Here is a 144,179-nt window from a genome sequence, read left to right on the forward strand (position 1 = left end):
AACCCACACCGGGTCCTCTGTTTTCCATGGTATAGGTTGTGCTATCTCAGCGGCCCCTAGGAAAAACCCAGTCCCTGTTTTCTATAATTTTCCTTTGGTGCAATAGGCGTTATTCGTCCCTGTCCTTGTGCACCCAGTCCCTCCCCATCTCTATAACCCATCTTGGTCATGATATGCTTTGCTCTATCTGAATAGTTGCCTTCTAAGGAAACTGTCTCATTAGACAAGACAAGACTCATGTGCTGCATGATATCCCTTCCCCAGAGGTTAACCGGGAGCGGGAGCACATAGGGTACAAATTTTCCCTGCTGACCTTCGGGGGATCTCCAGGTTAAAGCAACAGAACTTATAGTGGGACAGGATTGGTATCCCAGACCTTGTAATGAATGAGATGATTCTGTGGTGGGCCAAGTTTTGGGCCACCAATGTGTGGAAATTATACTTTTGTCTGCTCCGGTATCTAGAATGCCCTCGAATTCTTTCCCATTATCTTAAGGCGGAGCTTAGGTCTGCTATTTAACGATACCACTAAGTAGGCCGAATCACTTCCGGAGGAACCCATTTTCTTCACATCCTGTCCCACAGGCTCCTCTCTGGCATTATCAGGGAGGAGCAATAGCTGGGCAATCCTGTCCCCTTTGTTAATAGAGAAGACGCCCCGAGGGCTGGAACATAGGACTTGAATCTCAGGAGAGTGTTGGTGATCCACCACTCCTGGGTGTACCACCAAGCCTTGTAAGGTGAGTGAACCTCGACCAAGAATAAGGCCCATGGTCCCCGGGGGCAAAGATAATACAGACTCCACCGGGACCGGTTGAATGTTCATTTGGGGCATTAGTAGGAAGTCGGTGGCGGCACGCAGGTCCACCCTTGAGGGTCTTCCTGGGCCTCCTCTCTGGTTGCTTCCTGGGTCCTGACAAATCGGTTCCCATATCTTTGAGGGCCCTGGGACCGGGGGCCCGGTTTCCTGTTTTTTGTTACACGAGGAAACTCCTTAGTATCATTAGCCTCCTGTGATGCAAGTAGCCTGCCATTGATATCTCTGACAGACCAACATTGATCTGCCCTATGATAACCCTTACTGCACTTGGTGCATAGGGTAAGGACCCTCCTCTCACGAGGAGGGGCCCTGCAGTCTCTTTTGAGATGGCCAGGCTTGCCACAATTATAACATGTTTTATGTCCCTTTTGTCCTGTTGCTTGCTTTTGCGATTGAAGAATTGCAGCCGCCAGGCCTGCATTAGTAAGGGGTCCCCCCAACTCACGGCAAACTCTAAGCCAATCCTGTAAGCCTTTGCTCTTTCTAGGGGCGATAGCTGCTCGGCACTCCTGTGTGGCTTGTTCAAAAATTAACTGTTCTATTAAGGGGTTTGCGGCCTCAGAGTCCCCAAAAATTCTCTCAGCCGCTTCTGTCATTCTTGCCACAAAATTGGAGAAGGGCTCTTGGGGGCCCTGAATAATTTTTGATAATTGTTGATTGGCCTCACCCTTGTTTGATAGAGCTTTCCATGCCCTAATAGCAGAATGTGCAACTTGCGCATAAGCTCCCCATGCATAGTTGTTTTGATCAGCCGCATACAGGCCCTGCCCTGTTAACAGGTCGAAGGTCCAATCGCGTTGTTCCGGGGTGAGTGCTGCCGTATTAAACCTAGCTAGATTTTGGGCTGCCTCATGCCATAGGGCTTTCCATTCCATATACTGTCCCATGGTTGGTAAAACAGCTTTGGTAATCATCTGCCAATCTGAAGGAGTGAGCGGATTTATGGCCAATCTATCTAGTTGCATCAATGTAAAGCTCCCCGTCACCCCATATTTCCTTACCGACTCCGCAAGTTCCTTAATTTGATTGTATTCTACGGGTGCATAAACCCTACCTCCTTCCCCATTATCGAAAACAGGGAAGGCTTGTGTCACTTTATGGCGGGTTTTTTCAGAAAGAAGTGAAGAAGATGCGGGTCGTGCCCCATAAGGGGGTGGGGCAGTAGGGGTAAGCTGCATGCGTTGTTGGAGTGGGGGCTGTTTTTTATTTTTATACCTTGGGATCCTTTCATCAGGGTGATACCTCTCTTCTTCATATCTAGCTGCAGTTTCCTCTAAGTCCTCTTCCTCAGAGGAGTCAAGTTCGTCGCTCGAACTTGAGCTAATTTTCAGTTCTTGAAGTTCCCTTACTGGGTAGATACTCTCCCCTTTTTTCTTATCATTAGAAGGGTGATCCAACCTTATAGGTTGATCAGGCTTCTCTCCCCCTTTTTTACCTTTTCCGGGGGGTCCCTTTTCTCTTTTCTTGGATATCCCTTTTGTATGTGCTCGAGCACCCAACCTCTCACTCCGCTCGGTTTCTGACATGCTATCTTGGACTGATTCTAACGCGTGCTGGCCTTCCTGTCTTACTGGACCGCAGGTTTCATCCTCTAGACAGTTATTAACCATCTTCCAAATGGCCTTGGTCCCAGGGCGAAGATCGTTCTCTAACAGTTTTCTATCTAGATCTTTTCCCAATTTTTTCCACGAGGCGCGGGAAAGTGATCCGGAGCAGGCGTACCATGGCGCCACACGGTCAACTTCCTTCACAAAATTTTTAAGTGTGTGGGGTGCAATCTTAATGTCCCTTTGTTTAAGAAGGTTATCAAGGGCTTGAACCACAGATTGGGACGAACCCATTGTAGATGGTGCCTGCGGTTTATCTACACCCGACTTATGTAGCACGGCAGATTTCTACTTCCTCGCGGCTTATCTACGTCCGTCTGACAGGAGATCTGACAGGAGATCAATGGCCGAAATGTCAAGGTCGCAGGGCCGCTTATCTATGTCGGACTTATCCGCAACCCTCAACAATACAACACCAGGAAGAAAAGGAAGAAGACTCCGATCACTAACACCGCTGCCTCGGGCAAACCCTCCCAAGGTGGAGACAGTTGAAGACCAAGATTAGAAAAAAATCCGACACACCTCTCCGGGCGGAGTCCACTGCAGTTCTGAATCCACCTCAACGCTGAGGGGTCTCTGGTGGTGCGAACGATGTCTCGAAGTCCCGGGTTTTCGGCACCACTTCTTGCGCGCGTCCTACTCGACCAGCAAGAACGACATGGCACACAAGTAGGATCCTTCTGCAGCCAAGCTTTAATGCATCTTGAGAGGGAGAGCATAAGCTTACACACGGATGTGAAGACTCTGAGGAACCCAGCCCTGTGCCTTATATAGAATTTTTGTCCCGCCTCTGACGTGGCGCATCCTCACAGGGCCATTTCCAAACGGACAAGATAACGTACTTAACGGATGTATGTCCTCGCGGACAGGGACTATCCAGAGACATGTGCAGTAAGCCTTTTTACTTGTTCAAACACCCAGCTCATGTGCCATCTTGTAATGGCAAATGTGGGAGCGGCTTTCCACACAGATAAATGACTTTGCACTTGCCTGTTGTAAGGATGACTTGGGAAGATGTGAGTGGAGAGGGTCTGTGATTTACAATCCATTTCCACTATAAACCAGACAAAGGGTCATACGCAATCTATTTCTGTAATAATGGAAGCTAACCAAAAATGTATCTGTTTCTCTAACCACCTCCAGATCATAAGGAAAGTAAGCCTCAGACTAAATCTGTTCTATGGCAGAGGTATTTACTCAACAGCCATTTTTTTCACAAGCAAGTTCAAAACAACTGTAGACCCAAAAGAAGTCTTGTGGTGTTTGGTACCTCGCACATACAACTTTAAGCAAAGGTTTGGTCAAGACAGAGAGGACATTCCATAAACAAAACCCAGTAAGTCTCCCTCAGCTTAAACAGCCAGAAATGGTTCAAAGTCAGAGGTGGCCAAAGGCCACATGGCCACCTGACCTCAGATGTGTCTCTTCTTTTTGCGGTTGTAGAAATTGAATGAGTGACTACAGAAAGTGGAAAACCTTGCTTGCCAAGTGTCTGGTATATTGCATGTTGAGGAAAAAAGTTTTCACTTTATAAAAAGATTTATTGGAAACTTACTTCAAAAATACTAGTTGGCAAAAAGGGGGGGGCTTTCTTTTTTTCTCTCTTTCTTTTTGAGCCTGTTTTTAGGATTATACATAGTTCAACAGAGTTCTTCCTGGCCTCCCTATAGCTTCCTTTACCCTCCTGGTGTCTTCTCTGTCATGCCCTAGACAGACATTTTCCCAGAACTAGCCAAGGCCTTCTCGGCTTCTTAAGAATAAATTCTGAAGCTCTTCATAAGGCCTGGAGAGACGGTTAAAAGCATGCACTTTACAAGCATAAGGAACTGAGTTAGACTGTCTGACACCTGTGTTGGATGCTTTGTGTGCATGACTTTGTGTGCCTGGAACCCCAGCATGGATGGGTAGAAACAGGCAGATCCCGAGTGCTCAACGACCAGACACCCTAGCCAAAATGGAAAGTTTCCAGTTCCATTTCTCAAGACAAGAAGGCAGAAAATAATAGAGAGAGACACTCAATGTCCTCTTCTGGCCCCCATATGCATGCACATTCACATATATGTGTTACACACGTATACACACAGGCACATGCACGAATGTAGAGTAATAACAACAACAAAGCAAACAGCCTTCCTATGTCCTGGGGAGCCCCCTTGGTTGACTGCCCGTCTAATCCTCTGTCTTTTCCTCTCCTTTTCTGGATGCTACAGGTGTCCTGGCCTCCTTCCTCATTGCCTAAGCGCAATCTGAACTTTCGTCTTGCCTCAGGCCCTCGCTCCAGCTGTCCCCACACTTCTTAGAATAGAAGCAGGACTTCCTCCCTCACTTCCTTCAGGTGTCTTCTCAAATGTCACCTGTTCAGGAAGGCTCCCAGGACACCGCATTGGGAGCAATGTCCCATCATTTCATTCCCTCACCCTGATTTATCTTTCTTTATAGGACCTGCTCCCATATGATATTTTATAGCCCTGTTAAATTATATAGGACCACCCCACCTCTCCTGTGGATATTTTTACCTATTATCACTGTCCTTATGATAGTGTGAGTCACAGAACATACATTTTAATTACTGGCTTTGAGAGATTTTATTTCTAATTGCATGTAGACCTGTTTGACTATGTATCGATGTTTGCACCGAGGTACCTGTGCCTGCAAAGGCCAGCAGAAGGCACTGAATGCCCTGTATCTAGAGTTATAGGTGCCTGTGAGCTCCATGGCATGGGGGCTGGGAACCAAATTTGGGTCTTCTGCAAACCAATATATTTGTACTTTACCTCTCTGCAGCCCCTCCTTTATGCTTAACCAAATAAATTAATGGCAAATAATTATATGATGTAAATAATAGCTATAATTAACTACAAGGTAAGATACACCTGTGTTACTCCTGATTCTCCTTCCATGTTGAGACCTGAGAGTTTTCTTTACCCAGAAATCAGAGGGGCAATGATGTAATCATAACTGAGAGCTCAGGTCATGTGATTCAGAGTCCAGGGCCCATATGTTCTGAGCTAGGGGCAGGTTGACCCCAAAGGGGGTTGTTATAGGCAGCAGAATTAAAAAATGTCAAGGTGTATTTTCAGGATGGAATGAAAGTTGGACACACACCACCACGTTCTATTGCCAGGTAATTCAGGCACGCAAGCGAAGGGTGAGCTCAAAGGTCCTTTTGTCTGCAGTGGAAGAGACTGGGTTAGACTCTTCAGGGTTCACCTGGCATCCTTGTCCTCAGTGGGGAGTGTGCCAAACATTTCAGTAGGAGTAGAAGTCTATGAGGGCTATGCCAGGAGCTTTCACCCTCTGCCATGTGGGTTCTACACCCACAGACATAGGACACTGTAGGGGGTATGTGAAAATGTGTAGCGGGGACATCACAGGACACTGGCACATCTAAGACCAAGAGACTTGTCCATCTGTCTGATGGCCACTTCTGCCATGAGTCTTTCCTAAGGGCCACAGTCACCGTGCCAGGCAGTGGTCTGAGCAGGGGAATATGGTGACAAGGACAGCTCTGAGACCACTCTGTTTCCCAGGCTAAGATTGGGACCAAATGTGAGACTGATACAGACGTCTGGAAGGCAAATGGTTTAGCCTTGGTGATGGACTTCGGGCTGGATGCTTAGGCAGACATGAAGGGGTCCAGTTTGTAGAACTTGACACTGGCTTAGAGATGGGAAGCAATGAAAGAGTTAACAGGGCCTCCAGGTAATGCTTTAACAGCTGGAATGACAGTGGTACCAATCACTGATGAGGAACTCGGATAAAGAATATATTCAGTAGTAAATGCTAAACTCCACCTGGAGCTCTTGAGCTTCAGGAAACAGTGAGACAGCTGTACTGAATAGATTCATGCCTGTGAGGTTAACTGTTTAGAAGCGGGGCCTCTGCAGATAACAAACTCAACACGGGATCATACTGAATTGCAGAGGTCTTCCTATAATGGCTGGTATCTCTGTAAGGACAGGAAATTTTAGGTACTGACATCACAAAGGGAAGATAGAGACAATTTGTGTTGTCACCAAGTAAAAGGAGCTACCAGGCCACATAAAGAAAATGGGAAAATTGAGGCTCCCCAGCACTGACTCTGGACTTGCCAGAAAAGGCCTTCGACATTCTAGAATCCCCTCACTCCTTTTCAGAATGGAATTGCTTTGAATCGGTTAGGCTGAACTCAGTGGAGTTATTTGTATTAGCAAGTCCATGCAGATTTGATTCATTCTATTGCATCCTATAAAATGCAAATAAGTATGGGCTTTCCCCCTGAACTCTCCCAGTTACCTTAGAAGAAACTAAAAGAAAAATATATATATTCATCTGAGTAACCCCACTGAATTCTCATGATGATACTAAAATCCTCCGTCTGGTGCCCGAAAGTAATTATGCTCCACCGGATTGACAAGATCTTCATTTTCTAATTATAGAACAGATGTTTTCCGGAAGCGGTTACCCTGACACAGGTTGTAAAAATAATCTCACCAAACTGATCTTTGATTTCGACAACAGCTGTGCGGGTCTGCCACAACAAACCCGTATTTAAATAGAAAAGCCTTGTCATTTCTCCGCATCCGAAGGTCCAAGCAGATTTCCCGGGAGTCCTGACGGTCCAGGAATCAGGCTGTCGTGGCCAGCTCTGTGGAAGGGGTTGGGCCTGAGGGACACCTCACTTTGTCAGGAGTTTCCTGGGCACAGGGCTTTTGGATCTCAGGATCTAGTTTCATCTCGCGTGCTGTCTCCTCTATAAAGGTGCTGGTGACTTTTGTCTTCCACTATTTGCTCCTTGATTCTGTTGAGCCCCCCAGAATCCCAGGGACAGCATCATTTGTTCTTACAGTTTGAATGCATCCCTAAATGTTTACATACTGGAAACGTGTGTGTGTGTGTGTGCACCTACATGAGAAAGCCAAAAGTCAAACAGTAAATTGTTCCTAAGAACTTGTCCACCTTGTTTTTTGTTTGTTTGTTTGTTTGTTTTGTTTGGTGTTTTTGTTTTGTTGTTGTTGTTGTTTGTTTTTGAGATAGGGTTTCTCTGTGTGGCCCCGGCTATCCTGGAACTCACTCTGTAGACCAGGCTGGCCTCGAACTCAGAAATCCGCCTGCCTCTGCCTCCCAAGTGCTGGGATTAAAGGCCTGCGCCACCACGCCCAGCCCACCTTGTTTTTTGAAACAGTTTCTCACTGGGACCTGATGCTCACCAATTAGACTAGACTTGCTTCCCAGAAAGCCACAAGCTTTCTCCTGTCTCTGCCTCCCCAGGAACTGGGATTACAAGTGTGCTTCATCCTGGGTGTGAGGGATGGAACTCAGGTCCTGATGCTTGCAAGGCAAGCACTTATTGACTGAGCCATGTCTCCAACTATAAGAAGGAGGAAGCAAAGGCTGAGGAAGGAGAGCCTGCCCATCCAAACTACAGAGCAAAGGGGGTTCTGTCTGAGACCGTAGTGACACCAACAGGCTGTACAGAGAGCTTCAGGGTTGCAACTGTCATAAGTGGTCAGCTGTGTTATGGTGGACTTGACAGGGATGCGGCTGCTTTCAAGTCACCTCTGCCCCCATGTAAGTGAACCCTTACTCACACTCATGTTAGTAATCCCAGTAAAAACTCGCTTATTCGCCAGGTTGAACTTTGGTGCTATTATGGGTTCCCCAGAGTATGTAGTGCGCTCTCTCTCTCTCTCTCTCTCTCTCTCTCTCTCTCTCTCTCTCTCTCTCTCTCTCTCTCTCTCTTTCTCTCTCCTGGGGGTGGGGGTTGAATCTCCCCAGGAAAAGTCTGTCACTCAATGGGAACACAGGGAACAAACACTCCAAACACTATACATGTTCCTACAGTTGTAAGATTTTTTCAAGGCAAGAAACTGGGTCCCTTGCATAAAATGTGTTATATACCTGTGGGACAGAGATGAAGAGAACATGAGGGTGGAGTCTCCTGGTGCCTTCAGTGGCTTTGCGTGAAGAGGAAGAGATTGGAGCTAGCCTCTATGCTGTGTTTCTCCACGTGAAGGAGATACCTCAGGAAAGCCCTCAGCAGAGGCTGAGCAAGTGTGGGTAGATGCAGGTATCCAATCCTAGCAACAGAAAACCAACTCGACCGTCGCATTCATAACAACTCTTAGTGGCTTCTCTATACCTAAACCAAGCAAGATGCTAGGGCTTACCAAAAGCTGGAGACTCTTCACAGCAGCCCTCAGCATCAGGGTCTTCCTACTGCCATCCATCCCACTTCCCTTCAAACTTCCTGTCTTCTTTTGGGCTTTGTTGTTGCTCTTGATAAATTCCCGAGTCCACTCAGTACTGCCTATATGTGCATGGATGTGGCCCAAACCACTGGGACATTAGCAACCTTCCAGCAGTCATGTTCCCAAAGAAGAGTGACTCTCCCATCCTCAGCAACTGGGAACTGTCAGTAGTTTTTGTCAAGAATGGAGTCTAGGGCCCCTTCCCGATCATTTGAGAATCTTGACTGGCTTCATCTCTCGTAGGTCTTGTGTAGGTAACTATAGCTGCTGTAAACTGATGTGTGCAACAGTTCTGTCATGGCCAGAAGTCAACATTTCACAGCTCTCCTCCTCATCAGTCAGCTCTCATGTTCCCACCACTCTTCTTCAGTGGTCCCTGATGTTGAATGGAGGAAATTGATGTTGGATGAGAAGAGATTATTATAGATGTTCCATCACACCTAAGTATTCACAGTTAACTTGTGCTTGGCACTTTGACCAGTAACGATACTGTACATTAACCTCTACCCACTGCAAAAAGAAGCTTCCCTGGTCCAAGTTGGGATCAGCACAAATTTTGGGTATAAACATAAGTATTTAGAAGACAGATGGACATCGCGATCATTTAACATAACACCAACAGTAAGTTCCCCACAGTTTCCCCAATCATGGGCTTTGGGCCAGGTTTACAGAATACCAGGTGTGAAATCCCTCCTGTGCAGCAGGCTTCATATCCAAGCAGGAAGTGGTTGGTTACTCCTATAACTGCCATACCACTGTTGTATCATTGGGTGCATCTTTCCAGGCAGGTTGATACTCAAGCATGCATAGTGCAGGACTAGGTAAGACCACTGAAGTCTTTTCTCTCCCAGGCAAACCTCATGGCACCTTACAGTGCTATGTAAGCTAGCCAACAAAGAGAGAGTTCTCTGTTCACCTGAGGTTTCTTTCTCTATATATTGCATCAGAGTGAGTGGTGTCTTCAGCAATACAGCCTTACATTTAATTATGGTGAGAAGTCAAGGGCAATATCAAAAGCCTGTGCCATTTTCGATGTCTCTGGGGACTCCATGACCAATAAGTCTTTGGGAGGTATCTTGTGCTTGACCCAGAGATTTTCATTTAGTAAGCCATACCTTCTTGGAGTGTCATTGTCCACCCTTGGAGGATATCTGTTCAAACTTCTTTTAAAAACATATACTACGTTTTTTTTTTAAAGACTTGTTTATTTTTGTTCGCGTGTATGTGTTTGCCTGCTTGTCTATGTGTGTATCCTGAGATGTCCTGGAGGCAGGCCAGCATAGAGCATTGGATCCTCTAGCACTGGAGTTTTAGGAAGTTGAAAGCTACTTGATGTGGGTACAAGAAAGCCATCCAGAACCTCTGCAAGAGTAACAAGTGCTCCTGACCACTTCTCCGCCAGCCGGCCCTATATTGGGTTTTCTAATTACTTTGCAAACTAGTGAGTTTCTGTAAGGCTTCTTCACGCATCCTTAGTTTAGGTTAGTCCGCCCCTTCCTACTCTCCCTTCCCTAGCACCTGTATCTCATCTTTGCTGAAGCCTTTGACCGGGAGTACTTCCTCGGTTCTTCTGTGATGCTTGTCTTCCTGCTGTCCCCTCTGACTACAGTGTGTCCTGACCACCTGTGTCTAAGAGGGCCTTGATTTGTGATCTTCTTTTGTTTGTTACTGTAAATGCTTCCTGAAGCTGTTGCCCTGTGGAACACGGTGTTCGGGTAACCTGCATTTGTGCCCATGGGCTATGGTCACTCGTGTTCAGCTCCAGAATAAACACTCTCACTCTCTTTGAGGGGAGCGCTGTTTCCACATTGACGGGCAATCATTGCCCTCTTCTACCCTTGACAGGGCTGCATACGATTCTGTAATAAGCCCTGCTTGTCTTCTAATCTACCTCCTGTGCATCTCATGTGAGTTCTTTCTACAGAGATCACAGCCCTGGGAAGCTAAGGGAAGCCAGGGCAAGATCCTAGAAATGCAATCAAAACACCTCCTCCAGGGACTTGAAAAAAAAAAAACAAACAACCCATCAGGCTCACTATTGACTGGAGCTATAAATGTTAATCCTATGGTGACATGATAAGGATCCTTTTTACCCTTATCAAAGGTTGTGTGTGTGTGTGTGTGTGTGTGTGTGTGTGTGTGTGTGCTAAGCTTCATCTACTCTTTTCCTAACTCAATAGACAAAGGCAATGAATGCAGGAAGATTGAAACTGAACTATTATACTATTTATGGCTCTATTCTCTCTCCACTTCCCACTCCCCTTTCTTCCCTCCTTTCTTCCTTTCTCCTACCCTCTCTTTCTCTGATCTCTTTGCAAGCACACACATAAACAAAGGGTAGATGAACTCACAACATCCCGCTCCTCAGCACTTTCTGAGACAGCTGTAGGCTATCCTCAAGCTTCCACTCTCCATCAGCTGTTGACAAGCAGGAAAACAATCTGACAGCTGGACAAAAGGCGGGGGCGGGGCAAAGAGACAGGCAAATCTCTCCATAAGCCAGCAGCTCAGTTAGATGTCTAAGCCGATGCCAAGCAAGTCATCGGGGTACAGTTTAGACATTTCAGCTTCTTCGTTATCTTTAGTCAACCATTATTCCCTAAGCCTCCATCTTAAGAATCAGCTTTTCCGAACTAACCACTTACAGGGCGCTAAGCTGATTGCCGAACCCCTACTGGACCACAGTCCTCTTCCAAGCCATCACTTTCCTCACTGAGAAGTACATTATGGGATTGATATTCTGGTGGTATACTATTCTGGTGTAAATTTATGGAAAGATAAATTGTCTCAAAACCTCACTATAATGTTAAACAAAATTTAGGATGCTTTCAATAGTTGAGAAGAGATGTTTACAAGATCCCAGGTGATTGAACCATATTTGAACCCTAGCACAGTTGAAGGTCCATCTCATAGCTACTTATTTTTAAGATGTGTATGTTACATACTGAGTCTGGAGCTAGATGAGAAGATGCCCATAAATGATCTTCATTCATGAATGCAAGGTAAGACAGACATGAGCGGGATTGTTGTTTGCCCACCTGGTTTCCTGACTCGCTTTGGAGAGTACAGTTAAGTGATTGGATGAATCTCAGAAGACACTTTGAACTTTGGACTTTTAACATTGTTCCGACTGCTATAGACTATGGGGACTCTGGAAGTTGGATTAAATGTACTTTTTCATTATGCTATGGCTCAATATGGCCCCCATAGACTCCTGTGTTTGAACAACCCTATGGGATCCAGAGAATGGAATGTGATGGTTTGTATATTCTTGGCAAAGGGAAACTGGCACTATTAGGAGGTGTGACCTTGTTGAAGTAGGTGTGTCACTGTGGGAATGGTCTTTAAGACCCTCGTCCTAGCTGCCTGGAAGCCTGTCTTCTCCTATTTGCATTTGGAACAACATGTAGAACTCTCAGCTCCTCCTGTACCATCCCTGCCTGAATGCTGCCAGGATCCTGCCTTGATGATAAGGGACTGAATCTCTGAACCTGTAATCCATCCCCAATTCAATGTTGTCCTTGATAGAGTTGCCTTGGTCATGCTATCTGTTCACATCAGTAAAACCCTAAGACAATGTTGGAACACTTACCTTGGCAGTAACCAGCAGCTCTCTAATTGGACTTAAGGCCCAAACAACAAGTGGAAAAGCCTGCCTGGTACTGGAAACCTTGCCAACTGCCAAGGGCTAGTAAGGCCATGGTTCCTGGAAGAGAGCCCACAAATGCCACTTTACTAAACCAGTATGATCCCTAGCTACATTCTAAATGTTTGTCCTTATACTCACAGGTAAATTCAGGTCTCACCCCTCTTCAAAGAAACTTCTCTTTGCAACAGACGGAGACCACTGCAGAAAAACACATCGGATCAAAATGGATTGTGGAACCCAGTCACAACTGATACATCTACAAAACAACTCCTACACTTAAGGCTTATGGATCATTGCAAAAGAAGGAATGGAAAGATTCTATCAGCCAGAAGACAAGACATTTGTCGTAAGATTGCATATATCTCTGTGTGTTTGTGTGTGTGTGTGTGTGTGTGTGTGTGTGTGTATATGTGTGGGTGAGAGAGAGAGAGAGAGAGAGAGAGAGGTCATATGATCTGAGAAGGGCGTGTGTGTTTCTCAACAACTAAAGAAAAAGAGGCTATAAATTTGAAAGAGATCAAGGATGGGACACATAAGAGGGTTTGGAGAGACAAAAGGAAAGGAAGAAATTATATAATTATACTCTCAAAAATAAAATTATTTTTAAAAAAGAAGTCTATTGTTTTATAAACTAGCTAAACCGTGATTTAAAAGGGGTTAGCTTGATTGTAATGACTTTCCATTGGTGCTTAAGGCTGCTCCCAGAAGTCAAGTCTTTCCAAGAAAAATCCCAGCGCCAGGTACAGGATGCCTCCCTACAAGATTTTCGTACGTACCATATCCCTCAGAGGCTTCCTTAACAACATAAACTACTGTCATCACTCTTAGATCCCAAATGGGACTAAACAGTAAGACCATTGCTTAAGACACTACACACTCTGGATATAGAACCCAAAGGAAGCAAGTAGGAACTGAACATCAAGTCTCTTCCATGATGGTTAGCGCTCACAGTTCCAGGAGGTACCACGAAGGCTGTTGAAGGAGATAAGCCACCAAGCATGACACCCAACTGTAGAGTCTGGATGCTACAACACTTCACTGCTTGCTGAGTTGTGCCCACTGGTGCAGTCACAGCATAAAAAATGTCTCCAGGTGTCTAACTACTTCCAGTTTGTGTCTTTCAAATGGGACAGACAATCTACGTACATCTGACGTAAATACCAACAAATCTAAACAGTTATCATAGTTATCAGAGCTTCTTCCCACCAGATATCTAGCCCAAACCATTGGTATTTGTTCTCTGGCAGTGGTAGAGACCACCTATCTGAGAGCAAGAGGTTGTCTCTTCTCAGGCAACGTGTCCCAGCTTAGTCATGGCTACCATCTTCCTTTGTCATCATAGGGTCTCTCTTCTGAGTGTATATGCTCTTGTACCTTCTCCTTAAAAGATAATTTTTAGGTTAAAAGCTCACCCTAATGACCACATGCAGCCATACTTACTGCCAACTGGCCTAACTCCTATGGGAGCCAGGCTCCCAGATATTGAGAGTTTTAGCCTGAACAAGTGAACCAGGGGACGCAAGGCAGCCCATAATAGTCATAAATGTTCTAACCACTCAATGTGTACTTTTTTTTTAAACATATTCATTGGTCCTTCTTTGTCTCCTTGACTTTGCAGGTAGGGATGGGTTTTTATTGTCCTGTCTTTTCTCTATTAATATGAAACTACACACATCAATCTTCAAGTGTTGTATATATACTTGTGAATTATCAAAGCACAATCCAAGTGAGGTATTGATCCTCTTTCTAGGAACAGTGAAGACCTTAAAACACTTTAACTCCATTTATCCCCATGTTTTTCTTGACCTATGTTTCAGTTCAAAATACAGTTTACTACTATTAGTTATGTGACCAATACTAATTTCTATTTATTTGCATGTTATACCAAGAAACAAAATTGTCTATTTCTTATATTTTATATGCTATCCTTATATATTATACAGGAAAGTGGATGTTAATCTTCTGATAAGGTAAGTAGAGGCAGGACTGAAATTCTAAACTCTAAAGTTCTAAGGGAAGAGACCAGGGAAATCATAAAGTTATACCCCATAATGTATGAATTCTGTCATATAAGATAACACTGTTTAGCTTCTGTGGAGTTTATTTTGTTGTGTTGGTGGAGGAAAAGGTAAAGGAACATATCAAGTGTGAAAAGACTCTATAGATGGGAAGAAGGCTCCTGGAGGACATCCAAAGACCTAAGAGGGTTAGGCAGGAAACGTAACCCCTGATTTCAGTTAGAATTCGGGAGTTGGTAAAGGTTTGTCATTCCCAACCTTAAATTGCTGGATTAAAGGGAGACCATAAAATAAGAGCAGAGGCCCAGAAACTATGCTGGTGACTGCACAGTGAGGACTCTACATATTTATGAATTCTCCCACAGTAAGTGTTCGCTAAGGCCACTGTAAATACTGTCATCGTGTTGGAGAGCTTGTGAAAACCTGTCTAGAGCTTTGTAACCTGTGAATATTCAGCCTCAATTAATGCAAATAAGCTCCATGCTCAGGGTAAGATGCCCTCTCCTTTGTCAGCTCTACAACTTGTGTCTCATTAGTGACATGATTCTGGGAGTGATATGGACAGGTACAACCTAACCCACAGTTCCTACAAGATGTGAAGACACCTTGCAAAAGGCTAGTCTTTGAGTCTGGCTGGCATATTAAAATTAGGGTGTTGAGTTTGCTAAATTGACACACTCAAAGGTACATTGAAGCCATACTTCTTGTGGCAAAGAATCTGGAGAATTCTTGCCCAGAGTTTGGGCTGCCTGCAGACCGAAAGTTCAGTTAAATGAAAGCATTTGGTTTTCTTGGGCCTTTTCCTTTATCACAAATGAGAATGAAACAGCATGGTTGGACATACTTCAAATGATGAAGCTTTCAAAATATCAACTTTATTATTAGAAGATAATATTTATATTTATTCTGGGTTGGCCAAGGGAGGCATGCTCATTACACTCACATCTCATTCTGACATGGCAACAGTCCTGCCAGCTGCTCCTGTGATTGCCATATGAAAATTTGGCAAGGTTGAATAGCTTGCAGTCAACTATACAGGGAGTGCTAGGGTCAATAATCAAATCTACCTTCTGGCTCCAACACTTAAGTCTTTGATCATGACACAGTCACACACACTAAAATGAGTTGTCCCATCTCACTAACTAAATTAATTAACCCTAGTTTTCCTTCTTCTCACTATTAACGCACCACGGGTGAACAGATGAAGAAAAGCCATTTTCAAAACTCTGATCCAGCCATGTTCTCAGATGTGTTGCCTTATCCCTGCCCTTCCAGCATGGGAGCTCTCTGGACTTCTTTGCAATAGGATGACCCAACCTGCAAAGAGGACAACGATGAGGAATTTCTCCTATGAGAATGACAGTACTATTTAAATGGGAATGGAGTCAAAGGCTGGTGGTATAGCTCAATGGGAAAGCATTTGCCTAAACTCACACGGAGTAGAAGGAGGTTGAACGGCTTGAGTCCACACAAGTTGGGTGATAGTTGTCTCACACTGACTCATACATAAAAGTGATCGATTTCACATACTGGCCTTCTGGTTCCTTCTTTCAGTGTTGTGTGGCATCCATAAACACGTGTGTGTGTGTGTGTGTGTGTGTGTGTGTGTGTGTTTGCATTGCACACTTGTATGGATAAGTGTAAAGGCCAGAAGTCAATATCATGTGTCTTCCTCAAATCTCTCCCTACCTTATATCTTGAAACAGGGTCTCTCACTGAATCTGGAGGTCACAGATTCAAGCCAGCACAGAAACACCCCAAGGCCTTCTAAATATCTAGCTCCCCTCTCTCTCTTTACAGCACTGGGATGGCACATGCCATGGGTTCTGAGGATCAAAAGGCAGATCTTCCTGAGTGTGTGACAAGCACTTTACTGACAAAGCCATCTCTCCAGTCCCCACGTCCACTTTGATAGCCATGTCTCTTGGTTCATTATAGAGTAGCAGAGCCCAAGTAAAGAAGAAAGCAGAGAATATATTCTTTTCCTGACTCTTATTTATGTCTTGGAAGCTAATGATGTCAGAGGCCAGGAAAGAGTTAACATCTCCAATAATGTATTACCTGGAAAACACCTTTAATAAGAAAGAGTAAGACCATGAAGGAGTTATAGCAAGAGGAACAAGGAAGTCTGTGGTGTCATGTTTAGGCCAACAAGGGAAGATCAAATGGGAGGGGCAGATGTCTTATCCCATGCCCATACAACAGGATTATGTTCCTAAAACTTAAAAAGAATCCGAGCACCGGAAGAAACTTCATATTATCTGAGATTAAGCTTTTCCACCTTCATTAAGCAGGAGTTAGACTGAATTTCAAAATGTCAGAAGTTGTTTTTCTTGTACACTTAAGCTCTTGGGCTAAGTGAGATTCACTCGTGTGACAATGCCCATCATTGAATGCAGAGCGACAGAGCTCCAGACTAAGACAGGATAGAAAGGAAGAGGTTAGAAACAACAAGCCAAGGGGACAGACAGGCCATGTCCCAATGCCAAGTGAGCTCAGATGAAAGAGCATTTTGTCTCTTTACAGACAGCAGGGACGTCAACAATTTCGAAAGGCTTCTGAAGGAAAGGCCCAAGATGTTCCACAAAGTTCAAAGGCGATTTACAGCCACAGGCACAGCCCTAAAGCCAAAGCTTCTCTCCAAGTGTTTGGGGGTTTGTTTCCCTGAAATGTAAGGCCATGGTTGTGCGCCCCAGGAACTGGATGCTGTGGTTCATTTTGCTCTTAGCCAACAAATAAAAGAAGAAGGGAGAGCTCCAAGGTTGGGTCCACACCGAGTCTCCTTTGAATGCCAAGTGTCTTGTTTCTTTGCTACAAGTTGGAGCCCAGCTTCATGCACACAGGCACTCAATGGATGCCTTGGAGACGGGGCAAGGGGAAGCGTAAGAGAGGTGCATCCTGCATTCATAAAAGGCTCTTGACCTTTCTTTCCAAAACCTAGGCTCAGCAGAAAGAGCTGTGCCTGGGCTCTTGTTACAAACGCTGTGTTTAGGGACCTGCCCTAGTTTGGTTTCTATGGGTGTCGTAAAATTACTCTGGCTAAAAAACAATTTGAAAGGAAAATGGCTGCATTTAGCTCACAATTCCAGGTTACAGTCTATCAGTATAGGGAACCTACAACGGTGAGATCTTGAGGCAGCTGGTCACCTCACATCAACAGACAAGAACAGAGAGAACTGCATGTATGCAGGCTACTTGTGCTCAGCTCAATTTCCCCTACTCATTTGTCTAGGGAATGGTGCCCTCTATACTGGCCTGGGTCTTCTCACATCAATTAACTTAATTAAGAGAGTACCCCAAAGACATACTCACAAGGCATCCCAGTGTAGATAACCCCTCACTGAGGTGCTCCTCCCAGGTGATTGATTTTACGTTGAATCAAGATGGCCATTAAAGGTTCAAGATGCCAAACCAGGTTCCCTGAATTAAAAAGTTTCGGGCTCACACAAGGTCCCCCATGTGATTCAGAAAGCTCAGAACCGCACGAGAAACTCTGCTCTATGGAACCAGAGTCAGGTTTCTGAATAAAGTAGGAGATTCCCTCAGTAGCCCAATGAGAACTATTCCTCCTTCAGGGAATGCTTGTAATGACTCAACAGTCAGGGAAAGAGAGCAGACGCTGGGGTTAGTTAAGCTGACTTAGATGTATTATAAAGATTTAGAGCTAAGGACTGCAGAGACAGCCCAATAAATAAAGTGCTTGCTATGCAATTATGAGGATCCGAGTTCAACACCCAGAATCTACATAAAAAATACAGATGTGAAGTGTGCACAAGGAAACAGAAAAGATCTCTGGGCTTACTAGCCACCCAGCCCAATCTAATCAGTGAGCTCAGGGACAGAAAAGGTGGGTGGCACCTGAGAAATGACCCGAGAGGTTAACTCTGCTCTCCACACAAACAAGCACACATGTATGCATACATACACAGTAAATACACACAGAGACTGGATCTTCACAGACTCACTCTGAAGCCATAAGCACTGTTGTATCTGGACCTGAATTTTTTTTCATCTGTTATATTAGGACAATGATGATGACAACCGATTAAGTTGGCAGTGTGGTTGTAAGCTTAGATGATTCAAAATGCATAAAATGTTTAGAATGGGGACAACTCTATAAGCCCTAAAGAATGTTAGCTACTGGCACTTTTCAACTAATTGATGTGTGTGTGTGCATGTGTGTACATGTATGTGTCTGTATATGTGTTTGCATGTCTGTATGTGTGTGTGTTTTTTTCTATGTGTGTGAAGGTCAGAAGATAACTCTCAGAAGTCAGTTCTCCCGTTCTACCATGGGGCTTCCAGGGATCTAATTCAGGTCATCCAACTTAGCAGCAAGCCTTTCTACCCACTGAACCATCTCTCTGTCCCTGGTTTGTGGTATTTTTTTAAAGGGGATAGTTTTAATGCTTTGTATGCCAGACAGAAATCCTGAAATCATCTTGGAGACTCCTTTCCCATCCTTCCTTCCCAGCTGAAGACCTAAGGATGATTTTAAACCCTCCTGATAGGCCTGTGCTAAGTCATAAGCCATGAAAAAAAAATACTAGGAGAAAGTGGAATAAATCAGTATTTCCCAGACTTTATCCCTTCCAGAAGCACCATGTGCATTCTTTCCTAGCCATACCAATATACAACCCTTATGTGCTATTTTTATTTAAATCAATCTACAATGAACTTGACTTTTTACAAATCACATCCTAAAGCCATAAATAACATCTATAAAGTCAAAAGTTCAATGCCACGGGTCGTAATTTTTTTCTACTGCACAGTGAAGCCATAACGGTGAGAATAAATATGTTCACACATACATAAAAAGGTTGCAAGAGCTCCAGGCCGTCTCTTGCTTCCTGGGTTAGCATTTTCTTAGCTTTCAGCCGCACTTAGAACTGGTTTTGATACCAAATCCCTCTGCCCAAGTGACTTGTGCAAAACTTTTGCTTTAGGTCCAACCTGCTTAGTCGGGGACCAGATCTGCCAAGTGACTTGCCCAGTGTACCACAGCTAGAGCTGGGCAGATGGGAGGTCAGAGAGGCAGGGGTGGGGTGTGGGGGGGTGTAATGCCTCTGTCCCTATTCCCAGCCTCTCGCTTGGTGACTTTTGTCTTCTCGTTGTTTGATGCTAATTGCCTTTTGTATCGAGTGTGATTGCTGAATTCATCAAAAAGATCTACAGATAATTACTCCTGACAACTCACAGCTTTCATTTTGCAATCTTTCCGAGTTGAGAGATGGGGTGGGGATTTTCCTCAGCCTCAGCCTGCCTGTCACAAAGCATCTTTCAAGAAATGATCTCCCATCTTCTTAACTGTTCAGAGCTACTGCAGAGCACAGTCCAGAGCAAGTTGCCCTGAGGGTCAGCCCCCAGCCCATTGCTTTTTGTTTCCCATGTCTCCCCCTCTCCATGAACGCTCACTGCTGATACGCTAGAGATCCATTTGTATGTAGTGTGTGGGAGAGAGACGGTGATGTATGTGTTTGTACTTTACCCATTTGTGTGTGTGCAGTGTGAATGCAGAAGGCAGAGGGGGCTCTGGTGTCCTCCTGGACCACTCTGCCTCACTCCCTAGAGGCAGGATCACTCCATAACTCTGGAGCTTGAATTTTCCAGCCAGGCTGGAAGCCAACAAGGCTTGGTGATCCCCCTGTTACCCCCAAAAGCCCTGGGGTTACAGGCCTGTGTGAGACCGTTGCCTACCTTGATCTGTAGGTGCCAGAATCTGAAGTCAGATCTTCAAGCACTTTTAGCCACAGAGCTGTTTTTTCAGGCCCTCTGGTGACTTAGCATACAAAGAAGAACGGATTAGCACTGTCTCCTGGGCTTTATGATGGACAGGGCAATGCCCTAGCAAGTTATCCACTCTACACTCAACTCCATTCAGACCAGCAACGAGTGCTCTCTGCTGGGAGGTCACCAGAGTCAACGCGACATCTCATGATCTTCTTAAAGAAGGGTGTGTCTGTTCCATATGTTTCCCCCAACAAAAAAGTTTTCAACTGACTCTTTTTAAACCCTGCATTCTCCAGAGAGCAATTTTGCCTGGGGACAAAAAAAAAAAAGTTCTTGAAAGCAAAAATATTTTACATATTACAGCCCCCAACCAAACAATACATGGCTCATATTTCATTTCTCTCATCAGGGAGAAATTTAATTTAATTTTAATTTATTTTATCAATTAATTAAATAATCTAAATTTCTTTTATTTTTCCTGGCAGAGGGAATAACAGAAAGGGGAAACGCTGAAAAATATTTATCTAGATGAAGGAAAACCTCAATATGTCTGTCTGCTCTTGGTCCCAGCAATTTGGTTGCTATTATCTGTCTCAGAAAGAGGCCAAGAGAGACTAAAGAGGAACAAACTGCTCACTGCATCGTCACCTCGGTAATAAAGCTAAGTAGCCATCAATCAGGGGCAGCTCAATAAAATATGGTACATCTTTTTTTGAGAAATTCACTCGTGAGGCCTCCATAATATTTTAATGACTAGAAAAGGCTGTTTGAAGAATGTCCCTTGACATTGGAAGGAAATTGCCTTCAGGACCTCTCAAAGATACTCAGAATCCTTTATTCAAAATGGTGTGTGTGTGTGTGTGTGTGTGTGTGTGTGTGTGTGTGTGTGTGGAGGGAGGTGTTGTGGAGATGGCTTTGTGGGTAAAGAACTCACTGATTGAGTGTGAGGATCTGAGTTTGAATTTCCCAACACCCGTATACAGTCAGAGGTGGTGGCACTCATCTGTGGTTCTGTTGCTTCTCCTGAGAGAGGGGATAAGAAAGAGGAGAATTCTTGGGAGCTCAAAGGCTTTATCCTGCAATACGTATCAGAAAACAAGTGGAAGGTGGGGAGTAAAATCTAAGATTGTCCTCTGACTTCCACATGGGCATCATGAGATGTGCACATGTGAACTCCCATACGTGAACACACTCTCACGCAGATACATACAAAATTTCAAATAATAATAATAATAATTAGATGATATACTAGCATAGAGATTGGGTGTGTCCTTCTTTATAAATCATCTTTAGATAACTTACTATAACTAAACTGATCTAAATGCCATGTAAATAGCTCCTATACTGTATTGTCTAGGATGTGATAACAAGAGAAGAGCCCATACACATTTAATATGGGTGTTTCTTATTCAAATTATATATTCTATCTGCAGTTAGTTGAATCTGCAGATGCAAAGCCTGTGGCTACAGAGTATGTTGATATAGAGAGAAATGTAAATAATCACACAACATACACACATGCGCACACACAAACACACACAATCGCACCCATGTTAAAATAAACCCACTCAGCTCTTTCTCCTTTTCCTTCTCCTCCTCATTCTTCTCTTTCTTCTCCTTCTCTTCCTCCTCCTCCTCCTCCTCCTCCTCTTCCTCTTCCTCTTCCTCTTCCTCTTCCTCTTCCTCTTCCTCTTCCTCTTCTTCTTCTTCTTCTTCTTCTTCTTCTTCTTCTTCTTCTTCTTCTTCTTCTTCTTCTTCTTCTCAACATTTTTTACATGACAGGCTTTCTCTGTGTAGCCTTAGAAGTCTTGGAACTCACTCTATAGGCCAGGCTGGTCTTGAACTCAGAGATGTACCTACCTCTGCCTTCTGAGTGCTGGGATTAAAGGTGTGTGCCACCACAACTGCCAGCTGCAACCTTCTTTAAATGCATGATCTATACATAAATACAAAGAAAGTCTATAAGAGTGAACTCAAGTGTGACACACACAGCTACCCTAGGAATAGGTCAAAGACGCCAAAGCTGTTCACATATCTTACGTACCTTGATTTTGTCTTTCTTTCCTTCTTTTATGCTCTCTCTCTGTCACTCTCTCTCTGTCTCTCTCTCTGTCTCTCTCTGTGTCTCTCTCTCTGTCTCTGTCTCTCTCTCTCTGTCTCTCTCCCTCTCTCTCTCCCTCTGTCTGTATGTGTGTGTGTGTTTGGGGTATGTATGTATATGTGTATACCTGTGTGTGCAGCTATGTGTGTGCCTGTATGCACATCTATGTAGAGGTCAGAGATCAATCTCAGGTAGTTTCCTCAGGACGCCATCCGCCTCTCTTTTTTGGAGACTTGACCCATCACTGGGAGCTGAAACTCACTTAGTGGACCAGGCTGGCAAGCTAACCCATCTCAGCATTGTAATTACAAGTGCATGCCACTATGCCAGACTTTCTCCATTGGTTCTAGGGACTGAACTAGGGTCCCCCTGCTTGCAAACCAAGCGCTTTACTGACTGAGCTATCTCCCAAGAATGAATTATGAATAAATCTTATAAGTAAGAATAATAAATACGTTTAAAAGAACCCGTACTTCATTCATGTAAGATTAGAAACTATTTCCTTATCTGAAGAAAGATTTATTCAGCCTTGAAGAAAAGATCTGTCACCAGATTTCTAATAAAACTAGAAATCAAAAGCCTGTGTGTGCTTCGGGCAAACCAAAGCTTTATCTTTTTATCAAATTATAGAAAATGACATAGAGATGTGCCAAGTCTTTGATGAAATAACTCCCTAAGGTTTGACATTTAAAAAAAAAACTCAAAAGGTAAGAAAAGAAGACTTTACTAGTACAAAGGGGACCTCCCTTCTTAGAGGAGGATTGGCAAATGTGTACCAAACATAATTAAGAGGACTGTCCATGGTCCATGTCCACAGCAGCCATGGTCTTAGGAGTCACACAAAGATGCTTATTTCTGTACTTGTGATGGAGAAAAGGTAGAAGCCATTTAATGAACTGTTACAGAGACTAGAAAGGTAGCACATGTTTCATGTTGCATGTTACATGTTGCATGTTGCATGTTACATGTTACATGTTACATGCTTCAGGCAACTCCCAATCCCCCTCCAAGTTCCGCTCCAGGAAATGTAGAGCCCTCATCTGAATTCCACAGGCACCAGCACACACACACACACACACTCACACACACACACACACACACACACACTCACACTCACACACACACATACACTCACACACACACTCACACACACACTCACACACACACACTCACACACACACTCACACACACTCACATACACACTCACACACACACTCACACACACACTCACACACACACACTCACACACACACACACTCACACACGTAAATAAAGTAAAGTAAGTCTTTTAAAATCTGTAACTTGAGATTATGTTCTCTACCAGTCATCCATGAAGAGTAACATTCTCTGCCCATTTATAATGATGACAGCAACCATAAGCGCTAAGATGCAACTTTCCCCTACATTTAGCCTCTCTAAAAGCAGGCTATGTCCTACAACCAGCTGTGCTATCCGCCTTATAATGGGTCATAGCGCGATGCTTCCTATTCGGTAAACACGAAGTAGTAGGTGACTTAGGAGTAGCAGTTCCTTAACATTCACGATGCGTGTGTCTGCGTTCGTTTCCGCTGTGTAAGAAACCATGCCACGACTTACTAGCTGAAAGCACCATTCATTGTCCCGTGGTGTTTGTTGGCCAGGAATCCAGGCTTCAGATCTGCCTCAGAGGCAGGCATAGGCTTCACTGAAGGAGATCCACTGAGCCAGTGTCACCGTTCGATGTGACTAGAGAAGAATCCATGTCCAAGATGACCATGTAGGCAGTTTCCAGTTCTTATCATTTGCTAGGCTAATGGCTCCAGCTCTCTGCTGGCCACTGGTTGGAAGGGACCTTCATTTCCTTGACACAAGGAAAGTGGGAGGAGCAAGGGAACAAGAGGGCAAACGAGACAGACGTCACATTTTTATAATGCACTCTCGGGAGTGATAGCCCTTTGCTTTTCCTATTTTTTTCCTCTTTTTTTTTCTGGATATAAATCCATAGGCTCAGCTCATAGACTTTTTACAGAAAACTGAAGGAATCAGGAGACAGAGGTCTCTGAGAACCTTCTTAGAAGCTATCTACCATAAATAATTCATATAAAAACATACCATGAAGAAAACATTAGAAAGAAGGGGACATGGTGTGTTATATTATTGATGCTTTCAAACAAAAGCAACAGAGGAAACTGACTGTTGCTTATCCTACAGCTGCCTACCAGTGAGATCACTAACAGGAGTGAAGACCCAGGAACCTGGGCTTACACTCAGAGACCATTCCCACTTCTCACACTGACAAATCAGAGGGAAGGAATTGTGCATCCCCAGCCCTGGGGTCAGAAGACCCTGACAGGTCATGAAGACAAGAAGCAACTGACTGTAGGCTATCACAGTTGACGCTGACGTTCTCCCTGCCAATCCCAGTTCTCCCAAGCCATTGTGCAAGTCACACTCTGAAGTAAAGACACTCAAAGTCCCCGCACCTTCAAGCCCCTTGATATCGTGCCACATATTCCTGACCCTGAATTATAACAATCATTCTTTTTATTCTGTGCCTGCCCATAGACTGCCAAATATTGCTGGAGGCAAACTGGCTCTGACAGGTACACCCCATGGCTCCCGCCAGTGAACTTCGATTCTCTTTTCCCACTCCTCAGGGGACTCAAGACCTAGTTCTTCTCAGTTCACCAACTGGGAACTAAGACTGTAAATATATGAGCCTATGGAGGTGGGGAAGGTGGGGGGAACCAGAGGGCGACAGGGGTGGGGGTGGGGGGCATTCTCATTCAAAGCACCACGCCTGTGCTCTTTGTTTTTTTTTTCCTTTTAGTATTATTGTTTTGTTATGTATTACTTTTCAAATGGGTATAGCATTATATTGCCCATATGGTCTTGACGTCTTTAGCTCAAGAAATCCACCACCTATGTAACTGGGGCTATAATCCCAGACCACAATGCATGGCTCCCCCACATGCTTTGATAAGCAATGTCCAATCTTCCCACACAGCTTCTGTCTCTTACAGTTTTCCTGAATGCTGCCTAACTCAGATCTCCATTCCCACCATTCTAGCCCATCCTGCATAATACTTGCTCAAGCCTGCTTGTGGGCTGGGGATACAGCGCCATTGGGAAAATGCTTACTTATCACACACCAAGTCCTGGGCTTAGTCTCCAGCATCACATAAAACCAGGAAGCGGAGCAAGCCTGTAACTCTGGCACTTAAGGGTTGGGGTGGGGGGGGGGGCGGCGGGGAATGTAAGAGAATCAGAAGTTAAAAGTCATCCTGAGCTACCTAAGGACTTCGAGACCATATTGGGCTACCATGACACCCTGCCTCAAAAATAAAGCAAAGGAAACCCAGTTGTTCATTCTTGTACTCAGACTCCTCTAGCTCCCTGTCAACTGCCCAGTTAAGACTGACCGTCTTAGTAACGCTTCTGAAAGCTGCACTCACGGGCCCCTTACAGCGTCAAGCTCTTCCATTTCTCTTATCCCATACTGAATGCCACGTGTGCTCATTTGATTTGTACACCACATTCCTATTCACCTTACCATACCATTTCTTCTCTCTGGTGCTGGGTTATAAATTCCTTTGATATTTTAATCCTTGTGGCTTATCTTTATAGTCCCTGATGAATACCTAACCCAGTGCCTTGTTTGGGCCAAGGGAACTTGATTGCTATCCCACGGGAAGAGTATCTATTACATACTTCAAGTCTCTCTACCCTTTTCCATGACCAAAGAGACTTGTCTGATTCAGGAATTTGGCTAAAAGATCTGAGTTTCCTTGTCCCTGCTTTCTCTTCTTAGAAGAGCTGACCACACACAGGAAACCTCTATGCTCAGCAGATCATCACCTGTTCTCAGCCATCCCAGGGCCTCCTAGGAGGGGGTCAACCCTGAAAAGGGAGCCTTCATTCTGGGGATGCGTGATATTGGTATGATCTGAGGGATTCCACAGGAGCTGTCAGACAGCCAGATCTGAGTCACAGCCTAGAATACAAAGCTTCATGAGTAACAGGGAAAATGTTTTTGTTTTCCTTTTGGAGACACTGATTAAGAACTTTTCATCACTAGGAGAAAAAAAATACATAGACATGATTAGACACAGAAAAAAATAAGCAGAAATTATTCCACACTAACAGGAAATTGCTCCTTCCTCATAACCCTTACCCTCCTTCACTCACATAACCAGTTTCCCCTGTGAACTTCTGGAATATTCTTCAGGGTGGAGAGAGAGAGAGAGGGGGGGGGGGGGAGAGGGAGAGAGAGACAGAGAGAGAGAGAGACAGAGACGAGACAGAGACACAGACACAGACACAGACAGACACAGACACAGACACAGACACAGACACAGACACAGACACAGACAGACAGACAGACACAGACAGACACAGACACAGACACAGACAGACACAGACACAGACACAGACACAGACACAGACACAGACACAGACACAGACACAGACACAGACACAGACACAGACACAGACACAGACACAGACACAGACACAGACACAGACACAGACACAGACAGACAGACACAGACACAGACACAGACACAGACACAGACACAGACAGACAGACAGACACAGACAGACACAGACACAGACACAGACAGACACAGACACAGACACAGACACAGACACAGACACACACACAGACACAGACACAGACACAGACACAGACACAGACACAGACACAGACACAGACACAGACACAGACACAGACACAGAGACACAGAGACACAGACACAGACACAGACACAGACACAGACACAGACACAGACACAGACAGACACAGACACAGACACAGACACAGACACAGACACAGACGACACAGACACAGACACAGACACAGACACAGACACAGACACAGACACAGACACAGACACAGACTCAGACACAGACACAGACACAGACACAGACACAGACACAGACACAGACTCAGACACAGACACAGACACAGACACAGACACAGACACAGACACAGACACAGACACAGACACAGACACAGACACAGACACAGACACAGACACAGACACAGACCCAGACACAGACACACACAGACACAGACACACACACAGACACAGACACAGACAAGTATACTTCTCTGAAATTTTCTGTGTTTAATACTGTGTTTCATGGCAGTATACAGGCATTCTCTATTCTTTTCTAACAGCTACATTGGACTCTATTGTGTAGAGTAGAATTCTGACTTCTGACTATCCCTTCCTCCCTGCTGACCATTGTTTGGCCTGCATTCATTTCTGCTGTTGTAAGCTCAGCTACCACAGGCATCTTTGTATAGTCTTCTTTAGTTCCATGTTACAGCGGTTTTCCCTAATGCATATCTAGAAGTGGTGTTGCTGGGCTGAAAAAATGCATGTATACATTTTTTAAATGTTGAGATAAATACAAACCTACAAAAACTTTGCAAGAACAGTACCAAAAAATTGGTTGTTGTTTTTTTTCCACCCATAAATCTCTTGAGGTAAGTTTATTATCTGATACCTTTGCTGCTGGAATTCCTGAACACTGAAGTTTGTTTCCAGCAAACAGAGGCATATCCACAATGCCAGCATGGGGGGGTCTGGAAACAGTTTAACCTTGATTCAATTACTACTACCTAATAAATTGTCAGATCTCCATTCAGGTTTCACCGGCTACCCCAATAACACCTAGTAAAATGTTCACATCCATTATTTCCCTCAACTTCACAGTTCAAAATATTTTTTAATCTGTATCTGTCTGGTTCTTAAGTCTGTTTTACAATTCTTTCCATTTAAGGCAGGCTCCGTGGTTGGTTTTTCCAGTCACGTCAAAAGCTTAACGTCACAAACATACTGTCCTGAACACGTCCTGAACGAGCTAACTTGAAATCTATCTCAGAAACCAATTTTCCATTTGTTCACACTGAGGATGATTAAGCAAACAAGGCCTTATGTTATGAATAGTGTAACAGCCACATAGCATCTCTCAACCATGGAAAGTAAAACACAGAATTTGAGAAGCTTCCTGTGTTATTTCTCAGACAGCAGGAGGTTGGGAAAAAAAAACAAAAATGAAGAGGAAGAAGAGCAAGAAAAAGAGGAGGAGGAGGAAGGAGAAGGGAGCAGGGGAGGAGGAGGAGGCAGAGGAGGAGGAGGAGAAAGAAGGAGGAGGAGGAGGAGGAGAAGGAGCAGGAGAAGGAGAAAGAAGGAGAAGGAGGAGAAGGAGAAGAACGAGGAGGAGGAGGAGGAGGAGGAGGAGGAGGAGGAGGAGAAGGAGAAGGAGAAGGAGAAGGAGAAGGAGAAGGAGAAGGAGAAGGAGAAGGAGAAGGAGAAGGAGAAGGAGAAGGAGAAGGAGAAGGAGAAGGAGAAGGAGAAGGAGAAGGAGAAGGAGAAGAAGAAGAAGAAGAAGAAGAAGAAGAAGAAGAAGAAGAAGAAGAAGAAGAAGAAGAAGAAGAAGAAGAAGAAGAAGAAGAAGAAAAGGAGGAGGAGGAGGAGGAGGAGGAGGAGGAGTTGTTTTCCATGCCCAAGAAATTTGGTTTTTTCCCATTTGGTCATCAGATTTAATTTCCCAGTTGTATTTTGCTGTTTTCCTTGTTCAGTTGCCACTCTAAATTTACAAAAAGAAGAAAAAAGATTTCCTGTTCTTCATGTTCCAAATCTTCTCTAGAATTAACCCTTCACGTCTAGCGCATTTTTCTCTGTACATTTCTTTCTCAATGATTCCATATCACAGGTATATCTGCCTCCCTGGCAGCCATTGTGGACTTTATGTGTTGGGCTTTTTTATCCTCATTGTAAAATATCTGCCAGTTGTTTTCATTATTTACTTTGTCTAAAAAGTGAACCTTCCCCTCTCACCCACCTTAGCTCCCAGAAACTCATGTTTCTTCATTCTCCTTAAGTCTTGTCCACTGGCCCTGCCCCCACGTTCCTTTAACAAAGCTCTCCTTGCTTAGAAGACCCTCTCATGTCTCACTTCTCTCTTGCAGCAAGCCATTCTCCCACACATGAGTCCACTTCTGTATGAAGATTGTATTTCTTAAGGACATAATCACTCCTTATAGTCAACGCCCTCTTCTTTTTTCTAAATGAATTATTTTAATAAGTGTAAATAATAGAATTAATCTGGCAGCTGTATTTCTTTGTCTTTTCTAGTCCCCTACAACACACAGAGAACACAAGATTTATTTCAAAATGCACCTCAATAGCTAAAAATTTAAAGGATCTACCATAACCTCTCAGACTCCTAGTCATGATTTCATGATATCTGCATATTATTATTGATCTGACTCTTTGGTTTCATATGCTTATTTTCATGATGTCTTCTCGGACCCTCTCCTCCTCATCTTGAATTGAAATTCCTTTCTGTCTCTCTCCTCCCCTGGCTGACATAACCTCCCTCCTTATTCTGCCTTCTGCTCAGCCATTGTGGGATCAGCAGCCTTTGACAAGGCAGAGAGTAAGTGGTAAGAATTGTTTACAGAACTTGAGACAGGAGATTCTCTGGATTTCGATAAGACTTGGGGGCAGAGAAAACAGCATTTGAATAATACAAGGGTAGACTTTCAACAATGTACAGAAACATTATGCATACAAGACAAAAACTGAGAAAACCTCCCCCTTCTAACACTGCCAGTGATGACAAATAATTTCCACAACAGAGATGGAGGAGACAAAGCATGCATAAGCCATACCTGGCAGAAATATCATCCATACCTGATGATCAATAAGAAGACTGTAGATATACAGGTACTCTCTCTCTCTCTCTCTCTCTCTCCCTCCCTCCCTCCCCCTCCCCCTCCCCCTTCTATTCCTCTCTCCCTCCCCCTTCCCCTCCCCCTTCTATTCCTCTCTCCCTCCCCCTTCCCCTCCCCCTTCTATTCCTCTCTCCCTCCCCATCCCCCTCCCCCTTCTATTCCTCTCTCCCTCCCCCTCCCCCTCCCCCTTCTATTCCTCTCTCCCCACTCCTCTCTCTCCCTCCCTCTTCCCCTCCCCGCTCTGTGTGTGTGTGTAGAGGAGGGTGGACTGCTCTGCATGGGCATGTGTGCAGATGTGTGTGTTAGGCCAAAGGTTAAACTCAGGTGTCAGTCTTCAAGTATCTTTTTGACAGGGCTGCTCATTCATTGGCCTGGAGCTTGCTTTGCAGGCTAGACTAAGCTGCCCAAGGAATCCCAGAGATCTATCTGCATGTGTATGAGGGGCTTCCCAGTGCTGCAAAGACAAGCAGCACCACACCATATCCAGATTCTCTTGCATGGCTTCCGAGATCAGGGTTAAGCCCTCATAAAACTGGGGAGGCAAGCACTTTACCAGCTGAGCCAGCTCGCCAGTGTCACAAAGGCTACTAGGAAACATTGTACGACCTACAAAAGAGGCACACAGGAGAAACCCATCTCTTCCTCCTCTCTCTGGGATGTTGTTAGTTTAAAAGATGGAGGACTAAGCTGTGTCATCTTGCTGTCATAAGAGAAGAACAAGAGCACAGAAGCCACCATTGTGCTCTGCCATCCTGAGAGTCACCAAGGCTTTGTGGCAACGACTCAAACACCCGAATGACAGCAGCCACCAGCTTGAAGCATTCTCCTGAAACCCTTCAGCTGATTCACGATCAAGGAATGTACTGGCACGTCTATGCTGACCTCACTGCGACCCTTACTTTCAAATATTTAGATGAGGGATACTCAGTACAAACAGGTGGAACAGAGTTGAAGATTATGTGCTAATGTGGTTAGCTCTCCCTGGGTGGGCTAGGTGCTGCACAGTGGGATGGAGGAACAATCTCATACGAGATGCAAGGTCCATAGCAAGAAGGGGTCAAAGATGAAGTCAATAACATAGAGAGCGGTGACCAGGCCATGACACAAGGCTTCCAAAAGAGTTCTCCCTACACAGTGGACAAGGTGGATGACTTTCAGCCATAGGCCAATATGATCAGATTTAGATTTTCTTCTCTTCTCATGGCCCCTTTCTGGTTTATTGATCAAAAACAAACAAACAGAGAAAAAAAACCCACTTCTTACTTTACCACTCCCAGTAATTTGACAAAGCATGGCTCAGAGTTTCTACCCAGCATGGAACTCTTCTACAGACGTTCTTTGATACACACTACATGAAGAGAGATCCTCAGATCTGCTCCCAGCAAGCCTTTTGTGCTCCTAGTTGATTCCATCTAGAAACCCAAGTGGCCCAAAGGATGCTAAATGGCTAAAGGAGTTCCTATCTTATTACATTATTTGATTAAGAAATTATTAAATTGCCAGGTAGTGGTGGCACATGCCTTTAATCCCAGCACTTGGGAGGCAGAGGCAGGCGGATTTCTGAGTTCGAGGCCAGCCTGGTCTACAGAGTGAGTTCCAGGACAGCCAGGGCTATACAGAGAAACCCTGTCTCAGAAGAAAAAAAAAGAAATTATTAAATCATTAAATTTCAAAGGGAGGAAATAGTGAGTTCCTCAACTATCCCAAACTATCCACACAGGTAGTCTTACCCACTGCAACTAGCTCATTTTCCAGTCTGGGTCTTAGCACCCTCTGCTTTGTTGTTGCTTTAACTCGGTTACTCCAATAATATCATACACCTTCACACCATCCTTCCAAAATGGCCTTCATTCTTGTCATCTCATTTGCCTCCTGAGTTTTATCGTGTATTTGAACACTACATAAAAAAAAGTGAATAAAGCTGAACTGCTAGTAGTATAGAAAGTCACACAAACCCCATGTGTATCATCCCTGATTATTATCCAGTTCCTGCAGCTTTAACTGAAGTCATTCAACAAGGATCTCGTATTTCCCAAGGCTTTGTCGATGAAGATCAGCTTACACGTAGTTACTGATCACATCCTGGGAACACAATGGCCAGGGGCATTGTGGCTAGATTCATGGAAATGGTTCTCCTTCTGAGAACCCAGCCTTTTATTTCACAAAGGAGCTCATTTAATTTCCTCCTCTTATGTCAGTCATCACTGAGCTCAAATTAATCTCCCAAGAAAATCACATACACCTGAAAATCTGTTAGCACTACCTCCTTACAAGGAAACCACAGAGCAGATAAAAATCAGCTTTCTCAGTTCCTGAAAGCCACTGCCGTTGGTGTCCTGTTTCTGCTTCCTGATGGTCTCTCCCAGGGGTCAACACCCAGCATCTGCAGACTCACTCTGAACCCCTGTCTATTTTTATAAATAAAGTTTTATTGGAAGGCATCCATTTCCATTAGTTTACATCCTATCTGTGGCCGCTTTAGTACCACAATGCAGACATGAGTGGTTGCAACAGAAACCATCTGGCTTACAAAGTCCCAAAAGTTTACTCTCCAGCCCTTAGGAGAAAAAGATTTGACTTGCTTGCTCTTACACTTTAGATACCTTAAGTTTGTTACATTAATGTTTTAACATGTCAACACCATTATACATAAATGTCAGTTAAAATCAGTGTTCGTAAAAAATTGTAATGCATGCTCTCTTGGTTTATTAGATGATCATTTTTAAATATATAGGTTTTTAATTATCTTCTTCCTCACAGCATTTAAAATCTAGAGCCCAACAGCTGCTATTCAGTTGTGTTTTAGGCAGGCTCAAGCTTTAGAATAATAGCAACAAGAATAAAAAGATTCATTGTCAAAAGATGAAAAAAATCAAACAGCTATGACTCTAAGAGAAAGTTTTTTTTTAAAGTCATTATTCCCTAACTTGGAAAGTTTTCCCTTTTAGAAAAATCACGTCTCTAAAAGCGCCTCTCATCCTCAGATCTCTTGACGTCATGACTCATCCGATGTTTAATGGTATGACCAATCTCCTAAGAACTTATCAGTGGATCATAGGAAAAGAGAGATTTACACATTAAACAAAAGTGATGCAGGAAGGAACAAAAACTGATCTTTTGCTGTAGATGTCAAGTGCACAGGGCATCGGTGGGCTAGGATTCAAACAGAGCCACAAAGCTAAGCTTGGAATTTTTGCTACCAGCTTCCTGTGTCTGGCTTTCTTGCTGGACTGCTTTGTATTGGAGTGCACACATGAATGCAGTTTCTGTGTGACTTTGCCCTTCTCCCTGAGCTTCCTAACTTCCTTCTACTGTCTCCTTCTCAAAGTAGATACAATTACTTCAGTTGTGTGAACCACAGAGTCATTTGTCATCTATGTTTTTTTTTTTTCATTTTTATGGGTCAAACACTGGACTTTATTTTGATTTGACTTTTATTTTGATTTCTCTCTACTTCAAAAGTAGCTCAAAGTTCTTTGCATAAAACTCATAGAAATACTGATAACCCAAAACCATATAAAATAAAACTTTGATTGTTCACAAATTCTACCACCCAAAGAAATCGCTGTTAATGCTGTTATGCATTTATTTATAGAACCAGTAGCTAAGTGCTACTCACCCTTGACCATACTATACCTGACATATGTCCACTCAAAACTCGAAGTTACAACTTTATTTAGAAACAAAAGACTTGTAAAAAATCGAAAATCATCCTGCTAAAGATCTCAAAATGACATAATTCAGGATTATCTGTTAAGCCCTAAACCTAATGACCAAAATTCTTATAAGCGAAAGGGAGAAGAATTTGGAGGATAAAAGGCACATGAAGATAGAATCTGGGGTTTGGAGTAGTTTTTGCAAAAAGCCAAAGAATGTCTGAAGCATTTCAGAGCTGGAAGGGGCAAGGACAGACTCTCCCCTCAAGCTGTCAGAGGAAGCAATGGTTCTGGTTTCGATTGCTGGTGTCCAGGAGTATAAGACAAATAATCCCTGTTGCTACAGCAGCCAGCAGCTTTATGGAGTAGTATTACGACTAAGGTCATGCATGTGTGCCACAGATGTTTACTGAATGATGAACCAGTCAAATGCCAGACTTTACACAGAAATGCACATAAAGATACGTTTGAATAGGCCATAACATAACTGTTTTATATTAACACATTGCTATCTAGCAAAATAACCATGTGTGGAGCTAGAGAGACGGCTTAGTGGTCAGGAACACAGCCTGCTCTTGCAGAAGACTCAGGTTCAACTCCCAGCACCCACATGGTGCCTCACAACCATCTGTAACCCCAATGGCTCTGCCGAACTTCATGGGCTCCTGCACACATGCGGTGGTATGCAGACATACATGTAGACATACACAGAAAATAAAATAACTACTTAAAAATAAATAAATAAGTGCACGTCCATGGCAAACAATCAATACAGATCTGCCACGTACATAAACCACTATTTTACTTAAGTAGGTCTTTGGGGTTTTTTCTTTTCTTTTATAAGGATTTTAAATTTTATTTTTATTATTATTTTTTTGTGTGGGTTTGTGTGAATGGGTGCTTTGGCTGCATGTGTGTCTCTGCATAGTTCAGGCTCTGTCTTCCCATCTCATCTACAGAATAACATGGTTTGCTCTCGGGAAAGTGTCTGTACCAACCAGGGCTTAGTTGCCCAGTGGCGTGTCCACTGTCTACATTTTAGCCTTTGGCTGGGTGTGAGGAAATCTCCCCAGTCCATTTTTGCCACCTGTTCTCTCTGCTGCCTCTCATCACTCTCGCTACTTAACTGATTTCTCTGCTAAAATTTTCCTTTGAAATAATCTGGTGAGCTTTCTGAGTACAAACTGGACATTATCAAATATCAACTCCATTCTCCCCAAACATAACCAATGTCATTATTTTTAATTTTTCAATGAAAATATACGGGGAAAATGATCCCTTGTATGCTGCTTTCATCTCATTTTCCTTGGTTGTTGGAAAGACAGAAGAGATGCTGAAGAGACAGCACCTTGAAATAGTTAATTCTAGGAAAGAGAATGTGATATGAGGGACAGGAGCGGGGGAAGGAAGGGAGACCCCATTGCTGTTATAAAATACTGTGTAACTCCAATCGTCTACAAGGATTAAATATTATCTGTAGAGTAAAAGATACGCATGTCTGGAAATGAGCTACTTCTGCCTACTGTGACCGCTCGCTGCTGCTGTCATCAGAGCTGTTCCCTTTTGCTGGGGTGTGAGTGTGCTCATCAGAGTTCTACTGAGGAGGAGGGGCCCTGAAGAAGCTGCTGGGGTCATAGGGATCCCACCTCATGAATGAATTAATGTTCTTGAGAGGCTGGGTGGTAGACATGCATTTTTGGCAACCTACATTTAATACGGGCTCCACCTCTCCTCTAACCCACCTCCCAGCAGAGGGAGTGGAAGAGAAAAGTTAGTAGGATGTGGGGGAAGCGGACCTGTTCAGCAAGAGTTCCTTCGGAGTGAGCTTGACCTTCGGCAGCGGTTCAGTCTCATAGCAAACGCCAAATACGACTCCGTAGCTGCAGAGCGGTTCTCTAGGCAGACAGACACCAGGCACGAACCAGCAGCTACAGTTCAGTCCTGAAGAAACCTCAAGGAAGAAGCCATAAGCTGCCCACAGGAACCTCACAAGCCGTTCTTGAGTGAGTTTCTCTAAATGGCAGCATTATCACAAGTTGAAATTAACAACACTATGTAAGGCGAACCAATACATGAATGTTGTTAGGAAAGACTACCAAGTAGAGCTAAGCAATGCTCAGTGCTTGTCCCCCTGTGTCTGTGGGGTCAGATTTATTCTCCTTCATCAAGAGTCCTCTCATGTGTCTGCTATGTCCAAACATCCTTTCACCTGTGTCTGCTTCAGGAAAACATTCTTTCCCGTGTGTGCTCCAGCAAAACATCATTTGACGTAACTGGCTTTCCAAACAAACCAGAAGTTTCCACTTCACTGAGTTAATTCTTCCAGGCCTGGATCGGGTCTCACAGTACTGGATTAGTCACAGTTGGCATCCTCAGCTAACTCTGAGTCCACTATTACCATGTGACCTCTTCTATTTCCTTCTAGTACCATACCAGTAGTTGATCAGGTGTGTCCACTGACAGTAGGCAGACCCATGAACTAAAATACACCTCTGGTTTTTTTTAATGACATTCTTGGCCCCTGTTGTTTTGGTTTAGCAACACAAAATACACTAAGCCACCTTTCTCAGCAGATCTGACTAAATGGCTTTAAAATGGCTCATCCAGCAAGAGACACCACAGGCTCCAGTGATGGTCTCTGTCTCATCCCTCGGCAACCCCAAAACAGAATGGAATCTCAGCATCTGTCAGTGTTCTGAGATGAGGACCATGGGGTTTTATAAGCAGCATGTCTCAGGGAAGCATATTGTTAAGTTGTAGCCCAGGTCCAGAGTTTGGTTCATGGTGTGGTCTCCATATATCCACGAATGGATAAAGGGAAAGTATAGGCACCATTGAGTCCATTTACAAATGAGGCATAGTCGAACCCAGAGAGGAAGAGGCACGGATAATTCATCCCAGACATGGGCTATGGTCATCTGTCTGTTCCTAAACTGACAAATAGCTTTTGATCTTTCATTCTTTCTTCCAAATTGAAAATAAAACCACCACTGAGAGAGTTGAGATGGTCAGCTGATTTTTTTAAAAATATTTTTTAAAGTATGAGAATTAGTGGGGAAGAGGGTGCTTTTAACCCCAGGCCTTGAGAATTGGATGGATCTCTGTGAATTTAAGGGCAGCATAGTCTATACTGTGAACTACATAGTGAGGCTCTGCCTCAAAAATCAAAAATAAATAGATGAGATATGAGAGTTAGGATGACGTCATTACTTTGATCCCAGTTACTCTTAATAATCTGAATCATGGTTTGACAGAACCCAATTAACTTAATATAGCCAATTGCACAATTTACTATAATAAATGGCATGCTGTCACATCACACATAGATGAAGTCCTTCTGGGAAAGAAGGCTCCTTTAATTCCACAGCCAATTAAGAAGGTGCTGTTGAGTCGCACTGCGTAAGGAGTGGAATGAAAATGGCGAGGGGTGGGAGCAAAGAAGATTATCCTAAGTGGGACTGGGACAGGCATGGGAGCAAAGAGGATCATCCTACATGTGACTGGGACAGGACTGGAGTAGAAATAGATGGTGGGAGAATACACAGGAGCAGAAGGAGGGAGGGAGGGAGGAAAAAGAGGCCACAGACACTTTGTGCAGACAAACTGTATCAAAGGTGTTTAGAAATGTCACGGGGCAGGTACCGTGGCTCAGTGGATAAAAGTACTTGTTGCCAAGCCTGCCAACCTGAGTTCGAGCCTCTGGGCTCACGTGTGGCTCATTCCACGTGACTCCTCTTCCACTTGTTGCCCTCTGGCCCCCACACAAGCGCACATCAAATAAATAAATAAGTGAATAAATAAATAAACAAATAAACAAATGCCCTTATAAAATGTGTGGCCTACCTCAGTAATATAATTATCGGAAGTTATTTTGTGAAAGCCATTATTAATTGTCCAAGTTCTTTGGAGTTGTGTCTATTTATTTTAGCTGTGTTGACTCTCTAGGCTCAACTTTGAGCCAGAATAGCTGTTCCCATTACGTGGATTGAATGTGCTGTTTAAGTAGGACAGGGAGACACAGCTGTTGGTCACCTAGCATCTGAAGCTCACCTAACCTGTGCATGGGTGCAGCTCAGAATTATCAGGGCTAGAAACAACTTAATACACAGGGGTCTGTGGGTATCTTCCCATTCTGAAATATAAATATAATTGGTTTAGGTCCAAAGTGTTCCAGCTCTCAGTTTCCCCCTCTGTTGTGTCTCCTCAGGGAATGGAGCGAATGTTTGACTTTTATTAACCTTGTTTCTCCCTTACTGTTAAAACCCACCACTATTGAAGCTATCCATTCAGTGAACAAAAATGGGGTAAATATTTGAGAAGGCAGGGGTGTTTTGCCTGGCTGAAATGTTACACGATGTTCATAAGCATCCCAAACATCACATGGCATCTCATAAAATGTACACCTTTGTGGTTTTATGTGCCCATTAAAAACTAAATCAGCTGGAGATGATGGCATACTCTTTTAATCCCAGCATTCAAGAGTCAGAGAGGCCAGTGGATCTCTGTAAGTCTGAAACCGAGACAAGTCAAGATTACTTAGTGAGAGCCTATCTCAAAAAGAAAATTAATTTAGTTTTTTAAAATAAACTAAAAGAACCCAGGATATAATATGAAATAAGGCAAGCTTGTTTTGAATTTTTGAGTCAGTGTCTCAGGTTCCCAAGTCAGCCTCAAGCTTGCTACATAGCCCCAAAGACAGCCTTGAACTCCTGATCCCCTGGTCTCCCCCTGAGGAGTGTTAGGGTCACATGCATGTGCCACCATGCCCAGCTTTGTGCAGTTCTGACTATTTAACCCAGGGACCCGAGTGTGCTAGGCTGGAACTCTCCCAACACAGCTACATCCCCCACCCAAAGTCAAGCTTCTAAATGAAACAAGATCAATATTCAGTCAAATGCGGAGAGCAACGTGGGCAGTAGCCGCGGATAGCCATGGGGCTTGTCGGACTTCAGCAGGCTTTAACAATCCCTGTCTCTCCCTTCAACCCCACAGGGACCTTCACTGCTGAATTTGCTGCTTACTGTGGACTGCTCTGTTCAGATTCAAATGTCAAGGCCAAAATCCCCTAAGGGGAAGGTGATTGAAGATGAAGCACTTGGGTGGGGCAGTAATAGAGACTTGAGGATGGAGCTCTGACTCCGACAACTGTGGTTAATGAATTGTAGGAGGGTGAAAGACCAGAGCAGACACACACACACACACACACACACACACACACCCATAATGTGCAGGTATAATGAAAAGATATCCTCTGAGGACCCAGAAGAGTCCTCACAAGACTCCAGATCTGACAACACCTTCATCTTGGACTTGTGAGAAATCTGCACTGTGGAAGCCAGCCAGTCAACGATAGATAGACTTGTTAAACTCACCCAAACAAAGACAGCGCTCATCCTCCTTGTCCATATTTTCTTATAATTTTACTGCATATGAATTTATGTATTAATATCAAGAATTACTTTTCCAATTTAAAAACTTATTTAAGTAGTTAAATCCCATCCCTCTCATACGCAGCAGCACATCATGAGTCTTTGTATCTTCATGCAGCCTGAGGATGCATCAACACTGAAAATATAGAGGTCTGTTCCTCTACCCTAAGGGCTCTTTCCCAATGCATAGCAGTACCACATTTATTAGCTTATCCTCCTGTAGATGAATACTTACTTTTTATTTTACTTCTTTGCTACTATAAGCCAGACTACAGAAAAAAACAAAAAAACAAAAAAACATTTCTTTCGGGTGGAACACTTGCAGCCTTTTTGAAAATTCCTTTTTGGTTTTGACCTATAGCTACTTGATTAATACAACTGTACTGGTTTTATCTTGTTACTGTGATTTTTTTTTTAACAAAAGCAACTTAAGGATGAAAAGGATGGTTTGGCTTATACTGCCAGGTCACACGGTACATCACTGAGAAAATTCAGGGCAGGAATTCAAGGCAGGAACCTGGGGGCAAGGACTCTTGGAGTAGTGCTTGCTGGCTTGCTGTCTGGTTTATGGTTAGGAGAACTAACTATCAGAGCTTACCTCTCACTTGTTTATACAGCCCAGTGCCACCTACCTAGGAAATGGTGTCACCCACAGTGGGCTGGACCTCCCTACATCAATTAACAATGAAGAAAATCCCTCACACACATGGCCACAAAGCAACTTATAAAGACAATTATTCAACTGAGATTCTTTTTAAGTGATTCTGGGATCTGTCAAGTTGACAACACTAACTGGGAAAATGACCAGTAATGTTGACTTCATTTTCTAAATGTGTGTCTGTTGTTTTTAAACATGTGAATTCCTATGACCATCAGGATATAGAACAGTTCCATCACCCACTTACCTAACACCACTCCTTTATAGTTCAACCTTTGTCACCCATTGCCTAGCAACCAACAACCCACATTAATAATGGCAATGCTATAGTTTTTGTTTGTTCATTTGTTAGTTTCATTTCTTGGACTTCATGTAACTGTAGCCTAAAACAGCATACAATCTTTTGAGACTGGACTCTCTCACTCAGCAGAATGTCTTTCAGATCTACCCTGCCACTGTGTCTCAATGTGATGTCCCTTCATCTTACTAAGTTCCGGGGGTGGGGGGGTTCTTGTTGTAGAGTCCACGCCATCCCCCTGCTCTGCCACAGAAATACTGATTCTTGGGGTTATGTGTTGGTGTCTATTTTAGTTTACATGTATACAAGCAAACATGCATATGTATGTATGTGCTCATGTGGAAGCCAGAGGACAGCCTCCCGTGTCACCTCTAGGGATGCATAGCATCTGACTCCTTTGAGACAGGATATCTCACTGGCCTGGAGTCACTTGCCTGTGAAATTCAAAGATCTTCATGCCTTTTTCCACAACACTAGATTACAAGAGATACTATGACACCTGACCTTATTCTTAGATTTATTTTAATTAATTTACTTATTTCAGCAATCCCCCACAAACATACTCACAATCCAAGCCAGTAGAGACAACCCCTCATTAAGACCCTCCTCCCAGATGACTCCTGGCTGTGTCAAGTGGACAGGGGACGCCAACCACTGCGCCACGTGTTTTAAAGAGCTTAAGGAAAGAATTATCTATCAGCTCTACCCAGATATTTGCTATTTCTCTGCTCTTCCTCCGCTCCTGATGATCCAGGCTTCCTTCTGGAAACATTTATCTTCAAAAAACTTCCCTTAACATTTGCAAGAGCTAAATTCTCTTCACTGTTTTTTTGGTTTTTTTTTTTTTTTCAATCTGAGAACGGCCTTATTTCATCTTCACTCCTGAAAGAAATTAATGCTGGAAGGGAACTTTGAAATTGTCTTGCTCAAAATGCTCATTTGCATGTGAAGCAAAGCCCAGAGGCATTAAATAACATAACCCATGCCATCTTGAGAGTTAATGGCTGAGCCAAGACCACGGGCTAACTCCCTCACTCCCAAGCCTGTAGTCTTTGCCTCTACATAATGTCCTGACTTGCTATTTCAATTATTTGCCTGGTACTGGGAATAAATGTATGCAAAATCGACTCTTACTTGTTTATTAGGAAAAATGTAAAAGTATCTCTTTTTTTTTTTTAGAACTGAAGAGGGCTTTAGAGATCATGGGCTTCAATGTTCCATAATTTTTAATGTGGAAAATGGAGCCCAGAGAAGGTAATGCAGTTCCCCTAAAGAAATTGTTATTAATGAGAGACACGACTTTCTATAGAGAAATCACAGGACATGCCCCACCATTTGTAAAGAGCGGGCTAAAGCTGTTTTGCCATTTGCGTTCCCAAGCAGTAGTAATGGCTTGTGCTGAGCCAACACACTTTCTTAGGCCCCTTAGGACTTCCTAATTACAATTGCAATGAGCAGCATTCGACTGTGCAGCCTAGCTGGACATCTGGGATCCGATCTATGCCACTGTAGCACTGTCCTCCTAGCCAGTGATTCCCAGACTTCATTGTATGTCTGATTCTTACAATCTGTTAAAATAGGCTGGGCCTCCCAATGGAGGAGCTGGAGAAAGTACCCAAGGAGCTGAAGGGATCCGCAACCCTATGGGTGGAACAACATTATTAACTAACCAGTACTCCGGAGCTCTTGACTCTAGCTGCTTATGTATCAAACGATGGCCTAATCGGCCATCACTGGAAAGAGAGGCCCATTGGACATGCAAACTTTATATGCCCCAGTACAGGGGAACGCCAGGGCCAAAAAAATGGGAATGGGTGGGTAGGGAAGTGGGGGGGGAGGGTATGGGGGACTTTTGGGATAGCATTGGAAACGTAATTGAGGAAAAGATGTAATAAAAAATATTTAAAAAAAAAAAAGAATTACAGACAAAAAGTAAAAAAAAAAAAAAAAAGGCTGGGCCTAAGGGCTGGAGAGATGGCAGAATGCTTAAAGAGCGCTGGCTGTTCTTCCAGAGGACTCAGGGTTGATTCTCACTGTTCAGGTTGTAGCTCACAGCTCTCTTCTATAACTCCTGTCCCAGGGGATGTAACTTCTGGTCTCTGAGATAACCTTGTACACAGACACATGTGGAGACAAAACACCCATACACACATCAATAAATATTTCTTTAGACATGAAAATAGGCTCATTGAAAATACACATCCAGCTGGATATGTAGCAGAGGATGGTCTGCTCGGGTATCGCTGGGAGGGGAGCCCCTCGATCCAGTGGAGGTTCCCAGGGTAGGGGAATGCTAGGGCACTGGGACAGGATTTGGGGGGAGCACCCTCATAGAGGCAGGGAGAGAGGATGGGAGGGTTGTGGAGGGGAAACTGGGAAGGAAGATAATATTTGAAATGTAAATAAATAAACTAACCAATAAAAAAGAAAGAAAAAGAAGATAGACATTCTCACTTCCAGCTTCTCCTTCTTCCAAACCAAGCCAACTCGAAAGAGCCCACATGTTTGTGGGAATGCAGGCATGCGTGTTCCATAGCATGCATGTGGCATTCAGAGGGTAGCCTAAGGTGTCGGTCCTCACCTTTCACCTTGAGACAAGGCTCCACACTGCTGCTGGTGCATAACCCAGTCTAGCTGGAGTGTGAGTATCTAGAGACCCTCCAGTCTCCATTTCCCATGCTGTGCAGTTTTATATTGGTTTTGGGGACCCAAATGAAGCCCCTCATGCTTCAAGCCTCAAGTGTTTTCTCCACTGAATCATCTCCTCAGCCCAGCCCCAACCCACTTCCAAACATTCTAATCCACTCAATCCAGGGCACGGCCTTGAACTCTCATTTTTATAAAAACACCAGGGAATTCTGACAGTCTGCACTGAAGAGAGACACTGGTTCTATATTGAGGCACCATGTTTCGGTTCCGGGTAGAAAATTCTAGGGTTTCAAACTCAAAATAAAAAGATAGCCCAGGTGGTGCAAGTTCACAGCTATTACACAGACTGAGGTAAGAGGCTAGCAGGGGCTACTGGACCACAGAGTGAGTTCTGGTCCAGCCTGGGCAACTTAGAGGGCACTTGTCTGATAATAAAAAATAAAACAGGGCTAGGGGTATAAGTCAATATTATTGTGCTTGCTTAGCATATGTGAAGACCTAGGTTCACTCCTGGACACCACACACACACACACACACACACACACACACACACATACACACACACACACACACAAAAAAAAAAAAAAAAAAGGAGAAGGGAATTCTAGGCTGTCTGGATCCAGTAAACACCAGATCAAATTCACCCCATTAAAATCTGGATCTACCATTCAAAGTCATTTCAAATGCCCACCTCCTCTCACTGGTGGCTGAGAGGGCTGGCCTTACATGCACCTATTCCTTAATAAAGCCTGGGGGACAGGGATGCTTGCTTCCCTAAGGCTCTTATCTACTACACCTTAGATAGCTCTGGTAAAATTATACTACGTCTCTATTTCAATATAGAGTTTTACATCTGGGGCTGGGTTTTATAGCTACATGTTACATTTTTATGATGAACAATGTTAGACTGTTTATTTGATTTTGTTTACCATATTAAAAAATAATTGTCATCTTCTACTCTTACAGGAAAAACCCATTCTTGAGTAATTTCAAAATCCTATGACCAACTTAGTATGTCTTCCAAATTTGCTTCTGAATCTTAGAGTTTAAGATCTATTTATTTTGGGCGGGAGAGATAGCTCAGCAGTTAAGAGCACTGACTGCTCTTCCAGAGATCCAGAGTTCAAGTCCCAGCAACCACACAGTGTCTCACAACCATCTGTAGTGGGATCCAATGTCCTCTTCTGGTGTGTCTGAAGACAGCTACAGCGTCCTCATATATATATATATATATATATATATATATATATATATATATATATAATCTTTAAAAAATATATTTTTTAAAAAAGATCTATTTATTTTATGTTAAGTGTTTTGGCTGCCTGTATGTATTTGCACTGCGTGAGTACCCACAGACACCAGAAGAGGGCAACAGATTTCCTGGAACTGGAGTTATAGGCACTGTGTCACTGATACGGGTGCTGGAAACCAAATGCCCAGGTCCTCTACAAGAGCCACCACTACCCTTAACTGCTCAGCCATCTCTCCAGACCCCCATATTTTTACTTTAAGTAAAATTCCAAATCACTCCCTACTCACGTCCACACATTAGTATACATAGACACACACACACACACACAATTTATGCCACCAATTAAACAAAGTATTAGTTTTCATTCATAGGCCTAACTATAGATGATACTCTGTGAAGGCCAGAAACGGGTCAGGGAAACACACATTCCCCTCATGAAATTATGGCTTAGCATAAAAAATCAACTAAACAAGTAAATAATAAGTTACATTTTAAGCACCGTGTGCATCCCATGTGTGGAAAAAAAAAAACAGTACAAGCTTCCCAGATGAAGAGCTCTGTTGTCTTCATGAGTTAACTCTTGGCAAAAGCGAGCTTGCTATTTCCCCAGACTGACGGAGCACAGGTGCCGTTTGCATTTTCCACCAGCGAGATATCCAAGGGCACAGATTCCCTAATCTGCTTCATGGCTGGCCTCCTTCGTTTCCTTAATTGGCTTGCAGGTACAGATAGATCCGTCTCTCTAATGATCATAAAAGATGCTTGAAGGCAGGAAGTAACTGTGTCAGATATTTCTTCTGTGTCTCCTACAGGTTTCCAAATTATGTCATTTCATCACTACCAATGGTTAAGCCCCCATGGTGTTCTGGGCCTTGTAATGGCAGAGATTTCCAGTAGGCCTGTACCTCACTCAGCAAGCATTCCCTCAAATGGAAGGCTGTTAGAGACCTGGGTCTGTTAATAAGTAGTCTAGATTCTCTGTGCTCAGAGGGAGTGCTCTGTGAGGGAGAACATGCACGCCGTATTAGCCTGCAAGAGCGGCTGTAACAAGGTATTAACAAAGCAGGTAGCTCAAACAACAGAAATGTATTAGCTCACAGTTCTAGGGGCAGAACCTCTAAGCTCCAGAGGTAAGCAGGGTTGGTCTCGTCTGAAGTTTCTGCTCTGTGCCCCTTGCTTAGTTTTTTGAGGTTTGAGGGCATTGTTCATCATGTTTTGTCTTGTCGTTGATTTCTGTCTTCATCTTTACCTAGTGCTGTCAAGATGTGCATGACTCTGAATCCAAACTTCCCCTCAAGGACCCACTCTCCTCCCGGTTGTCTCCATTATGCCTGCAATGACCTCGTTGCCAAATGTGTTCACACTCTGAGATGTTGGAAGAAGCTAAGGTTTCAGCAAACAAGTTTGAGAAGGGGGCACATTTCAATGCTGAACGCGTGCAAACAATGAATTACATACAACATGGGCAATGTTGAAGTGTGGAACTATATGAGGAGCTGGGGGGTGGGGTGACACACAAAAACTAATAGCACTGAGTTAAGTGGGTTCGAGGACATGCATGGGGAGGGAGAAGGGGCACACGGCCAACGCTTCAGTAGTGAACAGATAGATGGATACTCTTTGTATAGGTAAAGAGCAAGAAAGAGCATTTGGCTTAAGAGAGTCTCTAGGAACCTGAAGCACTTAAAGAATTGCAGAAACCATCATGGGGTAAAGACAGGAGACAGGAGAGATCTAGAAATGAAGTTGGAATGGAAGTTAGAAGCCAGCCTGTGAAGAGCTATGGCACAGCAAATGGCCTAATCTCCCTGCATCCAAAGCTCAGGTGCGGGACGTCCTGGTTGTATCTGTGTTGGAATCCCATTCTGGTGAGCGTGGGTGAGTGATGAAATGGAGCCATCCTGAAAGCCAAGAGGCAGGTCCGGAGCTTGTCCGCAAGTCTACAGATGCGTGAAGTTCGGGGTGCATCCACGAGGAGAGGAGCCACAAAGGGGAAGATGGATTTCCAGTGGGAAGCTGAAACCAACAACAGGTCATGGAAAACCATTTGGAATAGCTTCAGCATTCATTGAAAATATGTAGCTGAGGCTAGTTAAGGGAACCTGGGAGCCCAGACATAGAGAAGCAGAGAAGGAGAGCTCATATCTGAAAAAGAAAGAGATTTTGGAGAACACCTTGAAAACAGCAGCTGGGTGACCAATGGTTCTCTCTTGCCCTGACTTCACATTCACTTCATCTCTGACGTCCATGCCCTTGACTTTTCTAGGGTATGTACGTTCAGATAACCTTCAAGCAAGTTAGAAAGAGCATTTACTCTACTGGAGCCAGATGAAAATGTCTGCCGAGGAGGCATGAGCCCATTGGCAGGGGATAATCAAAGTCATAGGGCTTACGGCATCTTTATCAGTCTAGAAAAATGCAAGCTCTTCTTATCGTCGATAAGGCACCATTGATCATTACTGGCTTTTTAGTCTATGGGCCTTGATGCCTAATTAGACAAAGCAAAAGTTGCAAAGCCTCTCAGAAACTGACCCCCTGTTAGAATTTAATGCTAGATTTAAAAAAAAAAAAAAAAGTCAAAGCCCCACAGGTCTCTTAAAGGCTCTGACTGCGTCCGGCTCCTGGGAATTGGCTGCGGATGCTGTGTCTTGAGGTTTCCTGGTTGGACTCAGTCTTAAGGAATCTAGTCCTTTTCTCTGGTGTTTTGTATTTCCAGTGTTTTTCTGTGGATTGCTGTTTTTTGTTTGTTTCAAACCATAACGAGTCTCCAACCTAATCTAGTGCTTTACAAGAAACCAGAAGTACTCACTATAGCCAAACCCTGTCTCATAGTTGTCTGGCATGAGTTAGCGATATTCTGAACACTATGTATACTTTAACTCATTTTAAGCCTCACGATGAGCTCATGGAGTAAACTCTCATTACAGGATGCTTAGGCAATAACTCAATTAGTAAACTTCTTGCTGTGCAAACACAAGACTAATCTCCAAGACCCACATAAAAACCAAGCTAGTGTGGTGGCAGACGTTTATAATCCCAGCAATAGGGAGGCAGAGACTGGACGGTCTCTAGGGTTCACTGGCCAGTCAATCTGGTCCCAGAGAAAAAAACCTGCCTTAAAAGCATCAGTGTGGATCAGTGGCTCCTGAAGACTAACAACTCAAGGTTGACATCTGATCTCCCCAAGCACACACACACACACACACACACACACACACACACACACACACTTCTATCTAAAGATGAGAGGACAGCAGCTGCCACAAGAAATAGTTGACCAACTGCCGTGGAAACTCCAGTGTTAACCCACAAGCTACAGCTTCTCAGAATGGAGACTCCAGCAAGAGCCTGGAGATCCTTAACCAATGAAATTAGCATACATAGGCGCTTTGTTGCCCAGGCAGGCAACAGCTGGGGCGGGCGGGGGTGGGGGGAGTCTTTTCCTGAACATTCTCCAGGGTGGGGCCACCTCTCCAGGCAGACTCGCATTTACTATACTCCCAAATTATAAAGCAGAGAAAGCCAGGGTTTCAGGGCTGCCCTCCCCTGATCCTCAGAAGGAAGAAACATGGGGTGGAGAAGTGTAAATGACCTCACAGGATATCAGGAGAAAGCCTAAGTAAGCGGGTCCTCCAGTGATTCATTTGGGTGGACTACTTTCACACCAAGCTACATTCAAGAGTTCGGAGTGGGGTCATTTGGGGCCCCTCCCTCCCTGCCATTTCCTCTTTTCAAAGTACTGGAAGATTTGGAGTCAAACTCCATCCAAACAGGAAATCACCCAGGTTCTAGGTTAAGGGGAGTGGGGGGGGGCTCTTATTTTTTAAAGGGCAAGCTATTTTTGTGCACCACGTGAGTATCTTCAGAGCAAGTGCCTACTATGTGCTGGTTGCTATGAATCCAGTTTATGCCCTGCAGCGAGTATGCTGAGAAATGAAATCCAAACCCCCAGACGCACATCTGGCAAAGCTTACAGAAGAAAGGCTTTTAAGGGTTTGCATTGCCCCCCCCCAAAAAAAAAAACCTAAAAATGGAAATGAAAGGCTCAAGTCCACCTCTCTTGGGCTCACCAGGATGTGTATGAAGAGCCCTGAGCAAGGAAAGTGGGGACAAAGAGGAGGAGCCGGAGGAGGAGAGGATTGATGACAAGGTGGAAGGGCAGAGCCAGCAGCAGAGGGATTGGGAGTTTGGCTGGCAAGCTATGCCAGAGGCAGGTGCCAGCTAAGAGTGGGCGGAGGTGCGGGCGCCAGGCCAATCCAGGCAGCCGGGAGGCTCCGCGTTACCTCTGCCTCTAGGAGTCTAGGCGCAAAGACAAGCTCGCCCTGAGTCGCCCCTGCTTTGTCAACTCTGCGTTCCCTCCGCTCCTGCCAGCCCGGGGCACAGGAGTCCCTGCCGCCTGCAGGAGGAGCCGGGGGATCTGTCTCAGCAGCTGCGGAGCGACAGCATCCTTGGAAGAGACGCCCCGGGCTACGCAGTCTCTCCAGCCTCCTCCTAGGGGGCGAGAGCTCCTTTGCGCTCCCTCCAGTGATCGCCCCCCTACACGGCCACCAGAGCCAACACTCCTCCACGGGACCTCCCCACCTGAGCGGTCCCTGGCGGAGGGGGTCACAGGGCAAAGAGACTCAAATAACAACCGGGTAGCCAGGGAACCCCAACCCTGCGTTTCTACTGGGCAAGAAAAGACGACGCTGTCAACACGGTGAGCTTCCTGCACGCGGTCCCCAAGTTCAGGGAAGACACCCTTCCAGGAAGAGCTAATCCCCTGTGTGAGCATTCCAGCCTCATCCGGACTCCAGGAGCTTCTTCCGTCTGCACCCCAAGTGTTTCCCGGGTGTCCGCTTGGGCCATGCCCGGGCTGCGCAGGGACCGCCTGCTGGCCCTGCTGCTCCTGGGCGCGCTCTTCTCCGCCGACCTCTACTTCCACCTCTGGCCGCAAGTGCAGCGCCAGCTCAGGCCGGGCGAGCGCCCCGCCGCCTGCCCGTGCTCGGGCCGCGCCCCCTCCGCGTCTCTACACTCAGCCGCAGCCTCCCGGGACCTTGGCACAACCTCACACAACTTTTCAGGAGCTTTGCCCCGGGTTGAGCATCCCAGCCACGGCCACCCTGCCCCGCGCTCTAAGCTGCAGGCCCTCTTCGCCCACTCGCTCTACCAAGTCCTGGAGGATCCGCCTCTCCTGGGACCCGAAGACTGGCTCCTGGCCAGCCAGGAGGCGCTGCGGTATTACCGGAGGAAGGTGGCCCGCTGGAACAGGTGAGAACCCTTCCGAGGAACCCCAGCGCCGGACTCCCTAGCATGACCCTCCAGGCCCTGGCTACCCATGTCCACTCCCACCCTGGGTTGTGGGAACTTCCCTCTGCCGTCACAGCCTGGCACTAGGCTTCGATCCCCATCTGGACGCCCACCAGCTGTAGCAGACCTTAGATTTCTGAGCAACAGCAAAGAAATGTTCCCAGCCACTCCCCTCGAGTTCCCGGGTTCTAGCCAGTCAGTTTCCTGGTCCCAATGCTTTCTCGGGCCCCTTTCTCACTGTCCTGCTGTGGCCAGCTGCTCTGGGCCTGCTGTTTTCCAGAATGAACTTTGCAAACAGAGAGCAGGGCTGGCGACACTCAGCTCTGCTCTTTGGTCAGATCTGACTGTCATATCCCAAAGACCCAGTTTTTTTTCCCCCCTGTCCCTGTCCCTCTGCTCAGGATTGGAGACCAAAGAGGTCAGCTGGAGCAGCAGTTAAACTCTCAGCTCTCTGATACAGCCAATCCCTGTTGCTCATTAAACAGGGCCTGTCGGGTGTTTAGCCAATGTTCCAAACTGAAGGCAATTTATCATCTTTTATTATTGTGATGATTTGGGCTGAGGCTACTGGAGAGAAAGGGGTTCGGGGTTTGGGGGCTGGAGGCCTAGGAATTTTGTAATCTGAAAGCAAAAATTGGAGCTAAATATTAAAGTATTTAGGATAAATCTAAGAGTGTTTTTACAAGGGCATGTTGGATAAAGTAGCTAGGATAAATTTGTTTTAACAAGAGTGTGTTGGCGATGTTGAGGTAGAGGTTGTTGGGAGGTCCCCCAGCCCAGAGCAGAAAGCCTTCATATGAATTAAGGGCTCTTTCAAAGTCTAGAGCTTGTTGGTCACTTGAATCCAGGGTTCCCTGTTCCTGACACACCCATCTGTTAATACAGAGACTTCAGAGTGAGATGTCAGGGGTGGTTTTAGAGTCTCTCTGGAAGATGAGAAAGCCGTAAATCTCAGTTGAAACTCTGTTGCTAGCCCAATTTAACTGTTTTCTCGTTAATTGGTGGGACTAAACCTTGGAGGGGGAGGGGGGTGTGCAGATAACTTCAGCAAATGAAGAGAAAGAAGTTGAAACTTATTGGCTGAAATTGCTACAGTGAATTTCATTTGCAACCTCTATCTATGGCTGGTGATTTTATATTAGAAAGTGGTTCTCAATTCTATTGCTAATTGCATGCAATAAAAAGGCAGCTTAAGATTGCTTCTCAAGTGCTGTCACGTTCAATATTACCTTAATTTCATCAATAATGTGGTAGCATTATGGATCAGTGAACTAGGAAATTTGCCCTTAGAAAAAATTATCCATAGAAATACAGGCTATGGGCAAAGTCACTGGCTATTGTAAACGTAGATGTATGTCTGCCTAGTCTCATTTCTGTCGCCTTGAATTTCCTTATGTTACTTGGGCCCTGCAGGAAATTCCAGGGAAATATTTGGGGGAGAAAGGCAAAAATCTTCCTCACCAAGCTGAGTAATTGATTTTAAGCTTCTAACAATGTGCAACACACACACACACACACACACACACACACACAAAATTTACTGCCCAGAAAAGTTGGTCATTTAACAGGGAATCAATCAGTGGGGGCTGGAGACCTTTCTATTCGTCTTTAGGCAGATCACTAATAGTAGCAGTTTCCCAGGCAAAGTCTATGGGTGACATGAAAGTTGAAGCTGTATATAATAGTGCCAAACCTTGACCTTTGAGACAGAAAACACATTCCCTCCACCTGAAAAGTCCTGTAAACACCCGCAGGATGATGTCAACATGAAAATGGGTGACAGTTACACCAGTGTTAAAAATGCAACCCACCGAGAGCATAGCTCAGTTGGTAGACGGCTTGCCTGGCATTCATGAAACCCTGGTTCAGTTGGCAAAACCCCATAACAGGAGGTAGAAGTAGGAAGAACAGAAATCCAAGGTCAGCCCCATCTACTTGCTGAGTTTGAGACTAGGGAGGGCTATGTGAGAGCTGTCTCCAAATACATGGGACTCAAAAGACTTGCGGGCTGGTATGGATTGATTATTAGGAAAATGTCTACTGTAATCACACCGTCCCTTACTGCTCAGGAATAAGGAAGCATCCAGGTCCCCCCCCCCCAAGAAGATATTTAGAATGGGCGGCAAAGGAGAAATGATGAATGGTCTAGAAGATTGTTTGCGTCTTGCACAGACAAGTCCTTGCTTATAGCCATGACCCTGCTAGCATTTAAAAGCTAGTGATAGTTGGTTAAGTGGTGCTTTCCCTGCCAATAATTACCTAACATTAATTGCTATCCCAAAAACAAACCTATCAGCAAACCGGCTACCACATTAGGAGAGGCAGAGGTAATAACATAGCCAAATCGGCTTTCTGCATCCCTTGCCTGGAAGGCAACGTTATTAGTCCGGGTGATTTTTATGTTTATTTTTTATTTTTTGCTACCACACTAAGAAATGACAACTGGAGCTAACTTCCAATGGGGGCGGTGTGTGTGTGTGTGTGTGTGTGTGTGTGTGTGTGTGTGTGTGTGTGATGGCTCCTTCCACTCCCCACCCCTGAACATTCTTTTGGATTTCACACAGTACCTGATGGGGTTTGTGCACTGTCCTGAATGTTTCGATTCTCAACCAACGTCAGTCCATTGGATGTCAGTACTTCAGTTAGGTTGAAATGTAGAAGCGATGCTGTGTGTCAAATAGGCTGACTATGTGTCCTCCGGTCCTGAAGACTGGGCAAACCTCCTTATAAGACAGTCCTTCCTTGACTTACTGCCTGCCTCGCTCTCTCATTCAAAATGCGGTCCAAGTTTAAAATGTAATCAGGGAAAGTGTCACTGTCAGGCTGTCAGCTGCTGATCACAGCAAGCAAGCCAGTGCCAGGCTCCATCAACCTTGATGACACCTCTGGCACCTGTGTGGAATATCAAAAAGGCAGGGGGACAGGGAAATGTCAACAACACTCTTTCCAGCCATACACTAACGAGGCAGAGCTGTGCAGCTTTTGTTGTTAGTCCTTAACCAGCGATGGTGAGAGTGAGTGAGGCTTACCTGGATCCCAGGTCATTGCTCACATTTGGAGTTGTGCTGGCACTCTGATCTTGGAACTTCTTCTATGGTCCACAGCTGTCTCAGCCAGACATCTGTTCTTGGACAGACATGTCAAAACTGGAAGGCTGGTCCTGGCCTTTTGCCCACATATCTTTGGTCAGCTCTTCTATAATCCCCTGGTGTTGGTGATCAAGGTCAAATAGGGTCATGCCTCTTTTATGTAGCAACTCCAGCAGCAGGAATGGATACAAGCATGCCTTCTCTGCTCTCTGTTTTCCTTTCTGTCTTCCTTCCATGTCAGGACTGTGGTACTGGCCAGCGATCACAGATTCAGCATCTCTCAGGAGTGTGTGTGTGTGGTTGCTTATTGTCGCTCCATCTCAAGCTTCTATCATTTCCCTCTTCTACCTCCTCGTTGTCACCGAAAGGAACCCTGGCCCAAAGTCTTTCTTTAGAAGTCACAGCAAAGAGACTGGGCAGCTTTTCAAAAATGACAGTTGTTCAAGAGGAGTAAGTTGGCTGAAGTTTTTCTGGGGGAATCTCTGAGGAGATCTAGAAACAAGGCAGATAAGAGGAGAATAGGGAGAGAAGGCCAGGAGAGGAGAGAAATTCCTCCTGGAAATAAGGACTGTCTAGCCTAGGAATCTCAAAAGATTAGCTCTCTCCTCCCATGGCACTGTGCGATGCGCAATGCACCCCTTCGTTCTGCTTTCCTCCTCAGTGTCTCTGTAGGTCTTTCTGGCTTACCTCGTGACTACTCCAGACCATTTGCAACGTCCATTTCTCAAGAGCAGTTTAGCCTTCAGGGTGGACAAAAGTCCAGACGCACAGTCACAGACAGTGGCCTTTCTCCCAGACACAGCAAGACCTTAGCCTTTGTCTGAGTACTCTTCCAGCCTTGCTAGGCAGAGAGAGAAATGGCCGCCCAGAATGTGAGAATGCTCCCCAGCCACAGCCTATGCATGGTGAGCAACCGGAGTGGGGATTCATTTCCATCCGTCTTAATTAGAGCCTGGCTGGACTGGTTTGGGAACAGCTATTATCTTGGTGGTTTCTGAGACCTGGGACTGCTCTATTCTGATCAGTATGAGAAGCCACAGGCAGATGGTTTCTGGGTGAGTTAGTCCAGAGAGCCAGTTCAGGCTCCTCTCTCGTTGTACCATGACTCACTGCCTCAATAAAGAGCTAAATCAGCAGAAGTATCAGTGGTGGTCACCCAGGGAGGGTGGGACATCCTGCTTCTAAGCAGATCAAAGTGAAGACCCTTGGTCAAGAGCCAGAAGCTACACCATCGCTTCCAGTCCCAGGCCGACTTCTCTCACCTCAACCAATTTCTCAACAACCCTAGAAACTCAAGCGGCTGGGTATTTTTTGTTTTTTTTTGTTTTTTTTAATGTGTAAATCGTCCTACCTGAAGCATGCTAGCTTTAAGCCAGTTACTTCACATCCACTTGATAACTAGGGCCTCAAGGTTCTGTAGTACTAGGTACATGTGGTCAGTAGATTTCCTAGATGGCTTCCCAGCCCTGGTACACACACACACATACACACACACACACAGACATGCACACACAGGCATGCACAAACACACACACATACATACCTATTCCAGTAATTCAGTCCAATTCCATTGTATATCTGCTGTAAATATATTTTGCAGATGTCCCAGAACAGGGGAGTTCTCTGGCAGGGCTGATCGGAGCACATACATCCCTAACTCAAGATCCTTTGAGTTTAGGGACAAAGAGGAAACCAGGAAGTTTGACTGGCACTCCTGACTTGGAGGGAATGGGGATCACTTGGCAGGGAATATAAATAACCTTTAAGAGTCCAGGTTGGCTCCTTCTGGCACGCAGTGAGAAGATAGAAATTCAGGTCCTACTGCACCAGGAAACGAATGGACCTGGCAACAGAGGTTCTACCCCGCTCTACTCTCCCCAGAGCCTCCAAACAAGAATTTAGATTAATGAGGGTCTTAACTCCAGCTCATGCAGGGCACGTTTCTACTGAGAGCCTGGCCTCTGTTCTCCAGAACAGGGAGACGAAGTAGGGAGGGGAGGTGTCTAAACTATTGGGTTCATGACGGTTCCTAGGACAATGGTAAGACATGAACACCGTGCTACTGTTTGGTCTAGTGAGTGGAGGAAACAGGATGAGAGTACTATACAAAGCTTCCCAGAGTCAGGCACATAGCTAACCATACCAGGAGTTGGCTCCCGAATCATGTCTGTAACAGCCAACTCTCCTGTCCGGCGTCCTCTTATGTCCAAAGGCCATAAGACCCTTGCCTGGACCCTTCAGGAATGTCTTCTCTGACAACACCCCCGACTGGTTCTTCTGTTCCTTCTGCCCACATATGCCACAAGGGTTTGCACGATCATCCGCTATGCCCACCCATCACTTCATGGAGCTTGGAGTGAGGCATGTAGATGAATGGCCGCTTGCTCTTTGGCATTGAAAGCTTACACCCAATCCCCAACCCTCCAGACATCTGTTTCAAGGTTTGCCATGGGGTTGATCCCACGTAAATATCTGTGGAATGCGTCATTGTGAACAGACAGGACTTAAGGCTATCGGTAGCTGTTTACCTCCTACCGAAGAAGCCTTTGGATAGAATAGATCCCAACTGTGAAGTCACCCCCAACTATGACTTGCTGACTCCTATAAAAGTCTAAAGCAAAACCACCCCCGGAAGAGCCAGTGTAAGGTTTGGGTCTGGGTTCGCTTCCTACGGTAGGAGCCTGAACGAAATCAAGTCCAGACCTGAGACGGAGGCAAGAAGGAAAGTTGAGAAGGTGTCATTTGCTAAGATGAAGGAATTTCTTTATCATCTTATGCTTTCTTAGGAAGAGCAGCCAAGAGGCCTTGCATGAAATAAAAATGGGAAACTCAGGGGCTTTGAGGTTGCCAACGCCACCCCTGCCCTGCCCCTGGGCAGGTGCCCACCTATATTTTTCTTATGATTATTCATTAAGCTGGAAGCTGATGAGAAGGTTCGGATTCTGCTGAAGTATTGCCTGTGTATGGCTTAAAGCCCAGTGGGGTTACCATTCTAAACAGCTGCGGCTTTAGTGGAGCAGAAGATACTGGGCACAAATTACTACCTGTTATTATGGGCAGGCACTCATGTATGTGCCTAATGAAAACCACAGTATGGAAAAAACACTTAGCTCTGTTTGGGCCGTCACTTGGCACAATGTCCCATGGCTGAAAGTGGGAAATCGGGCCAGAACTGAGTTTGAGGGCTTCGGGGAGAAGCCAGTGTCCAAGACTTTCCACCCATAGAGCCTGGCTTTAGGGGCCAAGCCCTGGGGGCAGCCAAGAGAATTTGGCTGGAGCAACAAGAGACCAAATGGAGTCCCTGCAAGGGCCTCTTTTATTGGATTCACTAGTAATAAGCCAGATAATAAATTTGTGGAGCCACAGGAAACAGTGCAGTGAGGAACTGGGGTTCCCAAGAAGCCCTGTGCCTGTGATAAACCGAGCAAAATACAGAAATGCTGGCAAAGGGACAGGGGAGATGCCTGGGTGGGGAGAGCTCGGTCAGCTCAGTGGTACACGCCTGTAATTTTAACACTGGGGAGGCAGAGACAAGGGGGACTCCCTTGTCTTGGGACTTGCTGGCTGGCCAGTCCAGACAAATGGGTGCACTCCAAGTTCAGTCCGAGAAACCATCTTAAGAAGAAAAAAGGGAGGGGAAACCAACTGAGAAAGACACCTGATGTTGACTTCTGGCCTCTGTATTCATATGCATGTTTGCACATGTGTGTGCACATGTGCACATGTGTGTGTGTGTACATCTGTCTGTCTGTCTCTGTCTCTCTCATGCACACACACACACACACACACACACACATACACATACACACACACACAATGGCATAGATAGAAGCATATGCCTGAGAAACTAGATCATAAAAAGCATGGTGGCCTGGATTTATTTTACCACACTGGGGGTCAAATCCAAGCTAGATCCCCCTTGCCTTGTTCGCACTCCAGCACTAAGCCCAAGGCATCCACCCAGGAAAAGCAAAGCTGTTGATCTGCTAGGCTAAGCACAGCTCCTCAGACAATAAAAGCCTGTTTCAATCACCAGCATTTGGGTCATCAGTAAACATTTTTGATGATGCTGACCAACAATAAAATCTACACAAAGGGACAGGTCATCTCTCCTGGCCTACCTAGTCACATGTCCTGGGGGTGGGGGATGTCTCAGTTTCAGCAGTTGAGATGGGCATATTTATAGCTTTCTGGCCTTTTTCTCTTTAAGAGCAGAAACGTCCCAGGTCCTGTAGGAAGAATGCAGATCTGTTCTCATAGCTCAGCTCCTGGCCTTTCTTACCCTGAGAAGAATTATGCACCTTATGCACCGCTAGTGATGCTTACTTCTGCATCCTGGGCTCCTCTGAGCATTCAGGAAAGAGTCAGACTGAGTGACCCCAATTCTGTAATCAAATCTAGCCTCTTATATTAACCAAAGTTCCCTTGCGGGGGATGTTTAACTGGGGTCACTGTCTCCCACTGAGTTCAGGTAGGATCCACACTTCCCCTTAAATTGTGCAAATTTGCATTCTGAGCATATGTTCACCCTCTTAAGAAATAGTTCATTAGACTTGCAAAGTACTCCTTGCATTCCTCAGGATACACTGGTTTCAGGAGTGGGAAAACCAATTCAAGGTAGCTCAAGCGGGACTAGGAAACAGAAGCAGGGGCTGGAGAAACCAAACCTTGGAGGAGAGAGCTAGCAACTCACTATAGAAACCTTTGGCCTGACTCTGTTCTTGCTCACCACAGCACCCCTGCCTATCTCAGCCCTTCCTGTCCCTATTCTTGCTCTCCAGAGCTTGCCTGCATACATCCTTTCCACAGACCAACAAGAACCAGAGGTCTCTTGCTTCTCTTCTTTGAACCTCCTCAGCCTCCCTGTCTCCTAGATGAGATAGCCTCAATCCTTCCATGAGATAAAAAAACTCCTCTCCTCTTACTCCCTTCATCTGTTGATATGGGTAAACTGGAAGTCTTGCTTCTTCTAGATGTCCCTCCTTTAAAGCCAGAAACTCAAACCCAGCTCTTTGTGTTTCTCTTATTATAATGCTAATCCTCAGGTTTGGAACTCTAGCTCTGTACTGAAGCACACTGGTTGCTTTTCCAGAGGACCAGGGTTCAACTCCCAGCACCTACATGGTGGCTTACAATCATCTGTGACTCCAGTTCTAGGGAATTCTCCAAGGACACCAGACACTCATCTGGTGCACACAAAAACATATAGACAAACATTCATACATATAAAAACATTAAAAGTTAAATCTAGAATAATGACAATGTCTAAGGCTAACAGAAGCTGTGGTTGGATGGGTTACATATACCACACCACTTCCTCTCTTAATAACAAATGTAATATTTAGAAACAATGAGGAGGGGAGGGGAGAGGGAGGGTTTGAGAGGAAGGGGGGAGATGCAATTGGGATGTAAAACAAACTTTAAAAAAAAACTTAACTTGGAAAAAAAAGGAAACAATAACAAAGATTTGTTTCTCCTTACAAGGTTTATTAAGAGTTTGTGTTCTATAACAGAATTTCCAAAGACTATTGTCTTTCCATTTCTCTGTTGGACACTGGTGATCTGGACTGAGAATGCCTAACTCCAAATGCTCAAGGCTGAAAACATTTGGGGTTTCAGACATTTGAGGAATGGGGAATTTTATACACACATAACGGGAACTGTAGGGGATGGGCACGTGTCCATACACAATAGGTGGCTTTGTTACACCTGTGTCCTGTACACATAGCATGGAGGGAATTTTACAACGTATGATTAGAACGCCTGGTTTGATCGCGTTCCGCCATATGGCATCATTTTGTACAGCTTGGGTTTCAGGTCTTTCAGATAGAGGGATCCAACCTATAATAATTGTCAGCATTAAAACCATGAACATGTGGCTGGGTGTGGTGGCGCACGCCTTTAATCCCATCACTTGGGAGGCAGAGGCAGGCGGATTTCTGAGTTCGAGGCCAGCCTGGTCTACAAAGTGAGTTCCAGGACAGCCAGGGCTATACAGAGAAACCCTGTCTCGAAAAAACCAAAAAAAAAAAAAAAAAAAAACCATGAACATGTAAAGCCACTTATGTAATTAATTTCCTACTGAACAGACTGGTCTGAGGATGAACATGATACACACGCATGTAGCCTATGCACTCAGGAGTCTGAGGCAGGAGGATCACAATTTCAAGGAGAACCTGCCCTATATAGGAAAAAATAAAGTCTCAAACAAGCAAACAAAACATTAGTTTATACAGCCAGTAAGACTGGCCTGAACAGCCCCTTCTAAAGCCATCAGCCAATTCAGTTTCTTATGAGTAGCTGTCCCACTGACCCAGGATGCCTCTGCAGCCTCAGTTGTCTCTGCACAGGGCCTGATGGGGGGGGATAAAAATGGCCCCCATAGGTCCATCAGGAATGGTGGTACTATTGGGATGTGTGGCCTTGTTGGGGGCATCACTAGTGGATTAGCTTTGAGTTCTTAGAGGCTCAAACCAGACCTAATGGCTCACATTCTCTTCCTGTTGCCCACTGATCCAGATGTAGAACTCTTGGCTCCTTCTCTTAACTTTATTCCATTGGAACTGTCCAGCCCATGGAACACTGTCACCCACATTAAAGTTGGGTCTTCCCACCTCGATTAACCTAATCTAAAAACTATCTCACTGACTTGCCCAGAGGTTCTTTTCTTGGGTGAGTCTAGGTCCTATTGTTATTAACCATCACACCATTAAATAGATAAAGATTAGATATAGAGATAGAGATAGATAGATATAGATAGCCTCAGTGCACCTCCAAGACACCAAAGCAAGTCTTATAATTATGGTTATAATCACAATGTTACTTTAATGTATAATAATGTTCAAGGCTGTAGTGAGAAACAATGAATGGGTCTCCTAGAGCGGTTTGTTATCAGAAAACAAAAATACCTGAGGTAGGTTTCCTACTACAAAAGGGTTCTGCCTCCCTAGCCTCCAGCCCTCTAAGGAGACTCTTCATGATCTACCTAGTCCCAGCTGGGTGCCTTAAGAGGTCGCTTCTAGCCAGTTGGAAGCCGTGGGATCATTCTGAAATTCCCAAGCACAGGGAAATCAGGCTTTCTATCTGTTACAGAGGCTGCCATAACATCTGTGCCATCAATGGTGCCTTTAAACAGCACCACTTTACCACCCTGCAGCTCTGGAGTGATGCAGCCTGGTAGCCAGCCAGAAGCCTCCCTCCAGTGGCCCCAGGGAGACTTGAGTCTTGCCTCTTCCAACTTCTAGGAGCTGAGAGCATCGCATGTGCTCTGGCCATCACCCTACAATGGGCTTTGTGGTCACATCTCCTCTATCCCTCTAGGTACCTTCTCCTGTCTATGTGTTCATGTCTCCTCTTCTGCCTCTCTATGTACCTGTCTCTTCTCCTGTCTGTGTGGACATGTCTCTTCTTCTGTCTTTCTCTTCCAAAACACTTGTCATTAAATTCATGACCCATCTACATAATCCAAGATAATCTCTTCTCAGGAACCTTAACTTATTTTCCTCCACAAAGAATCTTTTTCCAAATGAAGACCTGTTTGCAAGCTCAAAGGGGAGCAAGCCAGAAATGTATTTGGGAACTCACCATTCAGCCTGAAATATATTTCATTACACATACAAACTCTATGTAGTTACCAGTTTAAATGGTGTTCGAAACCTTTTAGATAAAACAGAATCAAATATTATCCATTAGATAAGCTTTCAGATATGTCATAAAATAATCATGATTGTTGCAATATAAAATATAAAAAAAGCGTTGAGAATTAGGTCAAAGAGAAAATGAGATTCAAGATGGGTGAATCTGGGTATAAGGAGTTTCTCACAGTCTTTGTCAAGAAAACCTGCCAGTGTCAGCTCTGCTTAGAAACCACCAACTATGTCTATAAGAGAGAGGCCCACGAAAGCACACTGATTCCTCTGATTCCTCGAGTGAACAGAATTCCACAAGACTTATGCTGATGGTCATCTTGGGGGAGGATTCCCTAAGGATGTAGAGGAGGATGCCAGTCCTTATGCAACACTATGACTTGTGGTGGTGGTGGCAGTGGCAATAGAGGTGATAATGATTGGGGTGGGGGATGAAGATAGGAGAGCCTTGGGGAGGACATTTCTTTTGCTGAGCCACCCACAAATGGGTCCTGGTGTTCAACCCTTTGTCTTGTGGATGGAAGAAAGGTAAAGTCTTGAGGCTCTGTGGCAGTGGGTACCAGACATCCTTTGGACTATCCTCCAGGAGCCTTATCTTTTCAATAGATCTTCTGATCAACAGTTGAGTGACAGCTGAATTAAAGATAAAACTCCAACAGCACCTGGACTGCAGCTTTTCAAGGTTGTTGTTCAGGGCAAAGAAACAGAATTGGTAATCAACTAAAGTTGGACGTAGGAACAAATGGTTCTGTGTTGGGGTGGTGGAGTTAAACAGGCAAGAAAGTGAACTCAAAGCTACTGACCTCTGTCCAAAGAGAAAGCAAAGGTCCCCAGGCCACCTAGATACTTCTCAGACTATACTCTCAGGTCTGCTGTAATGAGCCAATGGGTAATTAATCAATCAATAGGCCATGGATGTGGCTGCAGATGTAGGGGCTGGGAAAAATTTAAATCAATTATAATCAAATGAAAACCATCAATAATGCAGTCATAGACTGCCTAATGTATCAGTGGCCTCTCCAGGTTAAATTCATTACAAAATGAAACAACCAGATACCCCCATTAGGTAACATTTCTGTTATTAGCTATAAACCCATTAAAAGATAGGAGGGGCCAGCCAAAAGCTACAAGCTTGGATTTATACATCTATGTATTGCATTTATATGAGCCATGACCCCTTTCTTTGGCAGCCATGGCGTCCATGATCTATTAAGACGATTTATACTTTCTGATAGTAAAGCCATTTCATCTATAGACATGAGAAGTACACCGTTCCCAATCTCCTGGTAAGACACACTGTGCTCCTCTTATTGTCAGGATTACCTATTGACAAGGCTATAATTTAATGAGCAGGGACACCAGAAGAGCTCAACGCTGCTGGAGACAGCCAGCTGGCTCTTCTTCTTCTCTAGGTCATCGTTTCAAAGGGAAAATGTTCTACGCTGCCAACCAAAGGGAAGCCTGGGTGCTTCTTGTCCACAAGACCCATTTCACTTCCCAACACAACTTGTTACAGTCTTGTTTACTGGTTTGTTAATCAATATCCTCACTAGATCCTAAGCTTCTTAAGAATTGTTTGGGTTGAGTAAGGGCTCCACATTTTAACCCCCGGGGTCCTGGGACTAACATCTTGCCTTGGGGGGTGGAGGGAGTCACTTAATTAAATCAAGAATAACTTTCGATTGATTTAGGTAAGCTGAAATGAAAGCCCATTGTAGACTACCAAGATGGCCCCCAAATCCAGTGCCAAGTGTCCTTGTAAGAGGGAGATTAGACACAAACAGAGGAGTGGTCCAACTCTCAAGTTCCATCATGGCTGCCTCGTATGTGCTGTGTAACCTGAGGCTTATTTCCTGGAGCCTTTGTTTCCAGGTCTGTGGAGGGGAATGTAATACGAATCCAAAGAGGAGCTGGGAGGCTGCCTGGTTCCCTCAGCACTGAGTCACCAGTCGTGAAAGACCATTAGCTGGTTTTCCACTAGCATTCCATGTGAGGTTTTTTTTTTTTTTTTTTTTGGTTCCCAACAATATCCAGCCCTCTCCATTTGTGTTTGGTGGTTGGGTTAATAGTGAAGAAACAATGTCTGTGGTCTCCCATGCCAGGAAAAAGCACCCACACTTGCAGGCTGCTGTTTGCCATTTGTTTACTTAACCAGAGCTGACTCTTCCACGAAGAAAATAAAGAACAATCTCTCCCACAACATTGCGATGTCAAATATCTAGAGCTTAGAGGTGAGTTGAGAGCACAGAGTAACCTCTAACTGTAGTGTGTTCATGTTTCAGAAAATTTCCTCCATCCATCCATCATCTATCTATCTATCTATCTATCTATCTGTCTGTCTGTCTGTCTGTCTGTCTATCTATCTATCTATCTATCTCTATCTCCCTCTCTTTCTGCAGATTTTAGAAACCTCCCTCTCTTTATCTAACAAAGATTGTATCAAACAAGCTGACCTTGGTTTTGGGGAGACCATTTCCCTTAAGCCAAACCTCTTAAGAACCTTACCACACAGAGGCAGCTGACATGTGCCAGCACTTTGTGTTTAAGACAGTGTTAAAATATTGTATCATTTAACCATCAGAACTCCGTGCACAGGTACTCTTGTTATCTACATATTCAGACTAAAGAAAGGCTCCTTCAGGTTAGGTCACACAAAATAACTAGACTTCCGAATCTGGAAGATAGTCCAGGCACAGGGGCCTGGGTCCTTGTATTGTTGTTACAAGGACCTGAGTCCATCCCCAGATCTGCATCAAATAAAAGTGGGGATTGGGTGGAATGTGCTGACCTCGGCACTGGGGAGGTGGAAACAAACAGGGGCTTTCAGAGCACAGCCTCAGGTCAGGGAGGGACCCTGTCTCAAGAACAAACAAAGTGGACAATGCCTGAAGAACCATAGGTTGTACTCTGGCTTCCACAAACATACTCACTCCTGCACACACACACACACACACACACACACACATATACAGAGAGACAGAGACAGACAGAGATATGGAAAGACAGAGAGACAGACTCAGAAACAAACAGACAAACACACACAGAGAAAAAGAGAGAGAGACAGACACAGAGAGCATAAAGAGAGACAGATAGACACAGAGAGAGACATCAATAGAGATAGACACACAGAAAGATAGACAGAGAGAGATGGAGAGACAGACATAGAGACAGAGAGAGAGAGAGAGAGAGAGAGAGAGAGAGAGAGAGAGGGGAGAAGGGAGAGGGCTGGGTTTCGGGTCCGGCATTTCCAACTATAAAACTGAAATTTTAACACTGAGTTTAACTCCATCTCATGCTCAGCCAGGTCCTAGAACCAAAGACGAGATGAACATGCGTTCAGGAGGCATGCTGTCCAGTGGTCTCGGGCATCAATTCTCCTCATGGAAGCTCAGAAATTAGGGATGCAGATTTATTTCCATGGAAGTGTAAACTGTTGTACTCTGTGTTGATAGTGGGTCAGTACTGGTCAGATCCCTGGATCAAATTCTGGTGTCTTGCTTGAAGTTTGCCACAAGGCCAGTTGCTGGCAGTGGCACCAGTTCCTGGCTCCCAAATCCTTACAATGGAGAAAGTAGTAACCATGCTGATATCCTAAGGAGTTCCTGTGAGGTTTAAATGGGATAAAAATGCAATGTGATTTAAACGGTGTGAGGAATAAAAATCAGGGCTGTGTCAAGTTTACCCATTGCCCTTGTTCAGACCCATTTGGGGTCTCTGGTTGCTCTGAAATATGATTTGTCTACTTTCCACGTTGGGACAGAAGTCCCTGTGGTCTCCAGGCCAAGGATGGTCTACCATATATGCACATTCTCATTCTCTCTCTCTCTCTCTCTCTCTCTCTCTCTCTCTCTCTCTCTCTCTCTCTCTCTCTCTCTCTCTCTCTCCAGAAGCCACACCACCCTCTGGATAAATATTACACAATAGAGGAGCCAGGGCTGTGGACATACAGGGTCAGGGCAAGGTCATCACCAGGCAGTGAAGAGGTCCCATTGCGACACATCCAGATTCCAGCTCCTGGGAAGAGGAAGCGACGTGCCCTTATCACAGAGGGAGGAGGGAGGAGTATGTGTCAGGGAGCAGGGACTTTGGTAATCGTCTCACTGAAGGTCGGTGTGCTCCTTGCTTTTCAAACAGCAAACAGACGACAAACTCCCGTATTTCCCTAACACCACAATCACAGGATGCAAGAAAGTGGCATCAAAAAGTCAAATTATCTTCCTTATTAATGTTTTAGCATATAAAAATATTGGGTTTCATTATGTTCCTTTCATACGGGTGTATCACTGCGTGGTGTTCAGAGTCACTCATTAACTTCTTCTGTCCTCTCCACATGTAATATGTAAACCTGAACTCCACATAGAAGAGAGAGCATACAATTTGTCCTTTTCCCCTCCTGTCCCCCTTCCTTATCTCCTCCTCCACCAACAGTCCCTCTTCCACTTTTATGTCACTTTCTGAATCTAGACCCTTCACATGAAGGTATGGCTTATTTATCCTAGCGCGATGCTGTCTCCTTCCAGTCAATATTCTTGCAAATGACATATAAGTTCATTTTTCTTTAACCCCATTGCAGATGCATGTGTATATCTGTACCCCGTTTCCTTCATCCATCTGTTGATGAGCATCTGGACTGGTTTCCAGTCTTGGGACTAACAGAGCAGTGTGCCAGGGTCTCTGTTCTAAGTTGGATACATACCCAAGTGGGATAGCTGCGTCACGTGGTAGATCTATTTTTAGTTTCCTGAGGAAGCCGTACTGATTTTCACAGTGGCTGTGCTAATTTGCATCCCCATCAAATTAAATTCTTGACAAGGCATCAGTTTCTCTCAAGCTACTGGCCTACTGGCGGGGGGGCGGAGGGGGGGGCGGAACAGGAAAAGGCTGTGGTCAAACTCAGCTTCCAATTCTTTTCCACTAAACTGCTACTACTTCTACTTGTCGACCTCAATCCTCTTCACTTTCAGGGCTGGAGGGTACTAGAGGAAGGTGATATATCCAAATGGCCCAAAGCTCTGCCTTCGATGAGGGCTACACAAATGTGCATTATTGATGGTGTTAAGTTTTAAAAAAATCCTATAGCAGAGACATTACTATGCCCAGCAGTAATGTGTGTGTGTGTGGGGGGGGGGGGGGGTTGCGCGTGCGCGCGCCAGATCCCTAGCCACTAGGTGGGTCATGTGACCAGCTCTAACTAATGGCGTGAACTCACCTCAGTTGCCAGCGTCACTACTTGACAAAGTACTGGGAAGCCAGTGCTGAATCCCCATGGTTTCACTCGTTGCCTCGAGGACCCTGAAGTCCACGTCCTCACGGTGCTTTGTGTCCATCAAACTGGCTGCGAGTCATTCTACCGAGCAGAATCCCTAATGACTTCCGTTAGTCATGCAGTGTAACTGAGAAATGTCTTGGTGGTAGTAAGTCACTGAGGTCTGAAGACTAACGTGCGACTGTATCAGAACCAAACGGAGTCTGACTAAACGCGGGAGATAAAGATGTAGCTGGGTCGTGCTCCACCAACTCCATCGTGAAAGAAATGAAACACTGGCTTCTTCAGAAATCAAGTCAAAGCCCCCTTTCTACTGAGATGTCAGTCATCACAGAGTTCCTTCCAGCAGACCCCCTTAGGGCCAATGTCCTTAGGGCCCAGGCATTGTGACATCTGCAGAGAGCACATTCCTGCTCGTGCATATGGGGTGCATATGGGCAGTACCGTCGTCGCCTCTTGGTTGGGTTCCAGCACAAGACTATTGGTTGAGACTGGATTCCTGGTGCCTAAAATGAGTCTCCCTTGGTACCAGCCAGGTAGGTCTTCTTCAGCAGACCCCACAGCCAACTTTCTTCCCCTCACATGAGGAAAGCCTCGTGCTCCTCCCAACTTTCATCCACTTCCTCCTCGATGTGCACAGTGTATTCCTTCACCCAATCTAGACTTTCAAACACATAAAACAGGGAAGGAGTAAAGAAAGCCAGTCTACTGTTTCTTGCTTCCTGTTGGTTCTGAATCATACCTGCCCTTTAGACGAGGAAACACGAAGGTCCAGTTACCTTCTTATAGCAGAAGTGTAGGAAATTGCAGAAGACAAAAAAAAAAAAAAAAAACAGCATTAAATGTCTCAGTAAATTTTCCAACCACATGGTTGACCGCTCATGTCGAAGAAGGAAAGAGACCAAATCCACAATTACTACCCATTTGTAAATCAAATGGAAAATAATACCATGCAAATTAGCACTGGTTCAGAGGCCAACGACTGGAAAAAATTTAATCTGGGTGGATCACAAGGAAATTTGCCTACACACCACAAAGCAAAGCAAAACAAAACCAAACAAAACATAAAAGCATGCCCGCCTGTGGCTAGCCCCTCCGTTCAGATACCATTCTCTATCAATATGCATGTGAAACAGGCAGAAAGGCACAGTTCTTTGTTGAAAACAGATATATCAGTTAACTCTTGATTGTTGGGGATTCCAGGGTGTGTATATTTAACCGCCTGAGTCTTCTTGGTCTGCTCAGAGTATTGTCTTTAAAGCATGTTTCTGCTTTCTGTGCTCAGAAAACTCACAGAGGAAAGAGAGGACTCACATCCATCCCCATCAATGTTATTGACTAAAAATGGTGTGTGTGTGTGCATGTGCGTGCATGTATGTGTGCATGTGTGTGTGTGTGTATGTGTATGTGGTGTGTGTGTGTGTTTATATGTTATGAGTATGTATTGTTAGGTATATGTATGTAAATGTACATATGTATATATGTATGCATATGTGTGTATGTATATGTGAATGTATGTATATGTATGCATATGTGTATATGTGTATGTTTACATGTCATGTGTATATGTATGCATATGTATATGTAAATGCATGTATATGTATGCATGTATATATGTATATGTTTACATGTCATGTGTATATGTAAATGTATGCATATGTATGCATATGGGTATATGTATATGTGTATTTGCAAGCTTGTATGTATATGTGTATGAATATATGCATGTGCATATGAGTGTGTGTCTGTGTGTATATGTAAGCATATGTGTGTATGGGTGTGCAACATATAGTTACTTATTTTGGAATTGCACAATTAAAGGGTAAACTACAATTTGCCATTTAAAGACATCAACACTCCATCTAGTGAGTTTCAGTGTCTTGTCAATATGCCTGTTGGGCTGGGGTAAACCTGACAACTAAATGTTCTCTGATACAGATTTACATTTAAAAAAAAAAACAATTAAGTACCGTTTTAAATTTCTGCTGTACAGAAGATATACAGTGTATGAGGCCCTGAGGAAGACATTTATGCTGTCTATGGAAAAATATTAAGTTGCTCAGAGTCTAAAATTCATCCCAGCAGCTCTTGGGCTGTCATCGGAGGATGACGTGCTTTGTTTTATTTTCTCATGATTCCCTGGCTCTAGTCCAGGGTCTCCAACCTCGGGATTACTGACCTCTGCGGCCAGATAATCTCCTGTGGGGGGACTTTGTTCATTGCATCCTAAGGTTGTTCCCACCATCTCTCAGCACTCTGCCCAGTGGATATGGCCACCCCAGGGTCTCCAGGCAGTGCCAACTGTTCCTTGAGGAGCGAAAATAACTCCTTGCTGAGACCCAAAGGCCTGTTCAAAGGAAGCAACCATCAAATGAAAAGCAGCGGCCTGTGGCTGTGAAGCCCTGCTCCGTGAAACACCGCATCACAGTGCGGCTGAGCAGCTCCTTGGGCTGGTGGTATTCACAGTTCCCGTTCACAGTACACATTTCTGAATGTATGTTGTATACAATTCCTGGGATTTTGGAAAGAAGTGTTCTCTAAGCAGGAGGCTTTGTTTCAGGACTTCTCTGAACTTTGACTTGTCTTCTATGCACAAAAGCTCACCCACAAGGTCAAAGCTCAGCTTCTCTTTGCATAGTTGTTTGCCATGGACCAGTGATATTTATTAACCATTTCTGTCCTTAGCTCCACACCCAGGACTAGAATCTAGGAAAGCAGCCTGGCTAGAAAGGATCTGTGGTCCCTATTGTGACTCTGGAAACCTCTTAGGGTATACACATACCCACATCTCTGGTGATCAATCTACATGCTGCAGTAGAGGGACATCTTAACACCAGCTCCTGAGATGTCTCTTCTAGCTTGCCATGGTCATCTCCTTCAATCTAGGAGCCAGTAGACTCGAATCTGTGAGGCAGCAGTCCGTGTGTGTGCAAAATTAGTGAGTTCTGCCACATTGATAAACCACGAGAAAAAGTCACACCTGGATTCCCAAGGACCTAGGATTCCTGACTTTAAGATTTCTGTATCAGTTAAGTCCGCTTGTTCTCGGTTCCTAACTGGCATCTTCTGTGATACTCTCAAACAGATGTAAGAGTTAATTGAAGCCTAAATACTGTACTCGCTGCAAGGCACTTATGGTTTTCCTTATAGCAGAATGCATTTGGAAATTCAGCACCCGACTAAGTGAAGCCTTGGGAACTCTTACAGAAATGGAATCCCATCCCTCAAGAGATTCTTTTCCCCATGGTTTGGAACTGGATAGAAACTCGTCTGCACAGCTAATGACGAGTAACTTATAGGGTAATTTGCTCTGTGCACAGCACTTTACCAAGTGCTGAAGAGGATCCAAGCCAGAGTCACGTCCTCAAGAACTTTAGAACTTAGTTGAGAAGGTGACACATGGCCGAACCTTTCACTCCGGCCCTGTTTCTGCTTTCTGATGCTATAGCCTTGTGACTGATAACACTGAGTTTAGAACAAAAAGAATTTTGCCTGGGTGGCTCCCTGCCTCCTTCCTGCCCTCCTGTTTAGGATGCCAGGACTAAGGTTCCTCCACAGACCCTAGCCTTGATGATGGGAAAGGGGGTACCCAATTTATCCCTCCACCAGCCAATGGTACCTCTTGGAATCGCTCAAGGATGCATGCATGTGTCTAGGACATGAGCTGTGGTCCAAATAGTTAGAAAATAATTAAGGTATTTCACCCAACTCCTCCCCCAGGGAATCTCAGGGTAAGTAGGTCTGCTGTGCTAACAAACAACTTGGTAAACAGTGACCTTAGCGAAACATTGTTGCCCTGGCACGCAATCTAAAGAGTTTCGCTTGAGCAGACTTTGCATCATTGCTCCTGGAAGTGAGGTTGTGGCAAGATGCCAGCTGGAGAGTAGTGACCTCAGCAGAAATGACAGAAGACCTTCCAGTGATCAGCTTAGTCCTTCATGACTCAGGGGTGGAGGGGTAGGGGGCGGGCCTAGAGAGTGGTAGGAGATGATATCATGGAAAGAAGGGAGGATGAAGGGGAAGATGTCTGTAGATTTTAAACACAGAGCTTAGATAAGGAAGGAAAAAGTAACACACATATACATATGTGTATATACATGTATATATACATGTATACACTTGTATATCATATACACACATATATGTATGTATATGAGTCTCCTTGGAATATGTTAGAGCGATGATTTTAAATCAGAGAAGCCATGGGAAGATTCTGTAAGAGGCAAGTGCCTGAAGGCACATTTCACATAGTTGATTTGGGTGAGATCCAGGGTGAAAGATTGGCCTCATTAAAAAAAAAAATCCATTAAGAGGCTCGTCAGTAGCCTAGGTGCCGGGAAGAGATGCAGCTCGGTTGGCACAGCGCTTGCCAGGGATGCACGAGTCCCTGAGTTCAATGCCCGGCACCATACAAACCTGAACACAGGGGTGCACACCTTGGCTACATGGCAAGTTTGGAGCCAGTGTGAGGTACATCTGACTCTGTCTCAAGCAAGAAAAAAAAGAGGCTGTTATCAAACTTGGGGCCACAATCTGTGCCCCTAGTTAGGTTGAGCCACCCATCCTCGATAAGCCAATTAAAAAAGCCCAATTAAAAATGCAAAGCAGGAACTGTGGCCACATTTGGAAGAAGGACAAGGAAAGCCAGTGACCCCCTTGTGTTCATCTGTGTCCTGAAATGAGATTAAAGTTCAATTTTTTTTTTTTTAGTTTTTTTTAAAATTTTATATGTATGGGTGTCTACCTGCATGTATGTCTGTGCATGAGTGAATGCAATACCCATGGGGTACAGAAGGGGGCGCCAGATGTCCTAGAACTAGAGTTCAAGATGGTAGAAAACTAACATGTGGGTGCTGAGAATCAAACCTGAGTCCTCAGGGTGAGCAACCAATGTTCCTAACCACTGAGCCACTTCTCCAGCCCTGAGATCAAACTTAAGTAGAGGGCCAAGAAGGTGTGTGTCTAAGCAATTCTGGCAAAGGTGTAGCCCCGCCCTTTGGCCCATCATTACCTGGGTTTCTGTCTTGTCCTGTAAGGTGGTCTGACAAGTCCTTAGAATTGTTTGAAATCTCTTTCAGGGAAACAAAGTTTCCCCATCTAGCTCCTGTCTTTTCCTTCTCCCAGGGTGAGATTCCTGGAGGAAATCTTTGGCGTTCATTGTTTCGATATTCTGGTAGTCAGATGGAGAGACACACGTATCACTTTAGCAGAGTCGTTTTGGCCAGGCCTGTTCCAGGACTATTCCATTATCCAGGCAAGAGAATTGAGTTACAACACAGGCTACGGAAAGACATGCAAAAATAAGAGGCTGTGGATGCAGAAGCATAGAAGGTGGAAGCGAAGGAGATCAAAGATACTTGTTTTTGTGCTGTGCAGCCAGGACTGGGGAACAGAGCTAATTCTATATTGTCAGAAGAGTGTGCGTGCACACACACACACACACACACACACACACACACACACACGGGGGAGGGGGTGTTCTCTACTTTCCCTTACAGTTCTGTCCCCATATCTCTTCTATGACCACCATCAGAAAATACCATGCATTCTTATCTGTCTGGTCTGGTACCAAAATTATCCAAAAGGGCCTGATCCCAGCACAGAACGAATAGTACATTTAATAAAATCAACCCATGTGTCCTCAAATCAAGTGTGGATTGGGAGTGTCAATCCTGGCTTTTCTATTGCCTCAAGGCCGAAAATGCAGGTACCAGGAGACTGCTTCTAGAACAGAAGCTGTGTGGCCTGTGGCTAGACATGTGAGGAGCTTGCCCCAGCCTGTGCAAACCTCCTAGATCCTCCTGGAACCCTCTGAGTCACTGCTGTCTTCCCTCAGAGTCTCACAGCACCTGCCTGGTGAGCACCACACCCCAGGGACTCCTCCCTGTGGATTCTAGAGGGAGACAGAATGCAAGTCGGTGCCCTCAGCTCCTTGAATCTCATAAAGTTAATGACAGACCAGGTCCTGTGCACTCCATCTAAATCTCACCTCCAGGCTGCCCACCTGTGTGTCTCCTGTGTGTCTCCCACAAACAGAGGTCCTCACCTGTGTCCCAAGCACAGACCTGCCTGGATTTCCTTGTCCTAGCCTGACTGACTTACCCTACACACCGACACACCACGGACAAGCTACAGCGAGACTGCTCTGAGGTCAGCTAGATGATTTTTGACCTTGAAGTCATGCCAAAGCTTGCAAGGATGATGGAAATCCCTGTGGCATCGATGCAACCCCCTTGGTTGTGGGATGCCTCGGGGATTTTGCTCTAGCTTGCAAAGCAGGTTGCTTCTAGATACCCAGTAGAATTATGGTTCTGAAATTCCTCCTCCTGGTTTCTAGTCTTTACAACTGGTAAAATTAATAATTAAACATAGCACCCAAAGGTTAGCAATATAGCTCAGATGGTGCAGGGGTTGCCTAACATGGACAAAGCTTAGGCTCTATATCCAGCACCACATAAACCAGCCATGTTGCCGAGTGCCTGCAGTTCCAGAACTTGGGAAATAGATGCAGGGATGCCATCATCATTCTCAGGTACGAGTGAGTTCAGGACCAGCCTGGACTACATGAGATCAAAGCCAGCTTGGGCTACAAGAGGCCCATGTCAAACAAAACAAAAAAAGTCTAGGGTAAACTCACTTGTTGGTTGGATTTTAATCCTTGTGGTGGTATTCATGGGTGTGGCGTTCAGGACCTCCGTTTTCTACAGAAGGTAAATTGAAGCTCTGGGACAGTGAACTGTCACTAAGACTGTCTTGTTCCCAGTTTTTTCATTTGCGAACTGTGGTTAGGAATGGGCATCTTGTCCAGGGGTCACAGGATCATCTGAGATATTGTAGTTAAACAACGGTGCTAGCTCTACCCTCGGGTAGGGCGGGGCGCGTACACGCTAGTGCTGTGCAGGATTGTACTCGGAGACCAGAAGAAGAAGTGGGACCCCTGTGGGATTCTGTCGTCACCTTACTCCCTTGAGACACAGTATCTCAGTGCACCTCGTGCTAGGCTGGAAAGCCGGCAAACCCCAGCAATCCTCCTGTCTCTATCTCAACACCGGGGTAACAGACATGGACGCAGTCACACACTTTTGGCACTGGTGCTAGGGAATTGTACCTGGGTCCTCTGGCTTCCATAACAAGCACTATCGCTCACCATGCCATCTCCCCAGGCCCCAGAGTCAGCACTGTTTGACAAAGGCATGTGTCCTTTTCTGTGATAGCACTCCCAACTAGTTCTTGTTTGGCTTGCTGTGTAGAGATCACACTGTGTAAATACACCACACTGTGCAGATACCACACTGTATAGACACTACACAGTGTAGATACCACACTGTGCAGATTTATCACGCTGTACAGATACACCACACTGTGTGTATATACCACAATGTGTAGATGCCACACTCTGCAGATACACCACACTATATAGATTCTACACTGTATAGATACCACGCTGTGTAGATGCCACACTGTGTGCACATACCACACTGTATAGGTACCACACTGTGTGCACACACACCACACTCTTCTCATCCCAGCAGGTGTCTAGACTGGGCCTTGTCATCGTTGTTGATAGAAACAGACCTTGTGCATTGCTTTTCCCTGTTTATTCTTTACCCAGGGTGTCAACAATAGCTTGGTAACAGAAATGTGGGTATTTGAAATGGTCCTTGAAGGAGCTATCAAGGTAAAGACTAATGTGAAGATAGCCTGGAGTCTTAGGTCCTTTCCCAAGGAAAGGATTGTCAAGGAAGAAAAGAGCAATGACTATAATTTAGTCTAGAGATGAAGCAAGGATTAATTATGCAGCCCTGGTGCTATGACTGATGGGACTGGCACCTCCCATGATCACTTGCACATAAGAGAAGAATAAGGAAGTGACTTTGATTAAAAAACAAAAAAACAAAAAAGGCAAAGCTGGGCTTGGTGGCTCGTACCTGTGATTCCAGTGCTTAGAAGAAAAATCAGAAGTTTGAGGCCAGACTAGGTTATGTGGCAAGACCCGGTCTTGACGAAAGTAAAAGAGGAAACAAGCGGGAAAAGGCCCTTAATAATTGTGGATGTGACAAATGAGTTTCAGACTCTTGTTTGGACATTGTAAGGCAAAAGACGTGGCCAGCTCTGCCCTACCATGTATGGGCAATGTAAAATAGGAGCTGACATTGTCTCTGATTCTATTCTGTGACATACGAGGAAGATCTGAGTCTTTCAAAGGGCAGCAGACAGAAATCCCACCCAAGTCTGTGGGAGGAAGGTGTTTCATTGAAAGAGACACAAAGTCCAAGCATGCCAGCCATATTAAGATAGACAAAAGATGTCACTGGGCCATCTGGCGACATCTTGCTCTCTGATTACCTTTCTCCCAATGGTGACAAATATAGGGAGGGTTTTCCAGCTACCAGCATCTTCTCATTTATAGTATCTTCCTCCTTCCTCCCATGATAGAGTATCATACAGCCTGGGCTATATTATTTGTAAATCATAGAAATAATAGTTTTAATCATACAAAAATACAATGGGGAAAAGATTGACAACCCACTACAAAATAGTTAAAGAAATACTAATGTCTCTTGAGAAGAGAAAAAGGCAGCCTCACTTATAACAATATGGATGTGCAGATTCAGAACATACCAAGGTACCACTGTTGACTTATTAAGCTGACAAAGATCAAAAAGGCATAAGAACACTTGTGTTGGAAACAGTCCCGCACCATGAGTAGCAGGGATGAGGAATTTGAGGATTTCTAACAAAGACCTACTTGCCTTTATCCGCCACTATGTCACCTCTCTAGGAATTTATCACACAGATGCACTCTCACACGTGGGAACACTGCTTGTCAAACAACTCAGAATTTTAGGGTTAGGTTATTGCAATAAAACCCTATAGGATGGAGGGTTTACACACAACAATGTTTATTTCTCAGAGTTCTGAATGTTTGGGAAATCCGAGGTCAAGTGGATCATAAAAAATACTGCCTCACGGTGTCTTCAACATGGTGGGGGGTGGTGGGGCAGACTAGCTCTCTGGGGTCTTTTTTTTTAAATGAGTATTAATCCCAGTCCTGAGGGCTCCACCCATCCATCCCCAAACCCATCACCTTGTAAGACCCCACCCTTGGAGAACTGGTTTCAACCTATGCATCTGGAGGGTCACAAATACCCACACCGATTGTGTCGGTGTCTTTTCTGGTGCTGTTATAAAACACCCTAAACAAAAACATCTTAGGGAAGAAAAAGGTTTGTAAGGCTCACAATTCCAGGTTACAGTCCATGGTTACAGGTAAGACACAGCAGCAGGTGCTTGAGGCAGATGGCCACAGCCCATCCGCAGCCAAGAGCAGCCAAGAGCAAGTGTCATGCTGCCTGCTTCCTTGCTTAGCTCTTAGCCACCTTTCTCTAGTCTTAGACAATGCAGGGTCCAACCCAATGAAATGGCCACGCCCACAGTAAGGGTGGTCCTCCCACCTCAATTAACAATCAAGACAAACCCCCATAGACATGTCCACAGGCCAACCTGACCCTGAGCACTCCTCCGTAGAGACTCTCTTCCCGGATAATTCTAGGCTGTGGCGAGTTGGTATTTAACACTAACCAGCACACCGCTGCAGGTTAATTACATGATTTGCACACACTAGACTGTAACCTAGTCTTAAAAAAAATATTCTAAATAGAGAAGTCGGGGGCCATGGTGTATGCCTGTAATTACAGCACTCAGGAGGTCTAAGCAGAAGGCTGTACCTTCCAGCCCTACCTTGACTATTACAGCAAGGCCCTATCTCCAAAAAAAAAAAGAAAAGAAAAAAAAAAGATAGACTTCTCTATATGGAATTGAAAAATTGCCAAGGTCTTTTGGTGAGAAGAACGAATGCTTTGTGTAGATCTTATAGCCCCACATATTTAGAAATAAAGATGAAAAACTGTACAATAACTGGGCAACATCATTTGCCTCCGGGGAACAGGAATGCGAAGAAATCTCTGAGATTTAAAGTTCTGAATTATGTCAACATGTTTTCGATTCAAAACTAAGTCAGTAAAAAAAAAGAAAAAAAAATCCAACATTTTACAGTGCTTTTTACCCAAAAGGGATGCTGTGCTTTTGGGGGAGCATGTTTCATGGGAACTTCATCTCCGCCTAGAGAAAGGAGCACAGGGTGGCTTTTCCAGCTCGAGGTCATGGGACTTGTAACTAAGGTATTTTATTGATGCGGGCAGAAACCTTATGCAGAGTGTTTAGTGCTTGGTGCTTCAATTCCATGCTGAGTACTTTTTCCCTTCCAACTAAAGTTAGCTTCAAAATCAGGAGTACTCTTGTGATCTTACACCCTGCTACACAGATCTCCATCCTTTATGAACAGGGTTTTATATAACCATTTAAAACTGAGTGATATTCTTTCGGATGCAAGCTCTAAGTCTGCTTCCTCTGGTACTTTGGGCTTCCTTAAACCCTCCCTCCAAAGCCCCCACCACCACCACCATGAGGCTGCTTCTCTGCCATGTTACATCTGACATCATGGCTGCTTAAACAGCGTGGCTTCTTTTCAAAATCATGGTGGACTGGATCTCCCTTGTAGGGTGTTTCTTCCTGTGATCGACACGAAAGAACCGCTATGCAAAACCACAAAGCAAGGGATGTTATCTTGTCGCCTATGTCCTCTGAGGATGCAGACCTCACTAATACACAGGTATGGGAGGATGCCCTGGCACCTTAGTTTCTGATGTATCTGCAGCTTCAAGGATGTTTAGCCATAAAGGGATATCCTGATCATCGGGAAACACAGTTACCAAGACACCCTACAGTCTTCCTCAGTTACCTCATATAGGGCTCCTTGTCTATAAGGTGGTCTGGGATGGTCCCTTCCTGGAATAGGTAGAGGCTCCTTTTAGAATCTATCCTTATGCATAACTTAATCTGTTGCAATTAAATGCCTTAGATGCAAGAATAAGTAAGAGGGCCATGTACCTTGCATGTATTCCTCAGGAAGGTCTTATCGGTGACCATGGGAACCTGCCAAAGCCAGCTTTATCGTTTTCCCCAAGCCCTGCCATTTCTCTTATCTGGTCAGCTTAGCTATGTCATACCCAGCTACAATACAAGCCCTCTTATTTACTGCTGCCCTGTTGAGCGACTCTGTTAGAATTTTGCTTCCCCCTCCCCCAAAGCCTGATAAGCAGGGTTGGAAAAGCAAATAGATTTTCTGTATATTTACCATTTTTATTTTTGTAAGCACCCAACCACCTTCAGACAGGCTAGATCTGGGCAGCCGGCTTCTCTGAGGGTGAAAATGCTCTAACTTGTAACGTTTGTCAATTGCCGTGGTGTAAATACTTGGACCGTGGTTGAGTGTTGGCCAACTCCATGTTACCTGTCTAAGCCATCCCTCCAGCGTGCCTACCCACTGGCTGGCTACTCAGAAGCAGAGAGCGCTCAAGCTAAGCCTCCCCAAGAAGTAGATTTCTCTTTGCAGCTTTACCTCCATCGATCGCTTAAAATATTCACAGAGGAGGACATCACAGCAGCATCCTGTCTTCCTCCTGAACAGCAGTATCTCCCCCCCCCCGCCCCCCAAGAAAAATGGGACTCCATCTCTGGCAAGGACCAGCATGGCCAGCCAGAGAAGCCTGGATCCCTCACCTGACAGTGAACTGTGTAGACGCAGTGTAAACTAAGGATGCACCCAATTTGCCATTCATGGGTGTTCCAGTCTGGATGCTGTGTCCCCTAGCAACTTTGTCTGTAGCTATAATCTATTTGCCATCACTTAAGAAAATGCTACCTCATCCCCAAACCCAGCTGGGCCAGGAAAACCGTTTCTTCTCCTCCTCCTCCTCCTCCTCCTCCTCCTCCTCCTCATCCTCCTCCTCCTCACCCCTGTTCTGTGCTGCTCTGGTTCAGGGAGATTGACTTGGCTGGCCACCTCCCACTCCTTCCAGCAAACTCCCAAGAGAGTCTAGCAATTACACAGCTGTAGCTTCCAAAGAGTCCTGGGAACGAGAGCCTGCCAGATTTGGGGTTTTATTTTCTTTTTTCTTTTTTTTTTCCCTCCCTAAAAATAAAATGTTAATAAAGGAAAAGTTGGCTAGAGACCTGGTCAACAATTTGCCCTCTCCCTTGATTTCTATAAAATGCTATGTCTAGAAAACTTTAATATTGGTCACTTTTAGTAATTATAAAAGTACATGTTGACCCTTTGTTGGGGAGGGAAAGAGAGGAGGGATTCACTGGTCTGTGGCTGAGCTTCAGAGATGGAACCAGACTGGGTTCCTCTATCCCAAGCTCAAGGCTAACCAGGGCCTTGATCTTGTGATAAAAAGAGAAAGAAAAAAAAAAGATGAAGCTGCCATTTTTTCTGCTCTTGGGATCAATGTCTTAAATAATAAGAATGCTTCATTGTCTTGTCTCCTCATTTGTAGACTTTCCCCAGCATGTCAAATCAGCGTGGTGGAGGGTGGGCTTTTAATATCGTTTCACACTGATAAGGCTTGTTCTCCAATAGGGCAGCAAACTTGCAATGACTGTGAACTTGTTTGGCCTCCCATGAGATGGTGTTTAATCCAAACCAACATATTTTTCCTTTCTTTTTAAAAGGAGATGCTTAGTTGGGATAACAATCTGGATTTCTAGCTTCCTTTGGAAAAACTCAGAATAAATTACATGCCTGAAAGATGCTCCGTGAGAAAAAAATAAAACCACTTATTTTGCGTGCAGCTCTAGTTCCAAAATATAGATCAATATCTAGTTCTCAACAAACATTTGATTGATGAGCAGTGTCAGTTCCAAACAGCATTGAGCTAAAAGTGAAAGCTGCTGCTCCTTTTTCTCTGGGGAGGCTCCTCTCTGATTGACAAACTCCTCATGGTTCCTTGATGCCTTCGGCCTACATTCTTTGCTCATTTCTGCTGCCTGCCCAGCTTGAGAATGCTTTGCTTCTGAGTACACATTTGTTTTGGGCATACAAGTCAGTCTATCCTCTCTGTGATTGTTATAAAGTTTACATGTCTCCTGCCCAGTGACCCCAGAGAATTCAAAGAAGTCTATCCAAAAGCTAGTTAACCATTTTAGGGACAAAAAGGAATAGTCTGAAACATTAATCAAGTCATCTACATTTAAGAAAAAATATTAGATCAGGTATGGTGGTACAATCTTATATTCACAGCATTCGAGAAGCTGAAGGAGGAGAATATCAAATGCAGGGATGCCCTGATATGATAGGTAGGTATGTAGATAGATAGATAAATGATAGATAGATAGATAGATAGATAGATAGATAGATAGATAGATAGATAGATAGACAGATGATAGGTAGGTAGGTAGGTAGACAGTCAGACGGATGTGGACAGACAGACAGGCAGATACAAACAGGAAAGAGAAATGAAGAGAGAGGGGCAAAGAAGTTTAAAGTCTATTTTTGTTTTGTTTTATTTTTTGAAACATGACCCCTATTTGTAGCCTCAGATGCCTTTTAACTCACTACATAGACCAGGCTGACCCTGAACTTACTGCAATCTGCCACCCTCTGCTTCCTGAGCTCTAGGATTTATTTTTTTAAATAAATCGAAATGTATGCATAAATTAATAGTGTGTGGCTTTTCAACCTCTTTGTGAACAGAGTATGTATCATTTTCTACTAGTCTGTATAAACTACCTTAAGCTTAGAGCTAAGCAGCACGCATTTTGTTCTGAAGGTCAGAGGTCTAGGGGGACATGACTTCATCTCTCACAAGATTACAATCAAGATCAACTATCTGTCTGGCTAAGAGGTCTCCTTTGGAGCACCTTCGTGTATTGTTGGTAGATTCTGTTCCTTACTCAGCTCTTGCGCGCGCTGGACTGGCCTGCAACAGGATCCTTCTGCACACGTTTATTGGGAGAGCTTGATTGTAGAGGCGAAGAGACCCCGAGCCCAGAACTGGTGCTGCTTATATAGGCCTAGGAGAGGTGTGTCTCACACCCGGATTGGTTATGCACTATGCCTCATTTGCATGTTCCTCATCTGATTGGCTACTCTCTCTCAGTATCTCACAGTACCTCATTAACATACCTCATTTGCATGTCTCACATATGATTGGTTATTCTCTCAGTACCTCATTATCATACCTCATTTGCATGTCTCACATCTGATTGGTTATTCTCTCAGTACTTTGCAGAGCCTCATTATCATGCCCGGGCCAGGCAGTGTTTTGGTGAAAAACTTTACTGCATAAGTAAGCATTGGTTGTTTGCCCAAACTTATGCGTGGTGGCCAGCAGTAGCCTGCGCCACTCTGCAACGGCACATGTGGCTTCCCACACTCAGCCATCAGCCAGGAAACAGTCTTATGATATAGGTTGGTGGTCCTTGCCCTTGACCTGTTCCACCTTCAGAGCCAACCACACTGGTTCAGCTCTTCCTAATGCTTTGTTTTCTTCCTGCCATTTCGATTTGCTACCAAACAGAGGAAGACCTCTGCTTTTAAGGGTCATAGTGACATAGCAGAGAGAGCTGAGCAATTGTGTTCCATTCAATGGTACCACGGAACACTGCATGATCACAATGGCGGGGGTGGGTGGGGGTTCAACAGAGATTAATAGTCTGCACTGTGCAACACTAGAACTAATCTAATGAGGATAAGCATGGAGTCGTAGAACAGCTCCGGGAATGAGGTCACAGAAAGGGTGAGGCCAACTTTAGAATACTATACATGTAAACATTCCCATGTTTTCTTCGAGCTATAAGATATGTTTTTTATTCAAAATGCATTCTGCCTTTGGGTGAAATAATGGAAGGGACATGTCTATAATGAGGGTAGTGACTGGTCCACTCTCCCCTTCCCTGGGCAATCTAGAGCGAAAGCCTCACACTTCCTTCTGGTTGTCATAAATAGAAGAGGATGAGCAAACATTCCTACCTCTGTCTGCTTAAACCACTATAACAAAAGACCACAGACTGACTCAGTGGATCGGAAACAAGAGAATTTACCTTATTTCCCCTAATGCCAAAGGCTGGACCTCCCAAGATTGGCATGCCAGTCACTGGATGTCTGATGCATCCCTCTTCCTGGTTCATAAGCAGTTAGCCTCATGCTATCACACTGCACATTAGGGGAAGCAAAGCTCTCTCTCTGGAGTATCTTTGTGGGCACTGATCTGATTTAGGAGGCGGGTTTCTGCTTTCTAGACCCAAGCATCTCCAAAGGTTCTCCCTTCTAATAGCATCCCTTAGGAGGCCAGAATTTCAACATGTGAACTGCGGGAGGGGCAGAAACATCCTGTCCATCACAATAACTAAGATCATAGAAAGACCCAAACCTCTGGTCTCGGAAGAACCATGGTGGGGAGGGAGCAAAACTTAATATGAACGTGTAATAATGCCAAGATTGCACAATCACTATCTTTGAATATCGTAAGGTCTATCATGTAAGAAAGGAATGTGTGTGCCCTGCCTAACTTCAGGACCTAAAATAAAACTCATTGGTGGGAGGTATAAGATTTTTGACTCCATTTTGGAAATGCTTTCTGAGGGAGGTGGACAGATTGGTTGAGCTAATCTTCTTATGGCTGGATGCTCTCCCTGGCACACTGCTCCAGAATGAAGAGGTAACAACTCGATAAGAATGACATGAGAAAGGGGAGTTGGGCTAGGTGGGCCTCTATGCTCTTTCTCTTCTTTCTCTTCTTTCTCCCGTTCTTCCTCCTCCCCCTCCTCCTCCTCCTTTTCCTCCTCCTCCTCTGTCTTCACATGTAATGTCAGAACTCTTACTTGATCATTCCCCATCTTATTGAGACAGGATCTCTCTCCCAAACCCAGAGCTCACTCATATACCTAGAGTCTACCTAGCCAGCTTTCTCCTCAGGAATCCCTTGTCTCTGTCTTCCAACGTTGGAATTACAGACCAGACACCACACCCACCCAGTGTTTATACAGATTCTGGGGATCTAAAGTCTGGCCATCTTGCTCGTTCAGCAAGTGGTTTAACCTCTGAGCCATCTCATACACCTTCATACACACATTTCTTCCTTCCTTTAAAAACAATAAATTGGCAGGTTTTCACATAAGCTCAGGCTGCCTTTGAACTTGCTTTATAGCTGAGTATGACCTTGAACTTCTGATCCTCCTGCCTCAACCTCCTGAGTCCTGGAATTTGGGTCATCACATCCAATTTATATAGTGCTAGAAACCAAACCCAGGCCTTCGTGCATGCTAAGCAAACATTCCATGGACTGAGCTACATCCCAGCTCTCCTTTGAGTTCTTCTTAACCCTGAGGTCATTGTTTGACAATGACATCACAATGTCTTTTACAACTGCTTCTTTGGTCCAAATCCTCTGCTTTTTTTTTTTCTCTCCTCCACCAGGAACACTGTACTTGTTCTCCGCCATGATGGTAAAATGTTACCATCTAAAATCAGCTTCACCAAATCCTGTTTGCCACTTTCCTGTTTGCTATTTTCACAATTAAGTTTGAATAACAGAAAATATGGAGTGCAGGTGGGAAGGAAAAATGGTAGATTGTGCAAAGGCATGAGTATAAAGCCAGCAAGCTCTGAGGGATGACCACTGAGGTGAGGCTCAGGGAAAAAGGCGCTAACGGCCAAGGATCAACAGAAGGATAAGGTACAGGCAGGATAGGGATGCTACCAGGCTATGTCCAAGGACAACACAAGGTCATAAACACAAATGAAAACAGAACACAAAGGACAAGGTTAATGTAACAGTCTCATGGTTAGAAAGTCAGCAGAAACCATCTTTATAAGATGGCAGAGCTTCAAGACTCAGAACCTAGCTAAGCAGCCTAGTCTGGCCCTGGGTAGAAAAGCAACCCTCAGAAGACCAAACAGACAGCGAATTAAATGTCAAGAACAAAAGATGGCAGATACCCAGAGGGGTCAGAGCGAATATTCAACGCCAGGTGTAAGAACTTCCCCGAAAGGACTAAGGAAACCTTCATCCAACATCAACACATTGGAAACCTTGTCCCCCAACACTGGCCTTTGAAAGAAACAAGTCCAGATGCTGAAAGGCTAATTTCTGGATCGGAGCATGCCCAGATGAACAACCAGGTCAGGTCCTAGATGTCCAGGGTCAGCTACACTGGACAGTTTGAATGACTGACAGAAATTGAATTTGTCACTACCTCTTCTGGGCTCCTTATACATGTAAGAATATTACTCTCACAAACATAAAAGGTAATAATGAATGTCTTTGTTCCATGGCCTTCTTTTCCAGTTAGGGGGTTATTTGTTACAGGTAGAGGAAGCACAGGTTGGTGTTTAGTAACCAACTCTAAGTTTCTTGGCCAGCATCACTGCCACATCCTGCATGGTTAGGTCCTGGAAACCTGGGCTGGGGCAACATGGGAATGAAGAAACAACAGATAGTGAAGAAATGACAAATGTGTGCACAGAAAAGCTGAGATCAGGTAGGCTGTGATCACACCAAGGGAGGGCATGAACCTGCTATGTAACCAGAAAATTCAGCGAGTTTACTATGTACAGTACAGGAAAGAGGGATTGGCTAGGCTGGGTGGGTTAGTTGGGGAACACTCTCAGGTAGCAGTCATCCCAGAGGAGGAAGCAGAGGGTGCTAGTTTTTGCACACACTGGTCAATCATTCATAAACACTCAAATTTGAACCACAGGAAGATATTCCCATTCCTCTGAGACTTAAACGAGGAAGGGCCTGCCTCTGTCAGGGATAGGGGGGATAACATGGCAGTACTCATGTCAACAATGCAAATTTACTCAGCATCCATCCATTCTCCACATATCATTGAGCTTCGTCTTCACACTTGGCTGAAGAAGAACTCTAACACGCATCTCAAGAAAGGACGAGGGCTCCGGGGGCATCGTAAGAGCCAGAGGACCAAGAGGACTGTTGTGCAGTGTCTTCTGCACAGGTAAGGGATGCAGCACCCATCAACAGTACAGCTACCAGAACAAGACCTTCAGAAGATCACACCAATCAGCATGCTACGGTGGATGAAGGAAGGGAACTCAAGGCCGCACCAGAGGGCTAGAGAGCTAGTTTTACTCAGGGACAAGCCTCCAGATGATAGGTTGCCCATGCCCACGTGTGCTTCCTGTGCCCTGAACTATTTGCTGCTTAAGCCTACCTCCCTTGGGAGTTGGAGGTAATGTGGCACGCACTCACGGAGTCAATAACAGACTCCGGGAGCAGGAGAGAAACACCGCAGCAAGCTTATCTGAATGCTGCTGCAAGCTCCTTTAATACCCTCCACCCCATTGGTCCCAAGAAAACGTCTCTTCTAAACAGCAGTTCCTGATTGGCTGGCCTGGTGTAGTCTTCAATTAGGTCCTCCTGCGGGAGATGCCTTTGCAGCTGTGTCCCTCCCCTACACCGCCCCCTTGCATTTACATAGAGATGGTCACCACCATTCAAGTACAGGTGTGCAAACTAATTTATTCAGTAGGGGGAGAGAGAGAGAGAGAGAGAGAGAGAGAGAGAGAGAGAGAGAGAGAGAGAGAGAGAGAGAGATAGACTATTATAGAGGAAGATGATGGTGACATGAATTTGAAAGTTAGAAGTTAGGTACTGGGGGACACTGGAGGCGCTCGTGCAGAGGAGGAGAGGTGGACATGGTGAAAATACTTGGTGCTCATGTATAAATTTCTCAGATAAATAATAAACAATTTTTAAAAAGTTCATTGTCTTTTAAGACTAAACTAACAGAAATCAGTAGCTGTTGGACCCGTCCTCGTGAGCTAGCGTTCACCACAGATGGGTAGAGGTGGGACATGAAAGCCCACAGTGCCATGGGCTGAATATTTGCACACTCAAAATTTATACACAGCAGCATCAGCCCCCAACATACTGGAACTTGAAGGTTGTTTTCCTATATGTCCCTAAGTACTTTCTAGGCAGACCATTTGTCTTCCAAGCAGGACTTTCTGAGATGGTAAAAGCAGAAATGTAAGTTTCTGCTCTCATCCTTGCAGAAAAATCTGTTGAAAGAGCAGTCGGAGAACACCCATTCTTCATCCTTTCCCCTGATGCCAGGACCCACACCCTCCATCCCCTTTATCCTCACAGGATGCATTCTCTCCACTGCCTCACTGCTCCTTGGGGTATAAAATACTGAGAGAAGAAATGCAAAGTGCAGCCAGGGTCCCAAAGTTAGGACACGCCCACTTCTGCTCTGAACCGTTGGCCTTTTCTTTCACGGGATCTGCAGTTTGCAACACTGTATTTATGTCTGTATGTAACCTTGTGACACTGAGTTTGTAACTTAGTATTTATTTATGTCTGTATGTAATTGTGTAACATAATTTTTCTCATTAAGATTAGAAGCTCTCTGAGGGCAAGGAGGGAGCAGGGGCTGTTTAATTACCCACCGACCTGTGGTATCCTAAAAGCAGCATAAATCCTGGCTCGTAATAGATGATTATACACCTGCTGAATGGATGAAAGCATGAGCACAGTGTGTAGAGAGTGGTCTTTGCATTCCTATCCTACCAAGTCAACAGCCAAATCTCTCTTCTGGCTCTTCCAGACGGCACAAGATATACAAAGAACAATTCAACCTCACCTCCTTGGATCCCCCGCTGCAGTTTCGACCAGAGGCCAGCTGGGTCCAGTTCCACTTGGGGATCAACAGCCACGGGCTGTACTCCAGGTCCAGCCCTGCCATCAGCAAGCTCCTCCATGACATGAGACACTTCCCCACCATCAGTGCTGGTGAGGTTCATGGGCTTAGCCAGGAGGGACTGACTTTCTCCCAGAGGTCCAGGGTCTGGGAACCAGTCAAGGGTTACCACCTATACATGATTATATAAGGCCGATAAGCAAATTGGATTCCTTTTGAAGATCACATAGCCTTAATCTCACCACAGGGACCTAAGGAGATGTTCTATACTCTTTAAGGAAGGTGGTTGTCATTGTTTGCTGAATGTTCCCATTGTACCAGGAGCTTTTTTCTTTTTTTTATGCCATCCTGGCATAAATATCATCACTGCCATTTACAGTTGTGAATCAGCAAGCTGGGCAAAGCCAGTGCTGGAGCTAGGATTCAACCATAGCTCTATTAACCCCAAGCTTGAGCTTCTAAGCACCTATGACAGGAGATGCAGCATGAGAAGTTATCAGCAGAGACAAAGCTAGACCAAGAATGGCTGGAGTATATAGGGAAGGGCTAGAAAGCAGGGAGCGTGGGATGGAGCAGGCAGAAGATTAAAACCCCTGGACTCTAAAACATGGCCGTCTGGGTGCACAAGGCTGTGATTCCCAAGCTATATTAGTCCCTCCTCCTGTGGGTCTGGGTCAGAGGTGGGTGTCCATCTTTGGTCAGCTCTCTCGGGATCAAGAACTGCTTATCACTCTTCTCCTTTGCAGATTACAGCCAGGATGAAAAAGCCTTGCTAGGGGCCTGTGACTGCTCACAGAGTAAGTGACATGACTCCCTACCCACAGCCAGCCTCGAATGGGCTCTCCCTCACCAACCTCTGAGAATACAACACTCCCCCCACCCCAGCCACCCACAGTAAAAGGCATCTTGAACTCTCTGGGGAGCATCCAACTGGTTGATCAAAATGTGGTGCAGGGCTAAGTAGCATCAGCATCATTAGGAAGCTTGTTAGAAACACAGAATCCGTCTCTGCTCCCACTGTCCCAATCAGAATCTGAATGTTAATAGAACCTCCTGTGATTGGAGTAGGATTTCAGATCCAAGAGGCAATTGTACAGGACAATGGTTCCTGATGCTGCATCTTACCCCTGGGAGCTTTAGAAAGTACTGTTGCCTGGCCTCCGCCTCCAGATGTCTGGGCTCAACTCCAGAGAAGGAGACCTGTGGCAACCTTTTTAAAATATCTCGTGTGGTTCACACGCAACCAAGGTTGAAACTTAAATGTCAGACAGAATGGAAAATCCAGGAGAGAAAGGTAACAGTGCTCCCCTCTGGGTGCTGCAAACTGGTTTCAGGTAGGTCTGAACAGGGAAGCCCTGAGTGGTCTCAGTTATTTACCTAGATGTGCTGAACACAGTTTCTACATATGCACAAGATGGCACATCCTGTAATCCCAGAATTTGAAAGGTTTGGGCAGGAGGATCATGAGTTGCAGGCCAAACTGGTCTATATATAAAGGCCAAGGGCAGCCTCAACTACACAGTAAGACCCGGTCTCAAAGAGGGAGGGAGAGAGGGCAGAGCAAGGCAGAGGAGAGGAAAGGAAGGAAAGGGGGGGAAAGGGGAGGGGGAGAGGAGAGGGGAGGAAAAGGGAAGAGGAGAAGAAGGGGAGGGGATAGGAGAGGAGGGGAGAGGAAGGGAAGGGAGGGAAGGGGGAAATGGGTACAGAGAGAAATGAAAGGCAAGAAGAGTAGGGGAGAGGGGAGGAGAGACAGTGGAAGGGAAGGGGGAAGGGGAAGGGGTAGGGGAAGGGGAAGGGGGAGGGGGAAGGGAAAGGGAAAGAAGGGGTTAAGGAGAAGCATAAACATCATGATAAATCTTCAAATTCACACATTTTCAGGTCCATAAATGACATACTCAAAAATACTGTTTTAAAACAGGAAGCAAAAAATTCCTGATTTTGATTCCTAGCACCACAACGTGAAATAAGATAAGACCGAGAATTTTATGACTCCTAGACCTAGCACAGGTGTAAAATCTTACATAGAGAGCCTGGAGCTTTATACAGTGAACAATACAGTGGGAACCTATAAGATCACAATTGAAACCCAAGGAAGTGAGGCCCAGTCCGTTTAGGAAAATAGTCTATTGGGGATGTTTTCAGTGATGTCTACTTGGGGAACTCTGAGTTACCTGACCTCTTCCCAAACTGACAGAATGACTGTACTGGGCCCCTCTGAACACATGGATCCTAGCCTGACACGGTGGACTTTGCCACTCAGGCTTTGCAAAGCCTGGAGTCTTTGGTGTCAAGTAGCAGAAAAGGGCTGGATTTCTGAGTGGTGCCCCAGCCTGCAACTTAGATATCACCCTTCTACCCCCTCACAGTTGTGAAACCCAGTGGGGTCCACCTGAAATTGGTTCTGAGGTTCTCGGACTTCGGGAAAGCCATGTTCAAACCCATGAGGTAAGTGAAGCCTTCCTCACACGGGGACCCCTGGAGGCAACCCCAGGGGAGCTTTGACCAAAAGGTAGCAAAAGTACTCTCATACCTACATCTGCCCCACACGTAGAACTCTCTTGGTGACCATGATAATAATTAAAAACAGTAATAGCTAATGTTTTAGTTAGGGTTTTATTGCTTTGAACAGGCACCATGACTGTGGCAACTCTTATCAAGGAAATCATTTAACTGTGGGTGGCTTACAATTTCAGAAATTTGTTCCATTATCATCATGGTCGGAAGCACAGTGGAAGGCAAACAGACCTGGGCCTGAGGATCTGAGGGTTCTACATCTTGACCCGCAGGCAGCAGGAGACTGTGAGCCACACTGGGCACAGTTTGAGCATAGGAGACCTCAAGGTCTGCCTCCACAGTAACACACTTCCTTCAACAAGGTCACAGTCCATAGTGTCACTCACTATGGGCCATGCATTCTCACACTTGAATCTATGAGGGCCACACCTATTCAAACTACCACTGCTACTCTCGCTGTTGACCTGGTCCCTCAGTAGCATCGATGCTACACACACTGCATGAATTGTGCATTTTGGACACCAACAGTCGCAAGAACCTCACAAGCCCAAGTGTTGATAGAGTGTCTACACTGAGGTGAAGCCTGTGAGAAGTCAGCTTACCCCAGACTCCCCACGGTAAACAGCAGGCCCAAGAATTGCAGCAAACAGCTAGGTCCTCGCCCTCATCCATCCTCTTTTTTGACATCAAAGAGTTTACTTCACTTGACAATACCTGCTTTGGTGGGAAACCTAGACACTAAGAAAAGCTGGCATAAAGTCAAGTATGTATTTATAGTGGTTTATATTTTATTCATAACAACGCCTGTCTTTAGATTTCAAGTACATGTACATGGGTGCAGTGGTGTGTGTGTGTGTGTGTGTTGTGTGTACACTAGCCCCCAGTGGCTCTGAAGGCCACAAGTTTGGCTTTCTTAGCGAGGAGTGTAAGGCCTTGGCCCCCGAAAGTGTTCCTCTTGTGGATGACATGCATAGGAAAGGATGTCCCCAGAAAGGGTTCCATTGCCCATATCACATGTTCCTTTCAAGTTTTCTGCCTTCCAGTGCTGTTTGTACATGTTACCTTAGATCCACACTCTCCAGCAGATGGAGAAGAAATCTCCATAGCCTGGTCACTGGGTACAGTGGAGGCTAGAGACAGGAACACTGTCGAGTCTCAAGTCTCTGAACCAGGGAACAAAAGCGTCTCTCTAAGGACAAGTTTGAAGTAGAAGAGCAGAGCAGCATGCTGGATTCCCTTTGGAACTTTAAGCAACTGCAATGTCCCCATTCTCTCAGTGGGGCTTGTTCCCATGATTCCAAGGCCCAAGCAACCTTCAGAACCCTTTAGATAGGGACTTTTCTCCATTAGAAATGCAAAGACCAAGTTGTTTACCCGATTTAAATATACAACTATTCAGTGACACGAAAGAAACATTTGAATATCATTTGTTCATATTTGTTGATTTTTTTAAAATCCCCCCAACCAGCATATAAAACAATACATGAACTTAAAAATGTTACCCATACACACATTTCAGCTATCAGTTGCCAAAAGTACTTAGCTCTGGTCCTTGTCATCCCTGGAGTCAGGCTGAGTGTCAGGGTTGAGCCGAGAGTCGGTTTCTTCCTCTCCTCTCCCGTCACCCTCGCTGTTTGGATCACTCCATCAGGCCTCGTGGACAGCACAGATGAAGTCTTCCCACCATATTAGCTTCTACATAGCTGTCACCAAATACCCAAGAAATACAACTTAACCCAAGAAAGATTCGTTTTTGGCGCGAGGTGCCAAAGGACTCAGTCCTCTGCGGCAGGGAGGACATTTTGGAGCAGAGCAGTTCTTACCATAGTATCCAGGAGGCAAAGAAAACAGGTTATAGGCCCAGTGACTACCCCTGCCTTCTTCCTCTCGCTGCCTCCCCAAATGCCCCCCATAATATGCTCTAATTGGCTCTAGAAAGGCTCTGCACACCCAGAAGTGTTTTTGCTGACTTCCTAGGCTTTTCTCAATCTTATCCAGTTGCCAATGAAGCTTATAACTTCCACACAAGCTAATGAATCTGCCTCGATCAGAAAAATTAATCTATAAAAGAAATTGAATGGAAAAACGTTACTTTTCCTAAGGACGGTTTCAGGAGGGGACGTCATCGTATAGCCAAACACAGAGCACTAAAGTCAACAAATTGTGTGCATGTGTGCATGTGTGCGTGTGCATGTGCGTGCATGTGTGTGTGTGTGTGTGTGTGTGTGCACTATGCATGTGTGTGTCTGTGTCTGTGTCTGTGTCTGTGTGTATGGTTGCAGGTACTTCCACACTTGTGTGTATGTGTGGAAAAGCAAGAGGACAGCCTTATGTATTGTTCCTTAGGTTCAGTTTGTTTGTTTGTTTGTTTGTTTGTTTGTTTGTTTGTTTTTCTGGTTAGTTTGTTCTTTGAGATAGAGCCTCTCACTGGCCTAGCACTCACCAAGTAGGCGAGTGTCTCTTTGACTGTGGGTTCTGGGTTCTGACTGAACATCAGGGTCCCTGCCTTGAGATTGAGCTACTTCCCCAAGGCCAGGTGCCTTTGTCTTATCTTTAAGAGACTGGGTTTTCCATGGCTGGCCTCAGATTCCCGAGCTCAGTCATCTTCCTATCAGAGTAAGCATGCACAGCCATGAGCATCACGTGACTCTGGCATCCTCCTCCTCAAAGCTCCATCAGTGGGGTTCTGGCCATTGAAGAGTTTAAATACTTAATTCCCCTACAAGACTACCAGTTAGAGCAGCCATCTTAGGAACACTGACGAAGGAAGCAAAGCAATAAAGGACATGTAGGTAGGTATACATACATACAACGCAAAGTTTCATCTACAGTTCTATGAAATTTAATTCAAAACTCAAGCAGAGTGTCATTTAAAATGTATTCCCTTCTTTTAAAAAGCATATGTGGGCCTTCCCTCTGAGAAATTTAAAGTAAAAAGCATTTGTTCCTTTGCAGAAAGAATGTAAATGTATCTTTGGAAAGGATACATTCTAAACATTAAGGTGATACGTTTACATTTATTTGTTTGCTGTTTGTTGGAGTGTTTGTTTGTTTGTTTGTTTGAGACTGGTTGCAAATTCTACAGCACACGCATGCAAGTCAGAAACAGCTCTTGGGACTCAGGTCTTTCCTTCCGCTGTGTGGGACCCAGGGACAGAACTCAGGTCATCAGGTTAAGTGGCAAGCAACTTAATTCACTGAGCCATCTCCCTGTCTCCAAGGTGATACTTTAAAATGTAATATATATGACACATTGCATATGAGAGGTACTCCTTAGTGCTCAAAATAGAAAAATCGATGGTGTCAAGTAAAAATAACTTTCCAAGTTTATATCTATCATAGCTCATATGAAAATTTGAGAGTGGATGTTCTCATGGTAGAATGGGGACAGACAGGCAGCATCCAGCCACACCCTCAGCCCTGAGCGTGACAGCTACGCTAGACCTGGCTGCATCTCTATAATCTGCATCCAAGCCAGCAGCCTCACTGTGGCTTTTCAGGATTGGCCTGTGCCCTTCTGGCAAAGTGTGCCTTACTATTTTGGTTGTGGAAGCTGGTTGTTTGTGTGGTTGTTTACGGCACTACCTCTGTTTATGACTTCGTTTGCTTTTCCAGTCTTCTGAACAGGTCCACACTCTGGACTATAAAATTACTCGAAGGTCATCATCCTTCCCCATTTATTAGCATAGCAGTGAAGTCAGTGTCAGCCCAGGATGCCCCAGTGATTAGGAAGCACTTTCCTAACATGGCGCCACACCCCCACCTTCACATTCCTCAACAGGGCGATGCTCTTCAGGAATCCATTAGCAATTTGAAACTGGAACCATCCAGACCGATAGAGTCTATATCGGCCTCCCTTAGCTCTCTGGCTGGACCCATTTTCACGCCCCACCTGAGTGTCTAAGAGTTCTGTCACCTGTATTTCTCCCCCAGACCTGTAACTTTGCAGTCCTTGTTCTCAATCATATTAAGTTCTCTTTATTGCCAAGTCTGACCATGCCTTACCTTTTTTGCATAAGTGAGCATCTAGGTCCACTCCATCACTTCTAATAGCACACTCTCTCCTGTTAACACCTGCCCAGGGATGCTTGGTTTTCTTCCCTTGGTTTAGGGGGCAAATCAGCCACTCTCCTGCAAAGCTCCCAACGCAGGAAACTTGCCATTGGTAGTGCCTATACAAAGCCTGCTTCTTCCTACTTTGCATGTCTCCTCCTCGCTCAGGAAGGGAGAGGCCCATTCCTAATTTGTGGGTCCACCGTCTACACCCACATGAAAAAGCACCACGCAGGCTCGTTCCTAGGGCTTGCCAAAGAAGGCTGAGTTCAGGGCGTGACTCCTTCCTTCCTTCCAGACAGCAGCGAGAAGAGGAGACGCCTGAGGACTTCTTCTATTTCATAGACTTTCAGAGACACAATGCTGAGATCGCAGCTTTCCACCTGGACAGGTAGGTCTGGTCCCTGAAGATGGCGCTGACTGCAAGGGCCAGCCCCCTGGAGAGTGACAGTATTCACTTGTCATCTCTTCTACTTCAGCATAGGGTCAATCGCCTTCCAATTCTATTAGGTTGAAAACACAAGGCCACTTAAAGTAATGAGCAATTCGTGCATATTTTTATTTTTATTAAGTTTTGTTATGTTTCACTGAGGAGCATTATGAAGCCCAGTTTGATCTCTAACTGGGGCTAGATTTGAACTCCTAATCCTTCGGTCTCTGTTTGTCAAATACTGGGATTCCAGGTATATGTCGGCATGCCTGGAAAAATGAATCAATTATAAGGAAACATTTGTCGGACATTTGTTGAAACATTTGTTCCCCAGTCCCTGCCTATCCCTCACGTCTGAACAAGGCTCCTTTTCTTCCAGGATTCTGGACTTCCGACGGGTACCGCCAACAGTAGGGAGGCTAGTGAATGTCACCAAGGAAATCCTAGAGGTCACCAAGAATGAGGTCCTGCAGAGTGTGTTCTTTGTGTCTCCAGGTGAAGTATCAGCTAGAGCCAGACTTGGGTCTTACGTATATGGTGGGGCAATCATGCCCACTGGTAGGTTCAACAGTGGTCTGAGCTCCGCCATTAGCACATGCGTCATTGGGGGAGAAGAGTGCTGCCATCCAATGCTCCCAGCCCACTCTACTTAAGCATAACACCAGATCAACGATGGACAGTAAAGAACTGTGTGAGACGATGGTCTCCCAGGAGCTGGAGATTATGAATCCAGCCTATCAAAGAGCATTCATCCTATGATAGGACGCTCTGAGACATCTGAAACTTGGAACCCAAAATGAATCCCTAGGTCCAACAGCCTTTTCCCAAGCTGGGAGTTTGAATTCCCCATCCTACTCCCTAAAGAGGTTTCTCAGAGCAGAAGATGGCAGCCCTACCAGCCCCCACTTTACTTCTCTCTCCTCCCTCAACTTCCAGCTAACAACGTGTGCTTCTTCGCCAAGTGTCCGTACATGTGCAAGACCGAGTACGCTGTCTGCGGCAACCCACATCTGCTGGAAGGCTCCCTCTCCGCCTTCCTGCCATCCCTCAACCTAGCCCCCAGACTGTCTGTGCCCAACCCCTGGATCCGTTCTTACTCACTGTCAGGAAAAGAGGAGTGAGTTAGCTTCCCGGCCACACCCCCATGGGCTTCTTGACCACACCCCATGGGCTTCCTGACCACACCCTCATGGGCTTCCTGGCCACACCCCCATGGGCTTCTTGACCACACCCCCATGCCCACAGCCCTGAAGCCCAGCTCTTCAACGTGGCTGCACTAAACCCTCACACTGCCTTAATCCTCTTATTGATCCTAGGATCAACAGATTGGATATTCATTCCCCATTAGCTCATATACTGGATTGTAAGGCACTTATCCTATAACAAAGAATCACAAGAAGAGGGGTTGGGGAGGTGCTCAGTGGGTAGTGCTTGCTGGGTCAACCTGAAGACCAGAGTTCTGATAGCCAAAACTCACTGACAGCCAGCCAGGCGTGACAGCTACCTATAATCCAAACATGCGAGAGATGGGGACACTGGGTCCTCTATTCGAGGTGGTTAGGACAGATAGACTAGTGGGAATTGGCAAGCCCTGGGTTCAGAAAAGACACTGCTTCAGTAAATAGTGTAGAAGGATGAAGACACTGGACATCAACTTCGGGCCCTACATACATGTGCACCCACACACATAAACATGTATGCATATATACGTGCATATCACAGATACCTCAAAAAATGAAGCACACAAGAGCTGAGGGAGTAAAACCTGGAGCGAGACCCATCGCTATATGCCCATAAATAAATATGCTATATATAACATACCTAGCACAGTATATGCACCAAATGAATGGACTCAATGAACAGGTCCATTGGCACATCACCACAGTTCTGATGGGAAGAAATAGTCAGAAGAATTTCAGGAGGGCATGACTTTGTGAGACAGTGTGATGGCAGGACGCCAGCCTCTGGGAGGTCATGGGTGCTGTGGGAATTTTGGAGGAGCAAGGACTGAGAGCTAGCAGGTGTGGTGCCAGCCTCTCCACCACCTGCTCAGTCAGTGCCCTCCCTCTAGCATGTGGCACCCCAGCCTCCCACTTATCGTTCAGCAAAGTCAAAGGACTCTAAACCGCCCCGACCGTCATCTGGAATTTGCAACCTCTCTTGGCAGACACCCTTACCCAGGGTACTCCTGGAGGGAGCTGGCTAACCACCCACCCGGCATCCTGAGATCAGGAGGCCAGGGCAGGCTTGGGGAAGCAGGGATTTGTGAGTGTGGGGATAGTATGGAGAGGGCCCCCAACACCCTGGCATCTTGGCTTTTCCAGCCCCAGGACTTCTTCTCCCCCTCAGGTGGGAGCTCAACCCCCTTTACTGTGACACAGTCAAGCAGATCTATCCGTACAACAGCAGCAACAGACTCCTCGGCATCATTGACATGGCCGTCTTTGACTTCCTGATTGGTAGGTACCCGACTCAGGGCACATGGCGACAGTCCTATACGCCACTCTTTGCCTAGGGTTCCAGGAGACCTTCACCAAAATTACAGCCAGGATCAGGAGGATTAGACGGCCCTGCATCTCCCATAAACTCATCGGAGTCCAAGGGAACAAACAACATGCCCTGGTTTCTTAGAAGGGGGCAGGGTGTCACGGGTTGGGGATAGGGGTTATTGAAGGAGTTGCCACTGTCAAGGCAGATATACCACCCTGACCTCAGACCCAAATGGGGACCACATCTGAAGCTGGACATTCCCTTCACTCGCTGAGAGGAAGCCAGTGTGAAGGTGGGAAGTATATTGTACTGGGAAGGACAAAGCAAGGCCGCAGCCCCACAAACCAGTAACTCTACCCTCTAGTCCCACTGGGACCAGGAAAGGATGCTGCATGTTTGAGGCTACCTGGGCCAAGCAAGCCCAACAGCTATGTGTTCAGGAGGCACGGCAGGGCACAGTTCTGCTCACCAGGCTGCCAGGCTGAGGCTGGGGGAGTATCAAAGTAAAAAGCCTAAAAATGTTGTGATCCAAGCTCAGGCTCCTGTCTAAGTGTTGGCTGGCCTCCATTCCCAGAACCCAGGTCAGGCTCTTTCATCCCTGTGGCCTTCAGACCCTTGCTCTGATCTCTCCCCTCCACTGCAGGAAATATGGACCGACACCATTACGAGATGTTCACCAAGTTTGGGGAAGATGGGTACCTTATTCATCTTGACAATGCCAGAGGGTAAGCATCACTGCCCACATCCCACCGGAGACCTCAGTAGGGTCTCTGCACTGTCTGGGCCTGTCTCCATCCGACCCTATTTCCCGCTAACCTTTGGAGGTTTTTTTCTTTTTTTTTTTTTCCTGCCCTTTGCTAAGTAGCACAGATTCTCCAGTGTGAGAGCATTCTTGTGTGCACCAATGAACCTGGCTGAGACTCCCTGTATCTTTTCCGTAGATGGTACTTTCCTGGAAGCAGAGTATGGCTTAGCCACTAGGGCTAGCCTACAGAGGCAGGGGCAGCTTGGTTGTAACTTGAGGATGGCTGTCATGGTGTCTAGCACCTTATCCCACCAAATTCACAGAAGGGTTTGCTCAGAGAGCACCCAAAGTGAAGGGCTCTGTCTCCTTTTGTAGGTTCGGACGACATTCCCAAGATGAAATCTCTATCCTCGCCCCTCTTGCACAGTGTTGCATGTGAGTTTCTATGCCGTGAGTACCATGAGCAGCGGGCAGTACACACATCTCTGGTCTAGGATACTGTGGACAGAGATGATGTGAACTGCCTAGCTTCCCATACTGCAGCTACCGGCTTTCTCTAAGTGATGTCTCCCTCATCCTTTATCAAAAAAAAAAAAAAACAAAACGAGTTAAGATCTGATCTTTTAAAGTCACTACCTTTAATCTTGAACCCACTCGGATAATCACCCACTTTTACAGATGTCAGTGCTGTCTGATATTACTAACCAGCCCTTTGCTTTATGTAAGATCTTAAATATCGCTGTTCCATCACCATCTAAGCCAAGCCCTGATTGAAGTCTGGTAAAAGTGGGTCAGACTGAAAGTCCGGCCCCTTCTCTAAAGGACACCTAACCAACTTCTGTATCTCTGACCCTTTAGCCAGGCTTGTGGCACTGGGTTCCTCTTAATTATAAAGATGAGATTGAGACCTAACAAAAGCATCCCATTTGACCCCTTGGCACATGAATGGTGCAAAGCAACGCCTTAGGGGTCATTCAAGTCTCTCTCCTCTGGACGGATTGAGCAGTAGTGGTTGCTTGTGTCAAAGATCAGACAAGTAGGCTGCTTGCGTAAGTCTAAAAGAAATCCAAACCCTGAAGTCAAAATGGACCTAGTCACTTGTCATCACTGTGGTTTTAGAATCTAACACGGGAGAAGCACAGTGATGTCACATAGAGGTTGGATTTTCAGACGACAGACAGCTTCATTCACCTACTGGAAGTTTGTTCCATCAGCTTTAAATCTTTAAAAACAAACCTTAAGTCAGTCAGTCTCTGTCTGTCTGTCTGTCTCTGTCTCTCTCTCTCTCACACACAATCATTACACACCATTAATTCCTTTTCCACATGGCTTTCAGTGAAGTGTGTTAGCCTAGAAATAAGATCTCTAAGCACACCAGCTGCCAAGAGCTGTTCGTGGGGAGTGGGCAAGTGCAGGTCGAGTTACCTTCCTTAAGGTGCTCATCTGGCCCCCACCGCCTTTATCTCATCAGGATCAAAAGGAAAACACTCTTGCACCTTCAGCTGCTGGCTCAGGCTGACTACAGGCTCAGCGATGTGATGCGGGAGTCACTCCTAGAAGACCAGCTTAGCCCTGTCCTCACAGAACCCCACCTCCTGGCCCTGGACCGCAGACTCCAGATCATCTTGAAGACCGTGGAGGACTGCATAGAGGCCCACGGCGAGCGAAGAGTCATAGCCGATGGGTCAGCACAACGTTCGGCTCCAGACTCCGGCCAGGCTAATCTGACGAGCTAATGGCAACAAACGTGGGACCTCAGAACACACAACTGGAGTCAGCACCTCGTGCTGGTTTGTAGGCCCCTGTTGCCTCATTCTATCCTGGGGTACTGGAGGCCAAGTCACAAGCTCAGGGAGGAGGCAGGAACGCTTTGAAAAAGGCAAACAGGATCCACCAAACCTCATCTTTATCCTTGGGTGGAGGTCACTGCTTTTACGGTGCACTAACTGGGGCTCTCTCTTCCCAACGAGCTCTGGCTCCATCAGGACTGCAGATTATCTTCTGAGCACACTGTGAAACCTGGATCTGAACCAGGCTTGGAAGGTCTGGAAGCTCTGTTCCCAGGAGCGGTTTTTATTCTACCATATCAAATAAAGGGACATCAAGCGGATAACTGGCTTTCTCCAAGTCCTTACTGTATATGCAGGTACAGTACACACACACCAAAAAAACGTCACTTTTTTTTTACTGACATTCTGGTCCCTAACACTATCTGAATACAATAATCTCAGCCAGGTCACTCCCAGAAATACTAACTAAGGGTAAATCTGCTCAGTTAGGGGGCACACTCCAATCTGAAGAATATTATCAACTGAGGAATTGGTAACCGAGAGCTGTGTGGCTCACACAGTGGGTGGGGTGCTTGCCTCTCAGGCTCAACCCCCAGCATCACACATCCAGTAACGCCAGCACTCAGGAGAAGCTGAAGTTCAGAGACACTCTTGAGCTACACGGGGAATTTGAGGCTAGCCTGGGCTGCATGAGGAAGTGACACCATGTATGTCAAAACCAAGAGCCAGACACAAAAGGGGGGGGGGGGGCTGGCGGAAGATTGGGGTCACATGGCTTCATCAGATCAAATCACTTTATCTTCTGATAAAAGCCAGAGGATCAAAAACTATGGAGGGGAGGAAGGAAAGGCATCACTACAAGGGACAAATCAAGAACCAGCAATGTCACTCAGACTTCTGCGTATGTCCAAGGACAGACAGGATGACTGAGAACAGGGAGTATTGTTTTGGTACACTGTCTTCATGTACACCATGCTGGCCTTGAATTCTTGATTCTCCCGCCTCTACTTCCCAAGTGCCTGGATTAAGGCATGAGTCACCATGCTGGTCTTGTAGTGGATGGTTCTGATTCATCCTAGCACCCCACGTTATGGGCACACAACTCCAGAACCCAGTTTGCGCAATAACCTTGCTTCTATTCACCCTGGAGCCTTGCCAGTCCCAGACACTACCCTGCAAGTCAGCACATTGGCCTGCAACCCTCACGAGCATGCCCCTCCTCCAATGTGTAAGGATGAGAACTATAGCTCTCAAGAGATAAAACCACATCATCTGTGGTTTAGACTTATTCCAAAATGTATAGCATCACACCCATTTGTGAAGTCAAATTTGCTGGGTGCTGTGACTCATTCCAGCAAATCCCCACCCTTGAGTGGCTGAAACAAGAGTGTAGAGTTGAAGGCTGGGCTGGGCTGGGCTGGGCTACAGAAGAAAAAACAGCAAAGTCAACTCTACCAGAGAAAACTGGTTCTAAAGACTTCCCTCTCAGGAAGGCCCTTTTGTGAGGTGCAGCTTCCTGCAACATCAACTGTTTCTTCTCTTCTCCCCTGTCTGGGAAGCACAAGGAAGCCACACTGAAGAATGTAGGGGGTGGGGGTGGAGGTGCGGGGAGAGGCACTGTCAGATCAAAGACAGGATGGTTTGGGGCTCTCAGCCAGCCTGGCTCGGGTGAGCTGCATTCCATCTCCAACATGGCCTCCCTGATGCAGACCAGTAAGAGACTCTGGAATAGCCTATCTGCTTTACATTTCAAAACCAAAGTAACTCGGCTTGATCCTATGTTGGATAACTACATAGGCTACTTTTAACTATCTGTTTTTCTAACAACAACAACATAAAGCTAAGAGCAACATTTTTCAAAAGCACCAGAAAACAAAAACATTCCATTCTCAGAGTGTGGAGTTCTTACAGCTTACGCACTCTGAACCATTCATTGCTCAACTTCCCATGGGGAAAAAAAATATTCTGAGTCTATGTGAAAACTTTCCATGTTACCACTGGCAAGCAAATAAAAAAAAAAACCAAGACTGTGTGAACTGGTGGAGACCAGTTTGGAGGGATATGCCACAGCATTCTCCAAATGCTGGACCTATCTAAGGATAAGTCAACTCTCTTACAGGGAGCAATTCTGTCCTATTAAACTCCTGGCCTCTTAACTGTAAATTATTACTGCCCCTAGGAGAAGTATGAGGTTAGGCTCCTAGGATTCTCTAGTCTCACTTCCCCGACCCATTACTACAGAACCTCATCTTGTGTGGTAAAGATCATGTCTTTACAATGCTGGTTCTTTGACACTGCGCCTGTCTACTGCTGCACGTTCACAGTAAGAGACAGCTTTCTCAAACTCAGCAACGTGAGTCAGCCCATGAGCACTATGCTGGGGGGGCCTTCTAAATAGCGAGTGACCTCATCAACAGCAGGCACGAGAGCCCCCACACAAGTGTGGTGCAGGAAGCCCCCCAGTGACATGGCCACAGCTGAGGCGAGGCAGACCTCACTCAGCCTCGGGTGGGAAGGAGGGCAAGGGATAATCACGTCCCGGAGGGCTTCTGGTGTGGCAGTCTCGGGGTCACACTTACATTGTACCAAGTAGGGAGACACGCAAATGCAGGATCGCAAATGCAGGATCCGCAGACTGAGGAACAGCTGGGACTCATCTGAGGTTGACAAAGCTGAGAATAAAGAAAAAGCTCTCCATCTAGTGGTGACTTTTTTAAAATCACAAAGCTACTTCTGCTTGTTCTTACAGGGACTCACAATGATGTCACAGTTCTAAAGTTATGCCAAGAAACAAATTTTAGCTGTGTATGTACACAAAAATGATGGTTTCTACGGAAATACCCCAAATGTTCTTAACATTTGGGGAGAGATTTGAGTTTCCCCGTGGCAGATGTGATGGAGGGCAAATTAAACGGCTAGCTAATCATGGTTTTGGTCCACCCCGAAGTGCACTGGCAGGACTTAGCCAAAGCTCACAAAGGGTCCAAATCTTTGGAGGTTGGAGACAAAGTGACGGCACTGCCATTGTGCTAATTCAATTTCAGAATGTCAACACAACAGAAAACTGCATCCTGGGCCAAGTTTTAAAAGAAGGACATGCAGCTGGTGAGAGGAAGGGACTTCTGAAGCTGGCCTGGCAGAGCCTAAGAAGCAGAACTCAGCCACGCTCCAGCACTAACTCCAGCTTCCCTGCGCGTGAAGATCCCAGTATCACCAGAGTAACTCATGAGCTCACTCTTCAAACTCCAGGAAGAAACACAGAAACAAATCTTGATGTGTAAGATCCTCAAGCAGCTACAGGCGGATCTTGTAAAACCAGGAGTCCAATCCAGTCTGTGAAGCCCTAAGGCACACAGACAGGTCTGTCCTGTGAAAAAGCCGCCATGGCTTTGGACAGATTCCTTCCAGAGCTTGTTAGTGAGTCTGCCCCACACCCATAAAAGCAAGGTTTTGAAATCCACCCTTTGACAAACTGAATTGGAATGTATTTAAAATAAATAAATAAATACATTACTTTTTCAAAACTCTAATCCCCAAATTCACTTTCATTCTTTCCCACTGAAATTTTGGGGAAAGACAGAGGAAGAAAAGGAAGAAAGGAAGAAAAACTGATTCGTTTAAGAATTTAAATTATTTCATCTTTTTTATTCTGTGACCTACCATTGAGACAGTCTGTAACAAAAGAACAGCGATTAGATTAGCACAGAGTATATCAGACTAGTGTCCAGGAAACAGCAACTGTCCCTTTGGCCAGCTCTGCTTTCTCAGCAGATTGCTTAAATTCGCCCACCCATCCAGAGATAATGGTGCCAAGAGTCCACAAAGACACAGTATGCCAACCACGACTTCTGACTGATATTTAAATTGCACAAAGATAAAGCTTTAAATGTGGTAATTTTTAAATTTAGACTTATCTTGAAAAGTCTAAGAGTAAAACGACAAAAGGGCGTAACTTGTAAGCTAGCATGGAACTCTTAGAAAGCAGGTGTTTATCTCCGTACAGACCAAGGGGGTATATACACATGAAATGCATTTTATGGCGTTCTACATCATTCACATACATACATTTTTTGGCATTTAAACAAATATCAAATTAAGCTTTAAGCTAGTAACATAATTTTTATTTTTTTAAATATAAAAAAAGATAGCCAACCACAAAGTAAGTACAGAAAACCCTCATTTAATATAGATTATGGAAGTTTTAGATATGGCAACAAGGTAGCTTTCTATCCCACGCTAAAACCTAAATGAGACTTTTTCCCAAGTTAGTAACAATCTAGAAGCTTTTCAATCTACCAAGAAAAAAAATCTAGCATAACCAACAATTTAAGTTAACTGGGAAAGGGAGGGAGGGAATTATTAATCAGAACCACTTGCACACACGTGGAAAACGGCAGTCACTCCCAAATAGAACCCGACATTATACAGAAATCACAAGATAAGTGTGCCTCGTTACGAACTGTGAATTTTGTTTAAAAAATAACAGTAATAAAAATAAACTGTTGGGTTATCACTGGAATAATGTAACACACAAGGCTGGAAATACTGAAATACAGTTAAGAACACAAGTTTACTTCAAACACACTCACACAAACAAAAACAATAAAGAAAGTTTACCAGAGAAATTCAAGGTTAGACAGGAAAAGGCAGGACTCAGCGGGGTGGCCTTTCAGACCACAACACGGTCACACCCCACCACTGTTCCTAACAGAAACCCAGGAGACAGACCCAGCTTCCTGCTTCTGGACACCTGAACGCCATCCACCTTCAGCAGCACTGCCTCCATCCCCTTCTCTCTGGAGCTTGCTCTATTTGTCTATTCTGTCATTCCAACGTCCTAGAGTCTGTAACTGAGGGCAGATCACACGAGTTAACCATAGTTAACTACCCAGAGTGAAGACCTCAACTTCTCACAGTTCTGTGTCGCATCCTCAGGATTTGGCACCAGCTGGATAAGTTACCAGAGTCTGTGAGCTCAGACAGGTGCAGTCAAGTCACAATCAGTACTTGCCATCTACAAATGATTTCAAACCTAAAGGCAGGGATAGACGGCCAGCCACACCAAAACATCTCAGGGTTGGAGAAGAAACACTAGCGACAGACAGACCAGACCAGGCTGAGGGCTGCACTAGCTGCAGTGTCTGGTGCTTAGCAAAGCATGGCACTTCCCACACTTAAGCTACCTTAATTACAGGCAGATGTCTTTCTACTGTGCTAGGAGTTTTCTATATTCAGTCTTCTAATCCTTAAAGGTTAAAATCATTTACTCTATAAAGAAATACAGCAAACATGGCCACAGTCTAAGTATGTCACTTGTGTCATATGGAAATGGAAACCTGTGTCACTTAAAACCCCTGCACAGCTATTACATCATTACGGTAATTCAGTGGTGCAGGGACCGCCCTCAGCAAAAAGCATGGCACTTGCTGCCCAGGTTGAACACTAGCACTGCACAGAGAAGCGGTGACAGCCAAGTCCATACAACTCTCTATTTATTTGTGAATGAGCATTTAATAACGCTCCCAATGAAAAATGGTGCAATAAAGCAACTTTTAGTATAAAGAGACAAGAAGCTGTGAAGCAGTGGCCACTGGGCGCTGCGGATAGGGAAGAGAAAGCAGTCTGCATGAGTGAAGCATGGACTGGGGAGGAGAGGCCCAGGAGGCGGGTCAGACGGACAGGGACACGAAGCTGTTGTACTGCTGGATGTTCCGCTTGAGGATGTCTGAGCATGGGCCAAGGACGCGTTCAAACCGAGGTCGGTCCAACTTAACGCACTTCAAAGGGCCCCGGGCAACCACAGTGGCAGCCCGAGGACGATTCATCAGCAGGGCAATTTCACCTGGAAAAGAGACAATTGCGACTATCACCTATGGAAGCTATTTCCTTAAAGGGTCCACTTCTGAGCAAGTGAACAAAGATGCAACTTCCCTACTAACTTAGTAGAGGCCACACAACATTTGTACATTAAAAAACATTACTAGCTAATAGATAATACAGCCCCTACAGTCATGCCTACAAACCAACACTCATGAGCCAGAGGCAGGAAGGTGACCAGTTAGAACAAGCTTCACTGTACAATGAAGTCCAGGCAGTCTAGGTTATGTACGTGCGCGTGCGCCTGCATGCGTGGTCTGTGCTCATCTATCTTTTTTTTTTTTTTTTTTTTTGGTTTTTCGAGACAGGGTTTCTCTGTTTAGCCCTGGCTGTCCTGGAACTCAGAAATGCCTCTGCCTCCCGAGTGCTGGGATTAAAGGCGTGCGCCACCAAGCCCGGCTGTGCTCATCTATTAACTGAATAAAGTTCAATGTTACAGTACTTCTCTGAGTAACGAGAAAGAGTATAGGTAAGCAATCTAGCAGGTGCCATGACTATAATCCCAACACTAGGGAGGCTAAGGCAGGTCTAAGAAGGCCCAGCCTGCACTGTTAGCAAAGACCCTGTCTCAAAAACAATAAAGGCAGGGTGTGGGGGCCTGCATCCAATCCCATCACTCAGAAATAGAGACAGGTGAGTCTCTGAGTTTGTGGGCAGCCTGGTCTACAGAGTGAGTTCCAGGCCACACGCCCAAAACTAAGTAAAGGAATGAAAACAAAACTAATTATGGGAAACTACACTGTCCCAAAGATCCTTAAACCATGTATTTATGAAGAAATTTAACTTACCAAAATAATCAGAAGGCCCCAGTCGTCCCACTTCAACAAATTCTTCGTTTTCTGACCGACGCTGCAGCACAGCAGCTGTGCCCTGTAATCACACCAACACAAGAAGCTAAGCACATGCTCCTAACACAGAGGGGATTCACATACTGTACAATCGCCGGTTCCTGAGTGAACTGAGCAGTTATTTCAACGGTGACTTCCACTGAACCAGCATCCACCCCACTATCAGGGCTCATATCAAGCTCAGGCACTTACAAAGGAGTTCAGACTCCGGTGAGTAAAGTTTACGTAAAGGGTCAAGCTCAAGCTTGCTGCATCTTTGGGAATTTTAAAGACTATCACACTCAGGGCTCACATCTCCATGGATGCATCTGCAGTGCGACAAGAGTTCGGACTCTGAAGCTGCCATCTGGACCTGCTTGGCAAGCAGGATGATAGGGAGATGTTTCAGTAACAGTGACTTTTAGAATTGTCAATCATTACTAACTAGCCTAAGCACTTTGGCTCAGAATCACCGTAGTATCTGTTATGGCTGAGGGGCTTTTAGTGTAGTAGAGAGTAATCTCACCAGTCCTGTCTAGGGCCCTTGCAGGATTCTGACTCTAATTCTTTAAAACTGTAGCAGACTATACACACCAAGTTGTATTCTGAAGTAAAAGATAACCATTAAATAAAACGAAAGCTACAAATCAGAACTGGCCGGCCCTCCTTTAGGTGATGCACGGTAAGGAATCCCTCGCAGATTCTCTACCTCTAAAATGATGAAGAACTCATCCCCCGGTTCTCCTTGCACCACAATCTTCTGTCCATCTTCAAACTGGACAGGCTCCAATGCATCGGCTACTGTGAGACGCTCCCACTTGTCCAGAGACTCTGAAAAAGAAGAATCAAAAGAATTCTCTATACATCTGCTATTGCTAAAAAACAAAGTAAAAAAAAACAAAAGTTGAGCAAAACCAAACTTTACAGAGATGCAACCAACTAGCATCCCCACTGCACATCCCCAGGGGAAGGCCGGCCACAGCAGCTGTCCTCAGTGGCTCCAAGCCTCAGCAGGACTCGCCTACTTCTGCAGACGGCCCTCAGCCTTCCTTTACTGTGTTAGCTTTTATAAAAGTGCTAAGAAAATGCAATTCTCAGCATTACCATCAAGCAAGGCAAACCTTCACGTAACTAAAGAAAACAGCTTCCCCATGCACACCATTGCAAAGGTTCAAAGTTACTGTATCCATGTAACGGCTCAGCTGAGTTTACCTTGTGAATGACAAGGACCTAGAAAATACCTTTTGTTTCCAAAGACCCAACTAATATTCAGAACACTAAAACAAATGACAAGTGAGGTGAGAAAGTCTGCAACGAAGCAAAGGCCGACGTCACCTACCCACTCACCACACAGGGCAGGTTGGCACATCTCCAGTTAATGTAAGGAAATCTATAGATATGTCAGTTGACAAGTTCACTTTTAAATTTCAACAGACGTGGATCTTTTCAAAAGAGGCCAACAAAGATATATAACTTCTCAGACAAAACCCACCAGAAGCCATTCCTAGGAATCCTAGGAACAGCAGCAGAAGCTGCAGCAGCAGGAGCAGCTGTGACTGTCCAGAGCATAAACGCTCCTGTAAAAGGAAAGCACAGCATCTACGTAGTCACAAAGCTTTTCCACATCTGATTATGGAGGTTTAAAAAATTACCATTTACTTTGCCGAATTTTCAACACTGTCAAAATGCTGTATGATCACAACTACCAAAAGCAAAACAGTAAAAATTTGAAAAATGAAAACACACATGAACTACAAGACGTATGTAAAAATCTGTGCAAGTACCACAAATGCTCCAGTTTATCAATTCTCCATATAATTATCCAACTCACCTAAAATAGACACTTTACTGAGGAATTCTTCATACATCTTCCTCTTTCGCAGAGTGCTTCCCTATAAATAAAAAAAGTTATGTCCAAAAGAGATGTGATTATCACACAATGTTGCTGAATAATTTATGTTTACATTTTAAACAAACTAAAAGAAAAGTAAACACGAAGGCGTCTGCTCCTGCTTCTCGACTCTAACCCATTTTCTCTGTACTGAAGTGTGAGCCCCTGCACTCTGTACAAAGCTCACTGTGAGGCTCCTAAAGCAGGGGCAGGCACCCAGCCCAAGGAGGGGCACGGCTCTAACAAGGAGCGAAATGCCAAGCAGTTCTCTCACGGCACCCAAGTGGCTAACAAATGACTGCCACTGAGACCTCCACACGGAGCCGACTACCTCCCCAACCGGAGATTATCCACACAGGCTGCTCAGGGAACAGACGCCTGCCACTTACAGGTGAGACGACAGCCCACAGTACTAAGTATAACTAGGCTTGTATATAGCCTTGCCACCCAACACTCTGAATCTCATCTAAGACGACGTTTGCTGAGTATACTTAAAAGAAAATATATTTTATGACAAACTTTGCTCACAAGGTAAATCATGTCAGTACTACTATATACACATACGTGTGTGCGCATGTACATGTGTACATGCCACAAACAACACAGCCACAGGTTCCACATCTATAGTCAACTGCAGACCACAATCTTAGGGGAGCCCTTCAGGGCCACAACACACTGTTGCTCAACACGCAGACTTTCTTCTTGTCATTTCCTACGGAGTGTATCAACAATCTATTAAACGGTGCTTAGTTTACTTTAAGTATTGCAGCTAAGCTAGCGATGGATTCAAGTGTACAGACCATGTATGTACACCTGTTATGTGCAAACACTGTCACTTTAGATATCAACCTGAGCGGTCAGGGGGTTTGGTGCACGTGACAGAAAACCAGAGAAAAAAGCCTGAAGCTGAGGAGTTAATGAACACTGGTACGTACACACACACACACACACACACACACACGCACGCACGCACGCACGCACGCGCGCCCACAAGTGCACAGAGGTGTGAGAGAGACATGATACCCTCTCCCTCAGGTCCAGTGGTATGAAACTGCCAAAGAATAAAAACACTATTGTAAACAAAAAGAAATACACAAAGATTTCAAAGCATGTAAGACAGTGTATATTTAAAAATTATGTGTATGTCTGTGTACAGGTTTGTGCACAGTGCACAGGAGTGCAGTGCCCATGGAATCTGGAAGAAGGCCTAGTAGCCCCTGAAGCTCGATTTCCAGCCATAAGCTGTTTGGTGAAACCAAACTTGGACCATGACAAAAGCAGCGCATGTTCTTAACTGCTGAGCCGTCTCTCTCCAGCCCAGACTGAATATTTTCAAATAGCTCTATGGGCATCACAGATACTTGAAAATACAATTCAGAATGCCTAGCACGGTTCACTAAAACATCCAAAGCTCCTCTGTAAAATTATCACAGATTGCTCAAGCAATCTCACGGTACGCAGAATGCCTCAATGGCCTTCTTGCTCCTGACAGTCCTCTAGGAAGGCAGCATGAGTTTAATACTGATCACCCAGTTTCAATTTAGAGAACATGATTACTTCTGAATGGCTTCAAATGACATCACGCACTTAAAACCAGTCCAATCCCTGTTTGAACTTGGCGATCCTACATCAGTACGTGGGTCAGAAGTCTAAGCCCACAGCCTCTCACCATGAGGATTCTTCGGTAGCTGTCTCGGTCGATGCCCCACAGTTTCACGTTTGTCTTTGCTTTGACAGTGGCTGCTCTGGGTGTTCCATAAATCAAAGCCAGCTCTCCAAAGCTCCCTCCTTCCCCAACACTGGTTGCCCATTCATTATTGACATAGACCTAAAATAAAGACAACATCAAAAAGTGTTTGTCTAGATATACACATCTGTGAATTCTCAAACTTTTCCCAAAGGAAGGATTCTGAACTGTTTAACAATAGGCTATACACTGCATCTGCAGAACAGAGCTCGGGGCATTAGCTTCTCACAGCTCAAACCAGCTGATAAAGGCACCCTATCAGGATGGCGAGGATAAAGTTCAGACAAGCATTAATATCAAACGATATCATTTACAAATTACTGCGTTGGCACTTTATGTGTATTAGGTCACTGAATTTTCTAATAATCTTATGAGACCAATGCAATTTTCATCTTCTTTTCACTAGTATGAGAAAAAAAAAAAAAAAAAAACCCAGACTTTTTAAAAACTGAACTATTTCAAAGAGGCGCTTGAGTTCTTACACCACAGGATGCATGCACTTTCCAATGGTGCCTCAGTGAACGCAGTGAACAGCACGTACAGACAGGCAAGCTACCCTCTGAAAGTCTGTGTCATAAACATACTTGGCCAGTGTTGTTGGAATTGACTCAGCATGGCTATCATCGTCTGCCCTTGCAAACACTATGCTTACTGCTTAGAAATTAAGTTAAAATCAAGATTATCAACATATTTTCCTATCATTAACTCTTACATCCATTTCTCCTTGATCAATCACATAGAAGTTATCCCCTTCATCACCTGAAAAAGAGTAAAGTGCCAGGATCATTATTGAAACAATCATAATTGTTTAATTAACATAAAATAGTAAACTCCTGGGTGGATGCTAAGTGACTAAACATAAACTTAAAAAAAAAAAAAATCATGAAATTAACCACTCCTTTTGGTCATCTCACAATCTTTTAAAACTAGACTTTAATAAAGCAATTTCTGGAACCCGTGAGAAGGGTCAGAGTGTAGAGCATCTACTGCCAAGTCAGACACACCAAATTTGACCTCTGGAGCCCTCACAGAGGAAGAAGAAACCACAAATGTCTTCCGAGATGCACACATCAGTGCTGCAGCACACACGTACCTGCACTTGCATGTGTGCTCACACATATACACAAAATAAATCAACACAATGTAATTGTAAAAATGTTACGGAATGTACAGACACTACAAACAACTCAGCAGTTACTAACAAACGGCCACCCTGCCACAAAAATGGGGTAACACTTGGCTTATGGAGATCCATGAAAAAGAGAAAATATCCAATGATAAGATTCTTGTTAGTCTACGTGGGCAAAAATGGTTAAGCTTCTGCAGGAGGCACACAGCCATGTACCAGTCGGGCTAGCATGGGTGACTTTGCAGATGTGGCTAATTAATCAACAAAAAGGACATAAGAATTATGTCTGAAGACATAAGAATTACTGTTCAGAAACTCTACACAATATCCAATGTAGCATAGGTGTTCCCTGCGATGGTGACTGTAAGTTGTCAGAAATATTAACCCTATGTGTTCCTTTTAACTTAAGAGAGTTGCTTAATGAAAAAGTAAGACCCAATACTAATGCTAAGACCCACACACACTCACACCTATGCACATACACAAATACACATGCACATCACACACACCTTTCTTGTAATCACAGTGCATGTCAGCAGCCCTTACCTTGCTGAATAACCGTCTCTCCAGCAATAAAGGAGACTGGAAACATAGCATCAAAAATGTCACTGCAGGACAGAAGAGACTTGGGGTTAGACTCCAAGCCTTAGAAGCTCTCAGGTTCTCAGTCCTATCAGGTGGTGAACAGCTAAATGCCTACAACCTGCAGCACTGGCATGAGTTTGGCACCACCATCCCACTGGGAAACTGTGAAAAGAACCTGCACCTACCTTCGCTCATTATCATCAAGGTGTGAAAATAGCACATTCTTTTCGATGGCCTTGGCTAAAGCAGCCATTGTCTTATAATCTTTTGGAATAACCTAGAAAAATATTAAAGAGCAATTAATAACCTAGAAACCAAAGACACTTCATACTTGCAACTTGCATTTCAATTAAATGCCATGCCACAGAATGGTATTTAAACAAGGGTACTTTGAGTTAATATTTTCATTACAAGATAACTGTATAACTCACAAAGTACTCAACAAATACTGATTAGTCCCCTTGCCTACAGCCAGGCTTATATTTAAGGATCTGTACTTGATTCCAAGTTAACAAATAAATAGAAAACACCTAGATCAAAATCATTATTCTGAGGCATAACTAAATATTTTATAACTATTGGTCATTATGTAAACTGTGTTAAAGTATTATTAGTTTCACAAGCATCAAGAATCCATTTTCCCGAGCTGGGCGTGGTGGCACACCTTTAATCCCGGCACTTGGGAGAGGCGGATTTCTGAGATCGAGGCCAGCCTGGTCTACAGACTGTTCCAGGACAGCCAAGGCTACACAGAGAAACCTATCTTGAAAAAACAAACAAACAAAACCCAAAGAATCCATTTCCCCTAAATGGTAAAGCCTAACTCAAATGGCTAGCAGGCTGAGGAAGGGCTGGCCAGGACGAGCGGAGCTTGTAGGAAGCTTGTAGGATAAAAGGTTAGGCCCAACCTGAATTACAGGGTATCAAGCTAAGAGAAAGGGAGGACTGCCTGCTTCTGCTACAGAAAAGCACAGAATTACTCCTCACTGATCTACAGTAACTACTTGCCCTCTCTTGTGGCGCTATTACAGAAATCTGTTCTCAAGCGCTAACAAGTGCACCCTTGTCTTCTTATATCCGCATCAAAGGGACCCAGCTGACTCCAAGGGCCTCAGTGACATCCCACCATTCGGACAGCCGCGCTACCTTTCTAACGTAGGAGGCAGCATCCTCCTCAGTGTAAACTTCAGCGCTGATAGCACCTCGGCGCCGTCGGCCCTTCACCACTGGATTGGGGGGTGGAGGAGAGATCTCATCCTCCCTCGAGTCAGTACGGATGCCGGTTTTCTGTAGACACTGAATCTGTCTTGCCTCCTCCTGAAAGAAGGTTGTTAATTAGAATCTGAGAGCCGGTTCCTCAAATCCCAGCAATAGCCCAGCTCACTTCAAACCTCTTCCAGTACCCATGTAAGTGAGAATAAGTCAGTTCCAAGATGGTGGGGAAGAAGGGTGAACAGGACAACAGAATAAAATCTGAGAAAAATCACTCCAACACATTCACTGGGGTGGCTCAGCACACTCCATTAGTGGCAACGAGTCAAGCCACATGAAGACTGAAATCTGTGACTTCCTTTTCATTTAATCAGCTTCTCACTAACAGTCAGTCACTCTCCGATTCTTCATTCATTTCATCCATTCTTTGACCCCTTCAAAACATCTTTCAAATTCAATTTAATCTAGCAAGAAGCAAATTATTTTTAAAATAAAGTGATTTTTAAAAACTTAAACTATTTGTCTCCTACATAGCTCTTGTCCTACTTCTGGCAAGCTGACCAATTTACGGGGTCTATACATCTCAAGAAAAGGTGAGAACTGTAACTACCAAGAGGCTACTAGAGCTCCTTTCCACTAGTTCAACCTACTAGTGCAGAGTTCTAGTTCTTCAGAGGGAAGCCATCAACCCAGCAAACGAAACAAAACAAAAATCACTGCATTTTCCATGTATGTATCTAACTCTGAGCATATTTACTTTGTGACTCAGTATTCTAGTACTTCTGCTTCTAGATCGAAAACAAGCTCATGTGTGAAATGACATCTATATGAAAACATATCTTCTGATTAGATTTTTTTCTCTCTCCCTCTTTCAAAAAGCACTGGAAACAGCCAAAATGAAGACCAGCAGAAACAGTTATATTGTATTCATACAACAGGGTGCTACCCTGTGTTAGAAAACATGTAACTGACAGGGCCAGGGAGTTAGTTCAGCCAATAATGTGCTTGAACAATCATAAAGACCTGAGGTCCAACCCCAAAACCCACTTAAAAAACAGACAGAAGGCACAAACTTATAATCCCAACACTGGGGAACAGACAGTCCCAGCTCACTGGCTGGCCAGCCTGGAAGATCCAGGCCAAGGAGAGACCTGTCTCAAAACAACAAGATGGATAGCTACTAGGGAATGGACCCAGTGCTGTCTTCAGCCTTCCACACTCTTACTATATGAACACATACACACACATGCACAAAGAAGAAAATAAAGCCAGGCATGGTGGCGTACACCTTTAATTCCAGCACTCGGGAGGCAGCAGCAGGCGGATTTCTGAGTTTGAGGCCAGCCTGGTCTTACAAAGTAAGTTCAAGGACAGACAGAGCTATACAGAGAAACCCTGTCTCGAAAAACCAAAAAAAGAAAAAAAAAAAAAAAAAAAAGAAGAAAGAAGAAGAAGAAAGAAGAAGAAAGGAGAAGAAGAAGAAGAAAGAAGAAGAAGAAGAAAGAAGAAGAAGAAGAAAGAAGAAGAAGAAAGAAGAAAGAAAGAAAGAAAGAAAGAAAGAAAGAAGAAGAAAGAAGGAAGAAGAAGAAGAAGAAGAAGAAGAAGAAGAAGAAGAAGAAGAAGAAGAAGAAGAAGAAGAAGAAAATAATAAACCACTCCTTCAGAAATGAATGTGTCTGCAAAGGCCTGTAGATTACCTCTAGAACATTGGCTATAAAAAAGGCATAACAGGATGTGAAGATCTCTTTCACTGTTACACCCTTTTTTAAGGCATTTTTTATTAGATATTTTCTTCATTTACATTTCAAATGCAAAGTCCCAAAGTCCCCTATACCCTCCCAACCCACCCACTCCTGATTCCTGGCCCTGGCATTCTCTTGTACTGGGGCATATGATCTTAGCAATACCAAGGGCCTCTCCTCCCATTGATGGCCAACTAGGCCATCTTCTGCTACATATATAACTAGAGACACAGCTCTGGGGGGGTACTGGTTAGTTCATATCTAGGGTTGCAGACCCTTTCAGCTCCTTGGGTACTTTCTCTAGCTTCTTCATTAGGGGCCCTGTGTTCCATCCAATAGATGACTTTGAGCATCCACTTCTGTATTTGCCAGGCATTGGCATAGACTCATAAGAGAGCTATGTCAGGGTCCTGTCAGCAAAATCTTGCTGGCATATGCAATAATGTCTGGGTTTGGTGGTTGTATATGGGATGGATCCCCAAGTGGGGCAGTCTCTGGATGGTCTTCCGTCTCAGCACCGAACTTTGTCTCTGCAACTCCTTCCATGGGTATTTTGTTCCTCATTCTAAGAAGGAGCGAAGTATCCACACTTTGGTCTTCCTTCTTGAGTTTCATGTGTTTTGCAAATTGTACCTTGGATATTCTAAGTTTCTGGGCTAATATCCCCTTATCAGTGAGTGCATATCATGTGCATTCTTTTGTAATTGGGTTACCTCACTCAGGATGATATCCTCCAGATGCATCCATTTGCCTAAGAATTTCATAAATTGTTTTTAATTGCTGAGTAGTACTCCATTGTATAAATGTACCACATTTTCTGTATCCATTCCTCTGTTACACCCTTTTAAACTGGCTCAATTTCAGTCTCTGACTCTTTTAAAACTGTGTATTTTAGAAAATTCACTCATTTCATACAGGCAGTCCTAGTAACTAGTCACTAACCAGTAAGACCGTCCTGTCCCATATTAGCACAGAATTACAAACAAGTCTCCCCTAAGTGCAAAGCATTTAAAAAGAAAGGGAAGAAAAAAGAAAGGAAGAAAAAAAATTCTAGACCCCAAACTAATCGTTGTCACTTCAAAAAAAAAATTCACTAAAAAATTCACCAATGAGGGGCTAGGGAGGCAACCTGGTGAGCCACGTGAGCATGAGGGCCTGAGTTCAGACCACGAGCCCCCAAGGAAAAGTTGGGTGTGGGCACACACATCTATAAATCTTAGCACTGGGCACAGAAAAAAGCAGATTCCTTTAGCATTGGACCAGCTAGTCTACCCATCTGACCAATCAGTGAACTCCAAGCTCAGTGAGAGGTCCTGCTTTAGAAAGATAAGAGAGCACCTGACACCAATCTCTGGCCTCTACATGCATGCATACACACATGTACCCACTAACATACACTACATTCACAAACACTATATGCACTGCACATGTGTGCGTGCACACACACATACATACATACATACATACATACACACACACACCTCACAAATGAAGTCTTATTTGGGACTGTATCTGGTTAAACAAATTTTAAAGATAATTTTGAAAGCATTCTGCTGTTACAGTCCTATGGATTCCAGTGAGTCAGAGCCATTACTGAGATCATCAATTTGCAGCTGTCCAAGGGCACACTGTTACATCTTACTCTGCTCCTGTCAGTTAGCTCTCAGTCTATTTACTGGTTAATTGTCCTGACTCTTCTGCACACGCTCTGCACTAGACTGAGCTCGGAACTCTCCAGTCTTAGGCTTACATTCTGTTTCTCCCACTCTCCTAAGACTCCATCTCCTCCCTGCCCTTGTCATCTTTCTCTGTAGACAAGCTTCCACCCCAATCTTCAGGCTTGGGCACATGACTTGCTTGGGCCATAGAATGTAAGTGGACATGTCATACTATGCACATTACTGTGGTCTGCCTTGGTGGCCTTGAATTTCTGTTCTTTCTCTTACTTACCATCAAACCCTAGTCCTACCAGACCTGAGCCCCTGGGCGTAACTGACCCCACTGTCTGGCCTCCTGAGCAAACTGTGAGAAAGCTCTGATGCGTTCTTATATCGGTATATAGACATTTACATCCTTCCCACGATAGTAGGAGCTCGGTCTGGTAGGGTTAGATAATGGCTGTTCTTTCCACTCAGACCCAGAACAAGATACTTAAAGTAAGGACAAGATAGGCACATGACCAAGAAATACACTAATCATGGTAAGTCACTAAAATTCTAAGGTTACATGTTGTTGCTGAAAAACCCAACTCCTAGGCTCACAGCTATGATTTAACTTCCCGTAGATTCAACTGTTGCCTCAGGAAAATGGTGTTAATACCCTAACTGAAGTAATGGGAGAGAGAGAGAGAGAGAGAGAGAGAGAGAGAGAGAGAGAGAGTGTGTGTGTGTGTGGTGATTCACATACTATTTGGCACACAGGAGACACTCAAAAGTAATAGCTACAATTCCTCTCATCTACCAGACAGGCAAGGTTCTGATGAACACATCTAGTAAATTCCATGCACAAAGGTCTGAACTAAAATGTAGCTGTCTCCATTGACCAATGTCTCTGACCATTCTATGTATTTCTTCTAAAGCCACTGAAGAAGACAGAAACAAAACCCCTGGGTAAAGGGGAAGGAGATGGTAAGAATGTGATAGTTTATTTTACAACATAAAATTAACACCAGATGTATCAAATAATGGCTTTGTTTAAAAAGCCAAAAATCCAGTAAATTGAAAACCCTAGTAGAATATTTCACACACACACACATCCCAGCTCTGGCAAGTTGACAAAGAACCTCAGTGTACAAGAAAGGTGCCTTCTTAATTCCCCTTCTCCTGGGGCAGAGGGGAGAGTCCACGCACATTAACTCTGAAATCCTACCTGCAGAAAAACTACAGCAATGATGACCTGCTGCTCTCTACCTTGGTTAGTCCTTAAAGCCGACAGCAAATACAGGCTTTGAAATGAGTGTCCTGCACTCAACACTCCCTATAAAAAGACAGGCACTTTATGTCTCACCAACTTAATCCTCCCATTTGATTTCTACTGATGTCTGAGGAAGAGGGATCACCTTACCGTGACCCATTTCAGAACCAGATCTCCAGGAACGCACTTGATTTCAAAACAGAGCACACTCCTGGCCAGTATGTCCATTATTTACCGATTGCTTAAGTAAGAGAAAGCCAGCATTTCTACTAACAAATCCAAGGTGGCAAAACTATGCAGAGGGACTGCTCAGCAGTTGTTTTTTCTTCCAGTTGATCTAATCATAACCAACAGCATTTTACGTTTCCAAGGAAACAGTATAAAACACCTGCTTACTGAGCTGCTCAAATGCTTCTTACAAATCTTTATATACATATTTTTATGTAAAGACTCCCATAATAAGAAACTGCCCAAACCAGCATGAATATTGCAGATATTTCTACTGTGCGAATAGGTATTAAACATATACCAAAGAAATGAGCCCCAGTATTCTGAACTTCTTTAAAACTTGAACATTTACAGCAAAGTGGGCCATTCACCTCCAATGACTTACAGAGGAAATTTGAATCCACTACCTAAAACACTGGGGGTCCAAACTTTTGCATTCACCATTTCTTGAGGAAAGTGCATTGAAGCATCATCCTATATGCAAAGTTTTGCACATCCTGGAGGCTGGAGAGCACTTACTGCTTTTGCACAGGACTCAGGTTCAGTTCCCAGAACCCACATGGTGACTCAATGTCATCCTAGCTCCAGAGGAGCAGGCATAAACAGTCACACATAAAAATAATTAACTCTTTAAAAAAAAGAAAGACGTGAACATCCTGTGTGTCTGTGAGTCACACTGACCCACACAAAATACAGATGCAACAACAAAGAATCAAAATCCAACTGCGTATTTTATGGGGAACAAGCACTCACTAACAAACAAAATGATCGGCATAGTAAACATGTGATAACCATCCATCTCCTGTCTCCCCTTTATACAACAGTTAATTCACCCAACAGTAAAACCAGAGTTCAGAATCTGTCAAGCTTAGTCCACCCCAAACTAGACACACACCTATTTCTATAGTGTTAAAGGTGGAATAAACTAAAAGCTCGCCTGCGTGGTAAAGAAAAGCATGAACTGCCTTTAACTAACTCTCAACTCACTGTCACACTACTTTTGATTGATTCTATCTGTTAGTCTATCTTCCATATTATTTCAAATAGTTAAAAACAACAATCAGGAAACCTGTTTAGCCACACAAGCAGCATCAATTTGGTTTCTGGCAAGTTCTAATTAAAATTACTAAAAAATCCTTCACTGCATGATAATCTGAATTTCTGCTTGACTTACTTAGCCAGAACCCCTCTTGCCCTAAGTCACACATCAGTTGACATTCAGAAGCTCTAAGCACAGCAACTGTCATGGTCATCAAATCGCTCCCTCATGAATTTTACCTTCTCCAACCTCTCAAAGTATTCCCGAAGGAATGCCATGGGCCTCTCGGGCCTAGCAGTGCACAGCTGCACGATGGAGTCCTTCAGCAGGGCCTGGATATTGTGCTTCTGCACATAGAGCTCGCATTCCCGGAGACTCCGCTCTTCCTCACTGGTTGCCATACTGCCAGACGCCATGGTTCTCTGGGAGACAAAGAACACACATGCTGGGTAAGCTAGAAAGCACAAATGCAGATCTGGCCTGGGACTTACTTAAATTCACTAGACAGCAGATTCATACATTTCTTTATTCAACAGCGTTTGTGTTTAAAGAGGAGGTGGGGGTTGGATATAAACTATCCCGAGTTTCTACTGTCTCCGCTGGGCAGGTCACGCAGAGAAGACCCATAGCTCCTGGGAGGAAGTATGAGCCAGCGTGCCTGCCCTGCTGAGCAACTGAGGCAGTGCTGAGGCCCCAAGCCCTCTGGGGATTTCATTCAGTTCTCTTGCAAAAGACATGACGATGATGACGTGGGAAGTATGTAAGTGGTAAGCAGGACAGAGAATTACAAGGGCACACAGGTCGGCTCTAAGTGAAAGCACAGATCACAAAGAAGAACACCTGACATTCCCCTGAGTGCACCTCCCATCCCATGAGCGCAGCTAATGTCACAGCAAACCACAAGGGCGAAGAAGCTGATTAGCCAAATATTAGTGGAATCGAATTTTCTGAAACACAAAAGCAGCCTCGGGTGCCTTTTCTCAGCAATCTTTCGTTCCCTTCTTTTACTAAACTCTGCCTGTGACTTAGAAATACAATTACCAGCAGAAAGAGTTGAAAATAAATACAGGAAAATAAATAATCTCTACCAAACAAACTAAGGTTTTCTTCATCTAGACAGGAATATATTAAAACATGCTAGTTTACAGCTTACAGGATGACTCAATAGCTAAAACTGAGTTTGAGCAACATTAATGTGAAATAGAAACACAATAATGGGCAGCCAAGCTGCCTCAGAATTAAAAGCTCAGTACTTTATGCAGCTATTCAGTTTTCCTCCTAACTCCTAATTACTAAGCACTTGGGATTAGAAGATGAAGCCCTCTCCACTCTGCACACCAATTCCACATAACCACTCTTCAAATTATAATGCTCACAGACCCACTAAGGTTAAACTGTGAGTTAAAAAAAAAGCCAGGATAAAGAGCCATTTTAAAGTGCTGCACTAATATTTTGTTTTGATAGTTTTCAAGATAAAGGTCAATAATATGCAAGCAACAGACCAGGACAAAGTTTGTAGCTCCATGACAAGCACAAAAATTAGAAACCACAGACACACACACACACACACACACAGACACCACTGTCAGTTCAGAAGAAACACTGAAGGGAAGGTTTCTACTGTCAGATATCGTTTGTTCTTGTTGTGCTTCCAGGTCAGAGCACGGAACGAAACAAAGAATCCACTTCATTGGAACTTTCTCCATTTCAAATACTGAAGGCCACCAGGAACGAACGTGGATAAAAACAAATCCATTATGCTTCAAAGCATCCAGCCACATTTCAAGAATGTCAGCACATATACTAACTGATCAGAGAAATCCCTCTTAGATCCTGTCTCTGGCTGGGAGAGATGGCGCAACTAGGGCTGATGCGTGAAAAATGGTGTATGCATTACAAAGACCAAAAGGCAGGCAACTGGTAAAGAAAATACAAACACTCCCGCAGATTACTGCAGTCATCAATGTGAAACGCCAAATAATCTAATTTTACGGCCTTAGGGTTTTTAATCGGGTATGTCTTGGTTCCACGTTTGTACTTACTTTTTTAAAAACCCCACAACTTAGCTTCTCTCCAAAACAAACACTTTAAAACCATCATCACTGCACCGAGTATTCGTAAGAGGGGGGATTCTTGAGGAAATTGGGTTCTGATGACACTCTTGCTTTCAGAAGGACTATACTAGAGGACATATTTAAAACGCCTTGGGAGCCTGTTGCTGACAGGGCCCACATCTAAAGGATGCCAAGTAACACTAACACAGCCTGGGTGGGGGTGGGGGGTCATCATCTAATGCAAGCCTTCATTTCTCTGCTCAAGAAACCTATCTATCCTGGCTCCCTTAAGTCATCGGCTGTCCCCACACCCGCTCTGAGCTGGAGGGGTTAACGGGCGCCGCGTATTTTCACGAGGGAGGGCAGGAAAGTGCCCTTCACTTCACTTAGGCCACGGTCATGATCACTGTGAGCAACAAGACGGCCCCTCATCCCCCACCAGGCAGGAGGCCCCAGACGTGGAGCGGGAGGCCTGGGGAGGCTGGGGTGGGCGGTGGGGGTGGGGGGCTGGAAAGGACGAGAAGTGTTAGGGGGACAAAGGGAAATGGAGCTAGGCTGAAATCACCGAGCGGAGGGGTGGAGGGAGACGAGCCTGCGAAGAGGAGAGGGGAAGCCAGGGAACAAGAAACCACCGGGCAGAGATGAAGACTACAGCCGAGTGGCGAGGCCAAGACTTAGAAAAGCCATGGCGGATTCCGGTTTAAAAAAAAAAAAAAATACCGAGCTCTTGTCCTTCAGGAAGTGGGGGAGGGAGGACGGGCGCCGAGGCCGAGGCCGAGGCCGAGGCCGAGGCCGAGGCCGAGGCCGAGGCCGAGGCCGAGGCCGCGGCGCGCGGGGGCGGAGGCGGCCGGGGAGCCGAGGGAGGCCGAGGGCAGCGCAGGACCGGGGACCAGGAGACACTCAGGCCGGGGGCGGGACGGCGGGGGGCAGGGGCGGCCTACGGCCCGGCGGGGAGGGGTGCAAGGGCGGCCCCCGGGGGACAGTGCGAGGCCTGCCACAGGCCCCGAGGCCGCCTCGGAGGCGCAGGGGGTGCGGCCGTCCCCCCGCGGCGCGCTCCACGGGGCGCCATCTTGGCTCGCTCCCGCGCCTTCAGGGACGCGCAGAGGAGCGCCGCGGCCGGCGACTCCCCGGTCAGGCCTCGGGCCCGCACTCACCTGAGGGCGGGCGGCTGCACGAGCAGGGGCTAGCGCAGGGCGAGGCGGCCGGGGTGACCGTGCGTCCAGCGGGCTCAGCTCGCAGCCTCACTACCACTCTGCGATAGCGGCTCGGCGACGGCTCCACCGGAAACCAGCCGACCGCGGCCAATCAGCGTTCGGCTGCTGACGTCAATGCGCCTCGCTCTGGCCAGGGCGGTTGCCTTGGCAACCTTAAAGGCGCAGACGCCTAGGATCCTCCTCTAACCCCCCAACCCCCAACCCCCCTCAAGCCCACCACCGGCTACTCCCACCCCCTACCCTTAGCCCGTCGTCATCTAGCTAGAACCGTTCTCTTTCAGGGCAACTCTCCATCTTTATCTTTATCTTGTCGCGTATACGTAGCCCCTTCATCGCTCCCATCTTTTTCCTTCTCTTCCCGCTAACCCGTTTCTGTCTCCTTTATTACACTTGTCCCTTCCTTACCAGGTGTGGTGGGGGGTCCTCTAGGTTGTTTAGCTGTTCGGAGATCTCGGCCTCTCCTCCGTTCCTCAGGGGCTCTTGCGTCTGCCTCCCTCCACGCCTCTGTCTTTTCTCCCTCCCTTCGACCCTCCTACCGCAGACCCACGTGGGACGATTCGGTGACAGGTGGGCGACTCCGCCCTGGGTCCTATGGGACGGCGGGGGGGGGGGGGGGGTTACAGGACGCTGGGCGGACAAGGAGATCCCTGCTGTTGGAAAAGGAGGAGGCCCTAGCGGATCTGCCACAGCTGAGCGCAAGCGGATGCTGGGATGCTCCTGATGGACAGAGCGCGCATCCTGTGTAGACCCCCCGCAATACCCGGGGTTCCGGACTTGGCCTGTCATCCGGTCCAGGAAATCTGAGCCCCTATCAAGCCTCTGCTTGGCTAATCTGACTACTGTCTCCACAAGTGAGCTGCCATCATTGGAGGCCCTACCGTGCCTACAGAAGCACCAGATGTAGGGAGACTTCCAAGAGGAGCCCGGAGTCCTGATAATGCCCTAGCCTCCTATCATGCCGGACTGCGTCGTGGGCAGTACAGATAGATGGGCAGATCAAGTCATTGACCAAGCAAGAAATCTGAGCTGCATGAGAAAGCAAGAGAAAAGGCGACTTCATTATTCCTTCAGTCAACTTTCCCCTTAAGTATGTGAAAATGAAAGCAAGGGAGACAATTTTAGGCATATGAATTAAATAAATAAAGTGGGCCTAAATAAATACATAAATAAAATAGGCCCTTGCAGTGTGTGGCTCTGAGTAGCTGCAAGGTGTTGACAGCCTCATAGTATATGTGCTAGGGCAATGTGCATAGAAAATATCCCGGATTTAACACTTAGTACCAAAAAAAGGTTACAATATCTCCTGCATAATTTTCACAGTGATCCCCAATTAAGATATTTGGGTTAAGTGGCATTTGTGAATTTCACCTTTTTAAGCCTGACTTTGTCTTGGAATACCCAGACTATGATAAGGGCTTTGAACATTAGTTATGATTACCCCCCTGGTAGTCAGAGGAAGGAAGGGGGTTAGAGAAGAAAGCCGCTCCCTCTGCAGCGGATGTTGATCATTGGCTTCGTTTCCAGAGATGGGTAGAATGGAAGATTAAAGACCAAGACTCCTTCATACAGGCTTTCCCCCTCTCCAGTGCTGATAAACCCAGCCCTAAGCTGGCAAATGGGAGAGGAAACTGAATAGCACTGAGCATGCCCGGTCGTGTTCTGAGGAAAGGAAAAAAAAAAAAAAAAAAAAAAAAACCACCCACTGCAGATAAATCTGTTTGTTTTCATGCTTTGCCATCTCCTGTGAGGAACTTAATCTCCTGGAGCCTCATTTTCCTGCATCTCGAAGGGATAACTGGGACTGTATTAACATTGACGAATAAAAGCAAACAAGCGTGGAGCACCTACCTCGTTTGTAAACTGCCCTAGGTGCTTCAAACAGACTGATAATCATTCCACGATATCATTGTTTCGGAAAGAGCATGACACGAGAGTTTGAGTGGCCATAGCTTGTGTGGGTCAAACCCAGGCAGTGATTGTAGATTGACCTCCTTTGAAGCATGTACCACACACACACACACACACACACACACACACAGTGCCCCACACACGATGTAGGAAACATTACATGGGAGTTTTCTTCCTATTCCTCTGCCTTCCTAAGGGTAAGATTAAGTGTAAGTGATTTTGGTGTCCTACCTTAGTGTTACCTTTCCAAGGCAGCCATAGAAGCCAGGTTAGAAAAAGGAAACGAGCAAGCTGGTGACATGGAGCCTGATGTTTGGAGTGACAGCTGCTTCCCTGCTAAGACCTGGCTGTGTGTCCCCCATTCAGCTGCATGCAGGCATCAGTCCAGCCACCACCATTTCCTGTGTCAGCCACAACCAACCTCGTTCTGGCTGCCAGATTCTCATATGCTAGGGCTTTAGAAGACAAAAAGGGACATGGCCAATGGATAGTTGAGCCCGGCAGGGTTCGTTGAGACAGCTGTTGTGAAAATCCAACAGCCTCCGGGCTTTCCAAAGGGCACACATGTGCTCACAGTGCCACTTGGCCACTCTGAGAATACCAACCCGTCGATTACACGGCAGAAATAACAGTTGTTAGACTGTTAAGATTTCCCTTCCCCAGAAGACCCTCTGCCCTAGACTCAAAAGCTGTCATTTACTTTCAGCCTGTGCCCTTGAGAAGCTAACATTTCTAAGACAGTAAGTTTGTAAGTAAATATTATTCTTTGAACACAGAATTCCACAATTGCTATCACAATTTTGTAGAACAATTGCAAAAATAATTTCCCTGGGACGTGTAATAAGCAAAAGCAGAGGAAAACCATAGCGCGCGCGCGCACACACACATACAAATGGAATATGAGAACCTAGAGAGGTGTCTCCGAAGTTAAAATTGCTTGCTGTTCTCACAGAGGATCTGGGGTCAGTTCTGAGCATGCACATTTCAGCTCACAATCTCCTATAATTCCGTCGAATCTGACACTTCTGGTCTCCTCAGGTAAGATGCATGTATGGGAGACCTTGGGCACACACGTTGTATGCGTTCAAGCATATAGGCACTCACACATACACCTAAAAATAAAAATAATAATAATAATAATAATAAAAGAATCTTTCTTTTTAAAGGATATGGGCTGGGGAGATGGCTCAGATGGCTTGTCCCACAAGAGTGGTAACCAGATTTTTTTAGCCTCAGCTCCCATTTAAATGCTGGGCTGGCTCAATAGTGCACCTGTAACCCTGTGGCTCAAGAAGCAGAGACAGGAGATCCATCCCTGGAATTCTGACTCCATGGACTAGTTAAATCAGTAAGGTCTCTGAGCAAGCAAGAGACTCTCAATATATGAGGTAGAGAGAGATCAAGGAAGACACCAAAACCAGCAACACACACCACACACTTTTTTACTCAACTGCTGGTCATTTCTTAGTGTTTCTTATGCTTAAAGATCTATTAGCTAAACACAGATCCACATATTCCCAATTTCCAAGGAAAACTTTACAGACTGTTGCCACCTAGTCGGGGCATGCACTGGCCTGGGTATTTATGCTTCCTAAGGGACCTAAAGTTATGATTTCGAATAAAACCCAATTCCTGCACACATCCAAATGCCAAAGGTTGTCCTATTTTTTCTCCCAATGGAAAGTAAGCTGAACTAAAGAGGAATGTTTATCTTGCTCATGTACTGAACCACTTGGAAAAAAAAAAAAAAAGACAGCAAGCTTGGGCCTCACCCTAACTAATGACTTCCAAATAAAACTATCTTTACCCCAAACATATTTCCATCCAAAATAGCATACTGAACTCCACAGTGTTCAGCAACAAGAAGGAATTACGTTAGTAGGGGCTCACCAGAGAGTTAGAGCCCATAGGGTATGTGGACAGAGATTTATTTTAAGGAACTGACTCACACAACTGTGGGAGCTGGCAAGTCTCAAATCCACAGAGCAGGTGCAAGACAGCTCAACAGGCTAGACCAGGGAAGAGCTGGAGCTGAGGCTAGACCAGGGAAGAGCTGGGGCTGAGGCTAGACCAGGGAAGAGCTGGGGCTGAGGCTAGACCAGGGAAGAGCTGGGGCTGAGTCTGAAGTCCCAGGCCGACCTCCTTCCTCAGTCTTTTAAGACCTTCAACAAAGTAGCGAAGGCGCACCCATGTTATGATTGGAGGGGATCTGCTTTATGTAAAGTCTTTGATTTGATTGCTTATGATATCTTTAAAGAAATTTTTACAACATCCTCCAGACCAGTGGTTCACATGTGGGTTGTAACCCCTTTGGAGAGTTGACCAAACCTTTCACAGGAGTGAGATCAGATCAGACATCTTGCAAGCAGATGTTTACATGACAATTCGTAACAGCGGCAAAATTACAGTTATGAAGCAGCAACAAAAATAATTTTGTGGTTGGGGTCACCACAACATGAGGAAATGTATTAAAGGGGCGCAGCACTAGGAAGGTTGAGAGCCACTGGTCTAGACTATAACCTGCCCTGGTTAACAACAAGTTAACTCTCACAGGCATGCATCCAGCAGCCCTGAGCAGGCAACTCAGACAGGGGACATTGCTTTCAATGCATCACTCTGCCCAGGACTGTGACCGCCACTATAGAGGACAAACACAAACAAGTCTCCTCTAGAAACTAATGAAGAAAGTAACACATTTTTTAAACTACTAAATTTTCTTTTTTAATATTTCATTTATTTACATTTCAAATGTTGTCCCCCTTCCCAGTTTCCCCTCTGCAAACTCCCCATCCCATTACCCCTCCCCCCTGCCTCTATGAGGGTGCTCTCCCACCTACCCACTCATCCCTGCCTCAGCACTCTAGCATCCCCTTACGATGAGGAATCAAACCTCCACAGGACCATGGGCCTCCCCTCCTATTGATGCCAGTTAAGGTCATCCTCTGCTACATATGCAGCTGGAGCCATGGGTCCCTCCATGTGTAATCTTTTGTTGGTGGTTTTGTCCCTGGGAGCTCTGAGTGGTTCAGTTAGTTGATATTGTTGTTCTTCCTATGGGGTTGCAATCCCCTTCAGCTCCTTCAGTCCTTCCCCTAACTCTTCCAGTGGGGTCCCCAGGCTTAGTCCAATGCTTGGCTATGAGCATCCACATCTGTATTGGTCAGGTGCTGGCAGAGCCTCTCAGGGGGCAGCTATAGCAGGCTTCCGTAAGCAAGTGCTTCTTGGCATCAGCAGTAGTGTCAGGGTTTGTGTCTGTAGATGGGATGGATACCTAGGTGGGGTGGTCTCTAGATGGCCTTTCCTTCCATCTTTGCTCCATTTTTTTGGTCCTTGCATTTCCTTTAGACAGGAGCAATTCTTGGTTAAAATGCTGGCTTCAATGTGGGGAAAAAAGAATTGTTATTTATTATTGGTGGGAGTACAAATAGGTGCAACTACTATGGAAATCAGTATGGGGGTTCCAAGAAAGAAGGAAAGAGAGAGAGAGAGAGAGAGAGAGAGAGAGAGAGAGGAGGGAGAGAAGAGAAGAGAAGAGAAGAGAAGAGAAGAGAAGAGAAGAGAAGAGAAGAGAAGAGAAGAGAGAAGAAGAGACGAGAAAAGAAGGAAGGAATAAAGCAATTATATGATCCAGCTATACCTAACTCCTGGTCATATGTCCAAATGACTATATCATATACTACAGAGATACTTGCTCATTCTCATTTATTGCTATTCCACTCCCAATAGTTAGAAATAGAAACAACAGAGTTCTCCACCAAGTGATAGATGGATAATAGAAATGTGTGTGTGTGTGTGTGTGTGTGTGTGTGTGTACCAAATGGAATTTTATTCATCTGTAAAGAAAAAGGGAAATTATGGAAATTGCAAGTAAATTAATAAAGCCAGACCCAGAGCCAGTATCAGATGCTCTCTCTCATATGTGGCTACTAACTTTGAACTTTACATATGTGTGTTTGAATTGGAGTACCCATAGAAGACAGAAAACTAGTAAGGGGCCACGCTAGAATTTCAAAAGAAGTAGGGGTATGAAGTGGGAAAGAGGAATTAGGGAACAGAAAGGATTAAGTAGCCTGTGGCCTGCAGAAGGGAGGGCAGGGTGAAACACTAAAGACCTTTGTAAAGGCCATATGGAAACCTACTGTAAATGGTTCCCAAGTTATGTACATAATACATATATAAACAGTTTAAACGGAATGGCCTTGTAAGCAAGGAGCCATGGCTCTCCCACACACTACGAGGAGCTATCCAATCAAAATCCTAGTGTCAAGTACAGGTTGTCTCTTTTCAACTTGTTGCTCGGTAGGATCCCACAGATGACACCACCCAACAGAACACTAAGGGCTGTTCCCATTGCTCTCGATCACGCTCCAGAAGTGGGAAGACCCTGCTGCTGAAGCCACCATGTAATTGAGTAATACAACAGGGAGGAATCAAGCTGGAAGCTTCACTCCTGCTGGCTAGCTTTCATAGTGCTAGAAGGTTCTATGCACACTACTGGGGGAGAAAAGTAACCGACAGTTGTACCCATCTGCAAACCCAGTGAACCAAACAAACGACTGGCCTGGCAAGATCTGTTGACTGATACAACAGAGGCATGACTGTTTCAGGAGTAACTGACCACTGTCCCATCATTTAAGGCCCGCTCCACGGTCATGCCTAGCATTGTTAACTGGGCCAAGAGCCTGTGGCTAGCTGTCTCGCAGGCCCTGAAGGAGAACCTACTGCAGTTAGACAGTGGACAGAGTATTAATCTGCTCCTTGAGTACTTCTCTTTATCCCATATATTAGTGCATTCCTCAACCTTGAGAGCAGCTTCTTTCAACAGTAAAAGGTAATTAATCCTGAGACCAGCAACTGGTCTCCATGCTGAGAACGGGAGGAGAGTGAGTGGGGTTGGATTTGATCAAAGCACCTTATATGCCCTGTATGAAAGTTTTAAACAAAAGGAGTATAGACAATCGCCAGCTTTACTCTAAACATCTTTGTGCAATAGTCTCCATGATGGCCATGGATGAGCGTCAATAAAGAGCTCTTGGCACTGGCAACCCTGGAGGAGTCTCAGCTTGCGGGCTTAGACTCCCTTTCTCCTGGATTTGGATCTCAGGATGGAATTCTCTCATACTTTGGTGTTGATTGGTCTTATCCACTTGTCTACCCTCCTCTGTCTCTGTCTCTTTCATCTGCCTGTCTGTCTGTCTGTCTGTCTGTCTCTATCTGTCTTTCTGTCTCTGTTTCTTTGTCTCTGTCTCTCTGTCTCTACCTCTCTCTTTCTCTCTTTCTCTCTTGCCGGCACGCAACACACACACACACACACACACACACACACACACACACACACACAGCAAGAAGAGGGATATATCCCTGATCTCTGCACAGAGTTTGGCATTCCGCATTTGCAGGTGGCTTCCTAGCCATGACTCAGGCTTCACAGACCCTTCACTTCCTCCAGTACCCGTGATGCAGCCTAAGGTCCTGCTCCAGTGTCTGCCTGCTCTTTGCCATTTTCCACCCTTTATTAATTGTTGCAGATTGCTCTTCAGCACTGTCTGCAAGTCTGAGGTGTCAGAAATGTGTGACATATAAGTCTTGGATGTGTGTGACCTACAGCTGGTGTGGTGGGCTTTGGTGGTTAACAGCCAAAATGGAGCCATCAAGGGCAAAAGTGTAACCAGAAGTTATGAGTCACTCTAGTCTTTAAAGTCCAGTTCTCCAAACACTAAAATCCAGCAATCCTCGGAGCAGCACATCTTTGCATCTGACCCTACCCATAGATGATCCCTGTCTTAGAATGGTTTGGCTAGCGATTTTCCACTTTACAATGGGCTTAATGTGATGTTAAGTACATTTTAAATGTACAACTTATTAAAACATAGTTCTGTTAAACTGAAAAGCATCTATACCTTAAGTTAATACAAATGATATGTCAGTAAAAATGTTATGTTTTATTTGTGGAAAATGACAAAAGTCCTTACATGTTCAGAAGATAGGCTGAAGTTTGTTCCTAGTACCTTCTATTCATGGCTGTTGACTCTTCAGCGGGTAGAACCCATGAGTACAGAACCCAGCAAACTGCATGCCGCTGGGATTTAATGTCACCAGATTTTAGATTTGTATAGTTCTAGCTCATACATCTGTGCCTACCCAGAGCTTTGACTTGTTACCTCTGACAGACAACAGACATCAGGGTTTCCCGGAGAAGGTGGCTCTACACAAATGGAAAGACACGGGGAGAGTCGGCAAAGGCACCCATCATCACAGAGCTCGAGAATCAGAAGGAGAAGCCCAAGGTCATCTAGGGAAACGGCAATGCTTCCTTCATGTTTACAAATCCAAAGGGCTACAGCATGCGACTGTATCTCAAACCAAACAAACAAACAAAAAGAGTTGGTGAAGAGAGAAGAAGGAATGTGGTTCGAGCAGAAGAAGCAAGCATACACTGAAGTGAGTAAGAGGGTCTTAGTGGAGTGCAATCGGAGAACCAAGTCATCCAGTTGAGCATCAAACTAGAAAAACTACAGGAGGCAATTTAGTCACTACAATGTAGACAACACTCTAGAGGGTGTGCCCTGTGCCTGGAACCACTGGAGTGCTTCAGGTGGGTCACCTCAGCCTACCTGGCCATGGCCTTTTGGGACAGGCACAGTTTCATGCTCATTTTACAGGCGAGTCATTTAGATGCCTTGCAGAAACCACATAGATATGGATGGGGTCTGTGCAAGGCTTAGGGATTTGGCCTTTCTCCAGAGAACTGCTGGAACCCTTCACAGAGGGGAGGGTCTTGATGAGAGGGTGCGGCAGAAAGGCAAGGGGATACCAGCCAGCCTAACTGGCAACAGCAAAATTGAAACTGGGAACCTTGGGGAGTTAATACTCAAAAGAACAGGCCTTGGAACCAGTCTGAAAGTGAAGGGGCCGAAGCCTGGTTAAAACTAAGGTCATTTGTCCGGTTTCCAAGAACTAAACAGGGACCTGCCAAGATTCCAGCCAAGGCTGTGGGAGATAAGGGCATGGGAATCACTCATAAAAAGCTCAGAGCTATTTGTTACAGGCAGGAACCAGCCTGCTAGCGCCAGGCCCTGATAATTATTCAACATTTTTTTTTTTGCAATGCTGAGAACTGAACCTGAAGCTTCCCACGTGCTAGGTGCATGCCCAGAAGTCAACTGACCCGAACTGTGGCTTTGCCACTTACTAGCTATGTAGCTATGTGACCTTGGGCATACTATTAGTCTCTTTAAGCTTCAGTTTTCCCAGTTATGAGATGAGGGGAGAAGGGAGGTTTCTTTGTTCTCAGAGCACAGCTCCTGGACACTGGGTCAGCCTCTTCACAGCCATCCACCCATCCTCTCAGGATCATCCAAGGTGGTAGCCTCAGACCTAGAGAGCTCTCCAGATTTAAGGGAAGTTAATTGAATAGAATTCAAAGGTCATTCCTTAATAACGATAGTCTCATTTCAAATGTCACTTGTAGGTAGTGACTTCCCTGGTGGGCAAGACAGACCAAGCATATTCAAATGACCAAGGAAGTATCTACAGGAGAGTCGTGTCTATGCAGGGCTCTGTCAGCTTTCTCAGCACTGTGACAGGATGCCTGACACAATTTCAAAGGAGGAAAGGTTTACTTTGCTTGGGTTTCAGACTATGACTCCATTGTGACAACAGGGTCCCTGGTGCGACAGCTGACATCATGGTGGGCAAGAAGCAGAGCAGAGAGCAGAGAGTAAGAAGGGGCCAGGACACCATACAACTGTCAAAGACATTCCCACTCCTAGTGACCTACTTCCTATAACCAAGACCCATTTTCTACAGTTGCCACCTCCCACTAGTCTGTTCAAAATTTGAATCTAGGCCTAGGGGTGACGGTTAAGTAGACAAAGGCATTTTTCATGCAAGCCTCACAACCTGAGTTCCATCCCCAGGACCCACATAGTAAAAAGAGAGAACCAACCCAAATGTTATCCTCGAGCCTCCACATGGTATGTGTATCCATACATATGCATACGTAAACCCACGCACTCAAACACACACGTGTGTGCACACACACCACCACCACCACCACAGTCGTCTCGTCGTCATCATCATCATAACAATGAAAATAATAGTGATTTTAGTTTTTAAATCTTTGAATCCATTGAGATAAGCAGTTCATCAGGTGAGAACTTTGACCCTGGGGAGCTGTCCTTACACAAACGCTAACAAGAACAGCTCACTAACCTCCTTGGCATTTTCATCCCAATCAGTTGATAATCAAAATTTATCATCACAGAGATTAACAGCATTTTTCCCTTAAAGGTCCAGATATTTATTTTAGACTGTGTGGCCATAGGTCTTACTTACAATTCCTCACTTTAACTATTGCAGCAGGAAACATCTATAGACAATACAAAAGAAGAGTAAGTTTTGCTACGCTCCAGTGAAACTATAATCTCTTCTAATTTTCATGTGTCACAAAATATCACACAGACACACACTCATATATGTATATATAAGCTAGGCTTGTAAACTGCATAAAAACAAGTGGGAGGTTATACTTTATACATTTCTCTTAGACCAAATTACCTCTTGCATACTGTTATACATGATAGCTAACCTTTACTGTCAATTCCCTGGGATTTCAAATCACCATGGAAACACATCCCTAGCAATGTCTATGAGGGTTTTTTTCCAGAAGAATTAATGGAACAGGGAAGACATCCCTTAGTCCCACCCTTGAATGAGGGCAGCAGCATCCCCATGACTTGAGCTCTGGAGAAACAGGAGAAAATTACCAGCATTGTTTCTTTGTTTCCCAACTGGATACAATGTAACCAACTGCCTCATGCTCCTACTAAAATGACTTCTCCACCATGGAGGACAGCAGCCTCAAACTGTGAGCCGAAACAGTCCCTTCCTCCCCTAAGTTGTCAAATAGTGTCAATCACAGGGAAGAGTAACAAATGCAAATATCTAGTAAACTTCTACTGTAGCTTCAGGGAGAATGATGTGGAATGATGTGGAGGTGTGATTCTGAGTGAACTAGCTCATCAATGAGGAAATAATATCCCTCCCAAAGCATCCACAGCCTACTCCTCTAACCTTGGAACATATTGTTGATACTTTGAAGGAAACTATCATATTAGGTGGGTTTGAAATTGATCATCGGGTGACTTTATGATAGATAAATTATCCTCTACCGTTTAGATGCACCCAAAACAATCAGTGAGAACAAGAGTCTAGCCTACAGGTGGAGTGGGTGATGATCTCAGTGTCTGCCCAGTGTGACCATTGGCACAGAGGCAGGGGATAGGACCCTATTTGGGGGGTAGAGAAGAAGATAAGTCCGCTTAGAAGAACTGTTAGAACTAGACTTTAAGGACAAACAGGAATTTACTAGGGTCATGGAGGAATTGGTAGACTGTAAAGAGGGAGCAAAGGGGTGGGAGCTAGGATGGGGAGAGCCATAGAGGCGAGGGGAATAGGTGAGAAACTGAGGCTGGGAGAAAGCACATCTCAGGGCATGAAGACAAGAGAACATTTAGGAACCTCTAAGAAGCCTGAAATTACAGTATTATGGGAAGGGAAAGGAAGTAAGGAAGGCGTGGTGGCAGAGCAGATCTGGGAGAATTGAGCTCTGAAAAAAAAAATCATTTTCCATTGGAATGCCTATGACCAGTTGGCACCTAACAATTGACAATGCTTAAACAGCAATCCCATTCTATCTCATCATTTATGGATCAGAAAGTTTGGTAGGCTCACCTGAGCAACCCTTCTGTGACTGAGGCCAATGGATGCTATTCAGCTAAAGCAGTGGTTCTCAGCCTTCCTAATCCTGCAGCCCTTTAATACAGTTGTTCATCTTGTGGTGACCCCCAACCATAATTTATTTTCCACTGCTACTTCATAACTGTAATTTTGCCACTGTTTCGAATTGGAATGTAAATAACTAAAACACAGGATATCTGATATGCAGCTCCTGTGAAAGAGCCATTGAACTCCTAGTTTGATCATTGCTGCTGTGATAAAACACTCAGATGAAAAGCAACTTGGGAAGGAAAGGTCAATCAAGACAGGAACCTGGAGTCACGTCAGCTTACTATTACACACAATCTGACTTCCAACGAAAGAACTCACTCGTAGCCGAGGAAGTACAGCAGAAACCATGGATATTTGCTGGCTCATGCACAGGCTCTTACTAGACTAGCTTTCTTTTACAGCTCAGGACCCTTGGCCCAGGGAATCGTGCTGCCCACAGTGGACTGGAGCCTCCCACATCAATTAACAATCGAGATAGTCTTCCACAGACACACCCACAGGACAGTCTGATCTGGGCAATCCATCAGTTGAGCGTCTTTTATCAGGTGACTTTAGCTCTTGTCAAGTTTACCCAAGCTAGCTAGGATACCATAACTTGACATTCTTCTTTCCAGCTGCAACCTTCCCCGTGTGACCTCTTCCACACTTTCCATATTTATTTATCTGACATAATTATTTCAGTAGTATGTTCTCTCTCTGGGTAAATTAAACACACACACACACAGAGAATGAGCATGAGAGCAAGATATTTCGTTGTTCACTGTTGTACAAGAGCAGTGTCTGGCTCATAAGGATGATGGTGATGATGATGATGGTGATGATGTTGATGATGATGGGTATGGTTGTGCATACCTTGTAATCCCAAGCACCAGGAAGAGGAATACAAGAAGATCATGGGTTTGAAGCTAGCCTGGGATACACTGTGAGCTATGCTGTGAGTTCCAGGCTGCCCTGGAATATATGGAGAGGTCCTGTCTCGAAAGGAATGCCAACAATAAGTACAAAAAAAATCCTTTTGAAATAAAATTTCTATTGGAATAGCTATAAATATGTAGTTATTAGCACAGAGAAAACTCAAACAAGATTAATTTAAGCTGTAATTGTGTATTGTTCATTAGATATAGCATTGTGCCAAGGTAAATAAATATTGATTACCCTGGTGGTTTACAACATTGAACAATTCTAGAATTCAAAAATGTAGTTATTGATAAGGTTTCTCTTACAGACATTGAATCATAGATGGTTTTAGTGAGCTTGGGGTTTTACTGCTGTGAACATACACCATGACCAAGGCAACTCTTATAAGGACAACATTCAATTGGGCTGGCTTACAGGGTCAGAGGCTCAGTCCATTATCATCAAGGCAAGAGCATGGCAGCATCCAGGCAGGCATGGGGCAGGAGGAGCTGAGAGTTCTACATCTTCGTCCGAAGACTGTTAGCAGAATACTGACTTCCAGGCAGCTAGAATAAGGATCTTAAAGCCCACACCCCCAGTGACACACCTACTCCAACAAGGCCACACCTACTCCAACAGGGCCATACCCTGTAATAGTGCCACTCCCTGGGCCAAGCATATACAAACCATCACAGCTACATTTCCTGGGTTTTGATAATAAAACAATGGTTTGTACTCTCACTACTCCAACACTGTGTTACATGTGTCAGTGAGTCACCTCTGCAAGGCTACTCAGCAACAAAGCATGAACACATGTTCAAAGTACATTTGTGTTAGGCACCAGTGTGTGTGTGTGTGTGTGTGTGCCCATCATGCATGTAGAAATCACAGGTCAATGTTGAGTGTGTTCTTCAGCGTTCTACAGCTTGTTTTTCTTTTGTTGTTGTTGTTGTTTTTCGAGACAAGGTTTCTCTGTATAGCCCTGGCTGTCCTGGAACTCACTCTGTAGACCAGGCTGGCTTCAAACTCAGAAATCTGCCTGCCTCTGCCTCTGCCTCCCAAGTGCTGGGATTAAAGGTGTGCACCACCACCACCCGGCTTTTTTTTTTTTTTTTTTTTTTTAATGAGTACACTGTAGCTGTCTTCAGACACACCAGAAAAGGGCATCAGATCCCATAACAGATGGTTGTGAGTCACCATGTGGTTGTTGGGAATTGAACTCAGAATCTCTGGAAGAACAGTCAGTGCCCTTAATGGCTGAGCTATCTCTCCAGCCCAGCTTGTTTTTTAAGAGGAGGTCTCCCCTCAACGTTGATTCTCTAATTCCCTCAGACTAGCTGGCCAGAGAGCTTGAGGAATCCTGTCTGCTTCTGTAGAACACTAGAGTTACAGGTGCATGCCCAACTCTTGGTGAATACTGTGGCTCCAGCCTCAGGTCCTCATGCTTGCAGAGAAAGCACTTTACCAATGGAGCCATCTCCCTCAGCCCAAGGGAATGCTAATATAAAGTCAAGTTTGATTTCATAACAACAGTCAGCCCACGCTGCGTGTTATTTTCTGCAATGATTCTACTTTATTCTTCTGAAGAAGGTGGAGTTTTTATTTACAAAAGGAGGGGGAGAGAAAGACGGGTAAGGGAGGACCAAAAAGATGAAGATGGAAGATAAAGAAAGGAGCTAAGAAGGAGGGGGAGGAGGAGCAGGAGGAGGAGATGGGGTGAGGGGAGATGGAATCTCATAGTGGAGAACTCGTGACTCCTGATGCAGTAAATGGACTTCAACCCAAAGTCTGTCGTGGAACGGTGCCCTGAAAGCTGTTTACGCTCTCCAGACTCTACTGTCAGGGAGACATCAAACCTTCTCCTGGGGTCTTCTCTGCTTAACTGAGGCATCCATCTGACTCATTAAATTGACTGCAAAATTGGCTGGATCCCAAGAAACCTTTTCTTTCATTTTGAAACGTCAGCCGTCTCTGACTCACCAGGAAATGGGCTTGGGACTTCATCTCTAAATGCAAGGCATCTGTGCACTGAGCATATTTGAGTACTAGCTGTCCTGGCACTGGCTGTGTAGCCCAGACTGGCCTCGAACTCACAGAGATCTGCCTGCCTCTGGCTCCCGAGTGTTGGGGATTGAAGGTGTATGCTACCATGCCCAATTTGAAAGTCTTTTTTTTTTTAATGAAGAAAAATGTAGCTCTTCGGGCTTTGCAGGTAAAACAGGGCACTGGGGAGATAGTCTGCTTGGTAAAGAGCTTACTGTGTAAGCATGAGACCCTGAGTTTAATCTCCTGTACCCACATAAAGAGTTAGCTATGCTTGCCCGTAATCCCGGTACTGGGGAAAAAGACAGAAGGGGTTTCCTGGACTCACTTGGCCAATCTGCCTGGCCAAATCGACCAGCTCCAGGTTCAGTGAGAGACTCTGTTTCAACAAAGTGAAAAGTGATTGAGAAAGACACACCACATCGACCTGTAGCCTACGCACGCACGTACATACGTACACACGCACGCACGCACGCGAGTGATGGAAACCTTGCCTTTCTGCCCTTGCAGTGGTGCAGATATTGCCATCTTTTTCCTACCCAAGAGGAAAACTGAAAGCTTGAAGCATCCCCTCTCTTCTCTCCGGAGCAAAAGATCAAAGGGCTGAAGAAACACGGGCCACTGAAAAAGATATTTTTAGACAGCTTAACTCCCCGAGGAGGAACATATGTCCTCTCTCTGTCCTTGGCCCTCCCCCTGTTACAAAGCAAGCCCACTACCGCATTATTACAGCACAATCCAGAGAGGCGCAGGGACCTTGGGGTCTAGATGAAGAGCCTTGCACAAGATGCCCTTGGCTTTCGACGTCATCATTCCATTCTCCACTGAGTCAATCACTATCTCCCGTTCCGCATCTGCTCTGAACTTGAGTCCTTGGTTAAAACAAACAAGCAACTAACATGCATGTGCAATGTCCGTATATGTTCCACACAGCTGACAAAGCAGACTGCTAATGTGTTCGTCATTATTGGGTGTTATGAGAGAACGTGCGTTTACTTTAAAGCAAATGAAGCAAATGGAAGTTTACTCTGGAAAAGTAAATATGATATCCGATGCATCCCCACCTTCATTTTCACAACAGATTTGGGGATTTAAGCCTGGTGAAAGACATCATTTTATTTACCAGTTCTTTCTTGGTGACCTTGTCAAGAATCCAAAACTAACTCAGACACAGCTCCCTCGGTTTAAGGAAAAGCTTCTGTGAAGACCACCCTGAGCCTGTGGGGCCAAGTGCTTTTCCTCCAAGGTCAGGGACAAGTCAAGCCGGCAGCCTTCTTCACCTCTGCCCAGCACTTGGAGGAAGGTGCTACTTAGCTCAATAAGGCAAGAAAAGCAACTGTATCAGAACAATGATTGTAGGAAAATGTATACACACACATACACATATTCACACATGTATACAATATATAAGGTTAGCAACATTATATAACAATGTAAAGTACAAAACTTGATTGTAGTTCTAGGCTAAACAATGAAAACTGGACAATCAAACCTTGAAACAATAACCATTCGTAATAGCATCAAAACCGTGAACGATTTAGGGGCTGGAGATTTATGGCTTAACAATTGGGATTACTGGGTGCTCTTCCAGAAAACCTGGGCTCAATTCTCATCACCCACCCACTCGGTAGCTAACAACCATTGTAACTCTAGTTCCAGGGAATCTGATGCCCTCTTCTGACTTCTGTGGGAGCCAGGTATGCACATGGTTCACAGACATGTTTGCAAAGAAAACACTCTTACACATAAAATAAATATGATTTAAACATGTTAGCATATTCATGAAAAAATTATAATATAAGATACTTAAAGATACTCTATCAAATGATTCTTGGCAGATATTGGCAAGTTGATTCTAAGAAACTACTGTTCCTTTAAGACACACACACACACATACACATATGGTGAAGATTTGCCAAAGCAATGCTACAAAAGGAACAGAGGTGAAGACTAATGCCATCATAAAATCCTAGCAATAAAATAACATACTACTATTGACATCGGTATAAACCAATAGATCCAGGAGCTGAATGGAAACCCCATATCCACACTTACATGGGCATTTAGTTGTTAGCAAAGGAACAAAGACAAGGGCTGGAGAGGTGGACCGTACTTGCAAGAACAAAGACTTGAGTTCAGACCCTAGATGTCACACAAATGCCAGGTAGGCGTGGAAGCCTATCTGGAATCTCAATGCTCCAGAGACAGAGACAGGGGATCCCCTGAGCAAACTGTGCAGTTCAACTAGTTGGACTGGCAGGCCCTGGGTTCAATCGGTCAACCCTGCTTGAGAAAGGGCAAGGAAGGCAGGTGATGTTAGCCTTGGGCCTCTACACACTCACTCACACATGGACACCTATACACATGGGAGCACACATGCACACAAAAATAAATCAGAAATTAAATTTAAAAAAACAGACAAAAAGGTAAAATAATAAGGAAGGACGTCTTTCTAACAATAGATGCTACAACAACTTGATGATCTATATGCTGGAATAGCATTGGATCCATTTCACACAGTACAGAAAAGCCGACAAATTAGAACATAGACCTCCATATAAAACAAAGAGGTAAAAGAATATAAAGCAGATGTGGAAAAAAATGTTATGACTTTGGATTAGGCAAAGATGTCCCATATGGAACAATATGATATGATTTGTTTTAAAACCACATGCAGCCTTGGCCTGGTGGCACATGCCTTTAATTCCGGCACTCAGGAGGCCGAGGCAGGTGGCTCTATAGTAAGACATCATATCAGTAGATAGATAGATAGATAGATAGATAGATAGATAGATAGATAGATAGATAGATAGATAATCATGTGTTTCTGCCACTGTGTTCTCCTGCCCAAGTACACATAGCCATGCAACTAGGCTCTGAACCTGTAAGCCAAAATCAATATTTCCTGGTTTAAGTCACTTCTGTCAGGTCATGCAATCAAAGCAACATGAAGACAACAAATATGATAAATAATTCATGCAGTGAATGATCCATGATGCATGAGAGATGTTCTCCTAATTAAAAAAAAGGCAGGCAGGCAGAAAATGAAGAACACATAACATTTCTGATATTGTGATCAGGGCAGGTCACTGGTTTGTCTTTTCTTTGTCAGAGATAGGGTCTCATGTAGGCCAGGCTGGTCTTGAACTTTGATTCCCCTGCCTCCATCTCCCAAGTACTGGGATCACAGGCTCATACCACTATGTCCATCTCTTCGTTGACTGTTTCTAAGGGATTAAAAATAAGAGAGAGAGCAGAGAACAACGCATGTAGCGTAGAAATGTCTGTGTTAAAGGAAGGGGGGAGGAAGAGAAAGAGACAAGAGAAAGTAGGGGCTGATCTGTAGAAATCTCTGGAAGAACTCAGGAGCAATAGGTGAATCTGGGAGAGAGTAGCAACTTTGTAACTGTCCCCTTTGTGTCTTATGTCTTCAAAGTAAAATGTTTGCCACAGGCTCATACTTTTGAACACTAGGCCCCTAGCTGGGGGCATCATTTTTGAAAGTTGTGGAGCTGTTAGGTGAAAGAACTTAACTGGAGGAAGTGGGTCACACAGGGTGGGTTGTAAGGGTTATAACCTGGCTTTACTCCTAACCCAGACTCTCTGCTTCCTGATTAGTAGAGATGCGGGCAGTCTCAGCCACATGGTCCTGCCACAGTGAACTGATCCATGGACTTTCCACCTTGATGGAGAGCATCTCCTCCAACCCTGAGTCTCAGCAAATCCCTTTTCCCTGAAGTCAGTTCGACCAGATACTTTGTTACAGAGATGAGAAAAGTAGTTAATGTGTTGTGGCTTTCAGTTCTTAAATTTTCAACCACACGTGCATGTTATCTATTCCAAAAGTATCTTTTATAATTAAAAAAGAGAGAAAATGGAGGTTTCTACTTCTTACAACATGACAGACCAGATATTCCGAAATCCTTCTGCCTATATAAAAAACAACAACAACAACTGGTAGTGCTAAATATAATATGACTACAAAATGGTCTGAATAATTTTCAACATCCAGCCTAGCAACCTAAAACATAAGCAAGGAGATCCAAGGTTTGGAGAAATTTAAATATATACATATAATTTATATGTCTGTATGAGTGTATCTCATGTGTATGCTGGTGCCTACAGAGGCCAGAAGAAGGCACCGATGCCCTCGAGCTGGAGTTAGAGGTGAATGTGAGCTGTTCAGCATAGGTGCTGGAAGCTGATCTCCTGTCCTCTAGAAGAGCAGAAAATTCTCTTAACTACTGAACCATCGCTCCAGCCATGGAATAATATAATTTAAAGGCTTGACTTTCTAGATTATGGAGAGATTCTCGAATTCACACTCAGTCGTTGTAATTCTTTCTTTTTAAGACTTTTTTTTTTTTTTAGATATATCAGTATTTTGCCTGCAGATAGGCACTTACCTTACTATGTGCTGCCTGTGGAGGCCAGAATAGGGCACTGGATTCTTCTGTAAATGGATTTTAGAGTCAGCTGTGAGCTGCCATCTCCATGCTGGGAACAGAACTTGGGACCTCTGGAAGAGCAGTCAGTGCTCTTAACTATTGAGCCACCTGTCTTACTCAATGAAAGATAGGCCTGGCCCATGCCTTCCCATTCTTTTTAAAGCTTGACAAAACATTTATCAAAACCAATCACAAGCCGGGCAGTGGTGGCGCACGCCTTTAATCCCAGCACTTGGGAGGCAGAGGCAGGCAGATCTCTGAGTTCAAGGCCAGCCTGGTCTACAGAGTGAGTTCCAGGACAGCCAGGACTATACAGAGAAACAAAAAAAAACTTGAAAAACAAAACAAAACAAAACAAAAACAAAAACCCCAATCACTCCATATATATACAAATGTGTTGGGCCATCAACAAAAATCCTAGCAACCAACCATGTTCCTTGCAAAATCTAATATCAACTTTTAAAAATATCAGTAAGGACTGTGGGTGCTACAACCCCTAGGTGAGACCCGGAGGATAAGAGGGAGGCTTCATCCCTCTGATAGTACAAGTGCCTGTGTCCACTGGCATACCAAGTGACACAAAATAGAGGATTCCAGCAAACTGGTAGAACCTCAGAATGGGTTGAGAACTGGGCAGTGGCTGCCTCCCTCCTCCCCACCCCTGCTTGCACAGAAGTTCCTTTGGGTGCTGACAGCCTGGCACCTCCCCATAGTGACAGTGGGATAGTTGGCTACTCCAGAGCTCTCATCGATTCCCCATTGGTCCAAAGGCTGTATAAAAACACTTGCTGCTGCACAATACAGTGTACCTGTATCCTGATGCTGGTCTCCAGAGTCTGTTTCTCAGGTTTGTGATTCCGCCTCCCTCACTCCCTCCTGGAACCTGGTTCCCAGGGTCTTGCTATGTAGCTCTGGCCTGGAACTTACTATGTAGACCAAGTTGGCCTCAAACTCACAGAGATCCCTCTTCTCGGCCTTCTGAGTGCTGGGATTAAAGGCATTCACCAGCATACCTGGCTGAATATTGTTTTATAGCTCATGCTGACAGATAAGACATTTTAATTTATCCATTTGATTGCTCCGTTGTGCCAAGAGTGCCAATGTCCTGAATAATCCAAGGAAGTGCTCTCCCTGTGTCTCCAGTAAACACACTGTTTGCTTTAGGTTCTTTTCGTTTGGTTCAGTTTCGTTTAGTTGTGTTGGGAATTGAACCCATGACCTTGCTCTTTCTAGGCAGGCTCTCTTTCACTGACCTACTTTTTATTTTGAAACAAGAGCTTCACTGAGCTTCCCAGGCTGTCCTCTGGCTTCCACTGTTCTGCCTGTGTCTCCTGGTTAGCTTGGATAACAGGCCCTTGCCACAGCACCAGCCTTGGCAGAATATTAAGCAGTTACTTTTTATTTGGTTACAGAAGTCCCCTCACACTACCATCTGACTGAAGATTCTTGGCATTAAGTCCCTTGAAATCTGTCAGTCCACTACAAGATGTACTGATGTGAGGGTGGAGGTTAAGAGCACAGGCTGCTCGTTCTTCCAGAGGCTCTGGGTTTGGCTCCCAGCACTCACATGGCAGCTCACCACCATCTGTAACTCCAGTTCCAGGGGATCTGATGCCCTCTTTTGGCCTTCAAGAACATTGCATGCATGTAACGCTCAGGTATACATGCAGGCAAAATACCCATTAACATTTACTTAATGAAAGAAAAAAAAAATACTTGGCTTTAGAACACCAAGCATCCTTTTGTTACAGAAATAAGTCCAACTTGTACTTTCAGATTTAAAACAGACACTTTAAAAAATGTTTTCTTCACTTATTAAAGCGAATAGGAAAACTGAGAGTAGAAGGTAGATGTTGGTGTTCTACTGTTTTTTCTTGTTAAGGCACTGACTGGGAAACCTTGGCTGGGAGCTGGCTGACAAGGTGCTCTGCTGACCATCACGGGACAGACCGGAGGCTGGCTGTCCTACATTTTGACTGCCAGCCTTCTCACTATGTGTGATATCAGGCAGCCGGAGATCAGCAGGCCCCTAGGGCATTACGGTGTATGTTATCCAACTCTCAGAATACTTTCGTCCACACAGACAGTGGCCAAGGCAGGAAATTACCTCCTGTCAGCATCGTCGTCTGTCTCTCCATGTTCGGAAGCATACTTCACCTTGTTAAAAACGGCCACATGACAGCTGCTGTCTTCCTCCTCCTCTACAGAGTTAGCATTGGGGAAGAGCAGTGTTGATCTGACTTAGTGCCTGTGCTCTGGAAGCTTGTCAACGTTTTCTGGTTGAACTGAAGCTGCTTAAGCTATATATATAGGTGTATGTAATCTAAAATGAATTTTATAATATGCTCAATCATATTGGAGAGATTAGCAAGAAGCAAACCATTATTAATGATCACTTGAGCATGAAGATTTTAAGTCAACGGGCGTTTCTTTCTTTAAGAGTCTTTTTTTTTTTCTTCTTTTTAACAAGTTCTTAAGTTCAAAATGTGCATGTCTTTTTAAAAAAAAAATCCTAACAGTGGGGCTAGGGAAATGGTTAAGTATGTTAAATACTTCCCATGCAAGTGTGAGGAGCAGAGTTCAGGTCTCCAGAATGTACATGAGAATGTTGGCTGGGTGTCCCATAAGTGTTAAAGGCTTGTTCTTCAGTTAGCACTTTGAGAAATTAGGGGACCCTTTAAAAGGCGGGACCTAGTGAGAGGTTTTAGGTCACTGGGATCCTACCCTTCCAGATGGTCACAGGAGTTCAGTCTTTTCGTCTGTTTTACTCCCCTGTCATGCGTCTCCCACAGCAAGGACCCAAAAAAACCAGAGTAAGTCTGACAGTGTGGATCCGAGATAATCTTCTCCCTGTAACAGTGGATGTATCTCAGCTTCAGTTGTAGAGATGGAAGAGCTGATAAACACTCAGGGAGGGGTGCTAACTGGGAGAGGTACGGAAGCCTGTTCACCAGCCCTTCACTCATATCAGAAGGCAGTGTGGCTAGGGGGCATGGGAACCCTGAGATGATCAGATATGGGCCCCTGGGAAGGTCAGGCTCTTGGAAGCATTTGCCATACACCCTGAAAGGCAAAGACACCACCCACTTCTTTTTATCTCTCTTTTGTGCTCCAAGTCAGAAAAAGATGTTAATAAGCCAGGCGAGTGAGGAGCAGAGAAAGGGCTCCTTCTGGCTCACTCAGCTCCTTTTTATACAGCCCAGACCCCTAACCTGCCTAAGGGATGGTGCTGCTTACAATGGGCTCTGCCTTTCACCAACCAACACAATCCCCCACAAGACATATGACCTAGCAATCTGGTTCAGACAACTCTTCAATCAAGGTTCCCCCTTTTCACGTAGCACTAGTTGTGTCAGGTTGACAATAAAAAATAACCAACACAGGTAACCTTGCATCTGACTGAGTAAAGGAGCCATGGCTTGAAGCAGCCACCACTCTCACTTTCGGACCTTGTATTCTTGCACAGATTATTCAGTGGTTTTTAAGATTTACCATATTTTTCCTCTCAGAGTTTGCCGGCATGAATGTTAAGTGCACTGTGTGAATGCAGTGCCCGTAGAGGCCAGAAGAGGGCATCAGGGCCCTGGAACTGGAATTATAGAAAGCTATAAGTCACTCTGTGATTTCTGAGACTTGAACCTGGGTCCTCTGAAAAGAAAAACAGTAACTGGGCCCCCTCTCCAGCCCTTAGTCCAGTTTTCTGAGCTTCTGGCATGAGGCCACAGCCCTCCATAGATTTGTGGCCATCAGTCACATAAGGGCAATGCCCCAAGCCCCTCCACAGGTAGAGGACACAACCACAGGTCACGTTGTAGACTAAAGACAGATCTCCATTTTAATGAGGTACCTAAAGGCCTGGAGGACGTAGCCAATAAGTGTTCCTTCCCATACACTCCTCCCGGCAGAAGGCATTTAACCTCAGGCCCGCCCTGAGAAGTGGGGTATGGTTTTACTCATCTCCTTTTCACCACGGCAATAAATGCCTTAAAACCATGGACTGCCTCTTTTCATTGGAATCCGCCATGGAGAAGGCCATTGCCTATAGAGCCGCCATCCTGTCTCCCATAGAAAGCCTTTCTGTGCTCCCAGCCATGACTGTCACCAAGCCCAGCCACCCAACAAACCAAGAATTCTCCCTGTGAGATTCAGCCAGAGCTGCGCCCCTCCCCCCCCCCAACCTCCGGGCCTGGGACAGATTCAGCCCCCACTCAGCTCTTCTGCTACTCCTAGCAGTGCCTGGGTGTGTGAGAGCCGAAGAACCAGATGGCCCCGGCCACCTTGCAGGCCCAGGGAGCCCCTGAGCCAGCTCGGGCTGTCCCAGCCTCAGTCTATGCTTCCTCATCCCTGGAGTGGTGTCCTCTGGCTTCCCCACAGCCCGACACCCACCCGAAAGTGCAGTCAACTTCCAGCATCCTGCCTCTCTGAGTGGCTGAGCCCGGTGGCGAAGCAGACAGACACAGGACCAATAACCCCACAATTGCCAAAGACAATGGAAAAACACACCTGAATCTTAGTTTGTGTTTCATTGCTGTGAAGAGACACCATGACCACAGCAACTCTTATAAAGGAAAACATTTACTTGGGGCTGGCTTACAGTTCAGAGGTTTAGTCCATTATCATCATGGTGGGAAACATGGTGGCCTTGCAGGCAGACATGGGGCTGGCGGGGTAGCTGAGAGCTCTACATCTTGATCTGCAGGCAGCAGAAGTAGACTGTGTGCCACATTGGGTGTAGGAGACCTCCAAGCCCACTCCCACAACGACACACTTCTTCAAACAAGAGCACGGTACTCCAACAAGGCCACATCTCCTAATAGTGCCACAACCTATGGGTCAAGCATTCAAACGTACAAGTCTATGGGGGCCGTACCTACTCAACCCATCATAGAATCCCAGGAATCGAATTCATGTTGGTAAACTTGGCAGCAAGCATCTTCCAACGAACCCATCTCGCCAACCCTAAGATGCATATTTATTACTGTTGTTTTTCTTTGTGTGTGGATGTATTTGTATGAACATAGCAGATTCGTGATTTTTGATTCATTTGTCCACTATTTACTAAGCATCCTGGCCACCTTTGGCCATCTTGAAGAATACAAACATATTTTAGTGCTAAGCAGTAAAGGGCACTGCAGAGATCTTGTGTGCGCCCGACTGGCCAGGAAGAACGACGCTGCAACAGGATCCTTCTGCACACGTTTATTGGGAGAGCTTGATTGTAGAGGCGAAGAGAGAGACCCCAAGCCCAGAACTGGTGCTGCTTATATAGGCCTAGGAGAGGCGTTCTCTCTCATCTGATTGGTTAACTTGTCTCTCATCTGATTGGTTAACTTGTCTCTCATCTGATTGGTTAACTTGTCTCTCATCTGATTGGTTAACTTTGGTTAATTTTCAAAACCTCATCTTGGCAAAAGAACCTTTACTGCCTATGTATGTGTGGTGGCCAACAGTAGCCAACTGCCACTCTACAACTGCCACTCTGTAACTGCCACTCTGCAACGGCTTCCCATACATACACTATGTATTTCCAGAGCACACAATGACTCCTCTCTGCCTATGTCAGTCACGTGTTCTCGGTGTGGTTTTCAAGGCTCTCTGGGGCTACCCAAGGGATTTCTAGAGGCATCCATGAACTCAAAGCATTCTGGGAAGTAAGCTGAGAAGGTGTTTGCCTTTGTCACTCCCGACTGTTGCAGGCAGAGAGACAAATGTGAGAAGCCATCTGAAGTCTATTAGGCCATGCTTTACAGAGATATGCGAGGGTCGGTGGGTCAACATGCTTGCTGTGAGTGAAGTCTGATGACCTGAGCTCCAACCCAGAGCTCCCATGCTATATATGGAAAAAGAGAAAGAAATGCTAAAAATATCCTCTGACCTCTCAGTGCTCATGTGCACAAACACACAGGATAGATAGATAGATAGA

The 144,179-nt window shown here is 45.0% G+C and overlaps 3 protein-coding genes across 5 annotated transcripts; 1 reads left to right on the forward strand and 2 right to left on the reverse strand.

Annotated features, from left to right (window-relative positions):
• Positions 1-823: 823 nt before the first annotated feature.
• On the reverse strand, positions 824-2,954 carry LOC147001377 (endogenous retrovirus group K member 24 Gag polyprotein-like). The gene has a single exon (XM_085829446.1). The coding sequence runs from the start codon at positions 2,659-2,661 to the stop codon at positions 835-837; it is 1,827 nt and encodes a 608-aa protein (XP_085685572.1). The 5' UTR covers positions 2,662-2,954; the 3' UTR covers positions 824-834.
• Positions 2,955-48,026: 45,072 nt separating this feature from the next.
• On the forward strand, positions 48,027-97,033 carry Fam20a (FAM20A golgi associated secretory pathway pseudokinase). Of its 2 annotated transcripts, XM_021176166.3 has the most exons (11): positions 48,030-49,079; positions 84,596-84,780; positions 85,435-85,485; positions 87,055-87,133; positions 91,554-91,646; positions 92,065-92,180; positions 92,622-92,802; positions 94,035-94,144; positions 94,819-94,900; positions 95,296-95,355; positions 96,392-97,033. In XM_021176166.3, the coding sequence occupies exons 1-11, from the start codon at positions 48,676-48,678 to the stop codon at positions 96,654-96,656; spliced, it is 1,626 nt and encodes a 541-aa protein (XP_021031825.1). In that variant the 5' UTR covers positions 48,030-48,675; the 3' UTR covers positions 96,657-97,033. The 2 variants fall into 2 exon arrangements, with proteins under 2 accessions (XP_021031826.1, XP_021031825.1); XM_021176167.3 differs by lacking the exon at positions 92,622-92,802 and having other exon boundaries at positions 48,027-49,079; positions 94,010-94,144.
• Positions 97,034-100,326: 3,293 nt separating this feature from the next.
• Positions 100,327-119,799, reverse strand: Prkar1a (protein kinase cAMP-dependent type I regulatory subunit alpha). 2 transcript variants are annotated; one of them, XM_021176185.3, is made up of 11 exons: positions 119,574-119,799; positions 116,140-116,322; positions 109,913-110,083; positions 108,952-109,043; positions 108,728-108,789; positions 107,765-107,811; positions 106,975-107,133; positions 105,246-105,306; positions 104,124-104,245; positions 103,376-103,457; positions 100,327-102,552 (listed from the first exon to the last, which is right to left on the reverse strand). In XM_021176185.3, the coding sequence occupies exons 2-11, from the start codon at positions 116,314-116,316 to the stop codon at positions 102,380-102,382; spliced, it is 1,146 nt and encodes a 381-aa protein (XP_021031844.1). In that variant the 5' UTR covers positions 116,317-116,322; positions 119,574-119,799; the 3' UTR covers positions 100,327-102,379. The 2 variants fall into 2 exon arrangements, with proteins under 2 accessions (XP_021031844.1, XP_021031843.1); XM_021176184.3 differs by lacking the exon at positions 119,574-119,799 and adding an exon at positions 119,109-119,251.
• Positions 119,800-144,179: the final 24,380 nt, after the last annotated feature.

This window comes from Mus caroli, unplaced genomic scaffold, assembly GCF_978045245.1.
Source record: "Mus caroli unplaced genomic scaffold, Mus_caroli_1 scaffold_13, whole genome shotgun sequence".
Classification (NCBI taxonomy): domain Eukaryota; kingdom Metazoa; phylum Chordata; class Mammalia; order Rodentia; family Muridae; genus Mus; species Mus caroli.

What these genes read in the sequence shown, in the direction of transcription:
- Prkar1a (XM_021176185.3), bottom strand. Translation starts at nt 116,316, where the DNA reads ATGGCGTCTGGCAGTATGGCAACCAGTGAGGAAGAGCGGAGTCTCCGG. An exon ending in AGTTCTTCATCATTTTAGAG is followed by an intron (nt 103,458 to 104,123) that starts GTAGAGAATCTG and finishes GTGTGATTACAG; the next exon opens with GGCACAGCTGCTGTGCTGCA. An exon ending in GGGGCCTTCTGATTATTTTG is followed by an intron (nt 102,553 to 103,375) that starts GTAAGTTAAATT and finishes TCTCTTTTCCAG; the next exon opens with GTGAAATTGCCCTGCTGATG.
- LOC147001377 (XM_085829446.1), bottom strand. Translation starts at nt 2,661, where the DNA reads ATGGGTTCGTCCCAATCTGTGGTTCAAGCCCTTGATAACCTTCTTAAA.
- Fam20a (XM_021176166.3), top strand. Translation starts at nt 48,676, where the DNA reads ATGCCCGGGCTGCGCAGGGACCGCCTGCTGGCCCTGCTGCTCCTGGGC. An exon ending in AAGGTGGCCCGCTGGAACAG is followed by an intron (nt 49,080 to 84,595) that starts GTGAGAACCCTT and finishes TGGCTCTTCCAG; the next exon opens with ACGGCACAAGATATACAAAG. An exon ending in GGCCTGTGACTGCTCACAGA is followed by an intron (nt 85,486 to 87,054) that starts GTAAGTGACATG and finishes ACCCCCTCACAG; the next exon opens with TTGTGAAACCCAGTGGGGTC.